Source organism: Adiantum capillus-veneris, chromosome 24, assembly GCF_014529385.1.
Source record: "Adiantum capillus-veneris isolate H3 chromosome 24, ASM1452938v2, whole genome shotgun sequence".
Classification (NCBI taxonomy): domain Eukaryota; kingdom Viridiplantae; phylum Streptophyta; class Polypodiopsida; order Polypodiales; family Pteridaceae; genus Adiantum; species Adiantum capillus-veneris.
This window is the reverse complement of record NC_140954.1, coordinates 94,251,048-94,392,997: the sequence shown is the minus strand read 5'-3', so window position 1 is coordinate 94,392,997 and position 141,950 is coordinate 94,251,048. Positions and strand designations below refer to the sequence as shown.

The 141,950-nt window shown below is 44.2% G+C and overlaps 1 protein-coding gene and 1 pseudogene across 2 annotated transcripts; one reads left to right on the top strand and one right to left on the bottom strand.

Annotated features, from left to right (window-relative positions):
- The first annotated feature begins 6,710 nt into the window (after positions 1–6,710).
- LOC147426801 (uncharacterized) lies at positions 6,711–7,805 on the top strand (annotated as a pseudogene).
- Positions 7,806–21,307: 13,502 nt separating this feature from the next.
- LOC147426800 (beta-glucosidase 25-like) lies at positions 21,308–111,573 on the bottom strand. 2 transcript variants are annotated; one of them, XM_086498444.1, is made up of 14 exons: positions 111,359–111,573; positions 81,653–81,716; positions 75,205–75,266; positions 72,906–72,981; positions 72,736–72,807; positions 72,569–72,662; positions 72,179–72,458; positions 71,984–72,099; positions 26,062–26,282; positions 25,936–25,973; positions 25,747–25,870; positions 25,552–25,657; positions 25,210–25,469; positions 21,308–21,639 (listed from the first exon to the last, which is right to left on the bottom strand). In XM_086498444.1, the coding sequence occupies exons 1-13, from the start codon at positions 111,479–111,481 to the stop codon at positions 25,280–25,282; spliced, it is 1,566 nt and encodes a 521-aa protein (XP_086354570.1). In that variant the 5' UTR covers positions 111,482–111,573; the 3' UTR covers positions 21,308–21,639; positions 25,210–25,279. The 2 variants fall into 2 exon arrangements, with proteins under 2 accessions (XP_086354570.1, XP_086354571.1); XM_086498445.1 differs by having other exon boundaries at positions 72,197–72,458; positions 111,359–111,572.
- Positions 111,574–141,950: the final 30,377 nt, after the last annotated feature.

Here is a 141,950-nt window from a genome sequence, read left to right as displayed (position 1 = left end):
CGTCGTGCTCTTCTTCTCGCACTCTCTCTCGTGTCGCACTTCCGCTCGTACTCCTTCAACTGGTATCAGAGCTCAGATCGAGGCTCGGGGCAGTATTTGCAGGTAGCCAGAGTCACCTGCTCAGATTGGAGTGAGATTCAACAGGCGAAGACACGGCCCCAATTCCTGTGGGTAAGCCCGAAGGGCTTGGTGTTCTCAGAATTTCATTCTGAGGTCATCTCGGCCACCGTTCGGCTTCGACAAAGATCTGCGCAGGCCATTTTCGACTACGTGGTCTCGGCGGGTGCACATCCAACTCTACAATTTTGGGGTTTCGGCCTACGACTGCAAGTGTTGAGGATATCTGCACTTCAAGAGTGCTGATTTGTGGCTATCTACACAACGAAGAACGGCTTACAGTTCTTGGAGGCGTGTCACATACGACACAGGCGCACCTACACACAAACTGTAGGCGACATCCACCCATTCATCAGGTAGCTTGTGTTTGCTGCTTGATATTCCAGATTTCATCTTGACATTGCAGGTACTTCCACATGGAATGTATTGTCAGAGATGATGTATGTCTGTTGAGGGTTTGCTGGTTGTGAGTCACGCAGCAAACAACCGCCGCAACGGTTACAGCATACAGTGGGAAATTTGTGGATGTATTACTTTGTGGGAAGTCTATGTACTGTCAGATTTACTGCAGCCTTTGTTGAGGGTCGAGTGAGGTTTTATTGAGCTGGGGGATTCTCGAATGTTGAGATCCTTTCGGTGATACAGGTCTTGGAGCGATCCCTCGAGCACCCTTAGATAGGCAGCTAGGATGTATTGACTGTGAGTTAGAAAATTGGGATTGCATCTTTGCTTACTGCCGTTGAGGCATTGTCGCAGTCTATGCTTTCAGGACAGTGAGAGACAGTACAGGTGCAGGACAGGTTTACCCACAGCTTACAATGTTAGAGAGACAGTGGTTTTTTGAGCTGTTTTTGGTGTGTTTTTGAGTACACCAGAGCCATTTTACAAAGGAGACTCTGCCGAAATTTCTGCAGAATCTAAAGCTTTATTGGTTCATTTGACAGGTTGATATTGGTTCAGAGGTCAGTTTACAGGAGAAACTCTGCCGAATTTTTCCCACGAAGGTAAACTACTATGAAGCGTAGCTATGGCTGGATCACAGGACAATGCTCTTTACAATATCAAGAAGCTGGATGGAACCAATTTCCCATTGTGGAAGAAGCAGATTTGGCATGTGTTGGTACAAAAGAAGCAGATAAAACCTATAAAGCTCAAGGGGATAAAACCACAAGATATGGACGAAGATGAATGGAGCGAAATGGATGAATTGGCACTTTCTACCATTATGCTGACTTTGGCAGAAAGCGTTTACTTCAATGTAGCAGACGAGGTGTCGGCTTATCAAGCATGGACAAAGCTGAGTGATCTTTATGAGAAGCAGAGTGCAGCTTCACAGGTATACTGGCTTAAGAAGCTTGTTGACTTGAAGATGAAAGAAGGGACACCTATGTCCAATCATCTGAATGAATTCAACACCATCTACAGTCAGTTGTCAGCTCAAGGTGTCAAGTTTGATGAACCTGTTAGAGCTATGTTCCTGTTGATCACATTGCCAGAAAGTTGGGACACTTTTCGCACAGCTTTGAGTAATTCTGCACCTCCAGATGGTTTGACCATAGCAGGTGTAGAAGGCAATCTGCTTACTGAAGAAACCAACAGAAAGACAATGGACAAAGGCAAAGGAACGGCCTTAGTTGTCAGGGGAAGGACCAAAGAAAAGTACAAAGGTGGAAAGAGGGATCAATCTCGTAGCAAGTCCCGCAGTGCTAAAGGCAAGAGTGACATAGAATGCTACCATTGTGGCAAGAAGGGTCACATGAAAAGAGACTGCAGAGGATGGAAAGCAGAAAAAGGCAAAGAGAAAGGAGAAGACCATGGTGAGAAGAACAAGTCCTCAGTGAAGATTCAAGAAATAAATGTGACAAACACTGTTGTAGAGGATGACAGTCTAGTGTCAGGAGATATCTACTTCTTGAAAAATACAATGGACTTAGCTCTTCTTACAACATCTGATGGAAATGCATTGAGTGACTGGATTATAGACTCAGGGGCATCACTTCATGTGTCTCCAAACAAGGAGTGGTTTACCTCTTATGTGACCACTAAAGATCATGTTCGGTTAGGAAATGGGTAGACATGTGAGATCTTAGGTGTTGGAGATGTTCAATTGAAGTTTCAGAATGGCTCTTATTTCACGCTGAAGAATGTGAGACATGTTCCCGTAATTACAAAGAGCTTGATCAGCACAGGTTTACTTGATGATGCTGGCTACGTCACCACTTTTGGACAGAACATGTGGAAGATATCCAAGGGTTCTATGACAGTAGCACATGGAGTAAATTCTGGAGGACTTTACATGATTTATGTATCAAATGTCTCTAAAAATGTAATCAATGTAACCGAGCAACCGAACGTTTCTTTGTGGCATAGCCGGTTAGGACATATGTCCAAGAAGGGAATGGAAATCTTGTCTCGTTCTGGTTATTTGCCTGGCTTGTCATTTAATGATTTTGAATTCTGTGAACATTGTCTATATGGTAAGCAAACACAGCATCCACATAAGCATAGAAGCAGTAGAAGAGATACACAGTTGGCACTTGTTCATAGTGATTTGTGTGGACCTATGCCTAACCTATCCCTAGGGGGAGCTTCTTACTTTATGACATTTATAGATGATTACTCGAGGAAAGTATGGGTTTACTTTCTCAAGTACAAGGATGAAGCGTTTAGTGTTTTCAAAACGTTTGTGACACTTGTGGAGAATCAGAGTGGCAAGAAGCTTAAATGCTTACGCACTGACAATGGTGGAGAGCATGTTTCAAAGGCCTTTCAGGACTTTTGTGAGTCAAAAGGTATAAAACATGAACTTACTGCTCCTTACAATCCTCCTCAAAATGGTGTTGCTGAGAGGATGAATAGGACCATACAAGAGAAGGTTAGAATTATGTTGTCTAATGCACAACTGCCAAATGGGTTTTGGGCTGAAGCTGTATCAACAGTTGTTCATCTTATAAATAGATCTCCTAGCAAGGTTTTGCAGAAGGATTCAGTGGCAGAGATGGGATGGTCAGGCACAATGCCCTCATACAAGCATCTCAGAGTCTTTGGCTGTGAGGCATATACTCATGTTCCAAAGGAATTTAGGAACAAACTTGAGCCAAAGAGTAGAAAGTGCATCTTTCCAAGCTATGGTAATTCTGGTGAGATGGGGTACAGACTTTGGGATCCCGAATCCAGAAAGGTTGTCCGCAGCAATGATGTTCACTTTAATGAAGCCAAAATATCATTCTAAACCAGAGAGGGTTGAGGAGATTAGAAGAGTTGTCTTCCAAGAAGATGGACCTGCACGTGCAAGACAAAATGTCAGGGCTCAAGAGGAGCAAGGACAGGATAGAGTGGAACCACAGGTTGTGGCTGAGCCTGAGCCACCTATTGTGCATAGATCTGGACGTATCACCGACCTCTTGATAGGTTTGTTCCATCTATGAACTATGTCATGTTGACTGATTGCAATGAGCCTTCATGTTACAAGGAAGCAGTGCTAATGAAGGACTCCGGGAATTGGCAATTGGCCATGTAGTCAGAGATGACAGCTCTGCATAAAAACTAGACATGGAAGCTAGTTAAATTACCACAGGGCAAAAAGGCTCCACCTTGTAAATGGGTTTACAGGTATAAGATCACCACTCATGATAGTCAGCCAAAGTACAAAGCAAGGCTTGTTGCCAAGGGCTTTAAGCAAGAACAAGGCATTGACTTTGATGAAGTCTTCTCTCCGGTGGTCAAGATGACTACATTGAGATGCTTTCTTGCATTGGTTGCCATATTAGATTTGGTGTTGCACCAAATGGATGTCAAGACAGCGTTCTTGCATGGTGATTTAGATGTGGAAATTTACATGCAGCAGCCAGAAGGGTTTGTTGAGAAAGGCAAGGAAGATTTGGTATGCCAGTTGTTAAAACACTTTATGGCTTAAAACAATCACCGAGGGCATGGTACCATAAGTTCCACAAGTTTATGCTTTCTCAAGGCTACAAACGTAGTGAGTTCGATCACTGTCTATATACAAAGAAGGCTAAGGATGGCAGTTGGCTGATCCTTATTTTGTATGTGGATGACATGTTGATTGCTGGCAAGCACTTGGAAGAAATTTCAGCTTTGAAGTCAAAGATGGCAAAATCGTTTGACATGAAAGACATGGGTGAGGCAAGTCATATACTTGGTATGCGCATTGAGAGAGACGGATCAAAGAAGTTGATTTGGTTATCTCAAACAGAGTATATTGACAAGGTTTTGCAACGTTTCAATATGGAGAAGGGAAAGGCATTGAGTGTTCCATTGCCACCATATGTGAAACTTAGCAAACAAGATTGTCCTGTGTCTGAGGAAGAACAGACTGAAATGGATAAGATTCCATATGCGTCTGCAGTGGGTAGTTTGATGTATGCAATGATTGCTACTCGCCCAGACATTGCATTTGCAGTGGGAGTAGTAAGTCGATACATGTCAAACCCAGGCAAGAAACATTGGGAGGCAGTGAAAGGAATATTGAGATACCTGAAAGCTACAAAGAGTATGCGTATATGCTATGGGAGTCAAGAGCTAAGTGTAAAGGGTTTTACAGACTCAGATTATGCAAGTGACTTAGACAACAGAAGGTCTACGTCAGGGTATGTCTTTACATTGGCTGGTGGATTAGTATCATGGCGTTCTAGATTACAAGATTGTGTTACTCAGTCTACTACAGAGGCTGAATATGTTGCAGCATCAGAGGCATGCAAAGAATCAATTTGGCTTAATCGACTAGTAACAGATTTGGGAATCAAAGAAGAGATGCATGTGTTATATTGTGATAGTCAAAGTGATATCAATTGGCTCGCAATCTAGTTTATCACTCAAAGACAAAGCATGTGGATGTGAAGTATCATTTCATCAGGGAAATGCTCGAGGATAAGCAACTTCAGCTTGTCAAAGTTCACACTACAAAAAATCCTGCTGATCTACTTACAAAAGGACTTCCCTCAGAGAGCTTTGCGCATTTTCGCAAGCAGTTAGGTGTAGGGTAGTACATCACTTCTCTACATCTCTTGTATATTAGCTTGTATAGTAGCTTCTCTCACACTTAAAGTGCCACATTGGACTTTAAGTGGGAGGTTGTTGGGGTATAAAGCCCAATGTGGTTGCCCAGGTAAGTGGGTGGGCCGCCAGGTATGTACACATATTCTTTTGTAAAAAAACCCAATAAGAACTCACTATGCTCTACACATTACAGTAGAGCGAGTTCACCATATCGTCGTGCTCTTCTTCTCGTACTCTCTCTCGCGTCGCACTTCCGCTCGTACTCCTTCAGCTTGGACAAGTAGAGTTGTCAGTTCTACTCCAAGAAATATTCCTCTTGTTAAAAGCCAAAGGTATGGGAAATGCATTTTAATCTTTAAATCTTATATATTTCTAAACTTTCATCATATTCTCCGCAAAATTAAGAATTGGGTGCATAAATTTCGTGGGGATTCTAGTGCTCGTAGAGAGGAGTCATTGATAATTGACTTAAAGAGACGCTTGACATTTTTGTTTATCCACGGCATGCTTTTTCCACGTCATCTAATAGAGAGGAGAATAGATGTTTTGTATTCAAGATGTCTACAACCGGTCCTGGCTCAGGCATAAATCTTGTCAATAGAATGCGAAGAAATGGAAATGGAGATCTAAAAAGAGCGTGGGTTTGCTTTGATCATGTTCGACGGGTAGAAGGATGGACAACAATGGCAGCACACGTTTACGATCCAAGGCAAGTTTTTTTTTTTATGTTCAACACTAAACACATATTGACACATACTTCAATGTTAATGCGGCTTTGTGTTGGTGTTTAGTGTCCAAGAGTTAATGACAATTGCCATATTGAGATGAAAGAAGAGGACACTACAGCCCATATGATATTTTGGCAACAAATGATCAACGTGTAGAGCGTAATAGGGTACCCCCGCCAGATTTTACTAGCTTTATGGCAGATGAAGCCCAAGCAAACTAGAATGCGATGCGTACAATTTTCAATGGAGGTCCAGATATGGTGATGAAAGGTAGGGAGAGATCTTGCCTTTTCCATTGGGAACAAAGTCTAGGGATCCACACCACAAAATATGTGCTCAATGCATTTCAAGATGAGCACAAGCGACTTTGTCAAATGTGGCGGTGCACGCAAAGCAGTGAATATGCAGAGGCCCAATATCGGTTCATTCGAGCTTGGTGGGCAACAAGAAAGGTTGCAGATGGGAATCTAGGCCCAATGGAGTGCTGGTTGAGTTGGTGGCATGTGAGGTACCCTCATTGGAGGAAGGAAATAGTTGGTGTAAGTTTTTAGATATATTCTAGAATAGGTTCTAGGATGTATATTTAATTAAACCCTTCATGAAATCAATGAAATAAATATTTTTCTTGTTTTGTAGGCTCTAGATGACTCTTGCATTGAGATCATCCCTCGAACAAATCTCTCAGAGTCACGTCACACATCATGGCTAGCAGGTGAAGGTCACAAGCCTAAAATTTCTTTGTACGATGCAACAGTTTTGGATATTGGGAATACTCTTCTTCAACAATCCAAAAGAATCACATATACAGAGGGTAAGTATATAGGAAGCGGAGCAAGCATAAGCAAGATGAGAGACAGGGCAGCTTCACGACAATTTCACACACCTACTCCATCACAGACTAGCCGTGTTGTGAACGATGCAATTGGAGGAACTGGTCTTCCAAGGGTGCCTCAATTTTTTGGAGACAGGGTTACAATGACAAGGCGATGCAAGACATTCGGCAATGTTATAGGCGAGGAGGCTAATAGTTCACACAGGCTAGAGTATGCACTCAAAATGTTGCTCGACAAAGAAAGGCTCGAAAGTTGTCATTTGGAGATGCATCACAGGTAAATGAAGATCACTCTATGGACGACGGGGTGACAATAAAGGCCATCGAGGTTGACATAAATGACACCATGCGGGGCATCCGCAGGTGCAAACCGCGGTCTAAGTTCACTTGCCAAGGAAAAATCAAAGGAGGAAAGTGCAAGAAAAAGGTGAATTTATGCGCAGAGGGAACATCGGCACCAAGTTTTTGGGGGAAATGCAATTGGGAGGGGTGCAACAATGAGACATGGGTATGGTTTTATAGTGACGATGTCAAACGTGTGGGATGTATGTCCATATATTGTGATGTGGCCTCCAAGAACTCCACTTGAGTGGCCAGTGGCACAAGGCACGAACTTAACAGCACTAGAAGTGAAGTCTTTGCAGCTAGCGGGGTTTTATATCGCAACAGAAACTATGGAAGTGCAAGGGCAAAGACGTGCGGGCAGGTACATGACAGGTGTTTCTGAAGAGGCATCAAAAAGGATCGACAGTGCTCTAGGACTAGAAATGGTCATTGAACAAGCGGAAATGGTAAAGATCGGTAAGCACGAAGTCTTCATTGTGGAAACACCAAACTCAAAGTTATGTGGTGAGAAATATCGAGTCACAATAGCCAGGAATCCTAGTTGTACTTGCAGAGACTTCCAAAGGAGGTTAGGGGAAGGAATGACCTATGTGGCTTGCAAACACTTGTATTATATCTACTTGAGATTGTTTGGAATGGACATAAACCATAACATGTTTATTCATCGGTCTAATCTGGCTGATAACGAGCTCAAAACTTTGCTAAGTGCAAAAAGGCTGTTGTAATAATTTAGCATTATTTGGGCTATCACATTTACCTTGAGTTGTGCAAATGATGATATTGTTTTGAGTTTTCCACTAATTGAATTCTCTCATTGTTGTCTTTTGATATGCAATTAGAGAGAGAGAGAGAGAGAGAGAGAGAGAGAGAGAGAGAGAGAGAGAGAGAGAGAGAGAGAGTGCAAAAAGGTTGGTGTAATAATCTAGCATTTTTTGGGCTATCACAATTACCTTAAGTTGTGCAATGATGATATTGTTTTGAGTTTTCCACAAAGTGAATTCTCTCATTGTTGTCTTTTGATATGCAATTAGAGAGAGAGAGAGAGAGAGAGAGAGAGAGAGAGAGAGAGAGAAAGAGACAAAATCAAGAAAATGAGAAAGGGAGAGAGAGAAAGAGAGACAAAATCCAAAAAATGAGAGAGAGAGAGAGAGAGAGAGAGAGAGTATGTGGGGGGAGGGGGGAGAGAGAGACAAGTGAGAGAAAAAGAGAGACAAAATCAACAAAATAAAGAGAGACAAAGAGGATGAGTGAGTGAGAGAGAGAGAGAGAGAGAGAGAGAGAGAGAGAGAGAGAGGAGGTGCTTGAGTAGCCCATTGGAGGGAAGAGTGGGAGGAGAGCCGGTGGCAATGGGCAGTGGTGGTAGGAGGAGGAGTGGCGAATGGTGGTAGTGAGCTAACACCACCAACCACCAATGGTGGGCTAGGGTGTTGGTGGTCATGGGTGGCAATGGGAGGTAAAGGTGGTGGGAAAAAAAAAACTCGCTCTAAAGCTCACTCCATTGAGCTCGCTCCATAACCACCCCCTTTGAACACTAATGTGGCATTGCAAGCTCAAAATGCCCCCCCCCCCCCCCCCCCCCCCCCCCCCCCCCCCCCCAACACACACACACACACACACACACACACACACACACACCACCTCCTTAAACCTCATGAGGTGAGTCCTAACCCCCTGCCTCTAAATGGTCATTTTTCCCTAATTTTAAATGTCTGGCACAATGTTGATAATCGACCCTCTTCCATGGAAGAAAACCATGTTTATCCACATCTTCCTAACATTGTTAATGTTTAAAGAACTTCATATGACACAGAAGTAGAGAATAAGGGTAATGAAGATTTCAATGAACGGTCCAATACAAAGACCGAGAACCTCAATACTTCCAAGCAGGAAGACTCAAAGGGGGAAGTGGTGGTCAATTCTACTGAACTCAATCATTGGTATAAGCATCTGTAGGAAAGAGTGGTAATAGTACTCTGCCATGGAATTAGACCTTCTGTTGAAGTCTTGAAGCAATAGATTTCTCAAGAATGGGAGTCAAGGAATATCTTTCAACTCAGGTGCAATATCTCCCTAATAACTATTATTATTTTTTCTTTGAAGACTTACAAGTGATCAGTAGAGGTCAATAGCTGCTTAGAAACACTCCCATATCTGTATTCAAATGGCATAGGGGATTTGACCCTTAAGGTAAAAAACCCTCCAAGATATGTTACCATATACATGTGGTAGTGATGTGTGTGAACACACTAGGACCGCCGGGGCATTTTTTCCCTCTTTAGGAGGTTTTTTCCCCCGAGCATTGTATATATGTCCATCACTCTAGGGCTATCCATCTTTCCATTGCATACTAAGTAACACACTCTCTATTGTGTGCCTTGAGCTTCCTTCGTCTTCTCCAAGCTGTGTGCATTTCTCTGCAACCCTAATTCCAACAATTGGTATCAGAGCATGTTGCGTCCTCCCAGGCTTAGTCGCCAGCTGCTCCAGCACATGCCTGCTCACTTTCTCTGATTTGTTTGAGCTTTTGCAAGCATTCGTAGGTTGACAAAAATTTCGGGCTCATTTCGGCCTTCGTTTCCACTACAGGCAGTATTGCATAGGCTATTTCGTCATTTTGTGCAAAAATTTTGTCAGTGCCGTTTTCTGCATAACAGGTGCCTCATAGTCTTCTACGATTTGTGTTGTATAGCACGTGTTGTTCCCGCTCCGTTTTTCCTATTTTCGGGCAGTTTTCACATCAGGTGCAGCATTTACCATGGCTAACAACAACACAAATGTGTTCAAGATGTTTGCTGAGGACAGGTTGGATGGGGACAACTACCCTATATGGGCTTATATGATGCAACATGTTCTTGTGTCAGAGGGCGTCTGGAACATTGTGCAGGGCATTGATGTACGTCCTGGTTCTGAGGATGTAGGCGATGTTGAGGATGTTGCAGGTCTTGCTGCAAGGATTGTTGCTATTTGAGTTGTTTTGCCTACGGCAAAACAAGCTCGTTGCGATGTAAAGGATGTGCAAGCTCATGCATTGATTGCGTTGTCTGTGAAGCGCACCATTGTTCCTCACATTCGTTCAACAAAATCTGCAAAACAGGCTTGGGATATTCTAGCAGGTCTTTATGCAAGCCGCAATGAGGCTAAAATTGCTTTGCTGCGTAAAGAGCTGGAGTCGAAGATTATGCATGAGGAAGATGATATGGACACCTTTCTTGTTGGTGTCAAGGATATCAATTAGCAACTTATTTCTGCAGGTGAGTCATTTCAGACAGTTCCCTTGTGCAGACTGTTCTTGATGCCTTACTAGATTCTTACCAGACTTTTGCAAGTACTTGGAGACTTATGACCCAAGGAAATCTTGAAGTTGTCAAGTTTGATGCATTATGCACATTGTTGTTGCAAGAGTCACTTTCTAGAAAAAAAAGGACTAGGCAACGTGCAGTTGAACAGGTTTTTATTCCTTCTCAAAGAAAGGGTGGTAACAGCAATGCCACCACTTCTTATGGTTCTACTGCGAGTGGCAAAAATTCTGTTCCTAATGCTTCTGCTGGCAGCAATTCGTCTGGAAATTCTGGTGATAAGGGCAAAAAGAAGATGTGTTGCCATTATTGTAAAGCTAATGATCACTTGATCAAGTCGTGTCCTAAGTTGAAGGCCAAAGAGGCTAAGAAGAAAGTGGGTGGTTCCACTGCAAATGCTGGGTCTACTACAAATGCAGCCATTGTTGAGTCTTCTGTGAAACGCGACTGTGATGCTAATGTTGATGCAGAATGGGCTTTTAGCACAAAGTGCACTTACAATCCTGTTGTCCATGATGCATGCTTGTCAGTTGCTGCAGATTCACATGTGTGGTATTTCGACAGTGGTGCTACAAAGCACATTACCTCACATCGTGAATTGTTTACCTCTCTCGAGTCTGTCCCTTGTGGGAATTCAGTCACTTGTGCCAACAATGCCTCTTATCCGGTTCAGGGAGTTGGAAAGATTATGCTTACTTCTGCAAATGGCAGTTCCTTCACACATGTTGATGCACTTTATGTACCTGGGATCAAGAAGAATCTCTTGTCTGTATCCGCACTTGCTAGACTTGGACTTGTAGTCAAATTTGTGGATGACAGATGTACAGTTCATGATCTCAGTTTTGGTGATGAAATTGTTGCATCTGGCCTTTTGTGTCGTGGGCTGTATAAGCTCACTTTGTATGACAAGTGTGGACAAAATTTACAAATGCTGTTGCAGATTCAAGGGCTATTTCAGATGCAAAACTTTGGCATGCACGTTTTGGTCATCTGAATTTTGCTAGTTTGCTGCGTTTGCACAAATCTGATATGGTTGCTTCTTTGCCGCCTCTTGAAGCACCTCTCAGACATGTTTGTGAAGGCTGTATTTTAGGTAAGATGCAGCGTTCTAAGTTTCCAAAGGATGGTTCAGTTCGGGCCACATGCAGGTTGCAGCTTGTGCATAGTGATGCTTGTGGGCCCATGCAAAATCCGTCCTTGGGCAATTACCTGTACTTCGTGACTTTCATTGATGATTAATCCAGGCATGCATGGGCATTTCCGCTTAAAGCGAAGTCCGAAGTCTTTATGTGCTTCAAACAATTTCTGGCTATGGCTGAAAATGTCTCGAAATGTACTATGGGCACCCTCCGTTCCGATCGAGGGGAGGAGTATATGTCTCATGAATTTAATGCATTTCTGGCTAGTCATGGGATAAAACACCAATGTACAGTGCCTTATACACCTCAGCAAAATGGTGTTGCTGAGAGGAAAAGTAGGTCATTGATGGAAATGGCACGATGTATGGTCAAAAGTCAAGCTTTGCCGCATTCTTTTTGGCTTGAGGCCATCATGTGTGCCACTTATGTACTTAACAGGTGTCCTACGAAGGCTTTGCAGTCTATTACTCCATATGAAGCATGGCATGATAGAAAGCCTTCTATTGAGCAAATGCGTGTTTTTGGCTGTTTGGCATATGCTTTGGTGCCACAAACACAGCACAGAAAATTGGATGATAAGGCTGTAAAATGTATTTTTGTTGGTTATAGTGCTGAAAGCAAAGGTTACAGGTTATATCATCCACAAACAAAGCGTATTCTGGTTTCACGGGATGCAGTGTTTGTGGAAGATTCTGTTCAGCCCTTGCTATCATGTACTAGAGACAATAATGTAAGCTCACAGGACATTTATGACACTTTGTTGCCTCTTTTCACGGGTGGAAATACGAATGTAAGTTCCAATGAGGCAAATGTACAGCCTATGGGGTTTTTGAAAATGTTACAGATCAGCCTATTACTGATGCAGATGCACATGATGTATTTGATGAGGAAAGGGCTGAAAATGAGCAGGCTAGAGGTATGCCAAAATGGCTGGTGCACACTTTGCGTGACAGTAAATTGGATGCACCTTTGTCTAGTCGTACTCGTTCAGGCTCTCGCCATGCATCTTATGCATCAGATTGTTATGTTTTGGCTATGTCTAGCTTACCTGATGTTGAGGAACCTCTATCTTTTGATGAAGCACAGAATTCAGAAAATTGGATGGCTGCCATGCAATCAGAATATGATGCACTTATAGAAAATGACACATGGACTTTATGTGATTTGCCTCCTGGCAAGAAGGCCATTGGCACGAAGTGGGTTTACAAATTGAAACGCAAGCCGGATAGTGAGATCGATCTCCATAAGGCTCGACTTGTTGCAAAGGTTTATGCACAACAAAAAGGCATAGATTATGAAGAGACTTTTGCTCCCACTTGTCGTATGACTACTGTCTGTTTTCTATGTGCATTGGCAGCTCATTTTGGTTGGATGTACATCAATCTAACATTGTTACTGCTTTCTTGAATGGTGACATATTTGAGGAAGTTTATGTAACGCGGCCTCGCAGTTTTGTCATAAAAGGACAAGAGGACAAAGTGTGCAGATGTAAGAAGGCTTTGTATGGGTTGAAGCAATCTCCTCGTGCTTGGTATGAGAAAGCTAACAATCATTTGGTTAAACGAGGCTTTTGTAACAGTCCAACAGAAAGCACATTGTATGTTAAGCGTGAGGGTGATGTACTTCTCATTGTGGTTCTTTATGTCGATGATTTGCTGATCACTAGACCAAATGAGAGACATATTGCTGAATTTAAGGCTGATTTGAATGCTACTTTCAAGATGAAAGATTTGGGGCTGTTGCATCATCACTTGGGTATACAGTTTAAGCAATGCGATGGTGGTATTGCCTTGTGTCAGAAAAGTTACATAGAGACATTGCTATGTAAGTTTGGACTTGAGGATTGCAAACCTATTGCCACTCCTATGGAAACATGTTTGAAGTTGAGTCTACATGATGTTGGCGATCCTGTTGATGTCACTCTTTACCAAACTGTTGTTGGCTACCTCATTTATGCATGCAACACGTTCAGTTTACAGTCTCACAGGTCAGCAGATTTATACATAGCCCAGGGTCTAAGCATTGGCAGGTTGTCAAGAGGATTTTCCGCTACCTTAGTGGCACTTTACATCTTGGCTTGTTTTATCCCAAGGGGGGATCATTGCCGCCAGACTTACATGCTTTTTCGGACTCAGATTGGGCTGGTTGTTTTGACACGCGAGTGTCCACAAGTGGTTTTTGTTTCATGCTTGGCAGTTCATGTATATCATGGTTGAGCAAGAAGCAACCTACTGTGGCCACTTCGAGTTGTGAGGTTGAGTACAGGGCAGTCTTCACAGCTACGGTTGAGTGTGTATGACTCAGACACCTTATGGCTGATTTGGGTGTTGGATAGGACACTGCCAACACTATCTACATTGACAGTCAGAGTGCATTGGCAGTTGCGAGGAACCCAATTTTTCATGCTCACACAAAGCACATTGAGGTGCATTACCACTATGTCAGGGAGAGGCTCTCAACAGGAGAGATCAGCTTGGCTTATATGCCAACACAGGACAACCTTGCAGAAGGCATTGTCTCTTGAGAAGCTTGAAGCTTTTCGCAAAGCTTTGGGCTTACTCCCCTTTGTGGACTGATCATGTCCTCAGGGCATGGCACTTCCCTTTACTCATGTGCCAGTTCTCGTTCACCGCATCACTCTAGGGGGGATTTGTTACCATATACATGTGGTAGTGATGTGTGTGAATACACTAGGACCGCCGGGGCATTTTTTCCCTCTTTATGAGGTTTTTTCCCCCGAGCATTGTATATACGTCCATCACTCTAGGGCTATCCATCTTTCCATTGCATACTAAGTAACACACTCTCTATTGTGTGCCTTGAGCTTCCTTCGTCTTCTCCAAGCTGTGTGCGTTTCTTTGCAACCCTAATTCCAACAAGGTACCTGTTTGGGTAGATTTCCTAGATTACCCGATTGAATACTACCCTGGCTCAAGAAAATGAGAGCACATGTACGGAAAGTGTTGGGTCAAAAACTCACCATGGTATTGTAGCGCGGATAACGTGTCGTGCTCTCTATAGTGGGTGGTCCTCAGTGCAATGTGCGTGAAAATCTCACTCAAACAGACTAAATCTCCCTCAAATAGACTGAACAGAAAGGAAACAGTAGACGTCAACAGAGCTCGCTAAGACACAACAGTAGACCAGAACATATGACTCGACTATCTCAAAGACTGATACAGACTCTGGCGTGGCAGCACACTCAGCTCCAGCCCAGGACTCTCAGGTACAATGGGGGTGTCGAGGCTCAGATGTGCCAGGATGGTGCAGACGTGCTCTGTGTAAAGACCCACTCTAGACGACTACGTACACGATCATAGGTGAAGAAGATCCTCGAATAACCAACCGCTACTACTCATATGTACCACATAAAGAGCCACCAACGGCTCATAAATGTCAGCCACGTGGTGACCTGGCCATGAGGTCCACTAGACCACCGTCGGTACCCTGCCACGTGTCACTTCCCAGCCCAGAGGGTCCGTCCAGTGTTTGTCCAGTGTGAACCGGCCTAGACCTGTCCTGTGAAAGACACTGTACCGTGAAGGACACTGTAGTCCGTCCAATGTGAACTGGCCTAGACCTGTCCTGTGAAAGACATTGTACCGTGAAGGACAATGTAGCCCTGCTACAAGTTGCCCGCCACAAGACCGCTCACCATCTCGGTGAGAGGAATACTAAAAAAAACTGTGAAAGAAAACCACTAGGTACTGCATCCGTACACTTCTTGAAGCAGGTGCTAGGCCCAACCATGACCTTACATGCCTCAAAAGTGGAGTAAAACACTGCCTTGCTTGCAACGCCTTAAGCCTTTTAATAGGCATAACCCAATATGATTGCATGGTCCAAGAATCCAAATCGGCAAAACAGACAGCTTGGCTCCTCAGCAAAGAGATATGCTCGGTTTAGATCCAGTGTATCTTTATCCTCCATAACCATAGTGAGAAGAAAATGACATGGTCCTCACTTGCAGATAAAATTGTTGAAAAGACTGATGATCAGAAGCTCGAGTAATAACGTAAGTGAGGTTAAGCTCTATCTTAATGGCGGAACAAAAAGCATTAACAACAATGGGATGCTTGAAAGCCACAAGGAACGCAGGTGAATGCTTGAAAGCCGAGGGGTAGGTAGGTGGGAGGGGGAGGGCGAGGGCGAGTGGGTAGGTAGGAGGGCTAGGGCGAGGGGGTAGGTAGGTGGGAGGGGGAGGGCGAGGGCGAGGGCGAGGGGGTAGGTAGGAGGGCTAGGGCGAGGGGGTAGGTAGGTGGGAGGGGGAGGGCGAGGGCGAGGGGGGAAGGTAGGAGGGCTAGGGCGAGGGGGTAGGTAGGGGGGCTAGGGCGAGGGGGTAGGTAGGTGGGAGGGGGAGGGCGAGGGGTAGGTAGGGGGGCTAGGGCGAGGGGGTAGGTAGGTGGGAGGGGGAGGGCGAGGGCGAGGGCGAGGGGATAGGTAGGAGGGCTAGGGCGAGGGGGTAGATAGGGGGGCTAGGGCGAGGGGTAGGTAGGTGGGAGGGCTAGGGCGAGGGATAGGTAGGTGGGAGGGGGAGGGCTAGGGCGAGGGGTAGGTAGGGGGGCTAGGGCGAGGGGGTAGGTAGGTGGGCTAGGGCGAGGGCGAGGGCGAGGGCGAGGGGTAGGTAGGGGGGCTAGGGCGAGGGCAAGAGGGGTGGGTAGGGTCGAGTAGGGGGAGGGCAAGGGCGAGTGGGTAGGTGAGGGGGATAGACAAGCGATCGCGACAATTTCATCTGCTGAACAACAGAATGCAGGAACCGGAACCAAGGGAGGATTTTGGAGGAGCCAGCACCAATGGAGGGCCTGTTGCCAGGAGCCTACAGCAGCAGGGGAGAACATTAGTGCCTGCTCTCTATTGTTTTGGTGACTCTCATGTAGATGATGGGAACAACAATGTTTGGCGCTCTTGATGATTTCTTTGCCACAACTGTGAACCCGAAGGATGTGGGCATTCTGATTGTGGGTAAGGTCGAGGGGGTAAGGGTAGATAGGTACAAGTAAGGAGCAGACCGCTATCATGAGCAAGACAGCTATCAAGATCTTGGAATTCATCTTGCAGGACGGGCTCTGAGAAGGGAGTTTGCTAGACACAGAGGAGAGCTTTCTTCTCGTCGAAGAAGAAAGAGACAACAAGGGGTTGATGTTTGAGGGAGAGTGAACTCCTGTAGAGGAGATTGCTTCCTACTTCTCTGCTTCTTCAAAGTCTCAGGTGGCTCATTAAGTATCGTAACTATGGAAACATTTGAAAAGGGTGTACCTTCAGGCAAGCAGTGAATAGAGACTCCATAACAAGGCATAGACTTGGTAGCATCCAACCATTCCAATAGATCCTCATCCGACCCGTCAGGTGGAGTAGGTTGTTCATGTTCAAGATTGGTTTCCATTGACAAAGAAACTTGTTGCACCACGGGATCCAGACCTCCTAAGAGAATCGGTTGCATCGGGGAGCCAGAAATATGTATCCACATTGCATCATTTCCCCAATCGTGGAGTGATTTAGTGTGTCGCAGCCATGGTCTTCCAATAAGCAAGGGAAATCCGTCCTCAACCTCGGGAAGACGAACCACCACAAAATCCAAGTTAAAAGTAAAGTTTTGTACCTGCAGAGGCACATTGTCCACGATGCCCACTGAGTATACTGTTCGTTGATCGGCCAATGTAACTGTGAAGGGAGCAGGGCGAGTAGGCTGTAGACCTAGAGCTAACATATTGAACTCCGGCATCAGGTTGATGCCAGATCCATCATCCACTATCACTCCTGAGAAATGCCGACCCAAAACGGACACTGTCAGGCGAGGGCTCCTATAATCCGTGAGTGGAGCAGCAGGAATGGATATCATATAGGACTCTGACGGTCGCACTCGGAGGTGCCCGCCACTAGAAGCTGCTCCACGGTAAAGTGACTGAATAATTGCAAGGGTGTCACTTCTGAAACTCGCATCTAGCCGCAACATGTCATAGAGGGACACTTGTTGGAAAGTGTTCTTCAAGACTGTCTCTGCTGTAAGCTTCGCTTTTTCTACCTGTTGTTGTTCCTCTGGTACCTTGATCTTCTGTAGATCGAAAACTGCCTCCAAGAAAGCTTCATCAATATCTGAGAGCAAAGATTTGGATTCTTTCATGGCACTAGGGGATGGCTTGTTAATAGCTGTAGGCAGGGTATCTACTGGTGTGAGAATGTGTGGGGGAGTTGAACTTGATGGAATGCTAAGACCGAGAGTAGCTCTCTGGGCCCGGGTGAGGACGCCCGATGGCTCCTCTGCCAACTGCGGCGGCTTATTTTGAGGGGTAACCACGTGGGTAGAAGGGGGCGGCTGAGAAACAGTGCTAACTGCTATCAAATTGAGCTTGGGAAAGGCAAACTCAGTCTGGCTTTGACTTGGGTTCGAAGCCGTGGATGCACGAATTTTAGGGCAATCCTTACTATAGTGATCCTTCATATCAGGGCAATGACGGCAGGGAGGGGACCCTTCGGGCAGAGGGCATTTGCTTTGGTAATGACCATATTCCCCGTATCTGTAGCACAAAATGGGCCGATTCACTGGACGAGTCGAAGGACGAGGTGGTCCTTGCTCCATGGAGTTTGAGGTGGAGGCATAGAAGCTCTGAGGTGGGGAGGGAGCATGGGTGCTTTTATAGGGAGCATGGGTGTGATAAAAGCTCTGAGAGGGAAAAGTGCTTTGCATACCTTGCATTGGAGGGGCTGACAATAAAGGTGGCATGTGGTGTGGATGGCCACAGGGAGAGACCATGTTGGATGCAGGTGCTGGCCCTTGTTGAAAAGTAGGACCAAGTGCTAGCCCTTGTTGAAAAGTAGGACCAAGGCTTTGCTGTATTTGTCGCAATCCCTTGAGGTAGTAGCAATCCTTGTCTTCATGCCCCGACTTTTCGCAGAAGTGGCAGTAAGCCCGAAGGAGACAGTCCTGTGGAGGGTGTCCTGGAGCGTGGCATGAGCGGCACCATACCATAGCCTTAGTCTCCTGCTGAGATCTAAGCTCTTCTAGCTCTCTCTTTATTTGATCCAAAGCGTCGTGATGTGGGGGCTTTTCCTGTCTGAGGGAGATTGATTTCTTCTCTTGAAGAGCTCTCTGTAACTTTATGGAATCGAGTTCTCTACGCAAATAAGTCAATGGATCAGCAGGACTACTTTCGGAAAACAAATAGGGAGTCTCTATGTGAGGGGAGTTGCTGAACAGCTTCCTAGCCCCCTCTATCCTAGTAGCAACTACAATGAACTCTTCCAGAGTCGCGTCCGGTTGGAGACTCTCTCGGAGTTTTTGTTGCGAAGTTTTGAGGAGCACCTTTTCCACCCACTTCTTAACCATGAATTCACCGGGTTGCTGGGGGAGCTTGGCCACCAGCGACTTAGTTTTAGTCATAAGCTCTGCAAAAGTCTCCTCTGACTTGAGCACCATGTTGGCCAACTCATCCAACGCCTTCTCCTGGTAGTCACTTGGCCTGAAAGCTGCACAGAACTGCTGTCTTAAGGCTGCCCAAGTTGCAAAATGGTTCTCTGCAAACTGGCTGTACCATTTATCTGCTAAGCCATCCAAGGTGGATGGAAATAGTACCAAATAAGCATCTTCTCTGTTCAGACCACGACCCCTACAAAGAGAGACAAACCTTCTTGCATGGTCGTCAGCATCTTTTGAAGAGAGTCCTTTGAAGGTAGGGAACTTGATATTTACCTTGGCCAAAACACTAGCTAACGGCTCCATGGCCCCTTGTGTAGCCTGTTGCACAATAGCCTGCTGTAGCAGAATAGGAGAGAGCTTTACCGGAGAAGGTGATCGAGAAGATGCGGAACCGGATGAAGGAATGGGTGATGTCGTATGTGTAGGTATAGGTGATGAGGTTGATGGACTTCTACAAGGTGTCAAAGGTCGTCTTCTGTGATAGTACTTCAGAGGGGTCAGTAGTGCGCTTTGACGCTCGACTGACCGCCTTGTATGTGTCATGCAGTGACCACCAATCCAACCAACTTTGGCAAAAAAGGGCCCTTAACTGTGGACTGAACAACAAAGGTCTAGACTAGGACAAGTGAGGATAATGACCAGACCAGACTAGACCAAGACCAGAGACGAGGACCAGAGACTAGACCTAGACCAGAGACAGAGACGAGGACCAGAGACTAGACCAGGACGAGAGACGAGGACCAGAGACGACGACGAGGACTGGTTGGACCAGGGCGAGAGAGGTCTAGACCAACAGACTAGCAACCCAAATGCAAGCAAAGGGGCGAAGCTCGGTAACAACGAACTAGCTTCACGATTTGTATCTCCACAGAGTGAGACTTCATGTGAGGTCCCACCGTGATCGCCAAAATGAGAGCACCTGTAGCGCGGATAACGTGTCGTGCTCTCTACAATGGGTGGTCCTCAGTGCAATGTGCGTGACAATCTCACTCAAACAGACTAAATCTCCCTCAAACAGACTGAACAGAAAGGAAACAGTAGACGTCAACAGAGCTCGCTAAGACACAACAACAGACCAGAACATATGACTCGACTATCTCAAAAACTGATACAGACTCTGGTGTGGCAGCACACTCAGCTCTAGCCCAGGACTCTTAGGTACAATGGGGGTGTCGAGGCTCAGATGTGCCGGGATGGTGCAGACGTGCTCTGTGTAAAGACCCACTCTAGACGACTACGTACAAGATCATAGGTGAAGAAGATCCTCGAATAACCAACCGCTACTACTCATATGTACCACATAAAGAGCCACCAACAGCTCATAAATGTCAGCCATGTGGTGACTTGGCCACGAGGTCCACTAGACCACCGTCGGTACCTTGCCACGTGTCACTTCCCAGCCCAGAGGGTCTGTCCAGTGTCGGTCCAGTGTGAACCGGCCTAGACCTGTCCTGTGAAAGACAATGTACCGTGAAGGACACTGTAGTCCGTCCAGTGTGAACCGGCCTAGACCTGTCCTGTGAAAGACACTGTACCGTGAAGGACACTGTAACCCTGCTACAGGTATTAATCCAGAGTGGGATCCCCAATTGCTCATAGAAGTGGACACAGATGTCCCTCTTAGAGAACATATACAACTAAAGGACCAAGAAGGACATATGATTCATCTTCAGAAGATAATCTACAAGAACCTTCCTAATGAATGCTTTCACTACCTCAAGCAAGGACACCTCATTAAAGATTGTCCAGATCTTGTTAGTAAACTTCAAAAGGAACTTGAAAAATCCAAAAAAGCTAAAGACCTAAATCAAGGATTTCAGCCATTCAACAAGGGGCAGTGGAAAAAAATAGGAACTTCCAAGGAACACTCCCAATACGTATGTTAATAAGTTTGGGGCTCTTCTTGATGAGGTTTTTGATCCCTCTAGAAATTGCACCTGAAGACAAGAAACCCTCTTCTCAAACACAAGATGCTACGCAAATAGATAATGGTCCAACACAACAAGTCTCTGATCATCCCCCCATATAGACCAACCCAATGATACCTCCTGAAAGTCCAATGGAGAAAACCAAGGGCTTCTCCTTAGACTCTAACTCCTCAGACAGTGAACCTGGCATCCAAGCAACTCAAGAGATACCTATGTCCATACAAAAAGGGAGGGGGGGTCCAACCAACAAGGATAATGAAGAACATAGCTTCTGTAATGGGCTCCAACAACAAGACAAAGCTGAATTGAACAAATCCTCTCAATTCCGTGTTCTCAGTGGATATTCTCATGACTCAAGCAGAGGAGAAAACTCTTCCTATGCCAAGAGGTAAACCCAAAAGAAAGAAGGCAAAAAGAAGTCTGCTTGTTAATCATCATTCTTAATTTGCTAGATCTATTTTTCCTAGCTTTCTTTTTAAATGCAGTCGAAACCTTTTGAGTGTCCTTTATTAGAACAATAAAAGCATTTTTGTGAAGACTAAAATCCCTTGAATGTGTGATCCCCTTTATGCAGCTCAGACAACAAAGGTTTGTAATCATACAGTAATATAGAAGAGTCAGATTTACAGCTCACCATCCAATATTGTTGTAGCAAATCAACTGTCATGTACATTCTGTTAAGTCTGGCTACTCTGTAACAGCTGCCCTATTGTTTATTGGACCATGTGAAGCCAGAGGCATCCACTAAAGTGTGCTTGATTGTCAGCTTTTCCCAACTTTGCTTCTCACAGCCTTGTATTATGTGGCCTAAGGCATTGTATCTGTCATTCAAAGAAGTTACCATGTTAAACTCACCAATGATCAACAAAGGAGAATTGAGGGAATTTAGATTTGCCCAAGTAGAAGTCCTCTCAAAAATGAAATTTGAAGCATATAAGCTGACTATTGTGCAATTGAATGGCTCTTTCAAAGTAACAACTATGGAGTGTCCCTTATGTTTAGTCTTGACCTCAGAAATAAGATGTTCATGTTTTGAGTTGATTCCCAATACAGCTCCTCCTTTACCTGCAGAGTAGTTAGAGGAAAACCATTTATGTTCTTTGTTGATTCTCTGAAGATGAACCTCTAGAGAAAATTCTTTAGCTTTGAGTTTCTGCAAGCAGATGAAATCAGGTTGAAGATTAAGATCTAACAGCTATTTCTTAATGTAGAGAGACCTGACAGGGTTAGTTAACCCTTCACAGTTGAAAGAAATGCCAGTTGTAGGTTTCATCATTTTTTAGAAGCTTTAGAAGGCTTTACATATGAAATTGATGCTCTGTTGGGGGCCTTGAATCAAGCTCTAGGGATGACTTATCTAACTGGAGACCTATCACCTGTCCGACTTCTGTGTACAAGATCTTTTCTTTGTCCCAAGCTAGGAGGCTTGAAAGAGCAAAAAGGTTTTATTAGCGGGAGACTCATACCTGATGTAATAATAGCACTTTGGGAGGGAATGGAGTATGCAGAGGACTCTGATCAAGATTTTATATTTTTTAAAATAGACTTTGATAAGGCTTATGATAGAATTGAACTGGATTTCATTCTTCAAAGTCTATATGATATGGGTCTAAGGTAATTGTGAGAAATGATGTTCAGTCAGTCGAGAACTTCTGGGCTTGCCTTAACACTTACAATCTAGCCAGTGACTTAGTTATCAATCATGCTAAAACACGTTACAGAATTTCCAAGGGAACCTGTCCATCAGTGATAATTCAGGCACGTTGCAAACAGATAGAGGAAGTATACATATTCAGGCTTTTAGGTATTCCTATGGGATTCAATGTGCCTTTCAACCACAAATCGGATTGGGTGCTGGAAAGGTTCAGGAAAAAACTCTCTCTCGCAGAATCATCAACCTAATCTATCTGCTAAAGTTTTTGTCTTGCTTACAATTGTACCAGGCCTTAGCATACATAAAGCTGATTTAGCTATAAACTTTAACATGCCATGTGTCTCTCTTTCTTGCTTGCGTGCTAGGGGATTTCTTAGATTAGTTTTTCTCTTTTGTGATGATGGGCAAGGTTCCTGTTAATTCTTGGTTCATTACCTACTTTCTACTTTAGTCTTTTTCTTATCTTATTGGTACCCTTCTCAATATCTGCGAAACAAAGTTCTGTCCTTAGCAAGAAGATTCCTCTAGGGTGGATCAGAAGTAAGCAAAGTACCTAAAGTTTCTTGGAAAGTCTGTTGCAACCTTAAAGAACAAGAAGGACTTGGCATTCTGAACCTTCAACACCTAGCTACTAAGCTCTCAGTAAATGGATTATGAGGGCTTCTTCCTCCTGATCAAAGGAAGAACAAGCCAATTCCACCTGAAAGATTATAGAGCTTGGTCAAATCTCTCAGTTCATGAATTATTAACCTCAAGTGCTAACTTTACCCCTAGAGGGTCTGCTCTTGGTTGCGAGTTTTGGAATGCCTGGAATAGCCAAAAGGCCCACTGGTGTCCTCTAGAAGCTTGGAGTTGCTCTCACTTCTTTTGGCTGCAAGATTCTATCTGCTTTGGATGGTTTAGTCACTTAGAGGGATGGCTGGATTTCAATAGGAAGGCAAACAAATGTTTCAAAGCAGGCATAAGGTGCTGGAGGGGTCTTTCTTTCTGCAGAAGAACTCATTCAAAGATTCAATGTCTCTCAAGGATGTGCAACTTTGATACCTGAGAGATGTCAGATCTTTATTAACAGGCTTCAACAACGTGCTAAGGGACAATATGTGTCTACCTCTCAGACCTGTCTTCACATTTATCTCTACAAAGTGGGTTCTGTCAAGATGGATCCTAACCTAGTGAATAAACTCAATCAGAAATGGGGCATTCATTTGACAGATAAACAATGGATATATAGATTTAAATGTGTCTGGCCTTGCCCCCCTAGCAATCAAGCATAGCTGTTTGATGTGGCTGATCGTCCATCAAGGAATTTGACAGGTGCTAAAGCAAAAAAAAGTAGGTGTCTCAAGTGGAATTTGTCCCGGATATAAATGTAATGAGGAATCTATTCTACACCTGTTTGTGCATTGCAAATTCAATCTCCTATTCAAAGGGGAGCTACAAAAGGCTTGTGATGTATCAGAAACTTCGATTAACCTACTTGGGGAATTAGTTTCATGATGTACCCTTATGGACATGCCTAAGGGGAACTCTCCTATGGCATATATGGCTGGAGAGAAACAAAGCTCAGAATGGTCAAGTACATTCTTCATTTGCAATACCATTGTCTATTGGATTTATGGGCATTATGAAGGATGTCCTTGATATAATTACAGAAGCTTCAACTTTGGAGGTTAAAGAGCTTCAAAAGATTATTGGATGGCAAAGATGGAGGCAGATTATTTTCTCCCTGTATGAGCCCACAAGGATATCTCTGATTTATAGTTACCTGTCAATCTGATGTTTCCTCTTAAAGTTGTATTTTCCCTTGGTCTATTCACTCACAGACAAAATATCCCATGTCCTTCCTCAGAGGAATTTGTAATTTCTTTCCTTTTCTAATTCATTGCAGTTTCTACCCCCCAAAAAAAAAAAAAGAGCTACTGCATAAGACAACCTGAACACATTCCAGACCGGACAGCCGAATCAATGCAAAATAGTCCAAAGACATGGCCTCCTCTTTCTGTAGCCGAAGGCTGCCCAAACCAACGGTGACTGGAACCTTCCAAAATAACCCAACAACAGGACAAAGCTGCAAGATATAAAAGCTGGGACTGCTCTACATCAGAAGGAAAGGGATATAACACTACCAGGCTCTGGCCACAACCCCAAGCTAACATAGATATTAGCAATTAATAGGACGAGTGTAGAAGGAAGAGGGTATTATAAGAGGATAATGCCATGTACAATACTATAAGAGGGTAATGCCATGTTTGTCTACAGAGTAGTGATGAAGTCCCTGCTTTAAGCTGAGCTTTTCCTGCGAGTCTTCGCCCATCATGTGCACCTATCATCCCCACACTTCAGTTGTTGCTCGTCGATCAGGGCTTGATGCATTTCATGAACCTTGCACTTGTTACATCAGAGATGATAGATCATAAAGCAGCCATGTGCCTTGGAGGGATGCTTGGCTAACTATAAATTCACAATAAGTTTAGGACAAATTCTCACAATATTTCCCACATTGTGACTTACCTCAACATCATGAGCTTCTGTGAGGGAGGCGCCGCATACCTAGCTAGGTACGATTGGGGGCAGGGGCCGCCGGCTAGCTAGGTATGCAGTGCCTCTCGAGAAGAAGCTCATGATGTTATGCATTGTATGAAAAACACTGAGAAAGACTACGTTTTCCTACATGAGAAAATTTCTAAATTTTCTTGTGAAAATGATGACGACACTAATGTTAATCAATCTTCATCACCTGCAATTTGCAGGCATCGAGAAAAATGATCAATGCCACCTTTGGGATGAGTTTCAGTTTGTCAAGGTCATTATTGGGATAAGTTCTTGCTTCTACTCAGAAATTGCCTATACCACTTAGCTGATGCTTTGGGATAACGTTTGTGACCATTTTTGTAGTCAACATAATGAAGACCAAAACGGCATACAAGCCCCGACTCCCATTCGAAGTTATCCAGTAGGGACCAAACAAAGAATCCTTGCACATTGTACCCATAATTCCTACACAAAGCAGGAGACCAATCAACAAAATTCCTACAGAAAGCAAGAAACCAATCAAGAGTACTTTTTACAGAAATGTGACCTGATTGCATTGGACAAATGTTCTAGTGAACTACTAAGGAAGTTGACCCGCTTCACATCATTCAGCGCTTTCTTCACACTCACACGGAGCTCACGGTCCATGCAGCCTGGTTCAAACAAACAAAAAAAAAAAAGCTACTTTAAAGAATTCACACCCAGCCTGCAAAAACCTTGTCAGTGGCAATTGCAAAATCACCATTTTCAGTTATGATGATGGGATGAGCTTGAAGTTCCTGCTTGCCATATCTATTTTCCATCCAGCCAAGAAGCTTTGGCAGTCCCCAAGGGCAATTGTATATCCAGCCGATGTCCGGAGGACCCTGCAGAGGGAACCCACCATTGGAACTCTACCTAAAAGCTAGTTATGGAAAAGCCAATAACTGACCATTGCTTCTCCAATGAGTTGCCCATCTGGCCCAATATCTGACAGTACAAAACCCAAAAGACTCATTCAAAAACTTAAAAATTATGGCCAAAACAAAGGTAAAATAAGGGGAAAATTGGCACATACAACCAACAGTGGCTTGGCGATCTGTCTCATACCACCTTAGATTCGGAGTTAATTCCTCAGGAGCATTCTGCACATAATATGCTGTGTAATAGTTGAGGCCAATAAAATCTAAGCTTCCCTTAAGTTCTTTGGACTCATCCTCAGTGAAAACAGGCAGACGAGTTCTGACAGAAGTCTTCATAGAAGACGGATAGTCACCAAATAATATGGGATCCAGAATCCTGAAATGTGGCAAACAGCACAATTATTTGGAAGACAACCCAGCACCAAACCAACCCGCCGCCCCCCCCCCCCCCCCCCCCCCCCCCTCCCTCCTCTTTGAGAGATGATCCTATGCGAAAAGTTCACAACTAGCACAGAAGCTCACCATGCCCTCAAAAATTGCTTATCTAACTTTCAACACCAGTACCCTCAACCAACATTTAAGTCCCCCCAAAAAAACTTAGAAGAGCTTGCTGATGTATCCCACTGACCACCTGAAGTGCAAACTAGCTCTGACCATATATCCTAGCCATTAGTCTTGGTGATTAAGAAGCTGGGAGGCCCAAAGTCATCAAGCTCTCTTCAACACACCGGTGGGACGTCCAGATAATCCACAGAGTATCATGACGAAAATAATGTCGTGTGGATGGGCATCAAAACTCATTCACAGTAGAAGGCAGCATGTCTAAAGTGCCCCGTCTATAGCTCAAGTCTATGAGCATGAATACAGGATCTGTTGCTGCCCCTCATAAATCATGTGACCCTTGAGGTCTCTCTCGACAACAGCTGAGGGTGCTCGCATACTCTTTAAAGAGGAACTCTGTCTTTTCTTTTGGCTCTAGATTGAAGTGATTCCTGTTCTGCTTTCGATTTATTTTTACATTTGTATCATTAATTCCCGTTGGCATCAGTTACAGCGCTACCAAAGCTCGGTTTTCGAACGATCACCTACGATCGAGATTCATCTACTCCCACTTTTGATTCCAAGAGTCCAAGAGTTCTCTCGATGATGAGATTCTGTGACACCTCCTTTAGATTGGGACTATTTAGTGAATTCGGTATCAGAGTTACAATTTTCTATCACTTCTAAATAATACTCCTTAAGTTGAGAACATTGTGTTGTAGATTTTGATTTTCCTTCTTAACAATAAAGATATAGGGACAAAGGAGGAAGGGAGGATTGTAGAACAGAGGCCAAAAACTCCACCAAAGAATCTCCAATATCAAACTCCGGATCTCCAAAGCTGTACTCCAATATAATAAGCATCACTACAACACAAAACTCTACATCAAACTCACGGAGGGATAGCTTCAAGCGATCCCTAACAACTATCAATAGGGCTACGACTTCTGCCACTTGTAGTAAGAAGTCAAAGACGAGGCTTATCCCAGTGTTATCGGGGGACGCCTACTCGGGGGGGGGGATGCCAAAATGGCGTTTCGGGCATCTCGAAACATCTCGGAAAGGCTAGCCATTCCGGACAAGCAGATGAGGCGGGAACAATTTTTAGGTTTCAATTTTTCGTTTCCCCCTTATAAAATGACCCCGGCTCAAGCTCTAGCCTCTTTCGAGTTCTCAAAGTCTACAAGGCTACATAGTACAAGCTCTCTCTCTCTCTCTCTCTCTCTCTCTCTCAAGTCTACACGACACACGTTTGCCATAGTAAAGTTGAATGGTCTTCAAATCGGGTCTTTTGTGAGTATTAGAGTCAAACGACTCTAATACTACTTGTATTCGATCACATAGTGAAAGTGAGAGGCATGTAATTGGTGGCCCTAGAGGCAAGCTCTTGTGGTAAACAAACGACAATGGAAGTATCTCTACCCAACAAGATGATGTCTTCCATTGTGCCTTCATTTGAGGCGCGCAAGTTACACTTCAACCATTTCTAGATGTTGATCCAAGCGTAGGAGCATCTAACCAAGCAGCCAATGATGCCTCTTTTGAGAGAGAATCTCAATACTATCACCTATCATGTGTTCTAGATCCTCTGAAATGACGAACGATCTGCCATAATACTCATGAGAGAGAGCTCTTATCAATAGAACCAAATTGAGCCGCACCCAAAATCTACCGACCCTTCCCAAAAAAGAGTGTAAGTGACGGGTAACATGGGTTGTATGTGAGAGCACGTGTGTATGTATAAAGTTTACGAGTATGGAAAAATGGCCAGGTAGGTATATGGGCAGCAGGGTTGCGGGCAGGGGACAAGAGAGGTTGGCACAACGGACAGGAGTTCGGGCAGGCGGGTAAGGGCAGTGTGGGCAAGCCAACAATGAGCAAGGCGGCTTGCAGGGTGACGCGGGCAGGTGATTTGGAGGCAACACTGTAGAGATGGTGCCACAACGAAGTTGGAAGGAGATGCGAGAGTGGTGCAAAGCTACCTACTAACTCTGCAAGAACACTGGTGATATATACATTGGAGGATAAAGGATATGTAAAACCTTGTGGACTTTGTCCTGCTACAAAGCTTTTGCTATCATCTCCCTGCTAAACTCTGAAGGCCTTATCCAAATCTGCACTGCAGTCCTGAGTACTTTTACATGCACGCTACACGTGAGAGGAGACCGCCAAGACCTGTGTGCAAGGTGCTGATGGTGCGTGGGATTCTTGATGAAGCTATGCAACAGCCAGTAAGTGGCGTTTCTTAATTTTAAACTGTTGTCTTGCTGAGTTTTTAGACTATCGCTATGCTAAGTAGATTATTTAAACAAGTGATAAAATCAGGAGGCCTGCCCTTGAGAGTAGCAATGGCAGGTAAAAAAATAGTTTCCAAAGTGGGCTCATTAAGGAGAATCTACTGAGATGCTCACATATGCTTGAGGAAAAAAAAAGTTGAGGTGGGACGTGGAGAGAGAGAGAGAGAGAGAGAGAGAGAGAGAGAGAGAGGTGCCTTGTGTCAGCTCGAGGCCGCCAAGAGAGATATAAAGTTTTCTAAAGTTGCCGTCTCACGAGGGTCGTGTTGCACTGACAATCAAAGTTAAAAGTCAAACTCTTAAGGATATGGCATCTTTAGAAATACCATGTGGCATCAAAGAGAGTGATCATATCCCCATGTTGCCACTTCATTGTGGTGAGGTTGATAATCCCACCATGCCTTTGCAAATGATCGTGTTAATGATCGCGTAGCGGCTCGTTGATAAGAGCGAGCGACCCCCGCCGTAGGTGGGTCGCGCAAGCTCGTGGTTGATGAACATCATTCAAACATTGCCACAGAGGAAGCTATGATTAACATATTCACAATTCTCACAAAGATTTTTCAATTTCACGGACCATTTTATGAAAAGCTTTAAAAAATGGACACTTCATTATTTTGTTTTGGTACCAAACTAGTGTTTAGAGGGGACTAATGTCAAGACGAGGGTCATGTAGCTAGGAGCCTATGAGATTTCGCTAAGAACCTACTCTCATTAGGAGCCTACGAGAATAGGGATTAACCCTTGAAGACTCATGGTGCTCTAGTCGAGAAGGTGGCTACATTAATATTGACAACTTGGCATGGTAAGGTGTCGTGGCAACACTGCCAAGGAAGGAAAGGTCGTGTTTTTTCTTTTTTTTTGGGGGGGGGGGGGGGGGGGGTGTCGAGCAATAATTTTGGGAATCGAATATATGGGGAATGGGTCAAAGGTTGAGTTTCACCTTTAAGTTTCATGGGAAGTGGTGGATTTCGAGTTGAATAGAGTGAATCATGATGTGTCGCAGCAGCCTCGACTTTAGAGCTACGCTGTCGTAATGCAGTAGAGAAGCACAACATGCACTGCGCATGGTCGAGGAGGGGAGAGTACCTATTGAAAGTGGATAAAATAATGAGAGATTTGTTGAGTGCTTGCTTATAATATACGGGGCTCAGCTCAGTGAGTTCAATCAAGCTGAAAAATAGTTTTGCACGAAATAGGCAGTCCAAGTGATGATCAGTAGTATTGTATATAGCGTCACGCAGCCTTCACAACAGATCAAATCCATGGAAGTGATGCACCTGCAGTCCTTCATGATGGGCGTAGACAAGCCGAATGCTGCTCATGTCGTGAAAAATACAATGGCTGCTAAAGGCACACCTTGCAATATAGGATCAACTGTACTGTGCTGAATTACCACGGCTACTAATGACGACCTTCTAGCAGCAGCTGGAGCAGAAACGTCAAGTATTGATCAACATGCAGTCGCTCAATTTTCAGCGCCAGACGCATCATCAAATGCTCATGATGGCGTAGTTCTGCGGTGTTGAAGCTCCCCACACCATAACTCGTGTCTTGCCCATTCGCTGGCATACCCCCATGAGTCCTTGAGAGAGAAATGCGACCACTGAGCTCTCTCAGGATAGTTTCCTACGACATTAAAATTTTGTTCTTCTCGGGTGTGTGTGTGTTCATGCGCTAATCAAAAGAGAAAAATGGTATAACCTTTCTATCAGCGAAGTGTGGTAGATTAAGTATGCCATTGCCCTCTTGAATAACAGGTCTTGAGTTGAACCCTCCTCGTTGGACATATCTTTAAGGTCTCTTGGGGTAGTTTCCTACGAAGTTAAAATTCTCTTCTTCTGGGAGGTGTGTGTGTGTGTTGGGGGGGGGGGGGGGGGGGGGGGGGGCTAATAAAAAGAGGAAAATGGTATAACCTTTCTATCACCCAAGTGTGGTAGATTGGTTATGCCATTTCTCTCTTGAATATGCTTTGGTGCCACAAACACAGCGCAAAAAATTGGATGATAAGGTTGTCAAATGCATTTTTGTTGATTATAGTAATTAAAGCAAAGATTACAGACTGTACCATCCGCAAACAAAGCGTATCTTATGATGCTGGTGATCCTACCGATGTCACTCTTTACCAAACTGTTGTTGGATGCCTTATTTATGTATGCAATACGAGGCCGGATATTCAATTTGCGATCTCACAGGTCAGCGGATTTATACATAGCCCAGGGTCTAAGCATTGGCAGGTTGTTAAGCGGATCTTCCGCTACTTGAGTGGCACTTTACATCTTGGGTTGTTTTATCCCAAAGGGAGATCATTGCTATTAGATTTACATGCTTTTTTCGACTCAGATTGGGCTGGTTGTTATGACACGTGAGTGTTCACGAGCAGTTTTGGTTTCATGCTTGGCAATTCATGTATATCATGGTTGAGCAAGAAGCAACCTATTGTGGCCACTTCCAATTGTGAGGCTGAGTACATGTCAGTCTTCACAGCTACGGTTGAGTGTGTATGGCTCAGATGAATTATGGATGATTTGGATGTTGGACACGACACTGCCAACATCATCTACACTGATAGTTAGAGCGCATTGGCAGTTGCGAGGAATCCAGTTTCTCATGCTCGCACAAAGCACACTGAGGTGCATTGTCACTATGTCAGGGAGAGACTCAGTAGAAGAGATGAGCTTGGCTTATGTGCCAACACAGAAAAACCTTGCAGATCTTTTCACAAAGGCATTGTCTCGTGAGAAGTTCGAAGCTTTCCGCAAAGCTTTGGGCTTACTTCCCTTGGTGGACTGATCATGTCACGTGACACATCCAACCCTATGTGTCCGTGGCCAAGCTATAGCATAACAAGGGTTCCGTCAGTCTAGTCTGTTTAGATTAGAAGTGATCTGGCACTTTTATGAGTCTGTTCGCAGATCGTGCATGCCCAGACACTTAGTTTAGATGCATATCCTCTGGTTGCACACAGCATGATCATAAGCATTCCCATCAGAATCCTTCAAGGGAATTTTCCAACGCATTTAGTCTATTTTCCCTATTTTTGGCATTTTTCACTTATTACTTTTAAGTGACTTTTGTTGAAAAGTAGGTAGGGCAAATTGAGTAAGTTTGTATATAAGCAAATCTAGACTAGCACTAATTGAGAAGAGGCAGTAGGAGCTGCATCGCTCAACAGGTAACTTCTCATGCAAGAATCCCTTGGTGGCGATTTCCCTCCAAGCAAGAAGATCCCAGACCTAGCATCGCAAGAAGACAACAGTCCCTAGCGTTTTCAGCAGACATCCATCGCCAAGCTTCCTTCAAGCCTAGCGTTTTTAGTCCAGCATTGTCCGCTACAGATTTCAGCCTTTGGCGATTTGCAGCAGTCCATTTTCAGCCCACAGCAGTAGCAGATTTTCAGCAACAAAGACCAGCAAATTCAGCGTTTTCTCTTGCATTTTCAGCCGCAACAGAATTCAGCCTATCAACGTTTTTGGACAGCAGATAAAGAGTAGTAGATTTCAGCCTAGATTTCAGCCCTTAGATCGGTCTCGCCATCCCCGTCGTCGTCATCGATCTAGCCTAGACTTGCATCAGTCACATGCATTCAGTTTGAACCAGTTTGTGCAATCAATAGTAGACCACTCTCACCGACGAGAGTGGGGCCTTCGGAGGAGGGTTTACAACGTCTCTGGTGTCGTATTCTCTTCTCTCTCTATTTCTCAGTCTCATACACTCGCACGCACAGTGTCCATTCACTTTGTATATAATCATTGCACTCTCTCATTAAAAGCGGAAGGCAAAGGAACCTTGAGCACAATTCGGAGCACTCATCTTGAGCAAAGTTCAAACATTCATTCCGCTGCACCTTACATTGGTATCAGAGCTTTGGAAGTGTTCTGTATCACTCAAGGAAAGAACCACAAGAAATTTTTTTTGCTTGTTGAGGTCGCACGAACCGAAGTTCGCTTGGGCGTGTAGATTCTTAATCGTGTTTTTGAAGAGTGACAGGAATCCCAAGAAAGAAGGGCTTGTCCAGCCTCCCCTTGTGCGTCTTTTCACTCATTGAGAGCGCACTGTGCGCTTAGCGGCCGGCCAATCGACGTGAGGTGGGAAAAAGCAACCTTGGTGTGAGTGCAAGGCCGCCAAGGGGTGCACCCGCGGAAAAGAGTAGAACTCGGGTAAAGAGAAGATCCTTCTCGAACACAGATTGCAAGCAAAAGAAGACCCTCAAGAACCTCAAGACCTCAAGACCCTCAAGAACCCAAGAACCACAAGAACCCAAGTTCCTTGTGAACTTCAGAACCCAAGATCATAGTGCATGGTCATCACCCGAAGCGGAATGGATACTTTGCATACAGGTGATGAGCATGGGAGTGACGAAGAAGAGTTTTCCCCACCAAGAGGCTTTTCCGACCCACCCTCTTCCCCATCTACGCCACGAGTTGTACCAAATTCTATGGAGGTGATGGTCAAGTCAATGATGGAGATGATGACACAACTAGAAAGAAAAGCAGAACGACAGGAAGCCAAGGACCGCGAGCGCGAAGAAAGAAACGAAAGAATTGCCATACAACAAGAAGCGACTCGCATTTCTTTGGAACGTTAGCGCGACAAACGAAAAGAAAGAAAAGCACAAAGGAAGGAGGAAGCCGAAGCAAGACGAGCGGCCTTGGAGGTCGATCGTGAGGTTCAAAGAGCGGCCTTGGAGGCCAATCGGGAGGCTCAAAGAGACCTCCGCACTCAAGAATTGGTTTGACAAGTACGTGTCTCGAAGTCCGAACCAGCCAAAGATCGTGGGAGTTCCTCAAGTGGCGCAAGCCACGATGCGGACTCCAACAACCCAGTCACAAAGAAGTTGACTTTGAGTAAGTATGATGGTAAGATGGATTCTACGGTTATTCATTCTTGGTTGCATCAATTTAATGCTTATTTTGCGACAACTAAGAAGACAGGAAATAGCAAGGTTTTGACGGCAGCTATGTACCTTGCCGGTGATGCCATCAATTGGTACCACACATGGCAAGAAGCACAATTAGCTGCGCACCTATAGGAAGCTGACGAATTCACGCCCCTTTCTTCAATTGGGATGATTTCCAAAACAAGCTCAAAGGCGCGGTTTATGCCACCTCAGTACCTCGCACGATTGAAGGACGATTGGCGCGCTCTCAAGCAAAATGGTATGCTGGTTATGTCTTTTTCTAATTGTGTTTTGCAGCTAGGTACCCAATTACGCAAGTCGGAAGATGAACGCAAAGAGGCATTCCTTTATGGATTGGACGAGTATATCAAGTACGATGTCGATGTGCTTGATTCAATCGATCTCAACAAGGCGGTAGCGATCGCTCTCGCTTAGGAGATGAAGCACAACAAGGGAAAGCCTAAGGAGAACAAGATTTTCACAAGTACCTTGCAGACTTCTCAGAACCCTCAGAATGGTAAGAACGGTAACTCTTCTAACCAATCTTCTAACAGTCTCTCAGAAAAGAATTCTTCCAATGAACCTAAGGGTAAGGCTAACACAATTGCTAAACCTAAGCTCACTCCATATGAAAAGCTAGCACAAGGAATTTTAGGAGGATACATCACGTCGGAAGAGCAAAACACTTATTCTAAGGAAGGTCGTTGTTTTCATTATCACAATAAGGGTCACATAAAAAGAACATGTCCTAAGCTTGAATCGAATGAATCTAAAGAATCCACAGAACCCACTTCCTCTATCAATGCAATTAATGATAACACGAGTGTGCCCCAAGTTTCTCCTGACCTTCCCCATCGATGAGTCTGTCATTAAATGTTATGGTCATATGACGGGGCAGCGTTTTGTCATATTGTTTGACCTAGGTAGTATGCATGATGTGATCAGTCCATCTCTTGTTGAGAGAGCCTGCTTAGAGGTTAGTCAGAAATTTCCTCTCGAGGTCTCTGGCTTTGCTCCCGGTATGGACTCTCTCATCACGAAAGAGTGTCTTGGTGTGTTGTTTACAATTCAACAAGCTGCTTTCCGTAGAAGATTTTTTGTCTCTCCTCTCTTAGGATGTGATATGATTTTGGGCATCGATGGTTTCGTGAGTGTAACCCTCTCATTGATTGGGTGGAAAATACGTTCACTTTGAATGCCAAAAGTGACTCTCCCATTGTCATTCGTGGCGAGGAAGTTGTTCATTCTCCCTCTCTCATTGCAAATGTGCAGGCGAAGATTGAACGGATTCAGGAGAAGGAGACTCTCTCAGTCTCTTCTTCTCCAAAGCATGACACACAGGATTTGCATGATGATACGCATGATGATTTGAATGATAATGATGAGCATGATGATTTGGATGACAAGGACAAGCATGATGATTTGCATGATCAAGATGTGATTTCTCACAAGCATGATGAGTTGCATGAAGATGACGTGATTGTTCACAAGGAGGATGTGTTAGTTGATGCTTTTTCTAGCGAAGCTAACCTCGTTGCAGATTCGATCAATCACGAAGGACAGATCTTGGCTCTCGAGCTTAGGTCCAAAGAACCCTCACAGGAAGTATTATGTGTTCGCATGATTGATACGCACGCATTGTTCGAGTGTTTCATTCGTGATCGTTTCCTGTATTTTAGTCAGCATCTTTATGTGATCCCTTTTCCTAGGCATGGCATATTGTACGTTGAGCACGTTTCACTCATGAATGAGCACGAATGTATGCGGATTGTTTATAAAAAGCTGAAAAGTATGTATGTAAGGAAGCCACATTCCATGCCTCTTCCTCAGTATGACACATTCGTAGAACGAGCACAAGAAAAAGCATGGCCATTTCCGTTGTGATTTGCCACAGTTGATAAGAATAGATTAGAAAAACAAGATTAGATCTCATTGTTTGCGAGTGTTTGATGAACGGTTTGGTACTCCGTCTCTTTGTTCATCTACAATGCATGCACAGTCTATTAGGATGACAAGATTTTTTCCAATCACTTTACATGGAATAGGTATGTTCATGGTTTCGTGTTGGAAATGGTTTCAGGAATTTTCAGCCATGGAGATTCTTGAAGAAGAAAGAAGCATGACACTCGACGAAGTTGAAGCATTGAAGGAGCCACACAAGACTTTGTGTCGCTTTCGGCGCGGCCCAAAGAAGCAAGCTTTGCAGACCTTTATGAAGTTCAAGTACTGCACGACCCACACATCAGAGTGGGCCAGCGAAGAGTCCTCTCCAGGATTCCGGATGCTATTGGCGATCTCCCTTGACGCTATACAGTTCGGTACCAGTACCTCACTTTGAAAAGGAGGGGATGTCACGTGACACATGATACATCCAACCCTATGTGTTCGTGGACAAACTACAACATAACAAGGGTTCCGTTAGTCCAATCAATCTAGATTAGAAGTGATCTGGCACTTTTGTGAGTATGTTTGCGGACCGTGCATGCCCAGACACTTAGTTTAGATGCATATCCTCTGGTTGCACACAGCATGATCATAAGCATTCCTATCAGAATCCATCTGAATCCTTCAGGGGAATTTTCCAGCGCATTTAGCCTATTTTTCCTATTTTTGACATTTTTCACTTATTATTTTTAAGTGACTTTTGTTGGAAAGTAGGTAGGGCAAATTGAGTAAGTTTGTATATAAGCAAACATAGACTAGCACTAATTGGCAGAAGAGGCAGCAGGAGCTCCATCGCTCAACGGGCAACTTCTCATGCAAGAACCCCTTGGTGGCAATTTTGTGAGTATGTTTGCGGACCGTGCATGCCCAGACACTTAGTTTAGATGCATATCCTCTGGTTACACACAGCATGATCATAAGCATTAGAAGTGATCTGGCACTTTTGTGAGTATGTTTGCGGACCGTGCATGCCCAGACACTTAGTTTAGATGCATATCCTCTGGTTGCACACAGCATGATCATAAGCATTCCCATCAGAATCCATCAGAATCCTTCAGGGGAATTTTCCAGCGCATTTAGCCTATTTTCCCTATTTTTGACATTTTTCACTTATTATTTTTAAGTGACTTTTGTTGGAAAGTAGGTAGGGCAAATTGAGTAAGTTTGTATATAAGCAAATAGACTAGCACTAATTGGCAGAAGAGGCAGCAGGAGCTCCATCGCTCAATGGGCAACTTCTCATGCAAGAACCCCTTGGTGGCAATTTCCCTCCAAGCAAGAAGATCCCAAACCTAGCGTTTTTCATCATCAAGCACTAGCATCGCAAGAAGACAACAGTCCCTAGCGTTTTCAGCAGACATCCATCGCCAAGCTTCCTTCAAGCCTAGCGTTTTTCATCCAGCAGTGTCCGCTATAGATTTCAGCCTTTGGCGATTTGTAGCAGTCCATTTTCAGCCTCTCTTTCCACAACCATTTTAGCCCACAGCAGTAGCAGATTTTCAGACACAGGCCAGCAAATTCAGCGTTTTCTCTTGCGTTTTCAGCCGCAGCAGAATCCAGCCTATCAGCGTTTTTGGACAGCAGATAAAGAGTAGTAGATTTCAGCCCTTAGATCGGTCTCGCCATCCCCGTCGTCGTCATCGATCTAGCCTAGACTTGCATCAGTCACATGCATTCAGTTTGTACCAGTTTGTGCAATCAATAGTAGACCACTCTCGTTGACGAGAGTGGGGTCTTCGGAGGAGGGTTTTACGTCTCTGTTGTCGTATTCTCTTCTCTCTCTATCTCTCAGTCTCATACACTTGCACGCACAGTGTCCATTCACTTTGTATATGATCATTGCACTCTCTCATGAAGAGTGGAAGGCTCTCCCTTCCATAAGAACAAAAGGAACCTTGAGCACAATTCGGAGCACTCATCTTGAGCAAAGTTCAAACATTCATTCCACCGCACCTTAGATCATGTCCTCAGGGCATGGCACTTCCGTATACTCTATGTGCCATCTCTCGTTCACCGCATCACTCCCAGGGGGGGATTTGTTACCATACATGTAGTGATGTGTGTGACGCCACTTAGAACCGGCAGGGCATTTTTTCCCTCACTAGGAGGTTTTTCCCCTCGTGCATTGTATATATGCCCATCACTCTACGGCTATCTTATCTTTCATTGTGCACTATGCAATACATACTCTGTTGCGTGCCTTGAGCTTCTTCGTCTTCTCCAAGCTGTGTTTTTTCCTGCTAGGAGAGAGTCAGAGGTGAGAGGCAAGCTTGGAAAGAGCTAAGAGTTGAGAGTTGTCCAGAGGGTGAGGGCCAAAGAACAAGAGAAGGGCCTAAGGGAGAAGATTGCAGAGAGGGTGAAGTGGCGACTGATCAACGAGGAGGTTATACGCTGAATTTTTTTTATTTTTATTAAAGACTATTGTATAGCGTTGCAAATTTAAAAAAAATGCCAATGTAAGATGAATTAAGGCGAATTCCAAATGGCGCAGAGGCGAGGAGCAAGAGGCGAAAGACGAGAGGGGCAAGAGAGAGGCGAGGGTGAGGGCGAGAGACGAGAGAGATTGGCGAAGGGGAGTGAGTAAAGAGAGATGAGAGAGGTGGGCAAGAAGCTAGAGACGAGAGGAGTGAGAGGCGAGGTAGGTTCAAGGAGGGGTGGATAGGGGAGAGGGAGGCGAGGCCAACTAGGGAGATGAAAAGCTTTTGTTGCTCAAAACTTCCAACTTAGGCTTGCTTTGTACTTAACTCTTCCACAACCTTTCCAATCGCACTCGGAATGTTAGTTACAATATCTAAAAATTCCCTTCCTGTAGAGCTTCTATTTCACCACATTGCGAATTCTTCGACATGAGAAAGTTGGACATTGGAGCTATCAAATTAAAAATCCTCATGTAGTACGGCAACAAGGCAAGAACTATCAAATCTACCATCCTTTTCTATAGAGATAACATAAAAATCTGCACAACTATCCTCAAGGAGGTCAATATATCTGGCAACAGAGCATAATTTCGGCACGGTCAATAATGTACACATAAGATATTTGACCATCATACTTACCAGAAGTTTTACAAGCCAATCTCTAGAGGGTGCCACTTCGAGAAGCATAGAGACATCAGGATCTGCTGTTTGATCAATATTGAAATCTTGTAGCGAACCTTGTGGAAGCTCATTGAAGGGCAGTTCATTAGACACAGAGATGAGCTTTGCCTCGTTGGAGACTCAAACACAGAGGAGGACGATATTTGGGCGACCTCTTGTAGAGGAGATTTTTTTCCTCTCATATGATCCTTTATATGCTCACCAAGCCCATAGGCTTCTATCGTAGGAGCATCTGAGTCATCAGCCTCTAGGACCTCGACACCTGCTTGTAGGCTAGGCAGCACACTGGGCCAGCTGCTGTAAGAACATTGGGAGATGGGGTATCCTCGGGCAAAGATTGATGAATAGATACCAAATAGCAAGGCATAGACTTGGTACCTTTCAACCACAAAAGCACGTCTTCCTCTGGCCCATCACATGGGGTAGGCTGTTCTAGTTCGAGGTTGGACTCCACCAACAAAGAACTATGATGCACCATTGGATCCATCCCCCCTTCAAGGCGAATAGGTGTCATTAGGGAGCCTAGAGTATGTATCCACATGGCGTGATTTCCCCAATCATGTAGCACTTAAGTGTGGCGTAGCCATGGTCGACCGATGAGCAAGGGAAAGCCACCCTCAACCTGAGGAAAGCGAACCACGACAAAATCTAAGCTGAATGTGAAGTCTTGTACCTGCAGAGGCACCTTGTCTACTATGCCCAAGGGGTAGACAGTCCTTTGGTCGATCAAAGTCACTGTGAATGGGGCGGGCCTAATAGGATGGAGACCAAGTGCCAGCATAGTGAACTTAGGCATCAGGTTGATGACAGATCCACCATCCACGATTACACCTAAGAATCGGCACCCCAAGATGGACACGGTGAGATGGGGGCTTCTATAATCACTGAGGGGAGTAGCAAGGTAGGATATCATATAGGACTTTGATGGTCGCATTGGGAGGTGTCCACCATTAGACCCTGCACCTGGGTGCAGTGATTGAATGATTGTAAGGGTGTCACTTTGAAGATTTACATCTAGCCGGAGCATGTCGTAGAGTGACACTTGTTGAAAGATATTCTTCAAGATAGTCTTCGTAGTAGGCTTTGCTCTTTTGATCAGGGCCTTCTCTGGTACCTTGATCTGCTGCAAGTCAGGCACTGCTTCCAAGAAACCCCCATCAATATCAGATAGCATGTAGGTTGTCCTTTGGCACTAGTGGATGGCTTGTTGATTGCTAGAGGTGGACTAGGTTGTGAAACTGGGGATGGAAGAGTTGGACCTTCTGGAAGATCGAGGTCGAGGTCTTCCCTTTGTGCTCGAGTGAGGACACTAGCAGGCTTCTCCACCTGCTGTAGCAGGTTCATCTTTGGAAATGTGAGCTCTGGTTGGTTCTAATTCGGGCTCGAAGACGTGGATCCCCGTTGTTTGGGACAATCCTTATCCTTACCCTCGGGTAGGGGACGTTTGCTTTGGTATTGCCCATGCATCTATAGCACAAAATAGGCCGATTGGACGGGCGAGTCGGGGTACAAGGTGGTCTTTGCTCCTGCTGCATGGAGGTGGAGGCTGAGGTGTAGAAGCTTTGAGGAGATGAGAGAGTTAGCATGATAGAAGCTTTGAGATGGAAAACTGCTCTGCATGTATTCAACAAAGGTGGCATGTAGTTTGGATGCCCAGAAGGGGGGGAACCATGCTAGTTGCAGGTTCCAACCCTTGTTGAAGAGTAGGAGCATGGCTATGTTGTAGGTGATGCAATCCCTCTAGGTCGTAGCAATCCTTGCCTTCATGTCCAGATTTTTCACAGAGGTGGCAATAAACCCCAAGGGGGCATTCGTGTGGAGGATGCCTAGGAGAGAGACATGAGCTACACCAAATCACAGCCTTGGACTCCTGTTGAGCATGAAGCTCCTTCAGCTCTCTCTTGATTTGGTCCAAAGCTTCTTGATGTGGGGACTTCTCCTGTCGAAGAGAGAAGAACCTCTCCTCTTGCATAGCTCGTTGTAATTTCAACGCTTCAAGTTCCCTGTGTAAAGAAATCAAGGGGTCAGAGGCACTTTCCATGAGCAATGAGACGGATGGACTCTACTTGGTGTAGTCCTTGAATAACTACCTTGTCCCCTCGATTTTGGTAGCGGTCGCGACGAACTTCTTCAGCGTTGCTTCAGGTTAGAAAGTCTCCCATAGCTTGTGTTGAGACGTCTTTGGAAGAGCCTTCTCCACCCACTTTTTGATCATGGAGTCTCGTGGTCGCTGGAAAAGCTTGGACACAAGAGACTTTGTTCTTGTCATGAGTTCTACAAATGTCACATCAGGTTGGAGCACCAAGTTTGCCAACTCATCCAAAACTTCCTCTTGAAAGTCACCTGATCTAAAAGCTTCACAGAATTTTCGCCTCAGTGTGGCCCAAGTCGTAAAGTGATTATTTGCAAACTAACTATCATTTGTCTGCTAAGCCATCCAAAGTGAAGGGAAAGAGCACTAGGTAAGCATCTTCTCTATTTAGGCCCCGACCTATATAGAGGGGTACAAACCTCCTACCATGGCCGTCTGCATCTTCGGTGGATAGTCCTTTGAAAGTAGGGAACTCTTATGTTCACCTTAGCCAGAATACTTGTCACCTCCTCCATTGCGGGCTGCTTAGAATCCGATTGTAGCACAATTGGTGGAAAGTGTATTGGGGGAGGTGATAATGGTGGTGAGGGCTGGTTGAGGTAGAGGCAAGAGGGGGTAGTGGAAGTGGGGGTGGAAGGCTTCTACTTGGTATGAAAGGTTGACGCTTCCTGTGGTAGTATTGTAGAGGGTTCTGTAGTAGATTTTGTCGATATTAAGACTGCCTTGTATGTGTCATGCAGTAGCAACAGACCCACCCAACCGCTTGGACATGAAGACCCTTGAACTCTAAAACCACTCGGACTAGACTAGGCGAGACTAGACTAGGCAAGATGACAACCAATTGTAATTGACTAGCTAGACCAAACCAGTTAGACTTGTTGACTAGACCAGGGCGAGGTACTAGCACCAGACCAGACTAGGGCGAGGGACTAGGCCAGCAGATCAAACCAAGACCAAGGCGAGAGACTAGGCCAAACCAGGTAGACCGAAGGGCGAAGACTAGCTAGACTAAGCTAGACGAAGGTGAAGGTGTATGACATCAAGAAGAGACTAACCAATTAGACCTTCAACCATGTACATCATCAGAGTGAGATTTTAGTTGAGGTCCCACCGGGCGTGCGAAAAATGAGAGCACTTGTAGCACGAATAGTGTGTCGTGCTCTCAACTATGGGTGCTCCTCAATGCAATGTGCGTGAAATTTCACTCCAATAGAATGTTTACGGTGTCGTGCTCTCAACTGTGGGTGCTCCTCAATGCAATGTGCGTGAAATTTCACTCCAATAGAATGAAAACACCGTAAACAATGGAACAATAGAGCAAACTCAAATGACTCAACAGTAGATTTTGAACATCATGGGGCTCGACTAACTTATGTGAACCAGTACAGACTCTAGCTGGTAGCACACTCAGCTCCAAGCCCAAGACTCACAAGTACAATGGGGGTGTCGAGGCTCCAATGTGCATGGAGAGTGCAAATGTGTGGTGCTAGTATAACCGGCCTGTACAACGTAGAGGGCGGTACTATTTCAATTACCTGTTAACTTTACACAGAGCACTGAGAAGGGAAGAGAACACAGTTGCGTCCAGCGAATGTCACTGCGCACACGAGACCGACACCTTGTAGGCCCCAATGACTGGCACCCCTTTCGGTATTTCTTTATTCAAATTAAGGTAGACGATCCGACCACTTAGCACAAGCTTTCACAAAGCTGTCCAAACCTGGCAAGGGCTGAAAACGCAGGTTTTCGACCTGATTTTGGCAGCATAACGGCGCAAAAACCCCTGTAGGTCAAAAGCACGTGTCTAGGACGGATTCCCTCGCTATCTGGAAGCTGTCACAGAAATTCAGCGGGCTGTAATTCCCTGTTTTTCACTGCCGGGTGCCCAAAAGCCTGTACATGCATCCCAAGGTTCTCACGAGGCTCCCCGGGGTTCCCTTGCACTTTAGGTGCGAAACCCTAAACCTGCAGAAAAACACAGCAGGTTGTAATTCGCTATTTCGGATCGTTTTTAGCGGAGCAAACACGCCTACGCGTGTCCCAAGGGCTCCTGCACGCAATGGGACAGTTCCCCTATGAATTGGACGAGTTTTCACGCGAGAAAACTCTCCAAACTCGCAATCTTTCGCGATGGAACTGTGCGTACCTGTGGGGGATTAGCAATTAGCTAATCCGGTTCCTGTTCAGAAGGCTCTTGCCTTGGCAAACGCGCATAAACCCCCATAACTTTACATGTTCAACTGAGTAGCCCAACTAGTGGGGCATTACCATATGTACCAAAGGGGAGAGAGAGATGCACGAGAGCAAGTCATCACGCTACATGAGACAGAGGAGAAGGCAAGCTTTCCATTAAAGCTGTAGACCTGCACCCACTACTCACACACACACACACTGTAGATCACTTGTGTTCAAAAATCAGCCTCCTCTCTCAAATTGGGCGCCCCCTCTTCATGCTAGAAGTGGCAAAGTTGCCTGGAGCCGCCATGCGTCCAGTTTGCCTCTTTTGAGTTAATTCTCTAGTTCCCACTGACTTATAAAGTTATAAGTGACTTTCCGAGTGGCCCAGACTTCACTTGGCGCACACAGGCTTCCATACTCATTAGAATTCAGTGCTAACTGGCCCGACCAGTCCCAGACTGACCGACCCAGACTCCCGCTGTGAGAAACCTATTCGGCCGCAGTCGTTTCACATTGGCCATGCAATGTCCACTTGCACCTTTTCAAGGGTTCCGGGGAAAACAAGTAAAAATAAAAATAAATAAAAATATCTAGTACTTATTTACAGAAGGCAACAAGAAAAATACACCTCTTGGTGACACACCCCACCCTTGAAATACTGCAAGCGACCTCGCATGCCAATAATACATGCGGTATCTGTTGATATCACACATATTCTATGATGGGAATCCAAGATATACATGCTTCCGGAAATGTAGCGTTGGACGATTAAACAATCCCACCAACCTGGCTACGACACATATCTGAAGCATAGAAGTCTTCTAGTGTACTCTCAAGCACAAACTTCTCTAGCTAAATTCTGTATGGAAAGAGTAGATACAATTGCTTAACTACTCTCTTGAGCATCATGAACCATGCTCTTGCCTTGCTCCAAAAAGTCTACATCAAGTCACTGTGGGTTCCATCTGAAAGGCTTCAAGATACAATTGCAATAGCTGAGGTGAATCAAGCAATTCAGACTCTTCCATCCATTTGGCATCCAATGATGGATAGTTCTTGAACTTCACCAAATAGCGTCTTGCAACCTTTCCTCTAACCTTTCTTTCTTTATGTGCCAATATTTGTTCAGGAACAAGGATTTCATCCAATTCTTCCACTTCGGGTTGTTCCTCATCAAGCATATTCTCTGGCACATCACCAACAAAGGGTCTTAGAAGGCTGACATGAAAAGCATTATGTATTTTCCAGCCTTCTGGTAGCTTTAACCTGTAAGCTACATCGCTGATCTTTTCTGAAATTTGAAAAGGACCATAATGTCGCATACTGAGCTTAGGAAACAAGCGTTCCTTGCCTTTCCTTTTCCTTAACCTGGCCTTTTCAAAGCGCAAAAGCACCCAATCACCAAGTGAAAATACAAGTTCACGACGGTGACGATCAGCAGCTTTCTTTTGTTTAGCCTGAGTCTTCTCAAGAGCAATCTTTATCTTCCTGTATGTTTCATCCATATCTTGCACATACTTGTCTGCCTCAAAAATCTTGTCCTTAGTCTGCAAAATGGGCGGGACTTTCTTCCCTCCTTCCACTATCTCAAATGGTGCCTTACCTGTTGACGTATGCACAGTGTTATTGTAAGCATATTCAACCAATGGAAGATGGTGTTCCCAAGTTGCCTTGTGCTCTGACACATCACATTTGAGCAGGTCCAAGATAGTAGAATTTCCCTCTTCTGACTGTCCATTAGTTTGCGGATGAAACGAAGAAGAGAACTTTAGCGTAGTGCCCATGTTCTCAAACAATGCCTTCCAGAAAAGACTCGTCATACGTGGATCCCTGTCACTGACAATTGACTGAGGCATCCCGTGATATTTAAAGATATTGCCCATGAATATCTTGACCATGTGTTTGGGCTTTATCTTCTTCCTCACAGGAATGAAATGGGCGTGCTTACTGAACCTACAAATGATAGTCCAAATCCCATCATTGCCTGTTTGCGTCCTTGGAAGATCGAAGATAAAGTCCATTGCTATGCTTTCCCATGGCCTATCTGGAATCGGCAATGGCTACAACAATCCCGGTTGCTTTTGTCTGTCAAATTTGACTTTTTGGCATACTAAGCATGATCTTACAAATGTGTCAACATCTTGACGCAAAGCTGGCCAATAGAAGAATGCCTCAACCCCTTTCACTGTGGCATCAATTCCACGATGCCCAGCATAAGATGGAGCATGACTTTCCATCAAAATCTTTGGCCATAACTGTTTGGTAACGCATAACTTTCCATGCATCATGAGAAAGTCATTCTTAAGCATATAGTGCTCATGATGTTGCCCATCAACAAGCTAGTCATAGATCCTTGCAAAATCTGAATCTTCAGCATATTGTGTCTTCATTTCGTCTAGTTCACAATGGTACGGAATTGACACTGCTGAAATTTTGGGCTTTCGTGACAACGCATCAGCCACCACGTTCTTTTTCCCTTGCACATGCACAATCTGAAAATGGAACATTGACAAGATGTTTGCCCATCACATGTGCTTCTCAGACAACTTCGTCTGTGTGAGAAAATATCGCAAGGTTTGATGATCCGTTTGGACAACAAAATCAGCCCCTAGCAGATAGTGTTTCCAACTAGTGAGAGCATGAATTACTGCCAGCAATTCTTTCTCATAGACTTGCAAGTTTCTTTCAGTCTTCAAAAGAATTATGCTCTCATATGCGACTACTCGGCCATTCTGCATTAGAACTGCACCAAGACTATGGCCACATGCATCACACTGAACCACAAAAGGTTTTGAAAGATCTGGCAAAATGATTATCGGATCTGAAGTCAGCTTCTCTTTCAAGTGTTTGAACGCTAAAATTTCCTTGGCTGTCCACTTGAAAGTAACTCCTTTTCCTTGTAGTGCATGGAGTGGAGAAGCAATCTCAGCAAAATTTCGGATGAACCTCTTGTAGTAGGAACATAAGCCTAGAAAGCTTCGAATGTCATGTACGGACTTCAAGTCTGGCCATGACCTAATTGCTTCCACTTTAGCAGGATCTATGCATACCCCATCCTTTGAAACAATGTGCCCAAGGAAGTGAATCTCTTGCAAAAAGAATTCACTCTTCTTCGCATTAATGAGTAACCAGTTCTTACGTAACTCATTGAAAACTGTAGTGAAGTGATCCCTATGCTCCTCTTCAGACTTCGAATAGACAATCATGTCATCAAAGAAGGTACCCACAAAGTTTCTATGTGGTCTAAAAATTCTGTTCATCATTCTATTGAACGTGGCAGGAGCATTTGTGAGACCAAATGGCATGACAAGAAACTCATAGAGACCAAATGTTGTCCTGAACGCAGTCTTATGAACATCTTCTGGCCTAATACGTGTCTGATGATACCCACTCTTTAGGTCTATTCTTGTAAACAATGACGCTCCCTCAAGCCGATCTACAGTGTGTGTGTGAGTAGTGGGTGCAGGTCTACAGCTTTAATGGAAAGCTTGCCTTCTCCTCTGTCTCATGTAGCGCGATGAGTTGCTCTCGTGCATCTCTCTCTCCCCTTTGGCACATATGGTAATGCCCCACTAGTTGGGCTACTCAGTTGAACATGTACAGTTCTGGGGGTTTATGCGCGTTTGCCAAGGCAAGAGCCTTCTGAACAGGAACCGGATTAGCTAATTGCTAATCCCCCACAGGTACGCACAGTTCCATCGCGAAAGATTGCGAGTTTGGAGAGTTTTCTTGCGTGAAAACTCGTCCAATTCATAGGGGAACTGTCCCATTGCGTGCGGGAGCCCTTGGGACACACGTAGGCGTGTTCGCTCCGCTAAAAACGATCCGAAACAGCGAATTACAGCCTGCTGTGTTTTTCTGCAGGTTTAGGGTTTCGCACCTAAAGTGCAAGGGAAGCCTGGGGGAGCCTCGTGAGAGCCTTGGGATGCGTGTACAGGCTTTTGGGCACCCGGAAGTAAAAAACAGGGAATTACAGCCCGCTGAATTTCTGTGACAGCTCACCAGAAAGCTTCCAGATAGCAAGGGAATCCGTCCTAGACACCTGCTTTTGACCTATAGGGGTTTTTGCGCCGTTATGTTGCCAAAATCAGGTCGAAAACCTGCGTTTTCAGCCCTCGCCAGGTTTGGACAGCTTTGTGAAAGCTTGTGCCAAGTGGTCGGATCGTCCACCTTAATTTGAATAAAGAAATACCGAAAGGGGCACCAGTCTTTGGGGCCTACAGGGTGTCGGTCTCGTGTGCGCAGTGACATTCTAGTCGTTGGACGCAACTGTGTTCTCTTCCCTTCTCAGTGCTCTGTGTAAAGTTAACAGGTAATTGAAATAGTACCGCCCTCTACGTTGTACAGGCCGGTAATTCTATCCTCGGTATGGGGAACCTATTCTTGATAGTATTCTTATTCAAGGCGCGATAGTCAATGCACATGCGCCATGAACCATCCTTCTTCTGCACTAAGAGTACAGGCGAACAAAAAGGGGATGAACTGGGCTGAATCAGCCCCTTCTCTAAAAGCTCGTTGACCTGACTCATAATCTCTTTTTGCTGGGCTGCACTAACCCTGTATGGTGGTCTATTCGGTGGACTAGAACCTGGCACAAGATCTATAGTATGATCCTCAGGTCTTTCAGGAGGTAACTCCCCTGGCAAAGAGTCCGAAAAACAATCACTGAAACCACTCAAAAAAGTTGACCTGTCTTTATCTAAGGTAGACAAATTAGATACAACTTGAGGTACTTCTTTTGCAAAGATCAAGTACGCAGAAAGATGATTTTTTATTACAGATGAAATAGCAGAAGCAGAAACAACTGGAACAGACTCGCCTTTAAGCTTTACATCAAGGACATGAGTCTTTCCTCTATGTACAAGGGTAATCTTTTTGTTGTAAGTATCCACCGTAGCATGCAACCTGTAACACCATGGGATACCCAGTAACACATCACAGCCCTCAAGTGGCATAATATGAAACTCTTCCGCATCCACATAACTCTGAATGTGCAGACGAAGCTTCCCCAAAATGGGAGTAACGGGCTCTGAATGACTTGGGCATGCCAAACCTGCTTCCCCTGTCATGTCTGCATTTTGTACGTATGGCTGCGAAAAACAAGCCATATCAAATTGTGTTCCAGGCACTCGAAACTGGCCATAGGCACCTTGAAAACCTGGTTGGACACCCATGTTCGCGTACATAGGGTTACCCATGTCTGTTTGCATTGTCCCGAACACATTCCCTGGCATATAACCTGTGGAAGGTCCAGCCATAGCTTGAAACATTGATCCACCTCCAAAATAACCAGGATAAGTATTAGGTAATGGAAGGGTCTGACGCATAGCGTGTTCATTACTCCCTTGACCATTCACAAACGGTTTCTGTCCAGCTAAAGCAAGTTGCTTTGGATCATTGGACACCGCTAGTTGCTCAACCACATGGGCTTTCCCTCGAGCATCATGAGTCCTCTGCGCATTGGAAATCTCCTTTTCTTGCAACGGCTCAGTCATGCCCTGTGTAGGAGGCTGAAAACCCTGTGTCGAAGCCTGTAAGAACTCCTGCATCCTTGGATTGTTAGCCAACTGCTGAAACATGTCCATGCAGCAACGCAGTTGAGTTCTAAACAACCTGTCCTCTTCTTGAAGAGTTGAAGGAACTTTCTCCGTGCCATGTGAGGAAGATCCCTCTTCAGGTACTTGGTCTCTCTTCTCTGCCATAACGACAAGCTCTGTGTTGCTTTCACCCACAACAATCCACGCTGCACTTTTTGAAGAAAAAGTGACTATCCCGTCAATGGAACCATATAACCGGCCTGTACAACGTAGAGGGCGGTACTATTTCAATTACCTCAGGCTGTAATTCGCTGTTTCGGATCGTTTTTAGCGGAGCGAACACGCCTACGCGTGTCCCAAGGGCTCCCGCACGCAATGGGACAGTTCCCCTGTGAATTGGACGAGTTTTCACGCGAGAAAACTCTCCAAACTTGCAATCTTTCGCGATGGAACTGTGCGTACCCGTGGGGGATTAGCAATTAGCTAATCCGGTTCCTGTTCAGAAGGCTCTTGCCTTGGCAAACGCGCATGAGCCCCCAGAACTGTACTTGTTCAACTGAGTAGCCCAACTAGTGGGGCATTACCATATGTGCCAAAGGGGAGAGAGATGCATGAGAGCAAGTCATCGCGCTACATGAGACAGAGGAGAAGGCAAGCTTTTCATTAAAGCCTAAGACTTGCACCCACTACTCACACACACACACTGTAGATCACTTGTGTTCAAAAATCAGCCTCCTCTCTCAAATTGGGCGCCCCCTCTTCATGCTAGAAGTGGCAAAACTGCCTGGAGCCGCCATGTGTCCAGTTTGCCCCTTTTGAGTTAATTCTCTAGTTCCCACTGACTTATAAAAGTTATAAGTGACTTTCCGAGTAGCCCAGACTTCATTTGGCGCACACAGGCTTCCATACTCATCAGAATTCAGTGCGAACTGGCCCGACCAGTCCAAGACTGACCAACCCAGACTCCCGCTGTGAGAAACCTATTCGGCCGCAGCCGTTTCACATTGGCCTTGCAATGTCCACTTGCACCTTTTCAAGGGTTCCGGGGAAAACAAGTAAAAATAAAAATAAATAAAAATATCTAGTACTTATTTACGGAAGGCAACAGGAAAAATACACCTCCTGGTGACAGCTAGACTGAACAAACAAGCGTATTTTGACATTGGAGATAGAAATGAAAGCTTGGAGGAAGGAGATGGAAGAAGAATGGAGAAAAGCAAAATATTTTTTCTCCATACACCCACCTCAACTATTATTTACATGAGGTTGGAGGAAGAACAAAGGAGGACACGATCCGTGCACGTGCGCTTATCCGATATTAAAGACCATGATAATGTGGATAAGGAAGTAAAGGAGCTTATGACAGTGATGAGGATGATAGTACCCACACATACCAAAAAGCATGGAGGCTAGGGAAAACGAAGGCAGATATAGGCACATCCTCGATCAAAGAAAGGGCACTAATTTTGCGCCTCCCCTCAATGGAAGCAAAGAACTTGAAAAGGAGGCCAGCTTTAGAGAAGACATGTATCTTCTTAGGAGATGATCTTACCCTGACACAACTAGCACACATGATGGTCATTCAAGAGATCACAACGGCAAGGGAGAAGGGGAAGGTGGCTTTCTACAGAGACGGCCATGTTGTGATTATGGAGAGGTGTACCCCATGATGATGCAAGGGCTATGGGATCAAGCTCGACATTACTTCTTGGAACTGTAATCGGTCTCTGAGACTAGATAAGGAGCCTTTGAGGACAATTTAATTGGGAGAGACATTACATTTTACTCAGAGACTCATCAAGCACCTGGATAGAGTTTACCACATGTTAGTGGATATAGATGGGAGTTGGCCAGTAGATAGGAGACGAGATCAGAGCTCAAGGGACGAGGGTCTCGCAGAGTGGTTATACTTTACAGGGAGGAGTTACAGTCGATGATACACATTGCTTGCACAGATGATCATGCAAGGTAGTGGGTGAGACTAGGCCAGATACCAGCAGATACCTATTTATTCCTATATGCTATTTTGCACCTAGTATGTCAGCTTATTGGGCGCCCAGAGGGCAATCACCTTTTAATATTTTAAATGGAAGATGGTGATATCATGATTTTGGTAGATTTCAACGCCAAGGTAGTGTAGTTCCAGTCAAATCTTCTATGACACCTCTATGGAGATGTCCAGAGAACTTGATACCATTGACATGGGTCTAGCTAGAGTCTCACATGACAGAGACTTTGTACTGAGATGAGTAGTGCACATGGTTTACCCAGCCTAAATGGTACACCTTCATTCCATGTATTGATAATTTTGTGGTGGGCCCTAGGCCAGTTGGGGTGGTAGTGGATCATGTTGTCCTGACTTTTATGCTTATGTTCTCTGACAGTATAGCTGCATTGTTGCATGCACCCAGGCCCACTCGCTATACATTTACGAGGGAGATAGACTGTCTATTTGATGCGCCTCTACGTGGAGACCCAGGGCGTCCTCTTCATGAGCTCACACAAGTTCTGATGACACTACATGATGTAGCAACACAAGCCTTCCCACATAGCTACCCTTCAAAGAGACCTCGTTCTAGGAAGATGCCCCGGAACAGTTGGTATGATGAGGAGTGTAGAGAGACAAGAGTCAGACTGCAGAGGGAGGTGCTTATGGGCGTCATCACTCACAAACAGTCACGGAGTACCTTTCGTTGCTTGTGCGGCGAAAGAAGAGACTAGAGAGAGATTTATATCAATTATTCTTGAGCCAGGACTTAGGTGAGGCTTGCAGATTGTTCATGGGCACTCCCCAGCGCCAGCTATTACATCTACACATATGGGGTGAGTATGCTACTTCTCTCTACATGGCCTCAGACCAGCACTCATTGCAAGATCCACTAGAGGCATGCCAACACACTTGCGCTTTTTTATTGCGGAGATGGTAAAGAAGGCTATTGATAGGATAAAGACTAGGAGAGCCCATGATGATGGTGCCTTGATAGTTGAGCATTTTATACATGAGAAGGATTTTTTCGCTAATCTTCTTGCATTGATGTTTAATAGAGCTATGTGTAAGGTTTTTGAAGCATTGATGTTTAATAGAGCTATGTGTGAGGGTTTCCTTGATACTTGGAGCATGTCCACGATTTTACCTTATTTCAAATCTGGAGACCCTAGTTTGCCTGGGAATTACCACACTATCATGATTGGACACACACAAGCCAGATTATATGTATCCATCATTGAGCATGAGCTGAGCAAATGGATAGAGAGAGGGGGCATCCGAGCGTTAGGCCATGCTAGTTTCAAGGGGGGTTTCTCTACCCTAAATCACATTCTCACACTAGAGCTATCATAGAGGAGGGCAGATTTCATGAGAGGATGATTTATTGTAGCTTTGTAAATTTCGCAAAGCTTTTGATACAGCTCCAAGGGGCAGATTGATGCGCAGACTACAGGAGCTAGGAATGCCTATAGAGCTCATATGGGGGAGCATGGCCTTGTACTAGACAATTACAAGATGATTGCACCCCAGGGGATGTCAAAGATTATTCACTCCACCATTGGGTTGAAACAGGTTGCCCACTATCCTGTTAGAGGAGCACAATTGGCAGAACAAGGATACCCCTATTGTTGTATGTGGATGATATTGTGCTTATTTCTGATTCATGTGAGGGGATGCAGCACCATTTTGATGCTTTACACACATTTGCACAAGATACTAGTATGTCTGTTACCTTGGGAAGACCAAGGTTATGGTATTTAATAGTAAAGCGCATGTGGGTGATTTGGGGCTTGTGTAACTGGCCTGTACTTTCAAAAAGGGCGGTAGACTCTAGACTTAAACCTTATTTGCTTTCACCCATTTAATTTGTCGCCCACTTTACCTGTACTTTCAAGACACAACAAAGGGGAGAGGGATACAGGCTGCTAGATTGCACCTGTATGAGTAGACCGACACCAGATTGGCCCCTAACTTAGGCGCCCCTTTCGGTATTTCTTTATTGTTTAAAAGAGGGAATAAACGCTGCGGTTCCCTACAAGCTGCCCCGCACAAACTTGGCTGAATTCCAACTGCTCCGGCCCGATTTCGGCAGCATAACTGTACTAGGACCCTTCACAATCAGTATTCCCACGCATTGAATGACTTTCCCGACGCATACAGGCACTTTGCAAAACCTGGCGAGAATCTGCAGCACGCTGAATTCTCTGTTTTCAGCCCCGAAAATGCGCCAGATCATCTGTACAGCGGTCCCATCGCATCCCCGAACCTCCTCGGGGTATTAGGGACCGTTTAGGGCCAAAACCCTAAACCTGCAAAAATACGCAGCAGGCTGTAATTTACTGTTTCGGGCTCCGTTTCGCGTGCCGGTCGCATCCGTAGCAAGTCCTCGAGCTCCCGCACCTGTAGGGCTACTTGCCCTTTGAATCGGACGACATTTCTGGCGTGAAACCTCTCCGAATTCACTTGTACCTGCGGGGGATTAGCCGCTAGCTAATCCGGTACCTGTGCAAAAGGCTCTTGCCTCGGCAATCGCGCATGAACCCACACAACTGTACATTGGTCAATTGAAAAGCCCACTAGTGGGGCATAACATACTGCCGTAGGGGAGAGAGAGAGCAGTGCGTAGCGTGCAGGGCATCACTCTTGGCACCGCACTATACATAGGAGGGAAAGCAAGCACTCCATAGCTCTTAACCTGTGACAAAATCTGCAAATGAGCCCTTCTTCTCTCTAAATTTAGCTCCCCCTTCTCTTGCATGAGGAAAGTGCACAGAATTGTGCCACTTGGCACATTTACAAGCCATTTCCCGTTTCAGGGTTGCCGCCTAAAAATCTCCTGACCGGTTGCCCAGTGGACTTCGCGGCAGAGTTATAAAATGTTCCCCTAGTCATACCGGAGGGAATGACGCAAATACATTTTTAGGTCCCAAAATAGCAGTTCCCTAAATTTTAGGAGATGCTGCCATTGTATCTTTCTAGGTCATCCGACCCCCTTTGTACACTGCAGCCACCCCCAGAACTGAAATGTAGCCTCTGTAGCAAAGGATTCCACTTTGGCTAACCATAGTCCTTGTCCAACCTTAGTGCTCTCTTGCCCTCATGCCTGGACTCCCTCTGGACAATTCCACACTAGCTATGCAATGCAGGGCAGTTAGATTTCCCGAGGGGTGTTTCCAAAAAGTGAAAGTAAATAGATAATAAGAAAGAAATCAACAAAAAGGATAGATAGTAGTCACACGCTGGTGACATACCCCCCTCTTGAAATCTCAAACGTTCTCGTTTGCAGCTATGCCGTACATGCTCACAGTCAACACTGATGTATTCAACACCTGTCGACACATGTACGACACATACATGCTCATTGTCAACCTTGGTGTATTCAACACCTCGTCGACACATGTATTGCCTGCGTGTGAACCATATCCCAAAGACATAGTGGTAGCTTCGCACTTTGCCATTGCTTTGAGTCACTAACTTTCCAATGACAAAATGGTAGCCATACATTTTGCCACTGTCTTATAGTACACGTTAGGTCCAGTAACACTTTCGAGCATACCCAAACCGACAGTTTAAGAATGCAGTTACACATGTACCCTTTAATAGAAGCAATTACTGTATCCTTGACAAACTGACAAGAAATACTCACTTCTATAGCACTAACCAAACTTTTGGACATTCCATAAGAGCAATTGCCAAACTAACAATCTGTACAACTCTAACATTCATGTAACATGTATTTGATTTGAGCTCACTTTAAATACCATGTACATCATTTGTTTCAGAAGCCATTGTCACACTGACAATCCATGTAGCTTTGAAACTCAAGGGGTCAAGGTAGGTTGTAAATCGAAGGCTTCAAGGTAAAGTGATAACACAGTTGGTGACTCTGCAAGTTCAGCTTCTTCCATCCACTTAGCATCCATTGGTGGATAGTTTCTGAACTTTAACAAGTAACGCCTAGGAACCTTGCCTTTCACTTTTCTTTCCTTATGTGCCAAAATCTATTCGGGGACCAAGATCTCATCAAGTTCCTCGACTTCCGGCTGATCTTCAACAGGCATATCTTCTGGCACATCACCCACATAGGGTCTGAGAAGACTCACATGAAACGCATTGTGAATCTTCCACCTGTCAGGCAATTTTAGCCTATATGCAACATCACTGATTATGTCGCACACTTGAAAAGGCGCATAGTAACGCATGCTGAGCTTTGGAAACAGTATTTCCTTGCCCTTCATCTTCTTTAACCTTGCCTTTTCAAAGCGTAAAAGCACCCAATCACCAAGTGAATATACCACTTCACGACGGTGACGATCAGCTGCTTTCTTTTGCTTTGCGTGAGTCTTTTCTAAGGCCTCTTTGACCTTCTTGTACATTTCATCCATGTCCTGAACATACTTATCTGCTTCAAATATCTTGTCCTTTGTATGCAGTATGGGAGGAACTTTCTTGCCACCTTCAACTGTCTCAAAAGGTGCCTTGCCAGTTGATGAATGCACTGTATTATTGTATGCATACTCCACCAATGGCAAATACTGCTCCCACTTTTCTTTATGCTCTGACACATAGCACTTCAGCAGATCTAGGACAGTAGAATTTGCCTCTTCTGACTGCCCATCTGTTTGAGGATGAAATGACGAAGAGAATTTGAGCGTGGTGCCCATATTCTCAAACAAGCCTCTCCAGAACAAACTTGTCATGCGTGGATCACGGTCGCTAACAATCGACTGTGGCATGCCATGATACTTGAAAATATTGCTCATAAACAAGCGTGCCATCTGATCTGGTTTTATCTTCTTCCTGACAGGAATAAAATGGGCCTGTTTGCTAAATCTGCAAATAATGGTCCAAATACCATCGTTTCTTGTCTGCGTTCTTGGAAGATCAAAGATAAAATCCATAGCAATACTTTCCTATGGTTTATCTGGAATAGGTAGTGGTTGCAATAACCCTGGTGCCTTTTGCCTGTCAAACTTGACCTTTTGGCATATTAGGCATTCTCGCACAAAGGCATCCACATCTCTTCTCAATGTAGGCCAGTAGAAGAATGTCTCAACCGCTTTAACTGTAGCATCGATACCACGATGCCCTGCATACGGTGGGACATGACTCTCTTCCATAACTTTGCGTCGCAATGGCTTTGTGACACACAATCTGCCATGCATCATCATGAACTCGTCTTTAAGAAGATAGTATTCATGACGTTGTCCATCCATTGGTTGCTCGAAGACCCTTGCAAAATCTTCATCATTTGCATACTGTTCTCTCATATCATCAAGTTCATGATGATAAGGAATCGACACAGCTGAAATTTGTGGCTTCCTTGACAAGGCATCAGCCACAACGTTCTTCTTGCCTTCCACATGCACAATCTGAAAATGGAACATGGACAAGATATTTGCCCATCGCATATGCTTCTCAGATAACTTTGTCTGTGTCAAGAAGTACCGCAAGGTCTGATGATCCGTTTGGACAACGAAATCTGCACCTAGCAGGTAGTGTTTCCAACTTAAGAGCGCATGAATCACAACCAGTAACTCTTTCTCATAGACCTGCATGGTCATCTCTGGCCCTTGCAAAATTCTGCTCTCATAGGCTACTACCCTGCCATCTTGCATTCGCACTACATCAATGCTACTACCACAGGTGTCACACTGGACCACAAATGACTTCCTAAGATCTGGCAACACAATGACTGGATCTGAAGTCATCTTTTCCTTTAAGAGATTAAAAGCTGAAATCTCTTTTTGTGTCCATCTAAAGGTGACTGCCTTCTTTTGAAGAGCATGTAAAGGTGAAGCAATCTCAGCGAAATTTCGGATAAACCTTCTGTAATAGGAGCATAGTCCCAAGAAACTTTGGACATCATGCACCGTCTTCAAATTTGGCCATGACTTGATCGCTTCAACTTTTGCAGCATCCATTCTGACACCATCCTTTGAGACAATGTGTCCCAGAAAGTGAATCTCTTCAAGAAAAAACTCACTTTTCTTTGCATTGATGAGCAACCTATGATTGCGTAGCTCTTTGAACACAATGGCCAAGTGATGCCTATGCTCCTCTTCATTCTTTGAGTAGACTATCATGTCATCAAAGAATGTACCAACAAACTGCTGGTGTGGACGGAAAATTCTGTCCATCATCCTATTGAACGTAGCAAGAGCATTTGTGAGACCAAAGGGCATCACTAAAAATTCGTAAAGGCCAAACGTCGTTCTAAAAGCAGTCTTGTGCACATCCTCTGATCTAATGCGGATCTGATGGTACCCACTCTTTAGATCTATCCTGCTAAACATAGCTGCTCCTTATAATTTGTCCATAATATCATCAATTCTAGGTATAGGAAACCTATTCTTGATGGTATTCTTGCTCAGTGCACGGTAGTCGATGCACATACGCCATGAGCCATCCTTTTTCTGCACCAACAACACTGGAGAACAGAATGGAGATGAACTGGGCTGAATCAGCCCCTTTTCTAACAGCTCCTGTACTTGGCCCATTATCTCTTTCTGTTGAGCCGCACTAACCCTGTACGGAGGCTTATTTGGTGGGCTACTGCCTGGCACCAAATCTATCGCATGGTCCTCGGGTCTCTCTGGCGGTAATTGAGACGGTAATGAATCGGAAAAACAGTCACTATACTGTTGTAAAAACATTGACCTTTCTTTATCTAGCACAGATAAATTTGATTCATCACAATCTGACACTTCACGTGCAAAAACCAAGTACGCAGAAAGATGCTTTTTCATTACAGAAGTAATAGCAGAAGCTGATACAGTAGGAATAGACTCCCCTTTAAGCTTTACATCCAAAATGTGAGTCTTTCCCCTGCTCTGTACAGTGATCTTTTTGTTGTAGGCATCCATGATTCCCTCTACACGAAACAACCAAGGAATACCTAACAACACATCACATCCGTCTAGTGGCATGATGTAAAATTCTTCAGCATCTACATAGGACTGGATATGTAGACGCAACTTTCCAATAATGGGTGTCACAGCCTCTGTATGGCCAGGACATGCCAAACCTGCCTCTGCTGTATAACCCATCTCTTCAGGTCTGATTCCCAACTTTGAAGCCAATTCTGGGGAAATGAAGTTGGCTTTGGCACCTGGATCAAAGAAGATAAGCACTGTTTGATCCCTGACCTTTCCCCATGCTCTGCAAAGCTCACTTGCATCTGAATTTGGCTTGTCGCCCACCATATCTGGCACTAGACCAGCCATGGGCTTCTTTCCTTTCTTGTCTTCCTTGTCATCAGAATCAGCTGGCCTTTTCTTTGTAGGACAGTTGTAAGCAATGTGGCCAAGCTGCTCACATATAAAGCATTTGTTCTCTGTCCTCAGGACCTTCTTTTGCTCTTCTGACTTGCGAGGAAAACTTCTTTTCCATTTCTTTGCTGGTCCTTTTTCTGATTCAGCCGTAGCTTTGTCTTTCCCTGCGTTGGCTGACTCCTGAGTCCCTTTAGGAGCCTCATTGGGAACGTGCTTCTTGGCTGAATTTTTCTTGCCTGATCCTGCCTTGACGCCAGTGTTAAATTCACAATCTTCTCCCTTGAGCAAACCATTGCCAGTGTTTGCTACCTCGATGAGCTGCGTCAAAGTAGTGACTTTTGTCTTCGTGCAGTATTTTCTCAATCCTTTGGGTAGGCCACAACAGTATTTTTCAATCTGTTTTGTCAATGGCACAAACCTATAGGAAGTTACTGGAAGTAGAGCTTTCCAAAACTTCCGATTGTAATCATCCAGATTTCTGCAAGTGGCAGCATTTAGCTGGTGCCATTCTGTCATGACATCTGCTTCAAAGTCATCAGATAACCATGCTGCTGCAAAAATCTGCTTGAAGTAAATCCATGTGGACGGAGCTTGCCCTTGAAGCAATAAAGTTGTCCACCATTGTCCCGTATTCCCTGTCAAGAAAGTGGCTGCCTTGCGGACCTTTGAAGCCTCTGTAAAGTTTCCCCCTGCATAGACCTTGTCAAACTGCTGGAGGAATGAGAGAGCCTTCTTCCTGTCATCAAACACTGTAAAGGTCGTGAATGACACACCTTTGCCACCTTCTTTGTACGGAGTTGGCCTCTCCAGCGGCGTTAAATTGTCATATGAAAGTGACTGAAACATGGGAACACTATTAGGGTTCATTTGTGTTCCTTGGCCGCTATTAACTTGACCTGGAAATGCCGTATTTGGCTGCTGATTTGTAATTCCAGCCATACCAAAATTTGCTTGTGGCATCCCAAATTGGCCCTGAGTGCTCTGAAACCCTGGTTGCATACCCATGACACTGTACATGGGGTTAGCTATCATCGTTTGAGCACCCCCGAACACTGTCCCTGGCGTGTAAAACTGATTTCCAGGTGCATGACCAGCCATGCTCTGGAATACGGATCCACCTCCAAAATAGCCAGGGTGTACTGAAGGTGGTGGGAAGACCTGTTGCACAGCCTGTAGGTTGCTTCCCTGCCCATTAGAACCAGCTATAGGTTGCTGAAAGGTGGCGGGCTGAATTGGTACAGCTTGAAAGACTGGCATCTCAGCCACCTGTTCTTGCACCTTAGGCACAGGTTGTGGAGACTGCATGTTCTCCTTCAAGTGTACAGGTGTTTTCATTGACTGTGCGGTATGAATCACCTGTGCTCGAGCCTTAACAGGCTTTTGAATATGATCCAGTGACCCAACTTGCTGAGATGGAACAGGAGGTTGCAGAAAGGCTAAAAACCTCGGATTCTGCATTACTTGTGTGAACATAGCCACAGCAGTAGCCAACTGGGTCCTGAATATATCGTCATCTGTCTGTGGTGGTCTTGAGGACTCACCCACTTCATGTGTCTGTTGACCCTGTGAAGAGGAAACCTCTTCAGTCACATCATCTGGTCTGTCAGCCATAATTGCAATTCCCTGTGTCTGGTCTATGATCCCCTGTATCTTCAAGCCCAAAACTGATCAAGGCTCACTTCTATGGGAAAAAGTGATTTAATCCCGTCGATGGAACCATGAAACCGGCCTGTTCAATCCAAAAAGGGCGGTAGACTTTACTTCAAACCTTGATTTAGCTTTCACCCATTATTAGTCGTCTATTTTACCTCTACTTTCAAGACACAACAAAGGGGAGAGGGATACAGGCTGCTAGATTGCACCTGTATGAGTAGACGGACACCAGGTTGGCCCCTAACTTAGGCGCCCCTTTCGGTATTTCTTTATTGTTCAAAAGAGGGAATAAACGTTGTGGTTCCCTACAAGCTGCCCCGCACAAACTCGGCTGAATTTCCACTGTTCCAGCCCGATTTCGGCAGCATAACTGTACTAGAACCCTTCACAGTCAGTATTCCCACGCATTGGCTGACTTTCCCGACGCATACGGGCACTTTGCATAACCTGGCGAGAATCTGCAGCACGCTGAATTCTCTGTTTTCAGCCCTGAAAATGCGCCAGATCACCTGTACAGCGGTCCCCTTGCGTCCCCGAACCTCTTGGGGGTATTGGGGTCCGTTTAGGGCCAAAACCCTAAACCTGCAAAAATACACAGCAGGCTGTAATTTACTGTTTCGGGCTCCGTTTCGCGTGCCGGTCGCATCCGTAGCAAGTCCTCGAGCTCCCGCACCTGTAGGGCTACTTGCCCTTTGAATCGGACGAGATTTCTGGCGTGAAACCTCTCCGAATTCACCTGTACTTGCGGGGGGATTAGCCGCTAGCTAATCCAGTACCTGTGCAAGAGGCTCTTGCCTCGGCAATCGCACATGAACCCACACAACTGTACATTGGTCAAATGAAGAGCCCACTAGAGGGGCATAACATACTGCCAAAGGGGAGAGAGAGGGCAGTGCGTAGCGTGCAGGGCATCACTCCTGGCACCGCACTGTGCATAAGAGGGAAAGCAAGCACTCCATAGCTCTTAACCTGTGACAAATCTGAAAATGAGGCTCTCTCCCCTTCAAATTCAGCGCCACTTCTTGATGCATGAGGCAAGTGCACCAGAAGGTGCCACTTGGCACATTTATAAGCATTTTCCCGTTTCGGGGTTGCCGTCTAAAAATATCCCAACCGGTTGCCCAGTTGACTTCACGGCAGAGTAAGAAAATGTTCCCCTTGTCATTCCGGCGATAATGACGCCAACACATTTTCAGGTCCCAAAATAGTAGTTCCCTAAATTTTAGGAGATACTACCATTGTATCTTTCTAGGTCATCCGACCCTCTTTGTACACTGCGGCCACATCCAGAACTGAAATGTAGCCTCTGTAGCAAAGGATTCCACTTTGGCTAGTCAATGACCCCACTTGGCTAACCATAGTCCTTGTCCAACCTTAGTGCTCTCTTGCCCTTAGGCCTGGACTCCCTCTGGACAGTTCCACACTAGCTATGCAATGCAGGGCACTTAGATTTCCCGAGGGGTGTTTCCAAAAAGTGAAAGTAAATAGATAATAAGAAAGAAATCAACAAAAAGGATAGATAGTAGTCACACGCTGGTGACATATCCTTTGAGACAATGTGTCTCAGAGAGTGAATCTCTTCCAGAAAAAACTCACTTTTCTTTGCATTGATGAGCAACCTATGACTGCGCAGCTCTTTGAACACAATGGCCAAGTGATGCCTATGCTTCTCTTCATTCTTTGAGTAGACTATCATGTCATCAAAGAATGTATCAACAACCTGCTGGTGTGGACTGAAAATTCTGTCCATCATCCTATTGAACGTAGCAAGAGCATTTGTGAGACCAAAGGGCATCACTAAAAATTCGTAAAGGCCAAACGTCGTTCTAAAAGCAGTCTTGTGCACATCCTCTGATCTAATGCGGATCTGATGGTACCCACTCTTTAGATCTATCCTGCTAAACATAGCTGCTTCTTCTAATTTGTCTAAAATATCATCAATTCTAGATATAGGGAACCTATTCTTGATGGTATTCTTGTTCAGTGCATGGTAGTCGATGCACATACGCCATGAGCCATCCTTTTTCTGCACCAACAACACTGGAGAACAGAATGGAGATGAACTGGGCTGAATCAGCCCCTTTTCTAACAGCTCCTGTACTTGGCCCATTATCTCTTTCTGTTGAGCCGCACTAACCCTGTACGGAGGCTTATTTGGTGGGCTACTGCCTGGCACCAAATCTATCGCATGGTCCTCGGGTCTCTCTGGCGGTAATTGAGACGGTAATGAATCGGAAAAACAGTCACTATACTGTTGTAAAAACATTGACCTTTCTTTATCTAGCACAGATAAATTTGATTCATCACAATCTGACACTTCACGTGCAAAAACCAAGTACGCAGAAAGATGCTTTTTCATTACAGAAGTAATAGCAGAAGCTGATACAGTGGGAATAGACTCCCCTTTAAGCTTTACATCCAGGATGTGAGTCTTTCCCCTGCTCTGTATAGTGATCTTTTTTTTGTAGGCATCCATGATTCCTTGTACACGAAATAACCAAGGAATACCTAACAACACATCACATCTGTCCAGTGGCATGATGTAAAATTCTTCAGCATCTACATAGGACTGGATATGTAGGCGCAACTTTCCGATGATGGGTGTCACAGCCTCTGTATGGCCAGGACATGCCAAACCTGCCTCTGCTGTATACCCCCATCTCTTCAGGTCTGATTCCCAACTTTGAAGCCAATTCTGGGGAAATGAGGTTGGCTTTGGCACCTGGATCAAAGAAGATAAGCACTGTTTGATCCTTGACCTTTCCCCATGCTCTGCAAAGCTCACTTGCATCTGAATTTGGCTTGTCGCCCACCATATCTGGCAATAGACCAGCCATGGGCTTCTTTCCTTTCTTGTCTTCCTTGTCTTCAGAATCAGCTGGCCTTTTCTTTGTAGGACAATTGTAAGCAATGTGGCCAAGTTGCTCACAGATGAAGCATTTGTTCTCTGACCTCAAGACCTTCTTTTGCTCTTCCGACTTGCGAGGAAAACGTCTTTTCCATTTCTTTGCTGGTTCCTTTTCTGATTCAACAGTAGCTTTGTCTTTCCCTGCGTTGGCTGGCTCCTGAGTCACTTTCGGAGCCTCCTTGGGAACATACTTCTTCGCTGAATTTTTCTTGGCTGATCCTTCCTTGACGCCAGTATTGAATTCACAATCTTCTCCCTTGAGCAAACCATTACCAGTGTTTGGTACCTCGATGAGCTGCGTCAAAGTAGTGACTTTGGTCTTCGTGCAGTACTTTCTCAATCCTAGGTAGGCCACAACAGTATTTTTCAATCTGTTCTGTCAATGGCACAAACCTATAGGAAGTTACCGGAAGTAGAGCTTTCCAAAACTTCCGATTGTAGTCATCCAGATTCTTGCAAGTAGCAGCATTAAGCTGGTGCCATTCTGTCATGACATCTACTTCAAAGTCATCAGATAACCATGCTGCTGCAAAAATCTGCTTGAAGTAAATCCATGTGGACGGAGCTTGCCCTTGAAGTAATAAAGTTGTCCACCATTGTCCCGCATTCCCTGTCAAGAAAGTGGCTGCCTTGCGGACCTTTGAAGCCTCTGTAAAGTTTCCCCCTGCATAGAGGCCTTGTCAAACTGCTGGAGGAATGAGAGAGCCTTCTTCCTGTCATCAAACCCTGTAAAGGTCGTGAATGTCACACCTTTGCCACTGTCTTTGTACGGAGTTGGCCTCTCCGGCGGCGTTAAGTTGTCATATGGAAGTGACTGAAACATGGGAACACTGTTAGGGTTCATTTGTGTTCCCTGACCACAATTAAGTTGACCTGGAAATGCCATATTTGGCTGCTGATTTGTAATTTTAGCCATACCAAAATTTGCTTGTGGCATCCCAAATTGGCCCTGAGTGCTTTGAAACCTTGGTAGCATGCCCGTAACACCATACATGGGGTTAGGCATCATCGTTTGAGCACCCCCGAACACTGTTCTTGGCGTGTAAAACTGATTTCCGGGTGCATGACCAACCATGCTCTGGAATACCGATCCACCTCCAAAATAGCCAGGGTGTACTGAAGGTGGTGGGAAGACCTGTTGCATAGCCTGTAGGTTGCTTCCCTGTCCATTAGAACCAGCTATAGGTTGCTGAAAGGTGGCGGGCTGAACTGGTACAGCTTGAAAGACTAGCATCTCAGCCACCTGTTCTTGCACCTTAGGCACAGGTTGTGGAGACTGCATGTTCTCCGTCAAGTGTACAAGTGTTTCCATTGATTGTGCAGTATGAATCACCTGTGCTTGAGCCTTAACAGGCTTCTGAATACAATCCAGTGACCCAGCTTGCTGAGACGGAAGAGGAGGTTGCAGAAAGGCTAAAAACCTCGGGTTCTGCATTACTTGTGTGAACATAGCCACAGCAGTAGCCAACTGGGTCCTGAATATATCATCATCCGTCTGTGGTGGTCTTGAAAACTCACCCACTTCATATGTCAGTTGACCTTGTGAAGAGGAAAACTCTTCAGTCACATCATCTGGTCTGTCAGCCATAATTGCAATTCCCTGTGTCTGGTCTATGATCCCCTGTGTCTTCAAGCCCAAACTGACCAAGGCTCACTTCTATGGGAAAAAGCGATTTGATCCCGGTGATGGAACCATGTAACCGGCCTGTACTTTCAAAAAGGGCGGTAGACTCTAGACTTAAACCTTATTTGCTTTCACCCATTTAATTTGTCGCCCACTTTACTTGTACTTTCAAGACACAACAAAGGGGAGAGAGATACAGGCTGCTAGATTGCACCTGTATGAGTAGACCGACACCAAATTGGCCCCTAACTTAGGCGCCCCTTTCGGTATTTCTTTATTGTTTAAAAGAGGAAATAAACGTTGTGGTTCCCTACAAGCTGCCCCGCACAAACTTGGCGAATTCCAACTGTTCAAGCCCGATTTCGGCAGCATAACTGTACTAGGACCCTTCACAGTCAGTATTCCCACGCATTGAATGACTTTCCCGACGCATACGGGCACTTTGCAAAACCTGGCGAGAATCTGCAGCACGCTGAATTCTCTGTTTTTAGCCTCGAAAATGCGCCAGATCACTTGTACAGCGGTCCCCGAACCTCCTCGGGGTATTAGGGACCGTTTAGGGCCAAAACCCTAAACCTGCAAAAATACACATCAGGCTGTAATTTACTGTTTCGGGCTCCGTTTCGCGTGCCGGTCGCATCCGTAGCAAGTCCTCGAGCTCCCGCACCTGTAGGGCTACTTGCCCTTTGAATTGGACAAGATTTCTGGCGTGAAACCTCTCCGAATTCACTTGTACCTGCATGGGATTAGCCACTAGCTAATCCAGTACCTGTGCAAGAGGCTCTTGCCTTGGCAATCGCGCATGAACCCACACAACTATACATTGGTCAATTGAAAAGCCCACTAGTGGGGCATAACATACTACCATAGAGGAGAGAGAGAGTAGTGCGTAGCGTGCAAGGCATCACTCCTGGCACCGCACTGTACATAGGAGGGAAAGCAAGCACTCCATAGCTCTTAACCTGTGACAAAATCTGCAAATGAGCCTTTCTCCTCTCTAAAATCAGTGCCCCCTTCTCTTGCATGAGGAAAGTGCACAGAATTGTGCCACTTGGCACATTTACAAGCCATTTCCCGTTTCGGGGTTGCCGCCTAAAAATCTCTTGACCGGTTGCCCAAATGACTTCGCGGCAAAGTTATAAAATGTTCCCCTAGTCATATCGGAGGTAATGACGCAAATACATTTTTAGGTCCCAAAATAGCAGTTCCCTAAATTTTAGGAGATGGTGCCATTGTATCTTTCTAGGTCATCCGACCCCCTTTGTACACTGCAGCCACACCCAGAACTGAAATGTAGCCTCTGTAGCAAAGGATTCCACTTTGGCTAGTCAATGACCCCACTTTGGCTAACCATAGTCCTTGTCCAACCTTAGTGCTCTCTTGCCCTCAGGCCTGGACTCCCTCTGGACAGTTCCACACTAGCTATGCAATGCAGGGCAGTTAGATTTCTCGAGGGGTGTTTCCAAAAAGTGAAAGTAAATAGATAATAAGAAAGAAATCAACAAAAAGGATAGTTAGTAGTCACACGCTGGTGACAGCTTGACAGATGCTCACATGATAGAGAGTATACGAAGTATGGGAGATACCTCACGGAGATGACGATCGCACATGGGTTAGCTTTACTTAATGGCTTACAACGATTTCTTGTAGCAGCCGGTTTCACATGCTTTCCACACAGACACGGGGCCAATACGGTGGACTATGTTATGGCATAGCCGAGCTTTATTCCTTATATTCTGGATTTCATAGTGGGAGCCAGACCAGTGGGTGTAGCAGTGGATCATGCTCTTTTGACATTGTCCGTTTCATTTCAGTATAGTACAACCCAGACATCAGGAGGCAGGTCACATAACCGTTATACATTTACACCAGAGACTGACTCGGTTTATATAGAAGAGATCTATAGCCGTCTTTGCACAGCTAGTCGTGGTCTCTCAGTGGAGGAGTGCACCACTTTACTGACTGAGACACTGCATGGTGCAACATCAGAGGCATATCCACACACTTAGCCGGGTCGTAGGCGACTTTCTGGGAGCATGCCCCAGAATAGTTGGTATGATGAGGAGTGCAAAGAGATGAGAGCCCGGCTCCAGAGAGATATTCTTTTTGGAGTCATCACTTATAGACAGTCTCGGGTTGCTTCTCGACACCTTGAGCGAGACTTGTATCAATTGTTCTTGAGTAGAGACTTGGAAGAGGCATGGCAATTCTTTCATAAGCACTCCCCTCCCCCAGTGATTACTTCTCCTGATGTGTGGGGCAAGTATGCGACATCGTTATATACAGTTCCTGGACAGGACCCCCTTCCAGATCCTACAGAGCCATGTCCACCTACCAGCACCTTCTTTATCATTGAGATGGTAAAGAGAGCCATTGACGGGATGAGGACCAGCAAGGCATATGATCATGATGGTCTAGTAGCAGAGCACTTTATACATGCTAGAGATATGCTATTAGAGGTTCTTGCAGTGTTGTTCAATCGTGCCATGTGAGGGGTTACCTGAGACTTGGAGATTGTCTACTATTGTGCCCATCTTCAAGGCAGGTGATCCTGCAGAGATTATGGTGGGGCACACATTGGCACGGTTGTAAGCATCCATTCTTGAGCAGCAGTTGAGTAAGTGGGCAAGCAGTTGAGTAAGTGGGCAGACGGTGAGGGTGTACGAGCAAAGGGCCAGGCCGGTTTTAGGAGGGGTTTCCCCACTCTTGATCATATTCTGACACTAAGAGCCATCATTGAGGAGGGTAGGTCACATGGGAGACGGATTTCTTGTAGCTTTGTGGATTTCCGCAAAGCATTTGACATGGTACCAAGAGCTCAATTGATGTGCAGACTGCAGGAGATGGGGGTGCCTATAGTGTTGATTTGGGGGATTATGGCTCTATACAAATCAGTGATGGGACATATACGCACCAGGGAGGGGATATCTGATGTAGTTCACTCCACCATTGGGGTGAAACAAGGTTGCCCATTGTCTCCTACTCTATTTGGTATGTATGTTGATGAGGTGTCTGATTACATTGACAGAGAGGGTAATAGAGGTGTCCAGCTGGTAGGGACATGGATCCCATTGTTGTTATATGTTGATGATAGTGTGTTGATCTCTGACTCACTAGAGGGTATGCAGCAACAGTTGGATGCATTACACAGTTTTGCAGAGGATAGTGGATTGTCTGTAAACCTTGGTAAAACCAAGGTTATGGTGTTTAACACCACACCACAGTGGATCAGGAGATCAGCACCGACTTTCACATATGGCCAGGAGATTGTAGAGTATACAGATGCGTACACTTACCTTGGGGTTGAAGAACACTTACCTTGGGGTTGTCTTCACTGGCCCGAGGTTTTCTTTAGGGAGAGCAGCAGAGACTAGACTGACTAGAGCTTATGCGGCCTTGGGAGGCTTGGAGAGGATGTGTTTGCAGCATAGTTACATGGGACGGCCAGTCGAGGTCGGGAACGGAGTCGAGACGGTAAAAGTCAGGAAACGGGGACGGGGTTCGGAACGGCAAAAAAAAAAGAGTTTTTTTGGCATTTTTTGACCTACACACATGCCACACACATAGAGCATCACTTTGACCATAAATTTACACTAAATAGACCAAAGAACACGAGTCATATAGGCTGAAATGTGCTAATAAAACATTGATGATCGATGGATACAAAATGAGAAAAGTGCATGCCACAAGGGCTCAAGAGTCAAAAAGCTTAAAATGACTTAGGACAAGCCTGAGGCCTCAAGGATAACAAAAAGTACAAAGGGCTATGTAGTAGGTAGAGTCGTAGACGCAAGAGTCTAGACTCGAGAGTCGAGTGATCAATGATCATCAAACTCAAGAAGTGCTCGCCTGTTGAATCTCCACATCGTCGTCGTAGTCGAGGTCGTCAGCGACGTATGAGGGCTCGGGAGGCTCGCATTGAGGCTCGAAATCCTCCTCTAGCTCCTCCAAAAGAGTATCGGCCATAGATGGATTCTCTTGTGCCATCTCCCACTCAGTGAAAGGATCTGCCTTGTGTGTGACGCTCTTGGCAAGCATGCGCAAGTTAGCGCTCACAAACACCAAATCATTGGCCCTCTAAACCCCAAGGCGATTCCTCTTCTTAGAGGCAATGTGGCTGTACACACTCCATAGTTGCTCCAAGCAACTAGTGGTACATGCTTGGCTAAGGACACGAACAGCCAAGCGTTGCAAATGTGGGCCATCTCCTCCATAGTCCTCCCACCACAAAACCGAGCCAATCTTGTTGCGATCAAGCTATGCATCTACACATAGATAGGAGCCCTTCTTTTGCCTGTAGTTGAGTAGCTCGTCTCTAATCTTGCGCCTAATGTCACTGCTAGGCTCAAGGCGCTCCAATGCAAGCCGCTATCCTTTGCTCACCTCCTTGTCGGTCTCTTGACGCCTTCTTTGAAACTCAAGGTCAAGCACATAAGCTGCCGCATGAAGTGGAGAGTAGTATCCATTCCACCTCGACTCACACAAGCCATGAGAGTGGAGACTAGAGTGTAGAGTAGTCAATGGTCATGCTTCAAGCTTGAGCAATGAGCATTGAGTAGAGAGGAAAGCATTGATGATTGAGTAGCTTGAGCCTTGAGCTTGAGGGAAATGGAATGAGCATTGAGACTATGAGTATTAAGAGGCCCAAGGGAGCCTTTTATAGCCTCCCAAGGGCCAAGGCTCCCAAAATGTGGCAGTTGGGGCTGCACAGATCCGTTAAAAACGGTCAAATTTTTGAATGAACTGCAGCCGTTTAAGGCCGACCTCGTCCGACCCCTGCCGTTCCGGTCCGTACCCGGTCCGTCCCCCTGCGACCCGCCCGTCCGGCCCGATTTCCGTCCGTCCCTCGGCGTTCCCTTCCGTTCCCGGCCCGGTTACGGCCGTCCCCCGGCCCTAGGGCCTGTCCCCCCCGTCCCCTGTAACTATGGTTTGCACGTTCAGTTCCAAGAACCTCGGACAAAGTTATGGCTCTTTGATACTTTAGTAGCCTCAGCTATGTTGTATGTGGTGCAGATATGGGGACCTGTTGGCCAAGATGGTTGGAGACGTATGGAGAGATCCTTGGTATCCATGATCTCTCGACTGATCAGAGCCAAGGCCTCCGTACCCCACGCTATCATTCGAGTAGAGCTAGTTGCCCCTCCTATGGAGATTGAGGTGCTTACCAGATGACTACTAGGACAGATATGCTAGATTGGCTTTTGAGTCTTCCAGACAATTAGCTCTCCAGGGGGACACTTCATGTTGGTGTGCACAGATGACATCATGGTTTCAGATGCATGGCTTCACCATGGACACCCTTTCCAGCTCTTCAGACACCCTCGATGTCTCTTACACAGGTGGAAATTACTAGACTCATTTGTCAGGACCCGATCCAGCTGGATACCAAGAGGACATGGATAGAGCCGCCACAAGAGTTGGGCACGAAGATGGCTTTCTATAGAGAGCATCTTCTCCACCTCACAAGAGATGGGTTTGTGATTCGACTCAGCTACATGGATACACATATGTCTCATGGTTTGCGGTGTGCCATTGGTCAGATACGCACATCCTCACATCAGCTGGAGATTGAGACGGGTAGATTCAGAGGGATACCAGCAGACAACAGGATATGCCGCTTATGCCAGCTACATTACATATGTCATTGCACAGTGTACTATGAGATTCGGGGCCGTTTCCACTGCTTATTCAGAGAGGGTTTCGGTCCTTTCTCTAGGGTCATGAGTTATGAGGATCAGAGATGTCTTGGGCTATATCTACTTGAGTTACACAGATATAGACACACTTTATGGGGAGAGCTAGAGAGAGACAGTCCCATAGACGGTTTACAGATTTCTTTTCCCTAGCTATGGGACAGCCAGAGGAGCAGCCATCAATGCATAGCTCCGCCCACACTCATTCAACCACTACCGGCACTCTCATCGATCGAGCACTGGAGCTACGGAGATCCAGACGGCCACGATTGAGGAGAGGGGCTACACAGCATCGACTCTCTCGACATCCAGAGTGCAGATGAGGATGGATTCTAGTAGTAGTAGTATTTTTATTCTAGTCTTTTTGTACCCAGACATGGTATCAAATTCACAATTATGTAACAGTTTGGTCTCATAGGTCATTTTGGCCTTTTGAAGACATTAATATAACATTTCATTTCATCTCTCTCTCTCTCTCTCTCTCTCTCTCTCTCTCTCTCTCTCTCTCTCTCTCTAGATTGCATTGCTTATTCAGGGAGGGTTTTGGACCCCTAGATAGAGTCATGAGATATCACGACCAGAGATGCCTTGGCTTATATCTACTTGATCTACACCGACATAGAGACAGCCTATTGGGAAGACATGGCGTACGACAGTCGCAGAGACGGATCACAGATTTCTTTGGATCGAGGGAACCAAGAGACCAACCACCAGCACAGGGTTGTACCCGCATTCATACCAGAGGCACCCTCATGGACAGGGCGATTGAGCTCGGGAGATCGAGACGACCACGATCGAGACACAGGAGCACACTACATCGACGAAGACTCCAGCAGAGGATCAGAGGCATTCTAGCACGACACCCAGATTGTCATTGAGGGCCTATTCTACATTTCACATTTCACACTTCATTTCAGTTTTCATTTTTATTTTTACTTTCAGTACTTTTTGTACTTGTACTTCAGACATTGTATTAGATTCACCACTTTGTATCTGATGGTCTCATAGGTCATTTTGGCCTTTTGAAGACGTTAATATATCATTTCATTTCTCTCTCTCTTCGTTCCTCTGTGGAAGCGACCGAGTAGGAGAGCCAGTGCTCTCTCTCTCTCTCTCTCTCTCTCTCTCTCTCTCTCTCTCTCTCTCTGTGCTTAACAATACAAAAAGCACTATATGCTGAATTTAATCATAAATCGGCAAACTAATAAGTAATTCTCTGATTTTCATCAAAAATCAGTAAAACTCATAGAAAAACTTCCAATTTTCAGCACTCCCAACTATTAAATTTCTGTTTTTAAGCAAAAATCAGCAAAAGATCTTCACCTACAAATTGGCCTCCCTTTTATAATAATGGCCAGCCACGTTGGCCGGGTTCACAATACATCCACCCGGACACTCGATGCCCATCCCGACGGCATCTAGGCTAGATCCCCTCTCCTGTAAGCGAGACATAACAAGGCCACCTATCTCCATGATCTCTAGGATGATCAAGGCTAAGGCCTCGGTTCCCCATGCGATCATCCAAGTAGAGCTGGCTTCCCCTTCTCTGGTGGTGGAGGCTCTTACAAGAGCAGTGAAATTCATACACAATTTATGGGAGCTTCCACGAGATCGTTATGCTCGGCTGGCTCTAGAGTCCTGACAGCACAGGGAGATACACCATGTTGGTATGCACAAAGGGCAGCATGGTTTGGACCATACATGGTTTCTCTATGGGCAGGCTCCCCCCCTTTCGGTATTCTCTAGATGCACCTTCTCTCTCTCTCTCTCTCTCTCTCTCTCTCTCTCTCTCTCTCTCTCTCTCTCAAGGAGGGAGGTCACTAGACTTATACGACAGGATTTGTGTCAGTTGGAGACCCAGAGGACATGGATACAGCCTATACAAGAGTTGGGCACGAAGCTGACTACATACAACGAGCGTATTCTCCATCTCATAGAGGATGGTTTCTTATCTAGACCTACCTACATGGACACACTTGTCTCATGGCTTACAATGAGCTATTGGACACATTCAGACATCATCACACCATTTGGAGATTGAGACTGGCCAATTTCGAGGTATCTTAGTTGAGGCTAGGTTGTGCCAATTGTCTCAGAGAGAGCCAGAGATAGAGCTCCACTTTATATGCCACTATACAGCATACTATGAGATATGTGGCCGCTTTCACTACCTCTTTAGAGAGGGTTTTGGGCATTTTATGTAGAGTTATGAGATAAAAGGATCAAAGAAAGTAACATGATTCTCTGATGGCACTGACGGTTGGACTCATAGGTGATTATGTCCTTTTGGTACCACATTTCATATCACTTAATTTCTCTCATGAGGACAAATTGTAGTTTAAAAGAGGAGATTACCACGAAAGCTCATATTCGATACACCTGTGTGCTGCACCATAATCCTCTTCTTTGTTGGAAAATGGTTCATACCACTTTGAATTAACAGAAATCCCAATGCGACCTCTCTGTTCAGGCTGCAGCCCACTGGATTGATCAAATGACCCATTCTACAAAATAAAACCCCCATTTGTAAGCTACAGTATCAGTAACAACTTGAAATAAAGGCACTACTTGAAAGAATTCTCTGTAAATCTTCACTGCAGCTGCATGGCACAAAAGAGCATTGTGTGCAACCACATATGGTTCACTGCTTGAGTCCCCATAAAAAATACTCTTCTTCGAGCCACATATTTCTGAGCAGCGCCCAGGTGCATTTGTTCCCTTCCCATAACCATAATATGCAAGAGTACTCAGCTGATTAAATGTTATCCAATTTTTGACTCTATCCCCAAAGAGCTTGAAGCAAGTCTCTGCAAAGTGACAAAAATGTCTTCTGCAATGATAAGAGCATCAGCAATGTTACCTCGAGAGATGATCTTGAGAATCAAAGTTTGTTACATGCAAGAATTTACTTGTGCTGCTAACTTTCATTGCACAGCTTACACAATCTTTTTAGTGCGCCAGCCCTTCACTTCAGGGTCATTTTCAAGATGTTGGGGTAGATCCCAATGGTATAGTGTCACGTATGGTTCAATACCTGTGAGCACATCTCTACAAACGTGTAATGTCTTAAAAAAGCCCCAATGGGAATTTGAATTGTGGATTTATACCATGATAGACAAGGCTATTGATAACATCATTGTAGAAGGCAACTCCTGCTTGATTCACTGCTCCACCAATGTCTACATCAAGGTTCAAACCATTTGTCCGTTAACGCGTATGCCGACCAAACAATGAAAGATAAAAAATAATGTTGCCTCATTCTAGTGATATAAGAAACCTGGACAAATGCGTGACCAAGAGATTGAAAAACGATATGCATCAACACCTAACTTGGCCATGAGCTGGATATCTTGCTGAAATTCATTGATACTTACCATTAAAAGTTGAAAACTCACACTCAAAAAAGAAAAGACAAGCACACACCCGCATGAATCCGTGGAAGTCCAAATTCACCTCTGAAAGACAATGCAAGTTATAAACTCATGGTAGAAATTATCCACCATCAGCTCAATTGTGCATCGTAATGAGTGTGTACACAAATGTGTGTGTGCGCACACACGCATGCACCACATGCCAAAAGCATTACCAGATATCTGACATAAAAGCATCAATCTGAGTGGCTGACCTATGTAGTAGCAGAAGGAAAAATTGGATGCATGGGATCTGTAAACATTGCACAATTTGTAAGCGCACGTGGAGAGGCCAAGTAGAGAGCTTCCAGTGGATCAACTTACAATCTTAATGCATACACTGGAGTACCCCATTCCGCTTGTTCAGAAGTAGTTATCGTCCCAGTTTAAGGATATCCCAAAACATCAATTTGTCTCAATGGGCTATAGTATCTTGCCAGGCCATGGTAGGTCATGCCAATCTTGAGCATGCAAGGCAAGCAGCTTGGATTTACGGAAGATCACATTGCAAGCCAGCTGCCTCAAGCGTAAAGATCCAATACTCGAATGGTTACCTGCACATCATGAGGGCCTTTGTGATGGAAAAGAAATGCACTTCAAAGCGTCGTGGTGTGCTGAATATCTTGACTTTACCTTTCATCTGTAAGGTGAGAAAGCTAGTCTTGGACGCAAAGGCTGGCTCACGTGTAATATGTTGCAGTCATTTGCTTTTGGCCATTGGCATACCTCCTTCTGGACGTGGTGTTTGGTAAATTGCAGATGTACAAGGACGAGGCTTTTGAGGTCTTCAAGAATTGGCGTACACTATTGTTGAATCCTGGTATCTCGTTACATTTGGGGAGTCTGCATTGGAGTAAGATTTCCCAACTATGTTTCATATTGACCCTACAAAACCCTATTTCTGGGCATATAGAGGTGTGCATATGCTAAATGATGGCGTAATGCCAATGACCATTATCTCTTTTTCCAGCTTCCAACTGCTGTTTTGAATTAGCAATCACTTTGGACCTGATTTGCATAACAATACGATATAGTTCAGCCATTTGTGCCCATCCCTTCTCTTGATCCTCATGAACGATGGCTGATTGGCATTTCTGTAGTTATCCTTTGATTCCAAATCTCTTGCTTGGTGGCCGGGAGTATTTGGCTAGAATATGAAAAGGCCCCTTCCTCTTAACAAAAGAGTATGTCTTTGGAGATGTCAGTTGGTGTGCTTATTGCCGGTAATGTACTTGCATAACGCCGAATTTTAGATAGGTATTGTCAGTGCTGTATGCATTCAACAAAAACTCATACTTATTTACTTTGGTTCTGCTGACTACATTCTCTAGATTTCTTCTAGTACGCACTTGATGTCATCACTTGTGATTTCCAACTGCTCAATTTAGCAAGAGGCTTAAGCTATTTGGTATTGCTTCATCTCTTTCCCTAGCCACCACCATTTTCTTTACATGGGTTCACTATTGGCCCTTGTGGTCTATTTGGGACTTTCAGGACCATCATATGTGCCTTCAACATTTAAGGGAGCCTTTCGCTATTCCGTAGCCTCTCTTCGAAACACTACTTTTGGCTTTCATACCTTTGCAGATATAAAGTTATTTCATTATCTTTTCTAATTGCATGCCATCTCAATCCATTTAAGTGTTTGAGATGTGGCACACTCATTGTGCTTTACTCTAAACGTGGGTTTTCCATAACTTTTAGTTTCTCACCAGTATATCCAGCATTACAGAGAACAATGTATGTTGTCTTTCTAATTGTTAAAAACTGGATGAGATTAATACTCATCAGCTCGAGGCCTTTTTTCACAGTTTCTGCTGCTCTTTGGCATGGGTGGCTTCATCATCAAGTTCACCCACCTCATGTGCTTTAAGTTGACATTAGAAGAATGGCCTTTACGCATGTGTGAGTGTGTGTGCCTGTGGGCTTTCTTTTTGTCGCCCCGGGAGAGAGGGGGGGGGGGGGGGGGGGGGGGGGGGGGGGGGGGGGTGTATTCATGAACCCATAGTACTAAACATCCAACATCAACTCCCTTGTGCATGACATTTCACTGAATACTACGACATCAGCTCGTTTGTGCATGACATATTCACTAAATATTACGACATCCCCACAATTATCAACACTACCTCATTGTGGGAATTGAAAACAGGCACAATTATAAACCTTGTATTGATGATAGTGATCACATGCAATATCCCCTGTACTTCCATCGTAGATGTTTCCTGCATCATAAAAGCAAATAAACAATCATAAATCAAAACCAAGTAGTCAAAATGGTCATGCCCATTTTCATATCATTCAGAATTTTTTGCTAATCCCATCTATGTTTTCGTATGATGTTTTCCCTTTTGGCTTACTAACATTCAAGGCCCAAGCACACCAAGGTCCTCAGGCACGGGAAAAACGGTCAGTAGGGGAGCGGAATGTTGGTGTTCCTATCAGTTTGAAATTCATAAGAATGGAGATGGAATTCATAAGAATGGAGATATATATGGAAAAATAAAAATGTGTGAAACAATTTCAACATTGCCTTACATAGACATCCATCATTCTAGGAACATTCATATATCAAAATTGTCACGGCACACAGGGCAAGATGGAAACACCCAAAAAAGCCATAGTAATGTGCAGACCGCACCTCCAAGGCCGTGTACAATGGCACATCCAGAAAAAGAAACATCACCACTGTAAAAAGACTCTACACCAAAAAGAAACATCACCATTGCAAAAGGACTCTACACCAAAAATCCAGGAGAGCTAGCCTCTATGCATCCCTAGGATTGATCAACAGGGCTATGGCCCTCTTCAACTTGCAAACACAAGCTGAAGAGGAGGCTGAGACCTCCCTGGCCCACACACTCCCCGACACCTGCATCAACCCCTGCCAGCCACTGTTATTTATCAAATAGGGGAAAAACAACAAAACATGCAGAATAAGCAGCCAGACAACCATATACACAAACACACACACCCATACTCCTACTGCCTCTGTTTCCAACCATAATCGCATCTTCCGTAGCCACTTCCGACAGTTTCATCCTAGCAGGTATGGATATGGGAGGGCAGACCGATCTCTCAGCTAATCATGATGTAGGGGAGTGGTAGTGACATTCTGCAGAGTATGGTAGAGCTCTCGGTGATTCTTTGAGTATACAGTGTCACAAGACGGGCACCATGTGCCCATAGAAAGGAACAGACTGAACAGGCTTTTAGCACTTCAATAACAATTAAACTGAAAGAGAGAGACGACACGCAACACGGAGTGGCGGGATTCCACCTTAGAGAGTATTGGCCCCAAAGCTTGGCGCCCCTTTTGGTATTTCTTTATATTGCATCAACACAATACAAGCCGGTATTCCAGACTCTTCACCGTCTCCAGAAAGCATGCCAAAGAATGAGCCCTTAGCACATATTTAAAGGCCCTTGGCCTATGAAAAGCAGTTTACATGAAAAGCCTTCAAACTCAAAAGCTTCTGGTCCAAAAGCAATGCCAACAAGCTGCCAGCGTAAATCAAGAAATTTTGTACAATTGCCATGTCAACAGTCAGCACAAAACGCGGAAATCCGTACAGTCTACCACGTCATCATGTCAGCGCAATTTTCGGGTCTTTTCCGTTCAACTGCCACGTCATCAGTTGCTACGCAAGTCTTTCAGAGTGTGTGTGGGTCCTGCTTTATTTTAATCATTTATGTCACTTGGGGCCCCATCGAACGGAAGCAGACAAATCAATTTGTCCCCAATGATATGAAGATTTTACTTTAGCAGCACTTGGGGCAATCATAACAAGTGGTGGCTTACCTCGCACTATGTACATACATGTAAGGCGGACATAGTTGTTATTCAAGAGCATAACCAGCATCATTTTGCCAAACAAACTTTTTAATTGCGGGCTATTGGATAGCTTATGCAAGATCAGTTGGCTTTCCTGGAGTGCTTATTCTTGTCTGACATGAGCTCTTCCCGACCTTGGGTTTTAATGACCCGGACGGGAGATGGATGGTCATCCAATGTATTGTTAATGGGGAAGTCTTTGAATTTGGCGGATTATGCACACGCAACATCTGCTGATAGGGCACCATTGTGGAGTGCAGTAACCTCATATTGTGGCGTTCCAATGCATTTCTCTATGGGGATTTTAATAATGCACCAAATCTTGCGGATAATACTACTGGGCACTCTCACATGCTTCATGTGGAACACTGATCATGGGATCATTGTATGCTGACTTGTCAAGGATTGAATTTGTGGCCCAGTTTGCATGCAGATGACCCAAAATTCACATTTCAACGTAATGCTCAATGTATATATCGCGCTCGATTGGATCGTTGGTATCTTATCAATATGCAACAATATAATGATTTTGTATGTGATAAGAGGTTGATTATACCGTGTGTCTCCTGTATCATGCTCCCATCTGCTTGAAACTACACTTTGGCTCCTCTTTTGCCGATGACTCCCTCAGGAAGTGACTTTTGCATATCAATAATGCTTATCTTAAGCATGAACTTTTTCGCACTAACGTTCCCGTTCCAAGTAACTTTGCCTGCAGTCTCATTATGGCAAGATCTTTGAGGCTCCTTTACCTCCCACACAAGAAGCTTGTCAAGCGCGTCATTTGTTTCTATCGCATGTTACTCCCATTCTTTCAATGCAACAGGCTCAAGACTTGGAAGATGTTTTCAATGAGTCGGAATTGTATGCCAGCTTGCTTGATTTGGGCCGTTGGAAAGCTCCCGTTTCGGATGGTCTTACTGTGGAACTTTTCTTGTCATTTTGGGATGACCTAAAGTCGCCACTACTAATAATGATGAATACATACTGGGAGTAGGAAGAACCTCCCTCCTCTTGGAAAGAAGGCCTACTCAAGTTGATACCCAAGCATGCACTATGTGAAGAGTTCTCTCATTGGAGACCAATTACGCTCATGCCTTTGGTATATAAATTGATGGCTAAAATGCTTGATAATCGACTCAACTGCTTTTTGCATGAGGCCTACATCAATCTCAATATGGCTTCATTCCAGGCCGTCAAATTGCTGATAACCTGGGGATTGTCATCATTGGCTCTTTGGGACTACATTGCAGACACCATGCAACAGTTGGGATTCGGGCCTAAGCTCTCCCACGTGGTATTTTTCTTGTATGCACATAGCTCTTTTGCAGGTTTGTTGGATGGATTTCTCACAGACTCTTGGCCTCTGGGACGGTCTGTAAAGCAAGGGTGTCCTCTCATTGCTTTGCTTTATGCAATCTCTACTCACCCCCTGCTTATGTATTTGGATTTCTTGACTTCCATTGGTAGAAGTCAAGGAACGTAATAGGGAAACAGTCGGAACGGGCGGGCAAAAAATTGAATTTACATTTTCAAAAAAACTGCCGTTTTAGGAACCGTTTTGCCAGGCCATTTGGGGGATGTTCAAACTTGAACCTCTCAACTTTCAAGACTCCCAAAGGGAGGGGGGAAAAAAAAAGGGGGGGGGGGGGGGGATTTCAAGTGTTTTTTTGTGAACCGTTCCAGAATTCCCGTTCCGGAGCCCCCCATTCCCATTCCAAGTAACTTTGTCTGCAGTCTCATTATGGCAAGATCTTTGAGGCTCCTTTACCTCCCACACAAGAAGCTCATCAAGCGCGTCATTTGTTTCTATTGCATGTTACTCCCATTCTTTCAATGCAGCAGGCTCAAGAATTGGAAGATGTTTTCAATGAGTCGGAATTGTATGCCAGCTTGCTTGATTTGGGCCATTGGAAAGCTCCCGGTTCAGATGGTCTTACTGTGGAACTTTTCTTGTCATTTTGGGATGACCTAAAGTTGCCACTGCTGATAATGATGAATACAAACTAGGAGTAGGAAGAACCTCCCTCCTCTTGGAAAGAAGGCCTACTCAAGTTGATACCCAAGCATGCACTATGTGAAGAGTTCTCTCATTGGAGACCAATTACGCTCATGCCTTGGTATATAAATTGATGGCTAAAATGCTTGATAATCGACTCAAGTGCTTTCTTCATGAAGGCCTACATCAATCTCAATATGGCTTCATTCCAAGCCGTCAAATTGTTGATAACCTGGGAATGTCATCATTGACTCTTTGGGACTACATCGCAGACACCATGCAACAATTGGGATTCGGGCCTAAGCTCTCCCGTGTGGTATTTTTCTTGTATGCACATAGCTCAGTTGCAGTTTGTTGGATGGATTTCTCATAGACTCTTGGCCTCTGGGACGGTCTATAAGGCAAGGATGTCCTCTCATTGCTTTGCTTTATGCAATCGCTACTCACCCCCTGCTTATGTATTTGGATTTCTTGACTTCCATTGGTAGATTGCATGGCCTAGCATTACCATTTAGGCACCACTTTGTCGACTAGGCTTATGCGGATGACTATTATGGCTCACAATCACTATGATGATGTGGAGAAAATTATGCATACTCTTCACTTATTTGAATTGGCGGCAAGCCTCAAAGTTAATTTTCCTAAATCCAAGTTATTACCTTTAAATGAGTATGTTTGGCATAAGCAATTATGGCCAAGGGAGATTGTTCCTCCACACATCATGGTTCGCCATTTAAATTATCCGCTCACTTGGAATGCATCAGCTGCACAGAAAATGGATTTTCTCGACGTAATTATTGGAACTTGTCCACTTGGCCACTACATGTGCGTCTCATGATTATCCAGTGCATTCTCATGGCTTATGTGTAGTTTTACTTACCTTTGTTATCTTAGTCTCGGTTGCGCTTGCAATCCCTTATGTCTAGTATTTTGGAGCATTTTTGGCGCACCTCGTCTCACAAAAAGGGTCTTCGACTGTTATCTATGGACAAGTTGTGTTCTCCCAAGCGCCTTTGAGGGCTGAATATTTTGGATTTGTGAAGTCATGTTCAGGCTCGTAAAGCTACGCTATTGCCAATCTTGATGGAACAACAACCCTGGGCACTCATGGTATCACATTTGTGTGCGCATATTGTCACACCATCCTGTGATCATTGGCAGCCAACATATTGGGAAGTCATTTTTAGGACGCTTTAGGACACATTCCAAGATGTGTCCCTTTACTACTTCTCTCATTGTTATTGGAAGGTAATCACCGCGCATTTGGAATGGCATAGTCGACAATCCTCTCGCGGCAATTCCCTTCGATTGGAGAGTCTGCGTTGGCTTTGACTTTGGTCCAATGGTCTCCTTGCCAAGCGTATTTTCTTTCTCAAAAAGGAATATGTCAGGTACATCAGGTGGTGGATGACACGGGTCATGTTCTTTCATTCTCTCATACAGATGCTCCTTTTTGGCAGGAGATTTGAAGGATGCTTGCTGATCTCTCACCTATTCCTCCTTTGAATGTGGACTCCTGCTATTCTAATTGGAATCTTGCCGATATAGCCTGAAATGCAGCCGACAATGTTTATGCTTTCTTGCAATCTAATGCGTGAATTGTGCGTCATCGTAATCAGCTGTGGTCACTCTCCAAGTCATCCTTACGGTGGAAACGAACGTTGTCTAGCATTTGGCAGAGTCATCTCCCTCTAAAGGAACGTATTTTCTTGTGGCACTGCTTGGTGGGAGCTCGATCTATTGGCAGCCTATTGCATGCATGGCATATTGCGCCTTCTTGTTGTTTCAAATGCCATGAAGCTGAGGAGACTGTGCCACACTTATTGTGGGGTTGTCGCTAGACTAGATCCTTCATTTGTCGACAAGTGTCGGTTGCTCTTCGGCTCTGTTTTCCTTCCGGCACTTTTCACAAACGGTTTTGGATTTGTGGGGTGCTTCAGTCTCCGCAGTCTCAGTTTACGTTCTTTTTTGGTTGGGTCAGGTTTTGGCTTCTATGGGCCATTTGGCACCATCGCAACTTCTTCATGTTTCAAGGCACTGATGTTGACCCATTTCCTTATTTCAAATTGTCGCTTGGTCAAGCGCTGCATTTTGCTTATGATGTTGGGGACATTACTCTTGATCCCTATGGGATTTACTTTGACTATTAATAGCCCTCGAAGGCTCATGGTGCTCCACTTTTTGTATCTCTTCTTTTTCGTGGGTTTTCCTTGCTTTGAGGTTTCCCACTTGTAAATTATAAATCAGCAAGATTTACCCCCAAAAAGAAAATGTGTGTGTGTGTGTGTGTCTACCTCTGTAAACTCTCTTCTCCACCTTTGCCTTTAATGTATATATGGCATTGCAAATGTTCTCACGTTCTGAGGTGGCAAAGGATCCTACTAGTGTCCAGCCAGATTGGATCAAAAGGGTCCACCGGATTGGAGGCCAGTCCACATCATCACTGCATCTTTTGTTGTTGCCTATTCTGGCATCGACAACCTTCTTTGATGATTTGTTCTAAGCTGGCAATGGTCTATCTCCATTGCACTAAGTAATGTACTCTACCCTAAGATATCGCCTTCTCAATGCTCTGTTCACCCATGAGATGATGCATCAGGAGTACTCATATTGCGGTATTCTAACGTGCACAGTAAACTGCTATTTACTTACTAAGTGGCTATATACCTGGATGTTTACATGATGCCATCCTTTTTACGACATCTTAAACTAGTAAAAGACAATATACTTTAAGCAACACTTACAAAAAGCTTTGATAAAATGAGTTAGAAAGTTTCCTGGAAAATGTGAGAAGGAATCCCAAATGCTCATGCTTCTTCCATTTGTCAAAACTGCACCCTCGATCTGGCTTGACAAAATCAATCTCTCTCTCTCTCTCTCTCTCTCTCTCTCTCTCAGCATGGACAGCTTGCCTCCCTTCCAATACTCCCTTGATGCACCATCGTTGTCTCTTACACGGGTGGAGATTACTAGACTCATTCGCCAGGACCTGACCCGGTTGGACACCAAGAGGACATGGATAGAGCCGACAAAGGAGTTGGGCACGAAGATGGTTTCTATAGAGAGCATCTTCTTCAACTCACCTGAGATGGTTTTGTGATTCGTCCCAGCTATATGGATACACATCTATCTCATGGGTTACGGTGTGCCATTGGTCAGATACGGACAGTGTGACATGAAACGTTTCGTGGTTTCGGTCGTTTCGGAGTTTCAAGGTTTTGAAACGTTTCGTTTCATAGCGTCAAAAACATGAAACAGGTTTCATAAACGACATTAAATTATATATTAATAAAATATGATAAATATGTATATAATGCAGCACACATGACTCTAGACTTTTATGTCCACGCGAGAGAGCGAGAGAGAGAGAGAGAGAGAGAGAGACGTGCTCACTGCTCAGTGCTCACTGCTTAGAAGCGACTTCAAGCAAGCACGATCAAAGAGATGTTCAGTATTGATGAAAGTTAAAACACAGCCACTAGTTTCATGAATCATAATTGATGCATCATTGATTCATTTAGCAAAGTACTTCTATTGAACAAAGTGTCTGGAAAAAAAGCCCCAATTTTAAAGGTTTCATAAAAAATGCCTGTCCGTTTCATGCGTTTCGGCAAAACGTTTCATAGGTTTCGGGGTTTCATCCGCATGAAACGCGTTTTTATGTCACACTGGATACGGACATCTTCACACCAGCTTGAGATTGAGACTGGTAGATTCAGAGGGATACCAGCAGCTAGCAGGACATGCCGCCTATGCCATACAGAGCCAGAGAGGGAGACACATTATATATGTCAATGTACAGTGTATTGCGAGATACGGGGTCGCTTCCACTGTCTATTCAGAGAAGGCTTCGAACCCTTCTCAAGAGTCATGAGCTATCAGGACCAGAGATGTGTTGGCCTATATCTATTTGAGTTACACAGACACAGAGATAGTTTACTGAGGAGATCTCAAGAGAGAGAATTCCAAAGACAGATTACTGATTTCTTCACACCAAACACTAGACAGATAGAGGAGCAGCCACCACTGCAAAGCTTAGCTCATACTCACACCCGCGGTACTCTCATTGACCGATCATTGGAACTGGGGAGATCGAGACGCCCACACGACTGAGGAGAGGAGCTTCACACCATCGACGGAGACTACAACAGAGGATTCGATCCATACTATCTAGACATCCAGAGTATAGATGAGGATGGAACCATCACCCATTGTATCTCTCTCTTGTATTGGGCACCCATTGTATCAGTGATCACACATACCCCACACATTTCGAGCTAGTAGCACTTCTAGATTCATTTTAGTATTTCTTTTTTGTACTCGGGCACGGTACTAGATTCAGAAGTTTGTAACAGATTGGTCTCATAGGTCATTTTGGCCTTTTCAATTGAAGACATTAATATATCATTTCATTTCATTTCTCTCTGCCAAAAAGTACGGCGTAATCAGAGTTACAAGCCCGAAGGCATTACATCTGCCGTGGAAAAACCCCTAAAATGCTCAAGATCCACAAACCATAGGAGTAAGGGAAGAAAGTAACTAAGAGCTGAAGCAGAAACAGGCCACCCTAAACTCGACAAGAGACCGAAAATTCCACCAGAGAATCTTCGAGAGCAGACTCCAAGTCTCCAAGGCCGTAAAAACGACGCAACCCAACAAAATAAGAATCACCACGGCAAATCAACTTTGCACCAAACATCCGGGAGAGAGACAACCTCTAGCCATCCCTGGCAAATCAACAAGGCTATGACATTCTTCAACCTGCAAAAGAAGCTAAAGGCGAGGGTAAACCTCCCATGCTTGCCACCCGCAACGCCCTCCAAAACCACCGAACCTGCTTCCACCAAACATGAAACGAAACGGCAAGAACATACAACAATAGGTAAACAAGCAACCATACACACCCACACCCCACCCAAACAACCACACACATACACATAGAAACATACAACACATGCAGCTACAAGTAATCACACAAAACAAAAAGTCGCACACAGACACAACAAGCAGACGAATCAACCAAGCGATTGAAAAGAAACCTGCGAGTGAAAGAAAAAGGCAGAAAGCAAGAAAACCAGCAGAGGACACAGAGGCAAGGGACAGGAGTGAAAGGAGGAGGGGTATCGAAGCAAAGGGAGAGACTGACGGACTGTGAGATGGGGCAGTTCGTTTCCGAGGCTGCATCTGCAGCAGTTCGGCAACACGTGGGAGGGTATGACATGCAGGCACAGTGCGGCGCGATGGAGGGAGAGCGATGGAGGTCGGTGCGGCATATCTGTAGTGGGAGCCCTAACGCACTCTCTCTCTCTCTCTCTCTCTCTCTCTCTCTCTCTCTCTCTCTCTCTCTCTCTCGCACGAGGTCTTGGGCGAGGGCGAGCTGCTGATCTTGGACGAGAGACGAGCTAGACTGGGCGAGGGGCGAGCTACTGGTCGAAAGGCGAGGGGCGAGCGAGGTACCTGGTCAAGGGCGAGCTGGTCCTATGTCAAGAGGGCGAGCTCCTGGGTCGAGGGCGAGGAGCCTACCACAAGGGCGAGGACGAGTTGCCTGACAAGGGCGAGGGCGAGGGTCCAGACCTCTGAAGGACGAGGGCGAGCTGCCTGCCAAGGGCGAGAGTGAGCTGCCTACCAAGGGCGACGAGACGAGACCTACCAAGGCTAGGACGAGGAGTCAGCCAGGACGAGGGCGAGGACTTGGTGACGAGGGTGAGGCCAACCAGGGCGAGTGCTCGCTTTGTTCTTCTCTCTCTCAGATGGACCAACCAGCCAAGGATGGTGATGCAAGTGGCTTCACCACCCCACAAAAAATGAAAGCGACTTTCAAGCGGAGGAACAGAGATAGTATACTCTCGCCAAGCTCACTGCGGGCAGGGAAAACCGTCAGAGTCCAAGATGATTTAATGATGGAGAGGGTTCAAGTGATGATTAAATCTGAGCTCAGCTTTATGAGATATGACATCAGGAAAGAGATGTACGCAAACGTAGATAGTTATAAGAATTCTATGTATGCGGATATGAGGAAAGAATTAGATAAAGCGATGCTTGGTAGGCATGATGAGATGTATCTATCTGTGAAAGGGGAGATGCAGGCTCTAATGCGGGCAGAAGTGAATGTAATGGAATGTATTATGCAGAAAAATTTGGATGAGGCAATTGCAAGCTTTGAATCTTGGAAAACCAATGTGGACAAATGCATGAAGGAAAAAGATGCAGTGATTGAAGAGCTTAAAGGGGAACTCGCAGCTTGCAAAATTATGCCCAAAACGGAAAGGGGAAATCAGCCCTCGATGTTAAAGGAGCTCGAAGATATTAAGGAGCAGGTGAAAACTCTGCGCGAAGGGGAAGAACAAAACTCGAAAGAGGCTTCCTCATGGGCGGAGCGCCTTTTTAAAACACAGGAGAAGGTTGACGAAGCAGAAAAATGGCTTGAAGGTGCAAAGAAAGGGAAGGCCCGGATGCTAGGAGCCGCACAGACTTCTACCATCATCAATATGACCATTGAGGAGGAACAGAAGAGGAGGACTAGAGCCCTCCATGTGCGTATTACTGGTATCAAAGACACCGGAAATGTAGAAGACAAAGTGAAGGAACTCTTGCAGCGAATGGGCATCCCGGAACCTATGCACACATGTGCTTGGAGAGTCGGAAAGAAGGGAGTGGATGAGAAGGGAAACGTCAAAGAGAAAGCACTTATTTTGCGTTTCCCGACTCTGGAAACAAGGAAGGAATTCCTGAAGAAGAGACCAGCACTCAAGAAAACTGTAATATTTATGGGGGATGACCTTACTTTAGCACAAATAGCACATATGCAAGAGTTGATGCCAGAGATCAAGGCAGCAAGGGAGAAGGGAAAAATTGCCTTTTATAGAGGAGGGAAAGTAGTGGTTTTGGAAAAACGCACAACATGACGGTGCGAGACATATGGGACCACACTCCGGATGGCGGCATGGAATTGTAATGGATCATATAGGCTGGATGTGGGTGCCTTTGAGGATAGCTTCAGAGATAGAGACATTGTCATTTACTCAGAGACGCATCAAAAATCTGGACAGTTGATGCCAAGTGTGACTGGCTATTTATGGGAGACAGCTTGTCGGCCAGACGCTAGATCCCAGCATGGGAGTCGAGGTTCAGGAGGGGTAGCAGTCTTATTCAAGGAGGAGTTGCAACCGCTATTACAGATTGTCCGGAGAGATGACCAGGCGAGATACATGTGGGTGAGACTGAGAGCTGAGACAGACAGATTCTTATACATTGCTATATGTTATTTTCCCCCTAGCACATCACTCTATACCTCACCTAGAGGGCAATCCCCTTTCTCTATACTTGATGACATATGGGAGTTCTCTAGAGATGGAGATATCATTCTCTTGGGAGACTTTAATGCCAGGACGGCCAATTCCCAAACGGTATTCTATGATACCTCGGAGGAGATGCTTAGAGAGATGGATATATCGGAGATGGGGCTTGACAGACACTCACAAGATAGAGAGCACACAGAGTATGGGAGATATCTCATGAAGATGACGACTACGCATGGTCTGGCCATACTTAATGGTCTAGAGACTTTTCCTTCGTCTGGGGGATTCACATGCTTTCCACACAGACATGGGGCCACTACAGTGGACTATGTCATGACTTCACCGAGCTTCATCTCTAATATTCAGGATTTCAGTGTGGGCCCTAGGCCTGTTGGAGTAGCAGTGGACCATGCTCTCCTGACTTTTTCAGTCTCTTTCTAGTATAGTGTCTCTCAGACACCACGGAGGATTGCACACACACGGTATACTTTTACACCAGAGACGGATTCAGTTTATGTGGAAGAGATTTACAGACGGATGTGGGCAGCTGAGCCTGTATATACAGTGGAGGAGATCACCACTTTATTGACGGAGATCTTGCATGGGGCAGCAACAGAGGCATACCCACACACTCAACCAGATCAGAGAAGACGTTCTGGGAACATGCCTCAGAATAGTTGGTATGATGAGGAGTGCATAGAGATGAGAGTTCAGATTCAGAGCGAGCTTATACTTGGAGTCATTACATATAAACAGTCTCGGATTGCCCTTTGGCGTTTAGTACGACGGAAGAAGCGGGCCTTTTTAGCCCAGATGGAACGTGATTTGTATGAGCTCTTTTTGAGTCGAGATTCAAGTGAGGCCTGGCGTCTCTTCCATGAGCATTCACCTCCTCCAGTGATTGCCTCTCCCGAGACTTGGGGTCAGTATGCAGTATCATTATATTATATACAGTACCTGGGCAACCACCATTACCAGACCCTCTAGAGCCATGTCCAGCCACTAGTACCTTCTTTACCACTGAGATGGTGAAGAACGCCATTGACAGGATGAGGACTAGGAGAGCATATGATCATGATGGTCTGGTGGTAGAGCACTTGATACATGCTAGAGATTTACTGTCAGAGGTTCTTGCGCGGTTGTTTAACCGTGTCATGTGTGAGGGACTACCCGAGTCCTGGAGATTATCTACTATTGTACCTCTCTTCAAGGCAGGGGACCCCACAATGCCAGGGAACTACCGTACTATTATGATAGGGCACACATTGGCACGGTTGTATGCATCCATTCTTGAACAGCAACTGAGTGAATGGGCAGAAAATGAGGGCATACGAGCAGCAGGACAGGCTGGATTCAAGAGGGGTTTCTCCACTTTGGACCATATTCTTACACTCAGAGCCCTTATTGAGGAGGGTCGGGCACATGGGAGACGGATGTATTGCTGCTTTGTGGACTTCCGCAAAGCATTTGACACAGTGCCGAGGGCTAGATTGATGCACAGGCTACTGAAGTTGGGAGTACCCACAGAGATCATATGGGGGATCCTGGCTTTATACGGTTCAGTGACTGGCCAGGTACGCACTTTTGAGGGGATTTCTGACATTGTTCATTCCACTATTGGAGTGAAACAGGGGTGTCCTTTGTCCCCTACACTTTTTGGTATGTATGTAGATGAGGTCTCTGACTACATTGACAGAGCGGGTGACAGAGGCGCTCAGCTAGCAGGGACATGGATCCCTTTATTTTTATATGCTGATGACTTTGTGCTGATATCAGAGTCGCCAGAGGGCATGCAGAGACATTTGGATGCATTGCACAACTTTGCAGAGGACAGTGGACTGTTTGTGAACCTTGGTAAAACCAAGGTTATGGTGTTTAACACCACACCATAGTGGGTCAAGAGATCGGCACCTACACTCGTATATGGTCAGGACACTGTGGAGTACACAGATGAATATACATATCTAGGGGTGGTATTCACGGGACTGAGGTTTACTCTGAAGAGAGCAGCAGAGACTAGACTGTCCAGAGCCTATGCGGCATTGGGAGGGCTAGAGAGAATGTGTTCGCAGGTTCAGTTTCAAGAACCACAAAAAAGTTATGGCTCTTTGATACTTTGGTTGCTTCAACTATGCTTTATGGGGTCCAAGTGTGGGGACCATCTATGAATCATGACAGTTGGAGGAACATGGAGAGACCCTTGGTATTTATGATATCCCGGATGATTAGAGCCAAGGCCTCCGTACCACATGCGATTATTCGAGCGGAGGTAGCCGCCCCTCCTATAGAGATTGAGGCTCTTACCCGGTCAGTGTCCTTTATGCACAGTCTATGGGATACACATAGAGGCAGATATACTAGATTGGCTCTTGAGTCCTCTAGACAGTTAGCGATGCAAGGGGATGCATCATGTTGGTATGCACAGATGACCTCATGGTTTCACAGGCATGGTCTCAGCATGGATAGATTGCCTCCCCTTTCAGTATTCCTTGGATGCACCCTCCCTGCCAGTCACACGGACGGAGATCACTAGACTCATTCGTCGGGATCTTATACATTTAGACACCAGGAGGACATGGGTAGAGCCGATGCAGGAATTGGGCACGAAGATGGCTTTCTACAAAGAGCACCTTCTCCAACTTTCGGGAGATGGGTTTGTGACTCGTCCGAGCTACATGGACACTCATTTATCTCATGGTCTGCGATGTGCTATTGGTCAGATTCGCACATCCTCACACCAGCTGGAGATTGAGACGGGTAGATTCCGAGGGATACCACCGGAGTCTAGGATATGTCAACTATGCGGTAGAGAACCAAAGACAGAGCTACACTACATATGCCACTGCACTGTGTATTATGAGATACGAGGGCGCTTCGATTGCTTATTCAGGGAGGGTTTTGGACCCCTAGATAGAGTCATGAGGTATCAGGACCAGAGATGCCTTGGCTTATATCTACTTGAGCTACACCAACATAGAGATAGTCTGTTGGGGAGACATGGAGTACGACAGTCGCAGAGACAAATCACAGACTTCTTTGGATCGAGGGAGCCAAGAAACCAATCAACAACACAGGGTTGTACCCGCATTCATACCAGAGGCACCCTCATTGACAGGGCGACTGAGCTCGGGAGATCGAGACGACCACGACCGAGACACAAGAGCACACTACATCGACGGAGACTCCAGCAGAGGATCAGACGCATTCTAGCACGACACCCAGATTGTCATTGAGGGCCTATTCTACATTTTCACATTACACATTTCACATTTCACACTTCATTTTCAGTTTTCATCATTTTTTGTACTTTCAGTACTTTTTCTACTTGAATTTCAGACATTGTACTAGATTCACCACTTTGTATCTGATGGTCTCATAGGTCATTTTGGCCTTTTGAAGACGTTAATATATCATTTCATTTCATCTCTCTCTCTCTCTCTCTCTCTCTCTCTCTCTCTCTCTCTCTCTCTCTCTCTCTCTCTCTCTCTAAAAAGAAGTGGTTGATTTCTACTACTTGAAATACCCCTAAGAACAACGCCCAAATGGTGCCAATTCTAAAAGAAAATACAAGACTGAAGTACAAAGCATGCCCGAAGGCGACATATGACAAAACCTTTTTTTTTCAACACACCAAAGGGCCCACATAGGGAGGTGCTTATCCCTTCCAAATATTAGCCATGAAACATGGTTGGGCAAGGGCCGCGTACCATCAGGCAAGAGCCAGGCCTAGACATCTTACAAAACCATTTACAACTAGCCACATGGACAAAACTAAAAACTGAAGGGCCACAAGAGTGTAAAAAGTGACCTGGCTATCTAATGAAGAGAGAGTATGACCGCTGCCTTTGAAAGATAGGCACTCCCCACCAAAAACACTCTCGACAACAGCACACCAAAGACAAGATAACCAGAAAGCCAACATAGGTGTCATGGAGTAAGGAACGTGTTGCCAAGGCAGCTGCTTGTTGATGTTAGGCCAGGCCCACCAACTGGTACTATCTGAAATCATAGAATTGAGGAATGACACAATAGAGGGAGCAGTCGATGATGAACATCATAGATGAGAAGCAACCACATCACCAATAGATGTATAGAAGAAAATGGTAAGGGATAGCCATCAAGAGCACTAAGCTAGAGCTGCCAAGGAGGTCTCAACCGATGTAAGTGTAGAGGACAATCCACTTGTTGAAGGTGGCTCTTGTAATCCAAAGCTGGGGAGGGAAATGCTCTGGAACCCGCCTTGTGAAATGCGCCAGCTAGAAACCTTGAGGAGAGGAGAGAGCACCAACCAAAACACACCACAACGCCCCAACACACAAGGAACAAGAAAACAAAAATCGGAACTAAACAAACAAGAAACAATCATGAAACCAAACCAACACCAAAGAAAGAAAATGAAGAACACCATCCCTAACAAGTCAAGCTTCACATACCCACACAAACACTCAAAAGAAGGCCTTGAAGGTTAAAAGAAAACAAAACATGTGTAGACCAAGCTTTAGTCACCCACACCCTCAAGCAAGGTACATGCAAAAAACAAGGCAAATAAAACAAAGCAAAAGCCAATAAAAAAAGGAGGAGCCCACACGTGGAAAAGAGCCTTGGCTTACAAATTTGACACAACACCATATGGGGCCAATAAACGCAAGCAAGTTGCAAGCTTTCTCGCTGAACAGCTTCGTCGGTAACAAACAAGGAACGGGCGGCAAGCAGACACCAACATGGCAAGGAGAAAGGTGCATACCAAGAGGTTCCCAACCCACAGTAGACCTCAATAAATTCATCTCTACAAGACTGCACGTGAAGGCAAACCGAGTACTGAAACCATAATAGACAACCCCCCCCCCCTCTCTCTCTCTCTCTCTCTCTCTCTCTCTCTCTCTCTCTCTCTCTCTCTATATATATATATATATATATATATATATATATATATATATATATATATATATATATATAATAACCCCCCAAGGGAGGGAGGGGCGGGCGGGTGTGGGGGGGGGGGGGGGGGGGGACGCTTTACTTGTCACATGACACATCCAACCCTGTGTGTCCGTGGACAAGCTACAGCATGACGAGGGTTCAGTTCCATAAAGTCAATCTAGAATAGGAAGTGATTTGGCACTTTTGTGAGTCTGTTCGCGGACCGTGCATGACTAGTCACTTAGATTAGATGTATATCCTTCGGTTGCACACAACATGATCATCAGCATTCCCATCAGAATCCATCAAGGGAATTTTCCAGAGCATTAAACCTATTTTTCCTATTTTTGACATTTTTCACTTATTTATTAAGTGACTTTTGTTGGGAACTAGGTAGGGCAATTTTGCTAAGATAATATATAAGCAACCTAGCACTAGCACTATCTGGCAAAAGAAACCAAGAGAGCACAAGGCAATCTTGCAGCAGGCCCTCGATTTTCAACCGTCAGATTCAGTTTTCAGCCATAGTCTCGTCCACACCGTCGACATCGACATAGCCATTAGACTTGCATCAGCATCATTGTATCAAATCGTGCAATCAATAGTAGACCACTCTCGCCATCGAGTGGGGCCCTCGGAGAAGGGTTTTACAACGTCTCTAGTGTCGTATTCTCTTCTCTATCTCTCAGTCTCATGCACTTCCATTCACTTTGTTTGTGTCCATTGCACTCTCTCACTAAAGGAACGGAAGGCTCTCCCTTCCATAAGTAAAAGGAACCCTTGAGCACAGTTTGGAACACTTATCTTTAGCAAAGTTCAACATTCACTTCCGTTGCACCTTACATTACTTTAGGGTTGAATACAGCACCCCCCACTGCTCAGGAACAAGGCCCCAAAACAAGACTTTTGCAGCCACTTTGGCCTCAAACCCACCCCTCGTCCCACCCCTCATCAAACCCCAGAATCCATGGGAGGTCTTCTTCATGGGAGAACTGAAGAAATTGTAGCAGGAGGTCTCAACCCTCAAAACAGAATTGACACACAAAGAAACAAAGATTGCCAGTCAAGAAACAAAGATTGTTGGCCTTGAAGCTCAATTGCAAGACATAAAGAACAAGCAGAAGATTCAAGAAGCGGCCCAAGAAGCAACCCAGAAATTACAGGAAACACAACAAGACATTACAACATCTCAGGTAAAATCTGAGAATTTTGTCACTGAAGTATTATCAATTTTCAAAGAGAATGAAAGGGTAAAAAGCCTGGAAAATTATGTTCGAATTGGGGGTTTGCCAAAAGGTTGAGAAGGTTGGTCAATAGGTACCAACTCAAACGAACAACTTGAGGGATACATCTTGGATGTAGACATTATCAAGGAACAACTCGCCAAAGTGGTACCTTTTGTAAACCTTGGCGAGCCAACTGACATTCAAATTAAAGGGAAATAGGCTAGAGCTCGCTACTACGACATAGATGATAAGATCAAGGTAATGAAGTAGACCAAATCACTGCAAGGTACATTTGTGTGGAAATCTACTGAGCTGACACCACTACAGTTAAAAGAATAGAGCCGGTTCAATCAGCCTAGCTTAGGAAGTGTTTTGGCACTTTTGTGAGTCTGTTCGTAGACCGCGCATGTCCAGGCACTTAGAGTAGATGCATATCCTCTAAGTGCATGTACAGGCACTTAGAGTAGATGCATATCCTCTGGTTGCACACAGCATGATCATCAGCAGTACCACCAGATTCCATCAGGAGCATTTTACAATGCAGAAAACCTATTTTCCCTATTTTAGCCATTTTTTACTTATTATTAATAAGTGACTTTGTTGGGAAACTGGGTAGGGCAATTTGGCTAAGCAGATATATAAGAAAACCTAGCGCTAGCCCTTTCTGGCAGAAGAGGCAGCAGAAACCACAAGTCTGACAGTGCACCTTCTCAGCAAGACCCCCCGGCAAGTAACCTAGCTTTTCAGCCACTAAAGACCAGCCAGCGTTTTCAGCATTTGCAGATCAACCCATCGTTTTGCAGTGGCAGATGATACTTGGCGACAGCAGATCACAACAGACTCCCTAGCGTTTTTGCGTCAAACAGCAGATCAGCCTAGTGTTTTTGCAATTGCAGACTACCTCTAGCTTTTGCAGAGTCTCGACGCCAGAACCCATGATTGCATCAGCGTTTTCAGTTTTCAGCATTAAGTTCCGTACCGCAGCCCCCAAACCTCGCAGATCTCACCTTCTCGCAACAGATCCTCACCGCACAGTCAGATCAGCAAGCGTTAGTGACTCTGTTACTAGCCAAACAAACGCATGGATCAGATGCATCTACGATCTCGACGCAAAAACCCTAACCCAAGAACCCGTCACATACTACCTTCAAAAATCGAAGCTGTCATCCTTGATTGTAGGTTACAAATGTTCATACTTCTAATATTTATGCACCTTAAAATCTCGCAATTGATCATTCAATCATGCATTCTTGTGTCATGATGGCCGTGCACAAAGAAAAGCTAGTTGCAAACACCTCAAGTGCGTCTGATGTTTGTTTTATATCAGTATCTTAGCCAATTCCTATAAAAGGTCATTGGATCCTGCTTGGATGTTGATCAGACACCCAACAACCACAAGCATCTCAATATACTTCGAATGGCTTTTGCAAGTCTGGCAAAGCCAACACTGTTCCAGTAGTTAGTTTTTTTCTCTAAGTGTCTGAAAGGCAGTCACCTCTATGGATCCCCACGAGAAAGGGACTCCTTTCTGTGTCAAAATGTACAAAGGGAAAGCTACCTCTGCAAGCTTTTGAATGAACCACCGGTAGTAAGAACACAAGCCAAGAAGCTTCTAATTTCATGAACATTCTTCAAGTCAGGCCGATCGCGAATAGTGTCACTTTTGGTCAGATCCATCTGTACCCTAGTCCCTTTCTATTGAGACAATGTGTCCCAAGAAATGTATCTCGGGCAAGAAAAACTCGCTCTTTTCCACATTTATAAACAATTTATGCTTCCTTAGTGTTTGGAAAACCCACAAATGATGGGTACGCTCTGAAAATCCAAAAAGTCATCTTGAAAGCTGTCTTGTAGACGTCTCCAGGGGGCAATACAGATCTAATGATATTCACTCTTCATATCAATTTGGCAAGTAGAATTCTAAAGTCTGTCGAGTATATCATCGATCCTCGTAATGTGGAAATTTGTTCTAGTTCATTGGTTCTTTATTTTGGCCTCGGCTAATGCTGTAAGGTGGGCGGTTCGGTGGTGTACTACCACGAATCAATCATGTGATCTTCACGACGTAAAGGAGGTAACTCGCTTTGTACGCCTTCAGAGAAACAACCAACCTCTATTGCAGAAAAGTCTTGTCGTTTCTTTTCAAGGTCAAACATATTCGACCTTCAATCATCATTCAATTCTCTCAAGAAAAATCGAGCATAGAAACTGAGTTTCATCAAGTACAATCTCTTTGCTTTTCATTTGTCAAAGCTGCTTTCTCAACCCGATAGTCAACCACGACATTGTTTTTGTGGTACCAAGGGATTTCGAGGAGGATGTCACAACCTTCCTAAGGGCATTACGTAGAAGTCCTCGTGCCCTAAATACCCTTGACATTGCAAACGAAGTTTGCCAATGATCAGTGTAATGGCAACATCCCGTCCGGGTGCCGCTAGAACTGACTTCGCCTGTGGCCTCAGCCTCTCGAGCATAATTCTAAGTCGAGCCGCCAATTCAAGAAGTTGGCCTTGGCTCCTCCATCAAAAAAATGAGGGCTTCCTGATCTTTCACTTTGCCCCAAGGGCGGCAAAGGTTTGTACTTTCGTTCATCTGATTCGGTTCGGGCCCCACTCAATGTGGCACCACTTCTGCTTTCATCTTTCCTTTTCTTCCGCACTCGGCTGCTGCTCTGTAACTCTCAAGTTTATCTTCTAGTGGTCCTTTAAGTTCTGGTCCATCTCTTTCTGTGTGTACAGGTTCTGCTTTTTTGCACCCGTCTGTCCTTTTGGCTTTCCTCCTGACCTGAGAGGAGAAGCAATGGCTACACGCCATCTCGTATCAATCGGGTAATTCTTCAGGTGTTTTGCCAATCTCGGATCCCTGGAGTACTTAATCAATCTGTATAGACATATGCCAATCTGCAGTTGACGTTTGTACTCCGTTCTGGCACCATCGTGCCCACTTTGTGTCTTCGGAGATCAAAAATGAAATCCATAGCAATACTTTCCCAGGGGCGGGTGGGAATGGATAAAGGCTGTAACAATCCCTGTGCTTCATGCCTGTCAAACTTGACCTTCTAGCATACCAAGCAACTGCGTACAAAATCGTCCACGTCCTTCTTGAGTCTCGGCCAAAAGAAGTATCACTCCACACCTATCAAGGTGGTATCAAAGCCGTAGTGACCCATAAATGGTGGACAGTGGCATTCGGTTAGAAACTTTTCCCTCAACGGCTGTGTAACGCACAACATCGTTTTCTTCATCAAGTAGCCATCCCGAATGGTGAATAGACACTGTGCATGAAGGTGCTGAGACTGAGAGATAGAGAGAGAAGAGAATACGACACCAGAATGCTATCAAACCCTCTTCCGAAGGCCCCATTCTCGATGGCGAGAGCGGTCTACTTCTGATTGCACAAATCTCTACAATGCTTGGACTTGCCGATGATGTCGACGACGATGAGGACGACGACGAGACAGGCTGAAATCTGAAAACGCTAATGGCTGGAAACTACAAATCTTGTATCTGCTGATTCTAACTCTATGTCGGTGACGATGTCGATGGCGACGATGCAACGACGATGCGCTGAAAATGCAGATGCTGAAATCTGCGTTTTTCGGGCTGAATCTGCAAATTGCGCTAGATCTGATCGTGCGGCGAGGAACTGCTGCGGAAAGGTGAGATCCCACTGAAAGGTGTCATCTCTGTCAGATTCTTCACGAGAACCCATGTGTAATCTGGGATTCTGTATGGCTTTATGCCTTGTAAGACAGAGCGATGAAGACGGGAGCGCACCCGATGCGCGATGTATGAAGGGTGGGAGTGGCTAATAAGTCCACGGTCGGAACATGAAGATTCTTTCACAAAAGTCTGCGTGTGCTGCACAAAGGATCGGACCCTCCGTAGAAGAAAAATCTTTCTATGCTCTGATAACACTGTACAAACTTGGACACCCCAAGTCAAGATTCTACCGCGACACAAGAGAGATTCACTTCAAACTTATTCACAATTCACAATAAAGTCGACACGGCCCGACGTAGTTCCGTGCCAAGAGGTATTGGCCCCAAAGACTGGCGCTTCTTTCGATATTTATTTTTATATTAATCTTTGAGCAAAGTCCAATGAGCCCGTTCGTGCTCACTCTCAGACTTAACTTCCAGATGCCCTGAGGAGTGAGGCCCTTGGGCGCATTTATTCTTACAAGGGATGCCCAAAAGCAGAGCCCCAAAAGCTTTCAAACTCAAAAGCAATTGATCTCCAAAAGCTTTAAACTTAAAAGCAAAAGTTCCAAAAGCAACTGGTTCCCAAAATCTATCAGAAGCAGTCGGCGCAAATTACGAAAATTCCGTACAGCTACCACGTCAGCATGTCAGTGCGGATTACGGCAATCTGCCACGTCAGCAGCCCAATGCGTTTTTCAAAAATCTGCCACGCCAGCCTATCGACGCGTTTTTCGGGCCTGCCAGCAGTGTAAATGTGTCTGGAGGCCAGCCACATCACCAGTTTGTGACAAAGGGTCTTTTGTTATTGGGGTTTCTTGGGCAGTCCCAAGCAGTGTGACCGTGAAGGCCACATTTGTAACACCTACCTTCTGATCGGTATCGTGCATCTCTTCAGAAGTGAGCCTTCGAGTAGGAGTGTTGGAAACTATACTTGCTCTTGGTGGTGGGGTATCTTGGGTAGAGGAGCAAGGATTTGGACTTCTCTTCAAGGAAGGGTCAATGAATACCAATTCTTTCTTCATAATGTGATAGCCCACTCTTGCATGTGACATAAGCTGTCGCATATTTGATACCACTTTTCCTATACAATAGTCCCGCAGTGGAAAAGGTAGGCCTACAATGTACTTCTCAATCTTTTCTGTGAAAGTAATGTCTCTAAAAGTGGAAATTGGCAGATAGATGTCCAAAAATCTTTGGTTGTAAATTGGGTGTCCGAAGGGTACATCCTAAGACTAGACCATGCTGCAATTATATCTACTTCCAATGTCTCATCAAGAAAGCTTGGGTAGAATGCCAACTTGAAATGGATCCAAGATTTAGGCCGGTCTGGTTTCTTTGCCAGAGCAGCCCACCATGTCAATGCATTATCCTTGAGAAACGATGTAGCTCTGAGCAACTTTGATTCTTTGGTAAAATTCCTAATACTGAACAGGATGTCAAATTGCTATAAAAATTTGAGAGCGTTGTGAGCATCCTGGACGCCTGAGAATGCGAAAAACTACAGCACCCCCATCTTTAGAAGTGTTTGGACCAGCATCTGTTGTCGGAGGTGCCGAATAGTAGTAATAGTGGTGATGCTGTCCATCTGTCGCATAGGTAGGTGGGACAAGGGCCACGGGTGGTGGTGGGGGAGGTCCAAGGGGCATAGGAGGTAAAGTCTCTATATAGCAGCACAAGAACGTTCTCGTGAAGCCATATGCTTAAAAAAATTGAGAGACGTCCCCAGAATTCTGTCGAGACGAGGACCCCAGAGGATTTTGCAATCCAGAAGAATACATTTGGGAAACCTACTAAAAGACAACTGGGGCCACTGGAGGATTTAAAGAGCCCAAGTAATTGTGCAGGTCTTCTAAAGCAATTCAATTATCTGTTGGGGTCTTCCTTTGCATTTCTGCCAAGTACGCCAATTGCCGGACCACATATTGTGCATGGGTTTCGTCTGGTTGCCTTTGCGTAGAAGGGCTGGGAGGATTCTCTTGTTCAGCAGTGTGGTCAACCTGTTCTCCGTCCATGTCGATAAGCTACTGGATTCTTTATGGCTTATACCTTTAAGACAGAGCGATGAAGACGGGAGCTGGAAGCGCGTCCAATGCGCAATGGACTCAGCATGGGAGTGGCTAGTAAGTCCGGGGCAAGGACACGAATATTCTGGAAGCGGTCTTGCTCTGTCTGCTCTTTGGTAGGAACGGTATGCTTTCAGAAAAGGACATGCCTGATGCTCTGATACCACTGTAATCACTTTGAAAAAGATATTTCTATTAGTTACTGAAACTGCCCATGGGGCTACCACCACCTCTGCTAGAGAGGACTACAACAATCATAAGGGGGAGACTCTCCCAATGAAAAACAACATATGTATAATGAGGCTAAATCAAGAGATGGGAGGAGCAAAAATCCATACAGGTGGGCGGTAGTGCCATCTCAGCACACCCTGGACCATGGTGAAGAAAGGCCCAGGGCGCCAGAGTCGAAGGAAAGCCTCTCTACGCTCCCGCATGTCGTCGGAGCTACCCTGGAGTCTCTCGAACTGTCCTCTGAGAGTATGGATCAGCTCTAGCCAAAGATCTCGAACGGTCTCTGCTGGTGGTACAGGGCGAGCCTCAAAGATGCGAAAGCAACTGGCCCGCCATATGAACCAGAGTGTCAGGCCGCAGATGAGCTCCCAACACTTCTCTCTCTCACTGCACCACTCCTATGGAGTAAGCTCTGTAGCTGGCTGGAGTGTAGGTCCCACTAGATGAGCTCACTCAGATACTGACAGAGACGCTCCATGATGCAGCATCAGAGGCATATCCCCACAGTCAGCCTACACGGAGGTGATCTGGGAGCATGCCCCAGAACAGTTGGTATGATGAGGAGTGTAGAGAGATGAGGATCAGATATTACAGAGGGAGGTGCTCATGGGTATTGCCACACATAGATAGTCACAGATTATCTTTCGCAAGAGGGCTTATCTATCTCAGCTAGAGCGGGATTTGTATCCGCTATTTATGAGTCAAGACTCGGGTAAGGCATGGAGGCTATTCCATTAGCATTCACCACCACCAGCCATCACCTCCATAGAGACATAAGGGGAATATGCCACATCTCTCTACACAGCATCAGGGCAGCCACCTTTGCCGAACCCACTAGAGCCATGCCCTGAGACATGTACTTTCTTTACTCCTAAGAAGGTGAGGAAAGCCATTGACAAGATGAAGACAGGGAGAGCACATGATCATGATGGTCCGGTAGCAGAGCACTTCATCCATGCTAGAGATATGCTGCAAAGCTTCTTGCTATGATGTTTAATCAAGCCATGCATGAGACTTGGAGTATGTCCACGATTGTGCCTATTTTCAAGGCAGAAGATCCCACGATTCTCAAAAATTATTGCACCATCATGGTTGGTCACACACTAGCTAGGTTGTATGCATCTATTCTTGAGCAGGAGCTGAGTAGATGGACAGGGAGAGAGGGCATCCGAGCATCAAGACAGGCAGGTTTCAAGAGAGGTTTCTCCACTCTTGACCAGATTCTGACACTCAGAGCTATTATTGAGGAGGGTAGACACCATGGCACGAGGATCTATTGTAGCTTTGTGGATTTCCGTTGACACAGTGCCGAGAGCCAAACTGATGTGCAAACTACTGGCCTGGGTGTACCCACTGAGCTGATATGGGGGATTTTGGCGTTATATAGGACAGTGGTGGGACGGGTAAGCACTACTGAGGGTATGTCTGACATGGTCCACTCCACTATTGGGGTGAAGCAAGGATGCCCCCTATCTCCAAGTCTTTTTGGGATGTATGTGGATGAGTTTTCAAACTATGTAGAGCGAGAGGGAGACAGAGGTGCTCAACTAGCAGAGACATGGATTCCGTTGTTATATGCTGATGATATTGTTTTGATTTCTGACTCTCCAGAGGGGATGCAGCGTCATTTAGATGCTTTGCACATATTTGCTCATGATAGCGAATTGTCTGTTAACCTTGGGAAAACCAAGGTTATGGAGATCAACACCACTAGTGGGTCAGGAGGTCAGCACCCACATTTATGTATAGCCAAGAGAGATTGGAGTACACAGATACATACACCTTTCTTGGGGTTGTATTCATTGGACCGGTATTTTCATTGAGGAGAGCAGTAGAGACTAGACTGACGAGAGCTTATGCAGCCTTGGCGGAGTTCAGATGTCACAAACTGTGTGCTTTACAAAGTTCAGATGTCACAAATTGGGGACGTGGCGTGCCAGTACACAAACACACACCCCGGATTGGCTGGCTGTTAGACACGTGGCAACTGTACGGACACCCACTGGACTGGCTGACTGCTGAATTCCTTATGAGTGCTGACGTGGCAGCCCGCAAAACGCGGCGGGAATTGCGGAACTGAACCTGCGGCAGATTTTGCTTTTATGCATGCTTTTCTAGCTACACAACGTGGCCTGTTTTATGCCACGCAAGTAGTTGACAGAGAGAGAAGCTAAAGTTGCTTTAATTTTAAAAGCCTATTTTAGAGGCTGTTTTTATGGGCAGCTTTTAAAAGAAGCTTTTGGGGCTCTGCTTTTGGCATCCCTTGTATTCTTTAAATAAGTTGGTAGGGGCCTCACAATTCAGAGCATTTGGACACAGAGTCTGAGTGTGAGCGCCTGCCCGCACTCTTGTACTTTGAACACAGATTAATACAAAGAGAAAAACCGAAAGGGGCGCAGTCTTTGGGGCCAATATCTCTAGGCACGGAACTCCACCGGGCCAGTGGCGAATCAATTGTGAATTGTGAATTATTTTGAAGTCATTATTTGTGCTATCGCGGTAGATTCTTGACTTCGAGTGTCCAAGTCTGTTACAGTGGTATCAGAGCACGGCCGATTTCTCTTCTATGGGAAATCCGATCCCTATTTTTTTTTTTTCCACGGCACCTATGGCTTCAGCAAAGATCAGTCAACTCCCTCTGCATCCAGAGATGCGGGAAGGGATCACAACGAAGATTCCAGCAAGGAGTATGGCCCGCCTCGGCCTACTCATGCGGAGCGTCAAGAGATGGAGTGTCGACAATTGATCGACGATGCAACAAAGATGATGCTTAATTTTGCCAAGGACCCGAAATTGGCTAAATATATGAGCAAGACTTCTTTCGAAGAGGTGCACACGTGGTGGCAAAAAACCACGAAACCACCCCGAAAACCCACTCTCAAGAAACCTCCTACTCCCAAGAAGTATACAGAGAAAGAACACGCAGTGGCAGAAAACCACAAAACCACCCCGAAAACCCGCTCTCAAAAAACCTGCTACTCCCAAGAAGTATACAGAGAAAGAATTAGAAGAGGTGGTTGATGCACGAATTGCTCAGCTTTTTGATACGCAGAACAAAGCTAAAAAGCACGACAAAAAGCAAAAGAAAGGCACTAACTTCCCAGATTATTTGGGTCGTCAGTCTACTTTTGAAAAGGCAAGAAAGCAGAAGAAGTGTGTTTGATTTGAAGGAGTACCCAGTTCTTCTTCTTCTTCTTCTTCTTCTGAGAGTTCTTCTAGCTCCTCTGACTCGAGCGAAGAAGACAGAAAAGGCAAAAAGCGAAGCAAGAAGCAACGCTTCGGAAAGGGCAAGAAAAAGGCAAAGAAGTCTAAATCTAGCCCCGTGATTGACAGTTCTACAAAGGACTCGTCTACAAACAGTTCAGACTTTGATGACAGCAACTTTTATGCAAAGAAGAAGAATTTTTACAAAGCCAACCAATATGACTTTCTGGAAGATAAAAGCAAAAAAGTCCCAAGTTTAAGGAAGGTGGAGAGTCAATTAAATTTGACACGTTTTCTTGTTATGAAGATGCTTCGAAGGCTTTGTCTTTTGTACATCAGTTTGACATCGCTTTTGCGGGAGGGCGTTACTCAGAGCACTTTAAGATTCGAAGAGCTGCCTCTTATTTTAAGGGGAATGCTCGAACTTGGTGGTCCACGCTTCTATTAAACAAGACTGCGCCAGTTAAATGGCTAAATTCAAGAGGCTTTTTATTTCTTCTTGGCTGACTCGAGAGTATGAACGTGATATACGAACTGCTTGGAACCATCTTCGGATGACCAAGAAGGATACAGTGGACGCTTATTGCCAGAGATTCTGGAGCTCTTTTCTACCCTCCTCTTCATTTAAGAAGGTCTCGTTCAAGGAACGGATTGAGCGGTTTACCTTGGGTCTACCTACAGAGATCCGAGATCATTGCTTGGAACAAAAGTCAGCTTCCATTCAGGAGTTGATGAGTCGTGCAAAACGGGGTTTTGCCATTCACTTTGGTAGTTTGACCTACCCCACCAATGAGATCATGACACAAAGAGCCGAACAGTCTTCGACAAATGAAAGTAGAAAGAGGAAGAGCAACCCAGAAAAGAAAGATGCACGACCCCAAACTCACTCCACAGGAGAGAGCTCACTACATCAGGGAAGGGAAGTGCTTTGGATGCGGGGAAACTGGACATATCTCCGCGCAGTGCCCTAAAAAGGCACAGAAAGAACAGAACGACAAGGACGACGAAAGGCCTGAGAGTTCGAGAGTAGCTGAGGAACGTGGAAGAAAAGGCAAGATGAAAACAGGACTGGTTCCAGATTGCGTGGGTACCGATCCCAGCACGGTGGACAAGAGTACAGAACTTTGCCGAGCTTCGGGCAAAGTGAAAGACCGAGAAGCCCTGATCTTCTTTGATAGAGGAGCCAAGGCCAACTTCATTTCACCGGAATTGGCGACGCGGCTCGAGATCACTCCCGATCGGATGGGACCACCTGCGGAGGCAGTTCTAGTGGCACTCGGCAGGGACGTAGCCATTACACCTATCATTGGCAAACTTCGGTTGCATTGTCAGGGGTATTTGGGGCATGAGGACTTTTACATAATGCCTTTGGAAGGTTGTGGCTCTTGGGAATTCCCTGGTACCACAAGAACAACGCCGTGGTCGACTATTGGGCGAGGAAAGCAACATTGATCACAGAGAAGGGCAAAACCATTGTACTCGATATAAAACTGAAGGGCGAGTCTGTCCCTATTGTATCGGCTTCGGCCATTTCTAAATTAATGAAATCCAGTCTGTTTGTTTACTCGATCTTTTTGAAAGAGTTGAGTGATGAGGATAGGACAAATATGTCTCAACTTGATAAAGACCGCCAAGATATTCTCCACCCTCATGCCGATTGCTTCTCAGAAGGCATGTCAGGTGAGTTACCACCCGCTCGTCCTGAAGATCATACTATTGATCTGATACCTAAAAGCACACCATCGAACCGGCCACCTTACCGTGTGAGTCGAGCCCAGAACGAAGAGATTATGAACTTATTGAAAGACCTCTTGGAAAAGGGTCTTGTCCAGCCTAGTACTTCACCGTATTGCTCTCCAGTGTTGCTGGTTTTACAGAAAGACGGATCTTGGAGAATGTGCATCGATTATAGAGCTCTCAACAAAATCACCATCAAGAACAAATTTCCGATTCTTAGGATTGATGATATACTCGACAGATTACAAGGATCCTCGTGCTTTAGCAAGATTGTTAAAGAGTGGATATCATCATATCCGAATCGCGCCGGGAGACGTCTACAAGACAGCCTTTCGGACAACTTTTGGGTTATTTGAGTTTTTGGTGATACCTTTTGGCTTAAGCAATGCTCTTGTGAGATTTAACCGGATGATGGACAGGATTTTTTGAGAGTACAGGCTATTTGTTGGCACTTTCTTTAACGATATCATTGTTTTCTCCAAGAATGAGGCAGAACATAGAGATCATCTGCTTCAAGTCTTTCAGGCATTACGAGATCACAAGTTAGTGATTAATGCAAACTTCAAAGAAAAGTGAATTTTTCTTACCAGAGATACACTTTTTAGGACACATTGTGTCAGCAGCAACAAGAGTGCAAATGGATCCGGCCAAGATAAAGACTATCCGTGATTGGCTTGATTTGAAGAATGTCCATGAAGTTAGAAGCTTCTTGGGATTGTGTTCGTACTACAGGCGGTTCATTCGAAAGTTTGCAGAGGTTGATTCCCCTTTGCATATCTTGACACAGAAAGGAGTCCCTTTTTCGTGGGGACCCACAGAGGTGACTGCCTTTCAGACATTGAAAGAGAAATTGACTACGAGACCAATTTTGACTTTGCGGACTTGCAAAAGTCATTTGAAGTATATTGTGATGCTTGTGGTCGTAGTCTGGGTGCGGACTTAATGCAAGAAGGCCATGTCATAGCTTACGAGAGCCGATTGTTCTCAAGGCCGGAATTGATAGCACAAGTTATGAGAAAGAGCTTTTGGCGTTATCCATGCTCTTACTCAGTGGCGGCACTACCTACTCGGAGCGGATTTTGCTGTCTTTACAGACCATCAAAGTTTGTGCTACTTCTTGTCACACAAGCAGCTATCTAAAAAGCAGATGCGGTGGGCAAACAACTTGTCACAGTTTCACTTCCAGGTTGTCCATGTTCAGGGACAGAAGAATTTGGTGGCAGATGCTTTGTCTCAGAAGCCGTTGGTTCTGGCTATTTCCGCGATACATCATAGGAGCTTCAAGGATATGGTCGACCAGTATGCCACAGATCTGGATTTTGCAGACGTTTTTACACGGATACGAGATAGGGAGACAGTAGGGGGATATTCCATTCAAATGGCTACTTGATAAGGAAAACGTTACACAACCGTTGAGGGAAAAGATTATGACTGAATGCCACTGTCCGCCTTTTACGGGTCTCCGCAGCATGGCTACCACCATGAAAGGAGTAGAGAGGTACTTCTTTTGGCCGAGACTCAAGAAGGATGTGGACGAGTTTGTGCACAGTTGCTTGGTATGCTAGAAGGTCAAGTTTGACAGGCATAAAGCACAGGGATTGTTACAGCCTTTGCCCATACCCACCCGCCCCTAGGAAAGTATTGCAATGGATTTCATTTTTTATCTCACGAGAACACAGAGTGGTCACGATGGTATCTGGACTGTTATTGACAGATTTAGCAAGCAAGCTCATTTCAGTCAAGCCGGATCACTTAGTCAGACTGTTTGTGGCCCAGATTTTTAGATTACATGGCATGCCTGAGACGATTGTCTCCGTCAGGGACCCCAGATTTACGAGTTTGTTTTGGAAGTCTACAACACAACACAATACACTCTTCGACAGGGAAGGCGCCGTTTGAGATTATTGAAGGTGCTGTGAAGGTTCCACCCTTCCTAAGCACGAAAGATAAGATTTTTGAAGCTGATGAGTATATGCGCGACTTAGACACGGCTTTTGCCAAGGTCCGCGAGGCTTTGCAAAAATCTCAGGAAAGACAGAAAAAGGCAGCGGATCAACATCGTCGCGATTTGAAATTGAAGGAGGATGAGTGGGTGCTCTTACGTTTTGAGAAGGCACGCTTGAGCAAGAAGAAGGGAAAGGAGAGGCTTTTTCCAAAGCTTAATATGAGATACTACGGACCTTTCCAGATCTCTGAAAAGATCAATGATGTCTCCTTCCGACTGAAACTGCCTAACACTTGGAGGATTCACAATGCATTTCATGTGAGTCTCTGGAAACCTTTCAAAGGTGATGTGCCTGATGTTGGGGAGCCCGATGAGCAACCCGAAGTGGAGGAAAACGAGATCCTTTTTCCTAAACAGATTTTGGCACATAAGGACACAAAGAATAAGGGTTAAGTAAGAAGGCGGTTCTTGGTTAAATTCAAGAACTATCGTGCATTGGATGCGAAGTGGATGGAGGAGGAGGACCTAGCAGATACTCCTCAGATTGTGAACCTTTACCTTGAAGCTTTTGGTTTAGCATAGTCTATTTTGAAATGGAACCTAGAATTCTTTGGTGCAGTGGGATGCACAAGAGGGGAGTTACTCCGCTCCTTTGTCAACAGATGCCTTGATTTTTGAATACTAGAGTCACTAATGTCTCTTTGAGCTTCAGGGATACTGAGAGTTGACAGTATTCTGCTGTATGACTTTATGAAATGGAGTTCTTGAATATGAAACTGATTTGTTCTTGACTTGTTTTTAAGTGCAGGAACTCATAGACGAAATGACTGCAATATTTTGGTCAGAATGATCTCGCATAGACGTGGTTGCAATAGGGGTTAGTCAATCGGGCATCTATGAGGTCCTACGTGGATCTAGATGCGATTGCTAACTTCATTGCCGCCGATAAATCATGATCTAAGATCCGAATTAATGTTGAATGTCATGTGATGTCCTGTGATGTCGTGTGATGTGACTGTCGATTGGTACATGTCCTAGATGTGTGTTCCTAGTGCGTGGGTACTAACAGTCAGTGTCTGCTAAGACAATTTATGGCTTTTGTCTGTTTTCCAGGCATAATCGAGGGCGATTACAATGCTTTCAAGAGGGGGGTATGTCACAAATTGGTGACGTGGCGTGTCAGTACACAAACATACACACCCCGGATTGGCTGGTTGTTGACACGTGGAAACTGTACGGACACCTGCTGGACTGGCTGACTACTGAATTCCGTACGACTACTGACGTGGCGGCCCACAAAATGCGGCGGAAATTGCGGAACTGAACCTGCGGCAGATTTTGCTTTTATGCATGCTTTTCTGGCTACATAGCGTGGCCTGTTTTATGCTGCGCAAGTAGTTGAGAGAGAGAGAGAGAGAGAGAGAGAGAAAATAAGGTTGCTTTAATTTTAAAAGCCTGTTTTAGAGGCTGTTTTGATGGGCAACTTTTAAAAGAAGCTTTTGGGGCTCTGCTTTTGGCATCCCTTGTATTCTTTAGATAAGCTGGCAAGGGCTTCACAACTCAGAGCATCTGGACGCAGAATCTAAGTGTGAGCGCCTACCCGCACTCTTGTACTTTGAACACAGATTAATACAAAAAGAAATACCGAAAGGGCACCAGTCTTTGGGGCCAATATCTCTAGGCACGGAACTCTGTCGCGGGCCAATGTTGAATCAATTGTAAACTGTGAACTGTTTTAAAGTGGTTATTTGTGCTGTCGCGGTAGATTCTTGACTTAAGAGTGTCCAAGTCTGTTACATCAGATATGGGGACCCTCAATAGACCACCATGGCAGATCTGGCAGCACAGATGGATGGAGATGTATGGAGAGGCCTTTGGTGTCTGATTTCTTAGATGATTCAGGCTAAGGCCTCAGTGCCACATGAGATTATCTGAGCCAAGCTAGCCGCTCCCCCCCCGTGGTCGAGGCATTGACTAGATCAATATCCTTTATACACAGCTTATGGGACCTCCTTAGAGATAGATATGCTCGGCTAGCTTTGGAGTCATCTCGGCAGCTAGCGTTGCAGGGAGATAAAAGCATGTCCCTACTCTTACACAGACAACATGGATAGATTGCCCCCACTCCACTACTCCTTGGATGCACCCTCCTTATCTCTTACACAGACAGAGATCACCAGACTCATACATTAGGATCTGATTCAGCTGGATACCAAGAGCACATGGATACAGCCGACACGGGAGTTGGGCACAAAGATGGCTTTCTATAGAGAGCATCTTCTCCAACTCACAGAGGACGGTTTTGTGACTAGGCCTACATAAATGGATACACACTTATCATGGGATATGGTGTGCTATTGGACAGATACACACATCCTCACATCAACTTCAGATTGAGACTGGCGATTTCGAGGAGTACCAGCAGAGGCTAGGATATGTCACTTATGTCGCCTAGAGCCAGAGACAGAGCTGCACTACACATGCCATTGCCCCGTGTACTATGAGATATGAGGCCGCTTCCACTATCTATTCAGAGAGCGTTTTGGACCATTTTCTAGAGTCATGAGATATGAGGATCAAAGATGTCTTGGATTGTTTCTACTAGAGCTGCGCAAACATAGCGAGCTTGCTGAGGACATCGGGGGAGAGAGAATCTTAGAGACAGATCACAGACTTCTTTACACCTGCAGAGGAGCAAGCATCACAACAGATCTCAGATCCCACCCACACCAAAGGTATGCTGATTGATCGAGCCATTGCACTAGGTAGATCCAAGCGCCCACGACCACGAGGGGCCTCACATCATCGACGGAGGTTGCAGCAAAGGATTCAATCCACTCGAGCTCGACATGCGAGACGCCCAGTCAGAGTATTGACCATAGACAAAGTTGACGCAAGAAAGGAGATTCAAACGACTGTGTCGCTTTCGGCGCGGCCCAAAGAAACAAGCGTTGCAGACCTTTATGAAGTTCAAGTACCGCACGACCCACACATCAGAGTGGGCCGGCGAAGAGTCCCTTCCAAGATTCCGGATGTTGTTGGCGATCTCCTTCGACACCATACAGTTCGGTACCAGTACCTCACTTTGAAAAGAAGGGGATGTCACGTGACACATCCCAACCCTATGTGTCCGTGGACAAGCTACACCACAGCAGGGTTCAGTCAGTTCAATCAAGTCTGGATTAGCAATGATCTGGCACTTTTGTGAGTCTATTCGTAGACCGTGCATGCCCAATCAAGGTTGTAAGGTACGTAGTATTCGGTACGTACTGTACGTTGTACCGTATGGATTGGGCCATAAGGTACGTAAAATTCGTAATATGTTTTTTAAAAGCTAAAAATACAAAGAATTTCAAATTTATATACAACCTATCTAGTTTAAAAACACTGCACAATACTTAAACATAGCCACAACTTTCAAAAAACACTTAAAATCACCTCACAAGTTAAGTAACCGCTAGATAACTCTGCAACACAATTAACGCACACTTCCAAGTTGAATACAAAACTTACAATCTTTCGCGAGGTCAGGACTTTAGAGTGCCTCCTTGTAGACTCCAAACACAAAGAGAAGGAGGGAGGGAGGGAGAAAGAACCTTATCGGTGGCGGCAAATCCTTCCTTGGTCTCTGTGCAGAGACTCTGTTCTACTCTCTGATTCTCTGTTGTGATAATAACCAGTATAGGATAGGTGGACTTATTAAAGGCCTCGCCCACCTAATCCGACCACGGGGAATAGGCACTGTTGGCGATTTTTTTTTTCCAGAGGTTTTTTTTTTTTTTTTTGGTACGTACAGAATCGTACGGATACCGTACGGACGTACCGTACGGTACGGAACCATACCGTACCTACGTACGGAAACAACCTTGTGCCCAATCACTTAGCATAGATGCATATCCTCCAGTTGCACATAGCATGACCATCGGAATTCCCATCAGAATCCATTAGCATCAGTTAGGGGAATTTTCCAGTGAATTTAGGCTATTTTCCTATTTTTGGTTATTTTCACTTATTACTTTTAAGTGACTTTCCAACAAAAGTAGGTAGGACAATTTTGCTAAGTTAATATATAAGAAAACCCAAGTTAGCACTTTCTGGCAAAAGAGGCAGCAGGAGCTCCCAGCTCAACAGGCAACTTCTCAACAGTACCCCCCAGCACCCCCAGCGTTCTTGGATTCCATCCTCGCCGGGCCAGCCCCATCATTGGCGTTTCCTCTCTTGTAGTCATCGCCATCAACCACAGTACCCTAGCGTTAGCAGATTCTTGCAGATCAGCCCCATCCTCGGAGTTTTCTCGCGACAACCACACTCAACCTTAGCACTTGGGATCGTTAAGCATCTGAATGATCAGCGATTTCTTCAGCAATTCAGCAAACTACTAACGCTAACAACTGCTGCCCATTGCAGCGTTTTCAGCATGGAATAGACCCCCAGATTCAGCGTTTTTAGCAGGTGCTGTCCAGCGTTTTTTCAGCCAAGATAACCCACCCAAATACGCAGCCTAAGAGCAGTGACACCAGCGTTTTTCCTCAGTGCATCAGCCCCGAATAAACCAGTCATTTTCAGCCATGAAAACAACCAGAAGCAGTCATTTTCAGCCACCAAGAAGACCATGAAAATCAGCAGATAAAAGTTCACAGATTTCAGCCATCAAGTCGCCGTCGTCATCACCATCGTCGTAATCGGCATAGTCCCATTGCATCAGTCCATTGCATGCGCATTGTACACCTTTGTGCAATCAAAGTAGACCACTCTCGCCGACGAGAGTGGAGCCTTCGGAGGAGGGTTTTACAACCTCTCGGGTGTCGTATCTCTTCTCTCTCCTTCTCTCAGTCTCATTCACTTGCACGCACAATATCCACTCACTTTGTTCATGATCATAGCACTCTCCACCAGACGGAAGGCTCTCTCCTTCCCTAAGAACTAAAAGGAACCTTGAGCAATAAAGATCACTAATCTTGAGAAAATACAACATTCATTCTGCTGCACCTAACAAGCGATGATGGACAGTGATGGATCACTCGATGCCGGCGAGGGTTTGCCGAGGGGAGGCTCAATGGGTTGTCGAAGTACCGTTTATGCAAGAGGATTCCAAAACTAAAAAACCTAAGTCCGTACTAATCCTCCTAGGATTATGGACACTCCTATCTAGGAAGAAGGGGAAAATTTGCTCTGGAAGTCGATGAAGCATATCCATGTGGGGCACACATAGCCATGTGCATGTGACACAGCTACTCCTCGCATACTCTCTGCAATTCGAGACCCATTGCCAATCCACTATTTTCCGCTGCACAATTCACTGAAGGCAGACCTATCAAAGAGAAGAGCGCGGAAGCTGGCAAAGATCATCGGCGCTGAAGAGTTTCAAACCACCATCCTCTCGGTTCTAGCTATGCAAAAGAGTCGACAAGCAATTTCGATTTTTAATCAATTTGTTTTTAATTAAAATTCTTCAACTAGACCCAAGCATGTAGTACTGCACTTAGATTCATAGAGATAGAGCTGCACCCATCCAATATTTGCTAGTTAGTTCTGTAAAGCAAGATTGTAGACCCAAGCATATAGTACAACACTTAGATTCCATAGAGATAGAGCTCATCCAATATTTGCGAGTTAGTTCTACAAAGCATGATTGTAGACCCAAGCATTTAGTACTACTGCACTTAGATTCCATAGAGATAGTGCTCCGCCCATCCAATATTTAGTTCAATTTCGTATGCGATCTCTCTCTCTCTCTCTCTCTCTCTCTCTCTCTCTCTCTCTCTCTCGCGTGTGGTAGATCGGTTATGCCATTTCCCTCTTGAATAACAGGTCTTGAGTTCAACTCTCCTCGTCGGATAGATCTTTAAGGTCTCTTGGGATAGTTTCCTACGACGTTAAAATTCTCTTCTTCTCGGGTGTGTGTGTGGGTGCTAATAAGAAGAGGAAAATGGTGCAACCTTTCTATCACCCAAGTGTGGTAGATTGGTTATGCCATTTCCCTCTTGAATAAGAGGTCTTTTGAGTTCAACTCTCCTCGTTGGATAGATCTTTAAGGTCTCTTGGGATCTCTCTCCATATACACATACCAAAAAAAATGAAGAGTTGGCACGACAGGGCTATGACACAAAGCTGGTCGAAAACAGCCATTAAATTATAGCAAGAAACTTCTGAGAGTACCTGATAAGCAGAAGTAGCAACTCCGAATGTGAAGCTCGAAGGAAAGTCAGCGCGTTGCAGCAAAGGCCACTGAGAGGTGGGGCAACAAGAGAATGGAACGCCACTGGTGGTAAAAGGCGCCATGGCTCTCTTCTCGTGTTCCTGATCCGATGGTGGCAACTATTGCCAGCTTACGAATGATTCACTTTCCTTGGCATGCTTATCAAACTTTTTAAGGACCCTACTCCACCCATACTCGCTCTACTTTTATTTCTTGTAACTTTTCAAACTTTTAACTTTCAAGGACCTTACTCGCTCTACTTTCGTTGGCATGCTTATCAAACTTGTAACTTTCAAGGACCCTACTAGCTTGCTTTTTAAAAAAATCATCTCAAATGATTCCCCTTTCTCTCCCCCTACCCTAAAATCATCTCAAATGATTCCCCTTTCTCTCCCCCTACCCTGCACCAACGCTCACCCTGCACTATGGCTGTGGAGCACCTCGCGCTGAGACTTTGAGAGAGAGAGAGAGAGAGAGAGAGAGAGAACCTTGTCCACTCAGCACCTCACCAGCTTCTCCTCACCTCTGCATCGCACTCTCTCACCCCCCTCTTGCAGCCCATGTGCCAGCTCCCCCTTTGCAAGCACGGATCCATCATCTCTCTCTCTCTCTCTCTCTCTCTCTCTCTCTCTCTCTCTCTCTACGCTTCCTAGCCATGCGTGTGCTACCTGCTTTGGTTGCATGTACCCTTCTCCGGACTGAATGTTGAGGGCTCTTGAAAGTGTTCCAACACCCTCCTTAACACACGCACACTCTCACACACTCAAAGGCAGTGAAGAGGGAGATGGTGCAGACACGCTGCAAGCCGAGAGAGAGAGAGAGAGAGAGAGAGAGAGAGAGAGAGAGAGAGAGAGAATCTGGCAAAACAAGCATACATGATTGCATTTGGTCACTAAATACTAATTTTCCAAAATTGTGGCGCCATCCTCGCTCTACCTTACGAAAGATTCACTTTTGTTGGCATGCTTATCAACCTTGTAACTTTCAAGGACCCTACTCACTCTCGTGTTCCTGATCCGATGGTGGCAACTTTTGCCAGCTTACTAAAGTTCCGTTGGCATGCTTATCAAACTTGTAACTTTCAAGGATCTCGTTGGGTACCCCCTATTGGCTCGCACGTCCACTCCTTAACAAACTCTTGTATGGGTGCCAGCCAAAAGCTCTTGCAAAGGTTTCGAACTCGCATAGGTGAGAGGTAGCAGCTGCAACAACCATCTCACCTACTGCATTTCAGGTGACAAAAGTGCGTCTATTAAATTAAAAAAAAAGTTATTCTATGCAACTCTCTAACATGCTCAACTCTCCTGCTCACGGCCTGACGCACAACGTTGACGCCTCCGCTCACACTCCATATCCCCCTCGCCTGACATTTGATGCCTCCGCTGGTTTCAATTTCATTCTATCTAGCATCTTCACCTCTGCTCGCATCATTTGAGATTCTCGATTTTTTTCGAATACTTTCCAGCTGGTTGACACCTCCGCTCACACTCCATATCCCCCTCGCCTGACGTTTGATGCCTCCGCTGGTTTCAATTTCATTCTATCTGGCATCTTCACCTCTGCTCGCATCATTTGAGATTCTCGATTTTTTTCGAATACTTTCCAGCTGGTACCCCCTACTCGCTCTACTTTTATTTTATTCAGTCATCACAGAAGATTCCTCGAGTTTGCACTCTAACCCTCTAAAAGGGTTTGGCGGATTCGAACGCAGCCAGGGTAGAAATCCAGCGCCTTGAGGGGATCCCACCATCCAGGTGGTCGTGACCTACACACTCAAGCATATAGTTAAAAAAACGAGTTTGCAGCAGTCCTCACAAGCGCTTCTGTTGTTGCCCATAGCTCTCGTGGCTTGCCCGGTTGTGTCGCCTTGCCTCCCCCATCGCAGGTTGCCACCTGCCTACGAGCGAGCTGCGCCTCGCATCTCATGAGATTCTCACCGTATCTGTTTTGATTTCTCGTAATTTCAGATTTAATGTGATTGCTCCCCCCCCCCCCTTCTCCCTCCCCCACCTGGTAGGGATGAAAAGATATTCATTTGTTCGAGATTCCTCAGCATCTTAGCGAGGTCAAGAAAATGTGCAAAATAAAGGGGGAAAGTTTGCAAGGAGCATGAGAATGTGACATTTGTAGAGCGCAGAGGAAGTTCAAACGTACATTATCAACACAAAAATTTCATGAATGTTGCTACTTATACTCTCATATATCGTAAAATGTCTGCAAGGAAATCCAACTGACAAGTGTATCATAACATAAGCATGCATCACATTGAACATGGAGAGGTAAGGGAGAGGTTGCAAAGGAGTAAATTGCACAATACGTCAGCAATGAACTTTAATACTCATATTATTTAATCGAGTGACAATAGTGTTTAGTCTATTGAGTTGCACCTCAAGAGATGCAACTTCACTACGCAAAACTTGTATCTGCTCCTCAAGTTGGGAGACTTGAACATCAGTCACATTTATTTGATACTTGCTCATCGTGGTTTTAATATTGTCTATGAAGTTATTAATGAATGTGCGGAGCATCGTAGAGTCCTCTGGAGTGTCTCCACATAGCTGCGGCCACATTTGTAAGAGTATATCCTGAAGCTTGTCCATTGTTGCATCCTCCTCTAGGGCATGCACTTATGGAAGTTGTGTCTCTTCATTTTCGTAAGGATTGGATCACTCCATCAAAGCTGCCAACAACAACAGAAACCGTATCAAAGCAAGAGTAAAAAAACAAGACAATATATTTGAAGAGGAGTTCATAACATATCATATATATCATTCTAACTTGCAATAGTACTAACCCCTCTCCTAGTAAGAAGAGGAATGAAATTTGTGTCTTATCGTTGCATCATTTTCGTCGTCGTTGTCCTGCACCACGATGGTCTCTTTGCCTTTCGAGCCTGCAAGATTCCCATCCAAGCTTTGATGGGCATGTGCTAGGGAGGCACCTGCGTGCAGCTCTGCATGCGTGGCGTCAGAGAGGAAAACTTGTTGAGGAGTCAGGCAATTTAAGTGGTCAGTGCAAACAGGCAGGTGAAAACGAGATCAATTAACAATTAAAGCAGGAAATTTACTACAAACAACCAAAGAGTAGAATGAATGCACCTGTGGGTTTCTTGCCATCATCTCAAGAACCAATCAATTCGAGGATGTGCATTTGTGTAAGCTTCATCAAGCACGAATATGTCGACATCCTGGATGTGGTTGTGGATGGGAAAATCATGCACTACCAAAACACTCTAATTTTCTTGAGCGGCAAACCACGACCTTGGAAAGGTGTTATCCAAAATGACAATGGGTAATACTTGCTAGACCTAAGCATGTGGTGCAGTGTGGAGAGAAACTTATTACTAATTGGGTATTGTAGGTGGACCTTCCAGTACATAAGAGCGTGGTCGAAAAGGTTCGTGTGCATCAAGCATACACGATTCTTCAGTTCATCAATCCCATATTGTGTGTACAATTGAATGCCCTTATTGATATCATCCGAACTTGCATTGTGAGAGAATTTTTTACAATGTGATTGGTCCATGTCCGTATCCCAACCAAGAGATTGTTTTATTTTTTTGTTCACGGGTACAATAGATGTTTCCATTATCCATTGCACTCAATCGAGCACATGCCAACGACTACCCCCGGGGCGGTCACTTTTTAGAATGTGTATGAAATCACATGAGTTAACCAGAGAGGATTATTAAAAGACCAAAATGTATAAAAATGTATACATACAGAGAGGGGTGGGGGTTTTTTAAATAAGCTCACAGTGTAAGTATAGTATGTATATTGGGGTATTATTAATTATCTCTTGAACGTTCGTGATATAGGGGTCTTTTGATAAGTGACTGCCCCGGACGACTGCCTCCTCCTTGTGGAGTGTTTTAAACCTCGAAAACAAACTAATGTCTATATCAGTCCACTTGTAGACACCGTTCACACACCGTAGCACTCAATTCTAGCATTTTCTTCGGCTTATTACCTTCCGTTCAGGCAATCCTCTCCTCCTCTGGGAGTCGTGGTCTCCCTTGGCCTCTCCTTGAAGTGGAGGAAGCCGCTTTTATGGCCCGGGAGATATGTTTCATTCTCACCATCACAAAAACAAAACTAAAAATATAGTGCATTTAATCAATGCAACAACATGCATAAAGAACATTGCTAGCCCTTCCAACAAAAACAAGCGAATTGCATGTGACACGAATGTTTGCCTACTCACAAACACAACGCCCAATTTCGTCCTTGCCTTGGCCTGACCAGCGTACTACGTGCCCTCCTCTCATCCGCATGGTGTGATGTCGTCACCATGTTCTAGTAGCCACGCTACACACAATTGCCCCCATGGAAGCCACCCTTCTGATGCTGCCCTTGAAGGAGCCGCTATATTCCTGCTTTGGTTGTTGTCGTCCCACCAGAGGCTGATCCATCGCGCTCTGTTTTACGAGCCCTGTTGTGCCCACATGCTCTACTGAAAATCAGTCCTGCTGTGTGCACATGCTCAGCCTGTTGCATACACATGTTTGTGTTGCTATCGTCCACTCTTTAAAGCTACAATGCCTTCGATACCACTGCCAGGATTTCACCATGCAAAACCAATTCTAAAATCAGCTACAATCATTGCACAATATTCCAAAAAGTAACTTCCTTCTCTTTTCCTTCTTTTTTTAACCCCCTTAAACTAATGCGATACTTTTTGAATTTATCTCAGCCGGTACCTCCTAAAATCATTTGCAAATTATTAAAATATTTTTGCTAGTGGTCAATGAACGTTGGTAACTTGGTACGATAGTAGGTTGGAACAATTCACACGATGAGGGTTAGTGTAAGAGTAGGTTGGAAACTTTTTTCTTAAATGCTAGCATGGCATTTTTTTTAAAGCGTGAACAAAGAAGATGCGACGATGTTGTAACTTAGGCTGGATTTAGACAAGCCCCGTGGTAGTTTTCATGTTCCCCTTTTGCCTCTAGCCCCTCTCTTCAGACGAGACGGAGGAACCTTTTTCATTAATATAATAAATTTTCAAGACATCCAATGAGCGTAGCTTACGTGGTAAGGTAGCTGCGTCCAAGCCTGCTAGCATGGGTTCTAGTCCCGCTGTCCATGATTTATGACGAAAAGGTGCTTGAAAGCGCCCCTCTTCTGGGGGGGGGCTCGCCAATTTATGGTGGGTCTGAAGATTTTTCTCTCTTTTTTGGCTCAATGGGTGTGCGCCACAAGGGACACACGCTCCTTGCTTCTACTTTGCCACTGAGTCGTTTAAACTGGGCCTTAGGCGATGCTGCCTTCGACACACGCACGTGCACATGTGCGCGCGTGCACACACACACACACACAGAGTTAATTAGTCGCACAGAATAAATCAGTCAAACAACCCTCACCCTACTAGTTCTCGATGAAGGCTGCATGCAACTTCACATTGCAACAAGAGAGAGAGGGAGAGCGAGTGAGTGAGAGGGAGAAAGCCGTCCTCCATGGTTATCACATGTTGCCCTGCACCCCCACAAGCCCTCGTTGAGAGAGAGAGAGAGAGAGAGAGAGAGAGAGAGAGAGAGAGAGAGAGAGACCCTATCTCTCACTCCTTGTGACCAACTTCTGAATTTGAGAGAGGCTTAGAGTCAAGCTAGCTAATGCAATACCAACTTGATGATATGCTTTGTTTCCTTCCAACTTCCAAAAGAGAATCTTCATAGATTCTTATGAATGAACAACTACCCACAATGTGAGTGCTCTATTCATGCTTGGTTGACCTTTCATCATGGGTTTTTGGCATGTATAAGGCCTTTACTAAGGATATAACTTTTGGCAGCAATTGTGGACCTTTGAATGAAGCTTATAGATTAGTGCCATAATGGCAAGCTAATGATGGCAAAGTCTTTTTTTAATTACCATCAATGTGGAGAAGTATTTGCTATACACATCACACCCACAAGGGGCCATACCGTGGGAACGACTTCCCCAATGGAGAAGTTGGTAACACCCATCGAGCATGGCCCATAAGCCTCGAACCCTCAACCTTGTGGTTACATCATGAAGGCTCAACCAACTAACCTACGCCTCTTGGTAGCAAAATAATTTTCTTCCTATGTCTTCTGTACTTGTTGGTCAATATTGTGATAGAGAGTTGACATTTGTTTTCTATTTCTATTAAAAGGGGGGCATTCACGCTCACTCTTTCTCATCCTCTTATGTAGACCATTGTGGCTTTTCACCTTGCTTCCTTGGAAAGTATCTATAGCGCTACAAGAGGTAGCAGCAAGTCCTTACCAAGTGCCTCTAAGCATGCTTGGTTGGCCTCATCAAACATCTAGGCATGCTTTGTTGGCCTTTTCGTAGTAGTTTTCTCCTTGGAAAATATCTTTAGCACTATGAGAGATAGCCGCATGCCATTACCGTAAAAAGAGGAGAGAGAAATTTCTTGAAATAAGAGAAACTTACCAATAAAAATGCTCCAACCCAAAATGAGCCATCTCCTTCCATCAATTATCATTGTTTCTTTTCTAAAGAGTTCGATAAGCGAGGACCAACACCATCAGCCCCTACATGGGTGCCTAATCTATTTGCTTTCCCTATTGGAAAGGATTTGGTTCATGGAGAGCTTGCATAAGGATTGGAGGCTATCTCTATTCCTCCACCTTCACCACAACTACTTTGATAGGGAAAGTGGCTTGTGTTTGTGGATAACCCTATGCCATTTTGTATGAGGATATGCCATGATAGGTATACAAAACACGTAATCGCAAACACTTTTACCTTCCTAAGTGTAACCTCTTTTTCTACCCATCGATTCTACGATGTGTGGAGAGAGGAGTACTACAATTTCAATCCATACAACCTTCAAAATAACACTTTGGGAAACGGGAGAGGGGGAGTTTACTGGATTTTCCTAGAGATGTGAAGGGAGGAAGCTTCTCATTTGCAAAGCCAGCTCCTATGGATCAACCCAATAAATCACATTACCAAGCCCAAACCCCTAAATATCCACTGGGCCCATCGAATCTTCGGGGAAAACTCGGATGGGGACCCGAAGACAAGAAAAGAAAGAATTTCCACGTTTCTTTTGCACCCAATATGCCCACTCCTCTTGCAAATCATGAAGATCAACATCCCCATAGGGGAAACCATGCACAAGTCAAATGTTACAAGCTTGGACACTCCGAGCGAGAAATCAATAGCAACACACGAAGAGAAACTGCATAATCATTGAACAGATAGAGAGAGAGAGAGAGAGAGAGAGAGAGAGAGAGAGAGAGAAGAGGAGAGTCGACACAGAACTTGGAGTTTTGTCCCTAGACATACTGGCCCCAAAGACTAGCACCCTTTTCGGTATTTCTTTATTATTGTTTCACAAAGCTGTAACTATCACGGGTCCAACTCTCTCCCCAAGAGTCTACGTCCAAATTTTCTTTGAGGAGTGGCCCTAGGGCACTTATAAACGTAGAAGGTATTCCCTAAAGTAGAGCCCCAAAATGCTTCAGTTCTAAAAGCACTCAATTCCAAAAGAATATACACACAAAAGCTTACATGAAAAGCTACCCAAAAGAGCCAATGAAAATCACAGAAATGTGTACAACTTGCCATGTCAGCATGTCAATGTGATTTACCGAAATTATCCCCAAATGTCAAATTTTTTAGATTTATAATTTAGGCTCCTCAATTGGTGCTCTTTAAGTCAGTAAAGGTTAGGTTTTATAACTTTAATCCCTTAGGTCCCTAGGCCACATCTTATGGGTTCAACTCTTTTTGTCCTCACGACTAGTTCTTTCCAGTTGGGTTGCCACATCATCACTTTGTGACATAACCCCTCTTGAAAGAATTGTAATCGCCCTCAATTATGCATGCTAAATAGCCAAAGGATAAAAACTTTCTTCAATAGACATTGACTCTGTGAACCCATGCACTACACTCCACAAGTCCAACACTTCTACAAAGACATCAATCATTGATCAAAACACATTTTTGCAAGGGATCTCAGATAAAAATCATGATCATTGTAACCTATATAGCAATCACATTCAGACCTCACGTCTAACATTTTCACGGATGTCTTGATCTACTAAATCTTGTTACTTTTAGATTCATATCCTTTCTTCTCACATTTCAAGAAAACCATGCCCATGACCATCCCCACAAGACAATACATTCATAGAGCTTGGAGTTCACTAATCACACACTTAGTTCACATTGAACATTGTGTCTAATGCATGAAGCCATAGGGCCAAGCGCTACCCTAAAGTGTATGTTTGTGGAATATGCACTGGTAATCGTCCAACAAGAAGCTACCAAATAGGTACTAATATCGCTTACAGTGCTAATTGAATGCTTTGTTGGGAATCTAGTAGGAAAACGGGTAATCATGACACTCAAAACCTCTTTTTTGAGCATGTGCAATAAACAACCTTAAGAGAAGACTAGACTCTGCGCTTGCTCAAGGGCGGGGAGCCATCAGCAGCAGAGGGAGCTCATCAGAATCACCCCAATTTTGAGGGCACAACCACCACTTCCTAGGGCCACCATTCTAAGATATGTGGATATGATCCCATATGAAAAGGTGATCGAGTGAACAATGAGACCTTGTTTTGGTTACTAGTTATTATGAGGGGGAGTGTGATCCTAGTTATTTGCCTGGAAATTACATAGAAACTAGCAAGTACTTCAAGTATGCTAGTGATGGGGCTCTACATGTCAAGATAATGAACCCTTTCAAGGCTAGACCCCCATGTAAAGGAGACCTCAACCCAACACCTCGAGAGAGTGATGCTTGTTGAAATGTGGTTTTAATCATTGGATGATAAAGGAATGTCTCTCCAATAGTTTGAAGATATAGTGGGGAATGCCATATCAACCGCCTAAATAAAAAATGTATAAACCTAAGGAGGACACCCCTCACAAAACATGTTTAAATTTAGTCCAAGTTTTGGTGTCACCCTCAACATCAAAACTAGAAAAGTTGGCATCCTTGAGGGTGGTCACTAGAGCCCAACAAGATAGACAATCTAGGGAGCCACCAAAAAATGAAACAGGGCCAAAAGGCCCATGCTACTTTGGAACGATTCCCAATGCCCTTCTATAGGTTGCCTCCTATAAAAAACTATCTTGAAATAAAGTGAACTGCTCATTCAAGTTCCCTTGTGATTTTGAAATTGGAAAAAAAACGCCTTATGAGAGGAGAACCCCTAGAACCTCTCCCTAAAGTGAGAGATCAGTTGATCATGCAGCTCTGGGAAAAGAATGGTCCACCTCCTTTATCAATCGTAGCACCTTTAGAGGACTAGGGCGAATCAACTTGTGATTTTTTGGAAAATAGCGACAATGAAATCGATATTCATTATAATATCAATAACTTTGTTCAATTGCACAAGGGAATATGAAATCACATCTAAAGTGGTGCCTATTCCATCAATGGCCCCTTCTTCCATCCCAAAACTAAACCTCAAAGGACAACCCCACAACCTGCAAGCAATAGTGTCTGCACCAATGACTTTTTTTCTTTCATTGGTACATTTTCTTAAGGCGTGTCGTAGCTTATGGAAGGATGTTTCACAGACTATGTGGGTGACCAACTACTGCACCAAGCACAAACTTGATCGATAATTCCTTAAATCTTCCATGAAGCGTATGATTGCGTCAAATCAAGGGTCCAAAAACATGGGATGAGTTGTAAAATCGCATCTGAGTTAGCAAAAAAGTAGGGAGATATAATCCTCAGAACAGAGAGGAAATCAAATACTAAGATTGATGCAACTTTCCCCCATAAATCAAGACCTCCAAGAAAACCATATACAAGCACACCAAAGTGGCGTGATGAAAGTACATGAGGGATAGGAAGTGAATCCTCAAGGAAGCATGGGAGGACCTGTCGAAAGAAGTGCTATTGAGCTAGAGTAAAACCTAGACTTTTCAGCTAAATTTAAACGCAGTAGGGTGGAAGACCAAAAAATAGTTTTAGACAAAGCCAAAGAGGGAGCCTACCGTGGTAGCTTGAGAATTCTACAATGGGCACGAAAAGGCTAAGTAAGTGTACTTGGTAAGACCCAACGTGAACCTAATGAACCACCCAAGGTGGTATGGATAGCCATATATCACAAAAACCCTTCTTATTTCTACTTTAAAGGAGTATAATCACGTTTTTGCACGGTCATTCAAGGATCTGAAGGGGTAGATCCATCGATCTTTCAACATTCTATCTCTCTCAAGGAGGATGCTAGACCAGGCAAGCAGGATCGTTTTACATATAACAAAACCTTCATAATGAAGATTGGACATGTGAAGTGGGTATCATCAATTGTGGTAGTCCTTAAAAGAACAACAAACTCAGGGCTTGTGTCTATCTCAAAAAGTGAAAGACGTAATTACGCCCTATCCCTCACAAATCATGGAGTAGAGCGAGTATCTAGAAAAGAGGCCTAAGTTTTCTAGTTAGCGTCTCCGACTATAATTAGGTGCAAATAGCACTTCAAAATCAACACAAACAATGTTTCCCATTGACTGGGGCATATTTCTGTATTGGATAAGGCCTTTTGGGCGTACCAATGCTACGGCTACCTTTCAACAACTTATGTGCCTACCTTCTAGAAGTATCTATGAGACTTCTTGGATATTTTGATGGATGACTTGTTTGTACATTCCTAAGAACAAAAAGACCACATAAATCACCCGATATTCGTCTTATTCAAATTCAAAAAAAGTAAATTTATGGTATACGATGTCAAAATTATTACAGGTCTTGATTAAAAAATTTGTTATGACAAATTTTCCCAACCCTACTAGCCGAAGGGATGTAAAACTCAACATGGGTTATTGTGGTTATTATTGGAGAATTATCTACATGTATCTAGAAATAGCTAGACCTCTATATCAATGTTGGCTTTCTTTGAATTGAATTTTGATTGTGACATAAACTCAAAGTTGGCACACCAAGTCTGGCCACATTACAATGGGGCAAAGTATTCCATGTCCTCTTTGTTGCCAGTGCCTACACCATAGGATGCATCTTAGCTTAGCAAGGGTAGGTTAGTAAGGACTTCCCAATTGCCTAGGCAAGGTGGCACTTGAATCTAGCAAAAAATAATTCTACTATCACTAAATGAGAGGCTTTATCCATGATATACTTGGTTAGAAAATTCAAACACTATTTTCCTACAAATAAGTTTGTCCTTTTTGTTGACCATCAAGCCTTCTCTATCTAGACAACAAACCATGCACCATAGAAAGGCTTGTATGATGCTTCATCTGACTTCTTGAGTTTGAGGGCTTATCAAAATGCAAACCACCTATCTTGACTTATCTTTGCCATAACATGGGTGCCTAAAATGAGTGAAAATGTGCTGACTCGGTTATTACACCTGTCTCCATATCCTTTGAGGAGCACACTTGTGAGTTTGTGGACAACAGCCACTCCTTTATGTTAATAGCACGTCATCTTTATTTTAAGATAACAACTTGGTTTTGAAATGGGTGCCTTGTCCTCATGAGTATGTACCTCTTTTGCAAAATGTTCACATGCTTTCTTACAGGCACCTAGCACTTGGTGAGATGGTGAGACTATAATAATTTAAGGGGAATTGGTGGCACAATTGTGTAGGTATGTATCAAATTTTGAGCATTAGAAAAAAAACACTCCACTCTATACCAACCTCTAGGATTGCCAGATTATGGTATGTATATATATTGTTGTATAAAAGACAAAACTCTCAACATGGACCATGCAATACGATCATATAGTCTGGCATATATTGAGTGGTGGGAGTTTAACTCCACAGAATAGGCTCAGATGCCCACTTACAACTATGTCCCTGAAAAATGATATCTAAACGGTTTTCCAAGGGATCCATGGAGGGAATTTGTTCTCTTTTTCTTATGGTTGTAGTTTTTGAGTATAGGAGCTAAACTATGTGCAAAAGGGGAATTCATAGACCTTTCAAAGCTTAGCATGCTATGTTGGAAATAGGGTTGCAAGGAAACAAATACAACTTGGAGAAGACGAAGGAAGCTCAGGGCACACAACAAAGAGTATATTATTTAGTATGCAATGGAAAGATGAGATAGTCCTAGAGCGATGGGCGTATATACAATGCATGAGGGGAAAAAACCTCCTAGTGAGAGAAAAAATGCCCCGACGGTCCTAAGTGTGTTCACACGCATCATGACCACATGTATATGGTAACAAAACCCCCCGCGGTGAATGAGAGCTGGCACATAGAGTATAGGGAAGTGCCATGCCCTTTGAGGACATGATCAGTCCACAAAGCGGAGTAAGCCCAAAGCTTTGTGAAGGCTTTGGACCTCTCATGAGACAACGCCTTTGTGAAAAGATCTGCAAGGTTGTCCTGTGTTGGCACATAAGCCAAGATAATCTACCTGCTGAGAGCCTCTCCCTGACGTAGTGGTAATGCACCTCAATGTGCCTTTTGCGAGCATGAAAAATTGGGTTCCTCGCAACTGCAAACGCGCTCTGACTGTCAATGTAGATAGTATTGGCAGTGTCTTGTCCAACACCTAAATCAGCCATACGACGTGCGAGCCATACATTCTCAACTGTAGCTATGAAGACTGCCATGTACTCAACCTCACAACTAGAAGTGGCCACAGTAGGTTGCTTCTTGCTCAACCATGATATGCATGAACTACTAAGCATGAAACAAAAACCACTTGTGGAAAGTCGTGTGTCAAAACAATCAGCCCAATATGAGTCCAAAAAAGCATGTAAATCTGGCGGCAATGATCTCCCCTTGGGATAAAACAAGCAAAGATGTAAAGTTAGCAAAAAATACTCTTGACTATTTGCCAATGCTTAGACCTTGGGCTATGCATGAATTTGCTGACCTGTGAGACTGCAAACTAAATATCTGACCTCGTGTGCATACATAAATAAGGTAGCCAACAAAATTTTGATAAAGAGCGACATTGGCAGGATCACCAGCATCATGAAGACTCAATTTCAAACCTGTTTCCATGGGAGTGGAAATAGGTTTGCAATCCTCAAGTCCAAACTTACATAGCAATGTCTGTATGTAACTTTTCTGACACAAGGCAATACCACCATCTCACTGTTTAAACTGTATACTCAAGTAATGATGCAACATCCCCAAATCTTTCATCTTGAAAGAAGCATTCAAATCAACCTTAAATTCAGCAATATGTCTCTCATTTTGTCCAGTGATCAGCAAATCATCCACATAGAAAACGATAATGAGAAGTACATCACCCTCACGCTTTACATACAATGTGCTTTTGGTTGGATTGTTACAAAAACCTTGTTTGACCAAATGAGTGTAAGCTTTCTCATACCAAGCACGAGGAAATCTCTTTAACCCATACAAAGCTTTCTTACATCTACACACTTTATCCTCTTGTCCTTTCTTAACAAAACCACAAGGCTGCGTTACATAAACTTCCTCAAATATGTCACCATTCAAGAAAGCAGTAACAATGTCTGACTGATGTACATCCCAACCAGAATGCACATAGAAAAAGCACAGTAGTCATACGATAAGTGGGAGCAAAAGTCTCTTCATAATCTATGCCTTTTTGTTGTGCATAACCCTTTGCAACAAGTTGAGCCTTATAGCGGTCAATCTCATCATTCGGCTTACGCTTCAACTTGTAAACCCACCTTGTACCAATGGCCTTTTTTCCAAGAGGCAAATCACATAAAGTCCATGTGTCATTTTCTATAAGTGCATCATATTTAGATTGCATGGCAGCCACCCAATTTTTTGAGTTTTGTTCTTCAATATCGAAAGATAGAGGTTCCTCAACATCACATAAGCTAGAAATAGCCAAAGCATAACAATCTAATGCATAAGATGCATGGCAAGAACTTGAATGAGTACGACTAGACAAAGGTGCATCCAATTTATTTTCGTGCGAAGTATGCACCAGCCATTTTGGCATACCTCTAGAGTGCTCATCCTTAGCCCTTTCCTCATCAAGGACACTATGTACATCTGCATCAGTAATAGGCTGATCTCTAACATTTTCAGAAACCCGCATAGGCTATACATTTGCCTCATTTAAATTTACATCCAAACTTCCACCATTGAAAAGAGGCAACAAATTGTCATAAATGTCCTCTGAGCTTACATTATTGTCTCTAGTACATAACAACAAGGGTTGAACATAATCTTCCACAAACACAATATCCCATGAAACCAAGATACGCTTTTTGAGGATGGTACAACCTGTAACCTTTGCTTTCAGCACTATAACCAACAAAAATGCACTTGAAAACCTTATCATCCAATTTTTTGTGATGTGTTTGTGGCACCAAAGCATAAGCCAAACAACCAAAAACACGCATGTGCTCAATAGATGGCTTCCTATCATGCCATGGTTCATATGGAGTCATAGATTGCAAAGCTTTTGTAAGACTCCTGGTAAGTACATAAGTGGCACACATGATGGCCTCGAGCCAAAATGAATGCGGCAAAGCTTTTTGACCATACATCGTGCCATTTCTGTAAGTGACATGTTTTTCCTCTCAGCAACACCTTTTTGCTGAGGTGTATACAACATTGTACATTGGTGTTTTATCCCACGACTAGCCAAAAATGCATTAAATTCATGAGACATATACTCCCCCCCCCTCGATCAGAAATGAGGGTTCCCATAGTACATTTCGAGACATTTTCAGCCATAGCCAAAAATTGTTTGAAGCACATAAACACTTCAAACATAGCTTTAAGCACACACACCCATGCATGCCTGGAGTAATCATCAATGAAAGTCACGAAGTAAAGGTAATTGTCTGGAGTTTGCATTGCACAAGCTACAACCTGCATATGGCCCTAACTGAACCATCCTTTAGAAACTTCGAACGCTATATCTTACCCAAAATACAACCTTCACAAGTATGTTTGACACGTGCTTCAAGAAGTGGCAAATAAGCATCCATATCAGATTTCTGCAAACGTAGCAAACTGGAAAAATACAAATACCCAAAACCTGCATGCCAAAGTTTTGCATCTGAAACAGTCTTTGAATCCACAACTACATTTGCAAAATTCTACCCACACTTGTCATAGAAAGTGAGCTTATACAGCTCACGACATAAAATGCCAGATGCAACAATTTCATCACCAAAATTGAGATCATGTACTATACACTTGTCATCCATAAATTTGACTACAAGACTAAGGCTAGAAAGTGTAGATACTAACAAAAGATTCTTCTTGATCCCAAGTACATATAATGCATCAACAACTGTGAAAGAATTGCCATTTGTAGTAGTAAGCACAATCTTTCCAACTCCCTTAACCGGATAAGAGGCATTGTTTGTGCACAAGTGACTGTATTCCCATGAGGGACATCCACGAGCGAGGTAAAAAAATCACTATGAGACATAATGTGCTTTGTAGCACCACTGTCAAGGTACCACACATGAGCATCTACATCAAGTGCCATACACACATCATGGACAAAAGGATCATAAATGCATTCTATACTAAAAGCCCATTCTGCATCAACCTCAACATCACAATCTCCTTTCACAGAAGACTCAACAATAGCTGCACTTGTAATGGAACCAGCCTCTCTCTTCTTAGTTTCTTTTGCCTTCAATTTTGGATAGTGCTTGATCAAGTGATCATTAGCTTTACAATAATGGAAATGCATCTTATTTTTTCTCTTTTCACTAGAATTTCCAGACGAAGTGTTGCCAGCAGAAGCATTAGGAAAAGGTGCCTTTCCACTCGCAAAAGAACCATGAGAAGTGACTGCATTACTGTTACCACTTTTTCATGATCAACTGCATGCTGTTTAGCGTTATTTTTTCTGAGAAGTGACTCTTGCAACAACAACATGCATAATGCATCAAACTTAATGACTTCAGGATTTCCTTGGGTCATAAGTCTCCAACTACTAGCAAAAGTCTGGTAAGAATCTTGCAAACATCAAGAACAGTCTGCACAAGGGAACTGTTAGAAATGACTTCACCTGCAGAAATAAGTTGCTCATTTTATATCCTTGACACTAGTAAGGAAAGTGTCCATTTCATCTTCCTCATGCATAATTGTTGACTTCAACTCTTTATGCAATAATGCAATTTTAGCCTCATTGCAACTTGCATAAAGACAAGCCAGAATATCCCAAGCTCGTTTTGCAGATTTTGATGAATGAATGTGAGGAGTAATAGTGCACTTCATAGACAATGCAATCAATGCATGAGCGTGCGCATCTCTTACATCCCAACGAGCCTGCCCGAAAAGAGGAGAAACGAAGCAGTAACAACATGTGCTATATAGCACAAACTGTAGAAGACTGTAAGGGACCCGCTATGTAGAAAACGACACTGACCAAAATCCTACACAAAATGACAAAATAGCCTGTGCAGTACTGCAAGTAGTGAAAACGGAGGCCAAAATGATCCCAAATGAAAAATTTAAGCAGATCTAGCTATACAAGCCTTCCCGAAGTATTTGTCGACCTGTTGACGCTCACCAAAGCTCACAAAAATCGGGAGAAAGTGAGCAGACGTGTGTTGGAGCTGCTGGCGACTAAATCCAAGAGGACACAACCTGCTCTAATACCAATTATTGGAAATAGGGTTGCAGAGAAACACACACATCTTGGAGAAGACAAAAGAAGCTCAAGGCACACAACATAGAGTATATTACTTAGTGTGCAATGGAAAGATGAGATAGCCCTAGAGTGATGACGTATATATAATGCATAAGGGGAAAAACCTCCTAGTGAGGGAAAGAATTTCCTGACGATCCTAAGTGTGTTCACACACATCACTACCACATGTATATGGTAACATACTATTTGAAGGATGTTTGTTACTGGCTTTTCTTGCTTAAGGACTGACTGAAGTTGTGTTATCTATAGGAGGACAAATGTGCCTACAAGAATTTTCTAGTATTTAACTCTACATTCTCTAGAGCTTGTCAATTATCATATTTCTACTTTTGAAAGTCCACGTGGTTCATCATGGAGAAGTTGACTCTTCTTCACTTCACAAGAATTGAAATAGGATAGAGTAAGGACAAGTTTTGGCATTGACACTCTGCCAATTTCAACATCCAAATAGAACAAGTTGGAAATCTTATATCAGACTTGAGGAGGCTTTGATTTGTAGAAAAGCTAAAGATAGTCCACTTGTTTTGGTTCATTGGCATCTCCAGGATACTTATGTAACCGTCAATGGTGTCAATATGCTTCAAAGTGTGTGGGACTACAATGAGGTTGTTCAATAGTGCCACAAGATCAAGTGGCTGTTTTTCCGATTATTGTTAGACGACGAGGACATTCGCAATTACAATGGACGGTCCTTAGATCAGGCATGCCAAATCGTGCGTTGTTCCAAGTGAGGGCTGGCCAAGTAAGGCTAAGAGGTTCTCAAGGGGATAAATGGCTGGGTGGAAAAGAGGAGGGTATGCCATTGAATGCAGTCCGAGCTGGGAAAAGCACATTTCGTACGAGCCTAGGCAGGGCTCTTTGACAAGGCACCGCTTCCTCGAAACCCAGTTGAGGTGCAAGAGAGAGAGACTCCCCTTTTGCAAAACTTGTGTGAGAGAGAGAGAGAGAGAGTCGTGGTACACTGGCTGACGTCGCAGGAGCTGGTGGCCTTGTGTTGCCATCATCTCGTGCTGGAAGCTCTGGTTGGAGCGGCCACCTGTACACTATGCCATGCTTATCAATGCTGCCTGTTTACAATTGGGCCCTCCACGTAAGTGATAAGTTATTCTGATAAGCTATCGAGCATCCATTAGCTATCTACAACTCAGATAAGCTATCAAGGCCTCCATAAGCCTTCCAAGTTCCCTCGAGACTAAGTGACAGGGGCATGGGAGTGTAAGATCTGCGGTGACGCGATTATGGGTCGTAGATTTGGAATGCGGGTACCCTAGATTGATTACAAAAAGTAATTCAGGGTACCTGCATTTTGAAAATAATCTAGGGTACCCCATTTTGCATCCGTGGGATTTGAACGCGTGACTTCACCCTTGTGATGCACATGTCCTAACCACTTCGTCTTGTACTCACTTTTGAAGCATGTGGGCCCTAATTTACTTAAAGCACATGTGTAAGGCGACGTTGTCAAAAGTAATCTAAGGTACCCTAGATTACTTTCGGTGCCATGCCAAGATCTACGATCCGCAATCACCTCACCATAGATCCCACCATCCCATGCCCAGGTCACTTAGTCCCGAGGCCTTAAGCCTTCGCCTGCTCTACAACAATGTTCACTACTGCCTTCGCATCCATCATAAGATATCAAAAGAAGGGATAAGTTCTCAAGGGCAATGATAAGCTATTGCGGGAAGGCAATAAGCTATATAGGTTTGATGAGCTATCGGTCATGATAGGCTATCACCTATGAGAGCTTGCTTATCATAAGAGTTAAAGGGACATTTTTAATGGCAATATTGCTTTGAGAGAAAAATCGCACCTGAGAACAAGAGAACATGGAAGAAATAGCCATAAGAGGCCATGAAATGATCGTGCACTCAAGTCTTCGCAAACTACTTGCAATTTTGTCCTCAACAACACAAAGAGAACATAAACAGACAAAATCAAGCTGTTTTGGGCCAAAAAGTGTTCGAAACACCTTCGATTGACGAGCCGTAAGCGTTTGCTGGTTTCTTATGGCAAGTCGGAGAAAATCAAGCAACACTTTTGACTCGATGAAGAAGCCAAACATCTTGAAAATTTTCTACGAGCTTGTTTTGGGAGTGTCATATACGCTTTGACCCATTTGGCATGTGAGTGCATCACTTTCGCGTTGGGAATGCGTGTTGTTGCTGTATGTTACTTGATGCTTTCATACATTGGTGGTTTGCACTTGAGACATAATTTATGTGCTGCATATTGCATTGAGAATATGTGATTATGCTTGGGAAATGCTTCTAGAAGTGCCTGAATACACGTAACTTTGCATGTGAGTGAGTATATATGCAAGTTTCGTCACTTGTGCTCTCTTTTATGCTTGTTGTGATGATGCATATGATGTACATAGAAGTTGCACTTTGTTAAATTTGTAAATACCTTACGCTTTGTTTCAAAACACACATAAAAAAACACAAGAGAACAAAAAAAAGACCCCAATGAGCTATACAAAGATGATGCTACTATCCATGAGGACACCACCCCGTCAAATGTAGCCAAAGGTCATGTTAATAAGTGGATGTCCACCCTGGAGGACACTCTAAATTCACTTTTGCGGCAAATGACTGCTCTTCTAGAAATGCAAAGCAAGAACAAGCAAATTGAAATAAACTATTGCCACTACAAAGATGATGCTACTATCCATGAGGACATGGCCATGTCAAATGTAGTCGAAGATGATGTTGATAAGTGGATCTCCACCCTTGAGGACACTCTAAATGCACTTTTGGGAAAAATGATTGCTCTTCTAGAAATACAAAACAAGAACAAGCAAATTGAATCAAACTATTGCTACCCAAGCGGGGCATGCATTCTCATGAGGTTGGTCCTAGTGGTGAGCGAGCCGAGGGATAGACATGGCAATTAAAAGATCTGAAGCCACCTAAATTCAATGGGTCTATGTATAACCTTACTTTAGATGCAGTGGAGAAATGACTCTCTAAATAGGAGTAGTTCTTTAAATTGTGCCACATTTACGATGACACGGCCAAGATACAACATGCCACATATAATTTGCTAGATATTTCACATAGACGGTGGCATAAGATAGAGTAAGATAAGCTAGCGCCTATGACTTGGGCAGATTTCAAAGTCATGTTCACCCAAAATTTTGTGCCTATTGATGAGCGTAGTCGTGTGCTTGATGCGTGATTCTTCTTGTCCTATAAGAACATGACCATACGGAAGTATGCAGACAAGTATCATGAAGTTGTTTTGAAAGGGCATGAGAATATTCATAACTTCTTGCAAGTGCACAAGTTTGCACTAGGATTGAAGGAGACTTTGAGGCCTTTGATGTGCAAAGAAAAATGTACCACACTACATGAGACCATTGAACTTGCTCTGGTGTTTGAGGATGGCAGAAAGAGGCCGGTTCGGCCTAGCCAAAGATTATCATGGAACAAGTTTCCACGTCCTTCAATCCCTAGTACACCTATCATGTAGTAGCCTAGCCAGATGCGGAGGAAGGAAGCCAAATATCCGCATATGATCCCTACTCTCTTAGGTATAAAAAGGAAAGTTTCTCCTATGGTTGAGAGAGCATTCAATCGCTCAGTGTTACCCCCACAACAAAGGAGGAAGGCCATGAAAGAAGGCTTACGTTATGGAATTTTGGGCAAACATAAATCCAAAGATTGCCCTCACAAATCCCAAATGGCAGACAACATGGTATTGGATCCTCTAAGTGAGGAGGATGAAGAAGATGAGGAGGAAGAAAATATGTTCTTGATGACTTTGGTTCTCTCCAAAGAATTTTGGCAATGTATGTTACCAAGAAAGTGCCAAGTGTGTCAGATGTATACTTGTCTCCAGGTGCACAAAAAATTGCAATTACTGTCATGAATGGATCTATGGAAGGAAAGCAAGTCAAGGTCTTGTTTGAGATAGGTTCCACCCACAAATTCATCAGTTCTAGGCTTGTTAAGAATTTGAAGCTCCAGACATAGTCGTCAAAATATAAGTACACTATGGAGCTAGCTATTGGCAAGGGAGCTGGGATTTGGGATCAACAAGTGGCTGATCTCTCCCTCAAAATTCAGTCCTACAGGAGAAGCTTGATTTTGATTGGTGATCTATTCCTCAAATTTTAGTCCTACAAGGAGAAGCTCGATTTGAGCTTACCCATCTACCACGATTTGATTTTTGGTAGGCAAACAATGGCATACAAAAAGGAAGCCACTTATATATTTTTTGACTCATGTGTACTAGTTTCAGAATAATGATAAGCGAGTGATGATTCATTGCAAGCAAGACTTTCCATAGCCGAATCTACTTAAAGCCACCAAATTACTCAAGATAGAGTGTAAGTATATTTATGTTTGTTATGTCTCAAATATTTCTAGTGTGCCTGCTAAGGTGGACATGACACAAAGTGGAGGTAGGATAACTTCTACTCAAGATCTAGCTAACAAGATACGATCATAATTTTCTAACTTGTTTAAATCTGACTTACCTTCTGGTTTTCCTCGGCATAGGAATGTGGAGCACAAGATTAAGCTTGTGCTAGGAGCATCTCGAATCAACATACCACCTTATAGGATGAGTCTGAAGGAGGAGATAGAAGTCCAGAAAGCAATCGATGAGTACTTGGAGAAGGGCTTGATCCAACCCAGTTTTTCTCCATTTTCTTCACCGATTTGGCTTGTAAAAAAGAAAGATGGATCATTCAGAATGTGTATCAAATTACAAGGATTTAAATAAAATTACAGTAGAGCACATGTATCATATGCTTAGGATAGATGATCTCTTAGATTCTCTATATGGAGCCATTATCTTTAGTAAAATAGATTTAATGAGTGGCTACCATCATATTCCGGCAAGAGAAGAGGATGCATACAACTTTTAGGACCAGGTTTGATCATTATGAGCATTCACTCATGCCTATTGGTCTTACTAATGCTCAAGCCCCTATGATGTTGATGAATGATGTCTTGAGGCCATTTATGGATCGTTTTATGGTTGATTTCATAGATGATGTCCTTGTCTATAGTAGGAATTTGCAAGAATATGAGCTACATTTGTATGGAATCTTTCAAGCTTTGAGAGAGACAGGTTTGTATGCTAATGCGGATAATACTTTTCTATGCATAGCTGAGATTGAGTATTTGGGCAATATCATTTTTCCAAGGAAATCAAGATTGATCCCAAGAAGGTAGCAATGATTTGGGCCATATCATTTTTGCCAAGGGATTAAGATCGATCCCAAGAAGGTATCAGTGATTTTGGTGGGCCAATGCCACAAAATGTAACAACCTTGAAATCGTTTCTTGGTCTCTGGAATGAGTTGGACACAGAACAGCTATTCCAGGTTGGTTGTTAGAGTTAGTTCAGATCAAACTTAAGTATAGCTGAAAGATAAAAGCGGAACTGAAAGGAGAGTGGCGCTAAGATTGGGAATTGAAACTGGAATTGTATTATTCAGGCCAACAAGTAGTATACAAGTGAAGTCAGGGTAACAAGCTTCTAGCTAAATGAGAGTTACAAAGTACAAATATCTCTTGGCTATAGATGTGAGATGACATCAGGCTTGGGATTGGGAACTCAGGGATCAGATCCTCAAAAGTGAAGTAATGGGTCCTATTTATAGGCCTCCATTTGGATTCTGATTGGTTGTGCACTATATCAGTTACTGTGGTAACTGTCAGTAGTTTATTGGTTGTAGAAGTTTTTAGTCCAACCATCTACCAACTGCCTGCTAAAGGCCATTCCCACCGATCACATTCCTTCTCCCCTTTCTTGAATTTTGGTATGTACCAAAATTTCCAGTAGACCACTTGACTCTTTTCTTGTCCGGTGCTTTCTTCTTAGGAGGTTTATGAAGAACCTTGAAGGGCTCTGGGGCGCTGGGACCAATGTTGTCTTTTTGAATGAGTCTATAGAGATCTTCTTGCTCCAGTTGGTCTTTTCTGGCTGTCTTCATTTTGACTTCATGTGGTGTGAGTGAGTTCCAAGTTTTGGTATTGGGATCATGCATCGTGCATTTACCCTTGGTAAGTTTGGCCCTAGCCAACTTATGACAATAGGATGCCGTGTGCATCCATCCCTAAGGTAGTGGTCGATTATATTTGATCCTAGCTTCAAACAAAATTTCAGCCATGTCTCTGAACTGAGGTTCAGAGGATGCTTTGTTAGTCATCTCCTCCTCAAAAATCTTCGAAGCCTCCACTGTTTGCTATAGAAGTTGATTTGTAACCTTGATTAGTAATCTGAGATGCACCTTCCACTGGCCCATCCTTAGTTGAAAGTTCTGAAGATCTTCAATTAACTCATTGGCATGGTTTTTCTTCAAAGTTTCTTGTAACACGTGATTCCAAGCTAGCCCCTCAGTAGTGGCTTTTCCATACCATTCTCTGAGCCCATGTAATATCTCAATGTATTGTTGTTGTTCTACTGGCTCAGTATGTGGAGGATAGAGTGATGAAAAAAATCAAGGCTAGCAGTATTGGAAAGTCTGGAACAAATTCTAGAAAATTGAGGACTATTTGGTTCTCTTGCTGCATCATTTTCCTTGTGATCTGAATCATATGAAACAAACTCTTTAGATGGAGTTCTTGCTCTATAAATGTCATCTGAGTTTTAGGCCCTCTGTTGCTAGTGGGATTATTCTCTAGTAAAGCCTTCAGTCTTTGGTCCAGTATCCCTCTGGCACTCTACATCTGCATTTCTTTGATTTGAACCCTGATGTTTTTCATGCATTGATAGGTTGGTTTTGAGCCGAGTAACATTTCTAATTGTAAACTTAGTGACTTTAGATCATCAGTAGCCAAGTTATTTATAGCTGGGCTTACTGCTATGTCATCAAAAGTCATCCACCATTCTAGAACCCTCTCTAATGCCCATATGCAACTTCGGTGTTGAGATAGTTTACTAACTTCAAGAGATTCAATACTTAGGTCATATTATCTCTCAAGATGGTATCCGTATGGATCCATCAAAGTTGGAGGTAATAAAAGCATGGCCTAACCCAAAGAATCTACATGAGCTAAGAAGCTTTATTGGTATGTGTGCATACTATAGACGCTTCATAGCAAAATTCTCTCAAATAGCAAGACCATCATATGACTTAACAAAGAATAACGTTAAGTACTCATGGACCACTAAAGAGCAATATGCTTTTGACAACCTCAAATAGAACCTTACCTTCCAACCATTGCTTATGCTTCCAGACCTCTCAAAACCATTTGAGGTCCAATGTGATGCTTGTGGTGATTGCCTTGGAACAGTCTTGCTTCAAGAAGGGCATGCCATAGCATATGAGAGCCGAAGGCTCAACACCGATGAACGGGTCTTGGGCATATATGAAAAAGAGCTTTTAGCTGTCCTACATGCCCTAGACACGTGGAAGCACTATCTATTGGGGACTCCAATTATTTTGCGAACGGACCACCAAAGTCTCAAGTACTTCATGACACAAACAAAGCTTTTCGACAAGCAAATGAGGTGGGCAAATTTTCTTTTGCAATTTAATTTTCATATTGCTCACATTGTTGGTAAGCATAATCGTGTCTGATGCATTATGACGACGACCAAGAGTCAATGCGGTGTCTATAGCAACTCACAATGATCTATCTTCTATGATAGATGAGTATGCTACGTATACTGACCTTGACTTTAGAAACGTAATGTCAGCCCTTGCCTTGGGGAAAAAAGAAGAACCATTCACCTTGCAGGATGGTTATCTTCTCCATGGCAATAGGCTATGTGTTACTCACTCCCTTCGTGAGAAAGTCATGTATGAATCCCATGCTCCTCCCTATGCGGGGCATCGAGGCATTCAAACTACTCTTCAAGAAGTAGAAACGTACTTCTATTGGCCTACCATGTAAGTGGACATACAAGAGTATGTTTCAAAATGTGTGGTATGCCAAAAGACCAAATATGATAATGGGAAGCAACTTGGATTACTCTAGCCATTGCCCATCCCTAATTTGCCATGGGAGAGTATATGCATGGATTTTATCTTTGGATTACCCAAGTCTATCCATGGAAATATGGGAATATGGACAATAGTCAACATGTTTAGCAAGCAAGCACACTTCATTCCTATCAAAAAGACTATCAAGACACACCAAATGGACACCCTATTCATATCTCAGATTTTCAAACACCATGGATTACCCACATCCATCGTGTCAGATAGAGATCCTAGAATGACCAGTAATTTTTAGAAGGGTCTTGAAAATCTAGGTACAAGATTGAATTTCTCTTCGGCCTATCACCCACAAATGGATGGCCAAAGTGAGATAGACAATCTTAAGATTCTTGATCTACTAAAGACTTATGTGACAGAAGTAGATGAACGCTCACAATGGGAGAAGTACTTACCCCTTGTAGAGTATGCGTACAATAATATTGTCCATACTACTACGAAAAAGGCACCTTTTGAGATCATAGAGGGAAGACCAAAAAGTCCCTTGCTACTTAACCTACATGGGAATATCTTCGTTGCCGATGAGTATAGCCGTGACCTACAAGAATATTTCCAAAGGATTAAGGAGGCTATATCCATCTCTCAACAAAGGCAAAAATCTGCGTGCTGATAAGCACATAAGGGCCTTAACTTTCAAAGAAAATGATTGGGTCTTACTCAAGTTTCCCAAGGTTCGATTGAGGAAAACGACCTGCAAAAATCCAACGGGCCATCAAAAGTATTATGCTAAACTAGAAAAAAGATACTATGGTCCCTTCCAAATCTTGAAGCCAACAATGACATGGATTATCAACTCAAGTTGCCCATCCATTGACTCATACACAATGCTTTTCATATGAGTCTACTTAAGCCCTACAAAGGAGAGCCACCAAGAGAACCAATTATTGAAGACCCTCTAGAGATCGAAGACCAAGAAGAGGTGGTACAACCTGAAGCTATCTTTTGGCATGAAGACAAGGTGCTACGGCATGGTAAGATTATCTGACGATATCTTATTAAATTCAAAAATTATCCTTTTGAAGATGCTACATGGATGCAAGGAACACATCTTAAGGTTAGTATGAACCTTGTCAATGCTTACAATGCAAATGTAAGCAAATGTATAATGATTTCAACTGAACAATTTTTTTGTCTTATAAGACTCATTTTCTTTTTATTGTGCACAAGTTTAAGTAGTATGCATGCTTAGAATCATGTTTGTGTTGACGACGTCTCTCAAACACCAAGTAGAATTCATCAATCTACTTTGGAACTATGATATGGACTGAGGAGAAGACGTGCTTGCAGTAGCTACGTCTCCCAAGCACGAAATGAACTAATCATCCATTCTGGAATGATTTAGTAGGGTAACAAGGGATGCTCTACCTGCTATGAAAAATGGACTAGTGATCAACACTTTATCTTCTCTACCTCGTAGTCAAGGACGACTATGATTTCAAAGGAGAGATAATGTCATAAAACCTAATATCTAACATTAGGGAAAATTTGGACTCACAAAGGGGCCTTATAAGGAGTTTGACTTCCTCTCTCATGTCCAAAATAGGCGTGCGGTAATTTTTTTGCAAATCAACTCTAAACTTGGCAGAGATTTGACAGTTAGAATCTACTGTTCAAGCTCTTTCTATTGATATATAGCACGCCATGAGATTCATCATATTTTGAAAGATTTTATTTTTGATTCTCTTGTGATGTGACAACTTCGTTTAGAATTTAGAGAATAAAAAATAGAATCTTTCAAAATATGAGGAATCTCGTGGCGTATTTTATATCAATAGAAAGAGCTTGAAGAGTAGATTCTAATTGTCAAATCTCCGCCAAGTTTGGAGTCGATTTGAAAAATTTTTACTGCACGCCCGTTTTGGACATGAGAGAGGAAGTCAAGCTCCTTATAAGACCCCTTTGTGAGTCCAAATTTTCCCTAATGCTATACCCAAATTATTTTCTCATATTAAATTGATCACTTAATGTGAGAGAATTAATGAGAATAAGAGTAAAAATATAGACATGTGCTTTTGGATGCATCTCAGCATGGGACCAAAGGTAATGGGTCCAAATGGGAGATGGTCTATCAAAGAGCAATGCTAATGGAGCTTAAAATACCTTAGGGTTAGCTTCAAAGACCATATTAGGTATTTTGGTAAAAATCTCACATTATGGGAATCTCCAAATCGACTAAATTCATGTAATTTGGGAATTTTCCACTTAAAGTGGGAAAAATTGAGGTGTGTGGTTAGTAAATAAAGTGAAAATCTCATAGGATTGTGGTGTTGATAAACACCAAAAGTCAAGAGGATGTACAACACATGGATTTGAATAATAAATATAAATTACATAAAACAAAGGAAGATACAAAAAGGATTTTGTTTACAAACTGACTAGTATAGTCACAATAGAAGCTCCACATAATTCTACTCCACATTTGATACCATATCTGAACTTTGATCCAAGTGTGGTTGATGTGCACGAGTGAGGCCTTCTTTGGCTTTTAGAGCATGCCTTTCTGGAATCTTTATTCTAGAAAATGGTCCTTCTTTGTTGGGTCTCCAGGACCAAACAATTGCATCTATAGTTTCCCACACTTGTGGGTCCTTATAGTTGATAGCCCAATAACCCTTCCAACAATTGCTGTAAGCTTGAGTATCTGTCATCCCACTTTTTCTCGCGCAAGGTGCCCAATATTGAATCAAGAGTTTTCTGTAGTTTGGTGATGTAGGCTCATTATCAATGTCAGATAAAGCCATTGCAAGCCACACTGGATAGATTTCTGTGTCACTCGGAACAAGCATAAGAAAGTCACCTTGGTGCACATCAGACATAGGGTCAAACTCTTCCCTTGGCCTATCTCGTTGAGGTCCACAAAAATGATCGTTCAACTCTTCAAGGCCTAGGAATCTTTCTGCTCCTTGTTGCAAATTCATTGTAGTGCTTTGTAGGTGAGAATATTCTTGAGTTTTTGGCCAAAACATTTCATACAAGACTCCCTCTGATATGATTGCTTTTCCAATCTCTTCAATTACGTTACTCCAATAATCTATCACAGGTCTATAATATCGCGGAATACTTGAACCATTCCCTAAATTTTTCCAAAATTTTATATAGTTCTTTAGCCCCAAAATGACTTCTTCGTGGGCCTTGACATACTCCGCCATTTGTACTAGAGGTGGATCTCCATGTGGTAACATTGGCTTGCCTTCTGTGTCTGTTTTCCAAAGGCGAATACTTCCACTCCAACTTGATACACCTACATGTGCTTTATATTGCATCATTGGTGTCTCATCCTGCATAAAGAACCTGAACTGAAGTGGTTTGGAATGTCCAACAAGTATGTCTTGTCCATCACAAAGATAGCCATCACAATATTGCTTGAAATCGGGGATCTTTGTGAGAAAAAATGGAGCTGGAGATGAAGATGAGCTGTTTCGTAATGTATCCATCAAATGTGGCAAAGTATAGGTTTGTGTAACTCTCAGCTTCTCTGAAAACCTACTAAACATGGCGTCTATGTCCTCATGTGTATGCCCAACCATTAAAAATCCCAGCTGGATGGTTTTGAAAACACCCCTTGCAACAAGCATTGACAAATAGGCAAATAAGTATCAATTTTTGTTTTCCCCTGCACAATTATCCAATTGTAGCAACAAGTTCTCTGGCAATCTGCGAAATGTTGACCCCAATTCCTCTTCTGTAATTTCTGACGACTGCACAATGGGCTCTTTTCCATCACTCAAGTTATGGTAGTCCAAAGCATCCCTTGAGTTCAAAGCATATAGTAGTGAAATATTGCTCCTTGGAAGTCCATTTGTTACTAGATCACCAAGAGGATGCTTATCTATCCTCTCTAGGTTATGTAAACAATTAGCAATTGAGCCAATTGTAAGATTTGGATCAGCTGGCCACAAACCATTCAAGACAAAGTGTCCGTAATGACCTTCTCCATGTCCATGAGTGATCATGCCAATCAATGCCACCTGCAGATTATATCCTGAATCCACACCCTTGGGAACAATGCGTAATCTAGGAATGGCAATTTTCTTTTGATCCATCTTATCATGGATTATGCATACATATTTTTGTGGTTGAGTTTCTGAATACGTGCGCCATGCATAATATAGGCTTCTGCAACTCTTTTGTTGTGCCATGTGAACTTCTCTCTCCCTCAAGAGAAGAGCTCTCTCTTCAAGAGAAGGTTTAGCTTCTAACCTTGCCTTGATTGAGCTACAAATATTGCACTTAGAGAACTCACTCGTCTTTGTTAAAGTGACATGTGGGTACTCTTTGTTCCAAATTCTACCAAAAGAAGATTGGGATAGCTTCTTCTCATAGCCCATTTGGTCAAGTGTCGTGTTGATTTCACATAAAATATCCACTTGTTTGTATGTTGATGGAATCACCAATTGAGTCTCTCTTGAGCCATCTAGCAGTGTTCTACTTCTATGTGGCATCTTCTCAGAGTTGTTTTCCACAAACTCATTTAGTAGTGCTCTTGCTAAACTAGTATGTTGAAGTCCCCTTCTCAATGTACATGTGTTCCCATGTACATATTGGCGCACACCATTTTCAAAGTTCTCCTTGTATCGATAAAATGATGTCTTTGGTATTCCATGTAGCTCATACCATGCTCTACAACAAACAATAGAGCCATTTAGCCTGAATTGGTATCGTGACTTCTCATCTTTCTGATAACATATAGAAAGAACATCATAAACATAATTAGTGCGTGATTTTTGAGACTCTCCCCAAAACTGTTGTCGTAACCTTGTCACCATATCACGATCTGCAAACTGGCAACATTTTTGTGCACAACAATCAATGCATGATACCCTTTGAATTGATTTGTTTGAAAGGTAAAAAGTCGAAGCTGGTGCTGCTTTTGATTTTTGAGTCCTGTTCATGAAAGTGTATCGTCTCTTCCTTGACAACTGGACAACATTACTCCCATCAAGTTTTTTTCCAACATTGTCATCGTTGGATACATCCTCATATGTAGCATGCATGCCATCAACAGGAAAAAATCGTTGTAATGGGCTCCCATTCAACATTGTTGTCTGCTTGATGGGCCACTTTAGCAAAGTGATGCTACCCACTTCAACTACATCATCAATGCTTGCATTTTCTCTTTCAATACCCACACCCACACAATCAGGACCAAGTTCCTGAAAGTTGACATAATCATGTGGAAATACATATAAGATGGTCCCTTCATTCATGGTTTGCATCATTGTGTCATCTTTTAAAAGGACCCTCTGATTTCTCCAAGACTCTCGAATCATTGCTTCAAATTCTGGGCTTGTCATAGGTATTGCATCTGTAACTAGAGGATCAGAATGATCATGTTCTTCATCACCATTGTAGCTTTCCTGTGGATCAATTAAGTTCCCATTTAATACAAAAGATTGCAAAAGAAGCTTTGACCATCGAACAACACTCCATAATGAGCCTTGGAGAGATGAAGTATCCATTGTAGGAAAAGGTAGGACCACATCCTTCAAGCATTCCTCCACTAGTATGGAGACATTTCCGTGCCCTATCTTTGTACCACCACAAGTGGAATCTGGATCTATTCTACACACACAGCCAATACCAACAATTTCATCGTCAAGTATCATATGTACTTTCTCCCCAGATTCAAAGTCCATCCTGTAAGTGAAAAAGATTACATTGTCAAATCCATAGTTATAGAAAAATACTCTTCAAACAAAAAATCATGCTACAACATGGAAAAGGTTTGCATAGGTTGGACAAGTGGTGAACCTTGAGACCAAATCCTCCTTGCTATATTAATGGAAGCAAGGTTGGAAATTATGGTGGATCTTGAAACCAAAGCATCCTTGCTATATTAGAGCATAGGTTGGACAAGTGGTGGACCTAGTTGTAATACCCACTGCCACCTATCAACTACTATAGGACTATGCTTTCCAATGTCCAAGTATCCCTTGAGGCTTTCAAGGTTGAACACGTGGTGGACCTTGAAACAAAAATCCCCTTTCTATATCAGAGCATAGCTTGGACAAGTGGTGGACCTAGTTATAA

Coding starts and splice junctions, on each gene's coding strand:
- LOC147426800 (XM_086498444.1), bottom strand. CDS start 111,481: ATGGCGCCTTTTACCACCAGTGGCGTTCCATTCTCTTGTTGCCCCACC. Junction 72,100..72,178: donor AAGTAGTGCCTTTATTTCAA/GTTGTTACTGAT, acceptor AGTGGGCTGCAG/CCTGAACAGAGAGGTCGCAT. Junction 25,871..25,935: donor AACTCATTGGAGAAGCAATG/GTCAGTTATTGG, acceptor TTCCCTCTGCAG/GGTCCTCCGGACATCGGCTG.